At 37.1% G+C, this 134,899-nt stretch overlaps 1 long non-coding RNA gene across 1 annotated transcript; it reads left to right on the top strand.

The window, feature by feature from the left end:
- The first annotated feature begins 37,012 nt into the window (after nt 1–37,012).
- On the top strand, nt 37,013–94,022 carry LOC149558333 (uncharacterized). Its single transcript, XR_016365014.1, has 3 exons — nt 37,013–37,233; nt 37,337–37,435; nt 93,583–94,022. It is a non-coding gene; the product is annotated as an uncharacterized LOC149558333 (long non-coding RNA).
- The last annotated feature ends 40,877 nt before the right edge of the window (nt 94,023–134,899 follow it).

The raw sequence follows: 134,899 nt of genomic DNA, 5'->3' as shown, positions 1-134,899 counted from the left end.
AATAATTAACTAATAAAATACATAAAATATAATCAATTCAACTAATATTATCATGTAATAACTAAAAACACTTAACAACACAAAAAAATAAAAAATAAAAATAAAAGCACCTACCTCTTATGGCCAAAACACCTTAACTGGCTCCATCAAATTTGCAAATAGCTATAGTGAAAATGACCTACCAAAAGTGATTTCAGCATATATATATTACCTTATACTATTTTGGCCAAAATAGTTTCAGCCAAATGGGTTTCGGTGGTAACCCCACTTGCCACGTTGGCACCGAAACGTGCCAGTAACATCTTTGGTCGTAATCCTCCAAGATATCCAAAATGGTGGCACATGTTTGTACTTTCACCCTATTATCAATAGGTTATTGTTCAACCCATCTTTAAAGCATGATGCTACTGGTGTCTGCATTAGAGGAACCTGGTGTATTATGGAGGAATCTTATATGCATTGTGAAAGTTTCTAACACTCAAAGAGAAATTGGCAAATACTATTGAAGACAATATGATTCAAGGTTTTGAGTGTATGGACAAGTCTTTGAAGTAAAAGATTAATGCACAATACAGAGCTAAGCACCATTGTATCAGATTAGAAGACACTTGTATTGCCAGACCTAGTCATGTTGTGCCCTATGGTTCATAGAAGGCACCGACAAATGGATCATTCTCAGGGTCCACTAAGAGAAGAAATATGTCATGATCATGGTATTGACAAGAAAACAATAATGCTTTGTAATAAAAATAGCTTAAATTATGATAGGATAGTGTTGGAATAGGCAAAGACATTGGAATAGACCAAGTCCACGTCATTCTCCTATTGCAACTGAAACTGCAGTTAACTCCACCATGTGTGTGAATGATTGAATATGTCTTCAAACACATGGCAAGGTTGTTAAGTGTTAGTGTTGTCACATTACACCATCAACATATATGCTCTAAACTCTTCGTTTGTAGCTGAAAGTCCCCTATTTATAGAGGCTATCTAATCTGTATTATTGTGCAGCCAGATTAATAAAATACTTTTGTTATCTGTTGTCACCACTTTCTTTGGTAGTTCTATTTTTCTACATGGTATCAAAGCTGTTAGATTTTTTGGGTTGTGATTTTATTTGAGCATGTTGATGTTTGATTTTTGTTGATTCATGAAGTTGTTGTTTATATGTGACATAGAAGATATGTTTCTGCCAAATGAAAAGAAAGGCTGATCATTGAAGTCAATGTTTGCAATGAAGAGAACTTGTGAAGATTAAAATAGTGATGGTTGTAGCAAGAGGTGCATTATTGGTTGAAACCAACACCTCAAAAGTTTTTTCATATTGATGAACCATGTATCTGAAAAATATTTCTATAGAACTAGCAAGCACAGCGGCTGGGTACCCATGTGACTTGGTAGATGGATTATTTTTCATATGGACTCAATCTAAGTGTGCATGAGAAAAGTTTAGAGCTAGTTTCCTCATTATTGGAACAATATTTTTGTGAAGTTTGAAGGGTTTGTGGTAATCCAAAACCACTTGTTTAGGCAAATCTATTGAATGGTTTGTGGTAAGCCAAAACCACTTGTTTGGGTGAAAGATCCTAAAGCATTTTTTGTAGAGTTTGTGGTAAGCTAAAACCACTTGTTTGGGTGAAAGATCCTAAATCATTTTTTTAAAGAGTTTGTGATAAGCTAAAACCACTTATTTGGGTGGAAAACCTAAAAGTTTTTTAAAAGGCTTGTGGTAAGCCAAAACCACTTGTTTGGGTGAGAAACTCAAAAGAAAAATCAATTGCATTAGTTGGGGCAAATCCCAAATGGTTATAGGTCAACTGGTTAAAAACCCATATCATAATGACACAAAGAACAAATTGATAATGAGGAGGGGAACAATTTTTTTTATGATGTAAAATAGGTACCTAACAAGGCTCAATGCTGGGACCTATTCTATTTGAATTTTTTATCATAATTTCTTCCACATAAAAAGTCTTTAGTGGTAGAAATTAAGGGAGGGTGTTGGAATAGGCAAAGTCATTGGAATAGACCAAGTCCACATTGTTCTCTTATTGCAACTAAAACTGTAGTTAACTCCACCATGTGTGTGCATGATTGAATATGTCTTCAAACACATGGCACGGTTGTTAAGTGTTAGTGTTGTCCCATTACACCATCCACATGTATGCTCTAGACTCTTCGTTTGTAGTTGGAAGTCCTCTATTTATAGAGACTATCTAATCTATATTATTGTGCAGCCATATTAATAAAATACTTTTGTTATTTGCTGTCACCACTTTCTTTGGTAGTTCTATTTTTCTAGAGATAGTCTGAATGATCAATGAAAGGAAGCAATGCATGAAGCAATTCAACTGAGAAAGAGACTCTATTTCTTAATTGAATGTCTTCTAAAAATAAATTTATTCTAAATGTACGAAATATTTTGATGGTTTCAGTTAAGATTTTATTTATTGACCTCACATAATTTATATTTACCGTTAATCAATATTATTTGATAGAACAAATTTCTTAATCCATTACACAGATATGCAAATCTAGGTATGCAATTGTATATAGAAAATTATATTTATTTAAGTAAAAAAATAAGTTTTTTTTTTTTGGCAACTCAAAGAACCATTAATATATTTACAATGGATGTTGATATCTTTTAGATATTAAATAAATAAAATAAAGAATTAATCAAGAATGGCACGATACTTAAAATTCTTTCAATACAAAATTTAAAGATTAAAAATAGCTGTTTTTAGTTCAACCTCTGCTTCAAATTACACATGAAATGTTCCTCAAATGATTCACGTGTTTACGTGAAATTGATTAGAATTTAGAAATGGGTTTGGGCTTATCCAAATAAATTTGTTACGATGCATGTGAGAAGACAAGGACCACATACAGCCCACTCAAGCAAAAAATCAATGCAATGCAAATCAACGCTGCCATTCCCCCAAAACTAGCACGCAATTCCAACATTGCATACAAAAAAGCTAGAATTGCTCCCTGCGCAACCAACACTACTAAACCCACATAGATTGCATGCCATCTTGATTGAAATGGCACCAACAAATAAAATGCCGCAAAGACACTCACCATGAAGAATCCTTCTGAAATACACAAAAGCACATTACCAATTACCAAAATTCTTTTTATAGGAAGGGCTGGCCCGATTTTTTTTGCATGAAGGGACCGCCCAAACCCAATGACTATTCCAATTAATATAGAAGAAAAAGCAGCCACTTGTAATACTGTAAAACCAATGGGTGCCCTTTCTTTGTCAAAATCTGTCAAAGCCCACATCACCATGAATATGAAGATTATTGATATTATTACCATGACGAGGGAAAATCTTTCTAAATGTACAGCAGCACTATTAAGTTATGCTATAATCGGTTCTCTTTTACCATAATCAATTTCTAAGACTTCAATTCTTTGTTCAACCAGTCCTTGTTCAAGATCTCTTTCGCCATCGCTATTGATCAACAATGCCATCTGCGAAATATGTCGTCCATCAAAATTGCTAGCACTTACATATTCAAAATAACAAAAGAGAAGGGATCAACAGTCTACAACTTTCAAACCCAATAATACAAGATATAATGATGCAAAGCTTAAACATCATGCGTTATATTTTATTTTGAACAATCCTTTTTTAATTAAGTTTTGCAAAGAGTTTTTTGTATTATTTTATTAGTAAAAATGATAAACAGATTTTTAGTTTTAATTCTAAAATAATGAACTTTTTAACAAACATCTAATAAATAGATTCTGAATGTTAGATCTCCTTAAAAAAATGAAATTGACTAAAATTACAAAAGACATTGAGGTGCACTTTCAAATCACTAATCAAAGCAAAAATAAACAAAATTAACAAAAAATAAAAATTGATACAGCCTAAAAAAATAAAACATTTAAAAAATAGATTCTGAGTGTTAGATCTTCTTTAAAAAAAAAATACTAAAATACAAAAAAATATTTAGGTGCACTTTCAAATCACTAGTCAAAACTGAAAATTGATTAAGAAGATGCTAAACTTAATAATTAAAGTACCATTAACGTCACATAAAGACATTGGAATCACTTTTCTAAATGAAATGAAAATCTATATTTTAAAGACTTGACTGAATGATGAGATAAATATTATTTTTTGTATTGATTGCTCAGCTGAGAAATGAGTATGTTTCTTTCAAAGACAAAAAAAGATTGATAACGGCTCGAAAACAAAACATTGCAGATGTTATTTGATGCATGCAGCTTTAAAAGAAATAATCATTATCAATATGGTGCTGTTCAACCCATCTTTAAAGAAAATAAAACAGTCTTCTGCCTCATCTATTCTTCCTGCTCTCTTCATACTCTGGAGACTTCGAAAACGTTTGGATGAACATAATGAGAATGTAGTTTAGAAAGCTGTTGTAGCTAATAATAAAATAGAGTTTGCCCTGTTTTCCTTGCTATGTTCCGAGTTTCCCATCTGCACATATTTGTTATTGTGATCCCAAAAAGTCAGCCAGATTTTGAACCATACCAGTTGTTCTATCAACATCTTCAATAAGTGATTAATGGTATTGTTCTAATTATAAGTCTTCTATTTTTGGTAATAGTGGTGTTACATTAACAAGTATTGATGAGTCTTAAGTGATATCATTTTTCTATAGATAAAACTGCCATCCTCATTCACTTTTCGCAGCAGGCCCCAAGTTGTATGGATCAAAGAATGTTTACTTCACAAGAACATTGAATATATCTGCATGTGCCATCCATATACCACAACATTAAGAAACATTTGGTTATTCAAGCAATAATTATAGAGTGTCTGGAGGTTTATAGTGTTGATATTTTTCATTGATAGTTTAAAGATAATCTTGAAGTGCGTTCACTCTTATACAAGTGTCACCTCTATCATGTGCTGACATGTCTGTCTATTCGATTGGTTTGTTCATATTCTCATGTATGCTGAGTGGATCCTTATCAGCAAGCTGAATGTTCTTATCATTAGATGAAACTTGTGAGGTGGCTCTTCTGTGATTACTAATAGTATTGTCTGCTTCTGTGCCTACTATGTGTAACATCAGGGTGTATGTGACATATCACTGCTGAAGTGATTGTTAACTCAAATCACAGGAATGCTTTCATGATTTGGTGCTCCCATCGTTGGCAGTAACGGCTCTGTATACGCACAGACCTGAAAACGACGAGATGGCAAACTGCTGTCTAGCTGAGATGAGCTGACACATTATGGGTCGACCTGCAATTACAAACAATATGCTTTGACCACCTGTTGAGTGTTTTTCCTGCTGATCGATGCCTGTAAACGTGCATGAGGCGACCACTGACAGAAAGATTACATGGCCGTTATACACAAATTTATTTGCTATAACAGTGTGATATGTAAAAATCACATATATGTAATAGCAAAAAGGGAGTATCATGTGTGGAAAATCTGCTTTTCTTAGCCCCAGCATGATGTCTTATAAGTTTATAACCGTCATTGGAAGTATTTAGAAGTGGGGGCTGTGTGCGTGACAGATTGCATGGAATAACTATATAGGTGCGTGCATTTAAACAGTAGCATAACCTGCAAAATAGACATGGGACTTGTGTGCGCGCACTCAAATTGCATCTTCAGTTCTTTTTGAGGAGTAACAACCACTTCTAGCAGTGCTTTTACATATAGAGTAGATACAATTTGCAAAGGACATTAAAAAACTTAAGTTCTTACATGACAGTGAGATAAAACAATCAGCTTTAAAATTGAAAAACGTCTGGGTAGCAGGTAGTATTTTTTGGGAATGATTTTATCACTGTGATAGCCTTTTTGCAGAAGTAACATTTTATGAGCTTCTAAAGTGATAACATTTTCGTTTGCGGGACGACAGTGTTCTGCAGATATTAAAAAATATACAGTGACTTGTGAAGTGGCATATACAAAGATTCACCTGTGTTTTTGAGGACGTGATATTTAGGATTGGTTGTTTAGAGTTTATTACATGGGTACTGTTCTGACAGAAGTTGAAGCTGTCCTTGTTTATTAAAAATCTGGGTTCACTTACTTCAAAGTGAATATGGTGCTTGAATGTATGCCTAAAACTTTTATTGTAGTAATCTGATGTTTGAGTAGGTGCTCATTGAAGTTGCACTGTCTGATATATGGAGTTGGTGCTCTCTTGAGAGTTGGAGCTCTCTTATGGATTGGAGTCCATTTTTTATTAGTGGTACCATGGTTTATGCCCAAAGGGTTTCCACGAGAAAAATTTGTGTCTCTGTTTCAATTCTTTTGAACTTGTCCATTTGAAGTTAAAAATATTGATTCACCCCTCCTCTCAGTATTGTAATTTTGTTTTCATATAGTAGCGTGACACCAGCACTGGTGTACGCTGGGATCCTGGGACGAATTTCCCAAATGGGGGGACAAAGGGCCTCAATTTTGGGATGGTGGTGGAAGTGGGGGAACGGTGGGGAGATGTGAGAGAGGCAGGGGGTTGTATACAATACATATAGAACATGAAATGCTAGTTATGAATTGATGTTTCAGAATAACATATCAAATCGAAATAGTTGAACATAGCAAAATTACAACATGAACCAGAACCATTGAACATTTAACATAGTAACATAGTATGTACCCAATAGTAACATTCAAAAATAAAAATCAAGTTCGAAATTCAAGTACTTATCTTGGAGGGACATGGTTGCAGAGTGGCAAAGCTTTGGGTACTTGGGTATTCTCCAAGTATCCAATGCAAGGATGTCCCAAGGATGATTACTTCAAGGTTTCAGAGGGGGGTGCGAGTCCCTAGGTTTCATTGGTTTATAGAGATGTTGTGGAATGAAAAGAAGTGGCATTTACAGAATTTTGGAATTTCAAATGGTAATGCACTATGTAGAGAAAGATCTTTTTTGGTATAGTTGAAGGGCCCTTCAATCCGAAGGCTGGCCAATAGGTGCCCCATCATTTTATCCATGGATCTTAACAGAATTTTTTATAACTTCGCCTCATTTTCTAGACTGTGTTCTCATCTAGAAATCTCATTGTGGTCCATGTGCCTAGTTACCATTTGAACTCATCTTGTGTATCCTAGCGTCCTAGCAACTTAGCTATCCTGTAGTGTTCTTGGGTAGTGCATTGAGCTGAGGAAGCCACTAAATATTCGTGATTAGAATAACTAGGATAGTTGATGGGAGATTTGCAACAATGTTCAAACATCAAAGTATGGAGGGTTTTTAACTCTTGTCTAGAACCCAGTAGAACAATCACAATTTTTCACATGTAGTGTTAGTTGATTATTTTCATTCAAACTTGAGTTCACAACTCTCTCTCCAGATTTCCCTTTGTATTACATATGTACTTGACAGTGATTAAACTTGGACAGCCATTCTAGAACAGAGGCTGTAAGTGACACTGGAACTTGAAAAAGTTGAATGTGTCATCTATGGCATTACACATGTCATGGTGCATCGGTGCATTAACGATAATGAGCAGTAGTAAAGTGACAATGACACATGGGGAGCAATAATTTATAGAAGGAAACACAGTTCTAGTAAATCAATTGGTGCAAATCATAGTAACGAGAATCGGAATCGTATCGGAATTGGCACGGCCGAATCGAATTGTGAATCGGAGGTGAATCGCCGGTGAATCGGCGATGAATCGGCAAATTTGAAAAAACCCTTTAAATGTAGAGATTTTAACAATTTAAGACTTATTTCATGCACCCTTTATTGAATATAACTTAAACACACTATAACATCATCAAAGAGAAGTTAAAACTTAACATACATAAACATGAAACATAAAATCCATCACATACGTAACTATGTTATCATTATGTACTAAAATGTAAATTGTAGGCTAGCTGAAGTAAATAAAAAACAAATGATCATAATGATTCAAATCATAGAATGTATGTAAGATGAAATCATGAAGATCTATAAAACATCAAATCATAAATGTATGTATAAATCTAAGATGAAGATCCATGAAAGTTTAAAACATATGTTTATCAGTGATTCAGTATCACTATCAATATGTATACAGTGTAAACAAAATATAAAAACAAGGCTCCAGCTCAAGCCTCATCATCCTCATCATCATCCTCATCATCTACTGTAGCCTCAACCTCAGCCTCCGAGTATCCAGTGTGCCTATGAGAAAGACATCTAAGGTAGGTCCTAGAGGACCACCGAGCCATGTCCCCTGCATGGGCAATGGGCTCATGAACAACGTCGCTAGGGCCTTCGTCTGTGCGTGCGCGTGTACATCTACCAATGCCTAAACGTGCTCTAGCTGCCTCCTCTACCATGGCCACTGCCTCAGCCTCTACATCCACCTGGTCAACCCATGCGCGGTCTTCCTCAGTGAAGACTGGTTCCACAGTCTCTGTGATCCACTCTGATTCTAGATCAATCTCCTCCAGAATGATCGGAGAGGAGTTAGCACCCAAAATCTATCTGATCCTAAGATGAAGGTTGTAATGAACGAAGACTAGATCATTCAACCTCTGCACTGTCAACCTGTTTCTCCTCTTTGAGTGGATGTGCTCGAACATGGACCAACTATGCTCACATCTAGAAGCGCTGCTCGGCTGACTCAGAATATGGATGGCAATTTTTTGAAGGTTTGGGGTTGTGGCCCCAAACATTTGCCACCATCTATCTGAAATAAGAAAAAACAAAAAAAATTAGTCTCATTTACAAATTACAACTCTAAAATTAATGCATTATATAATCAACTTTGTTAGAAAGGTTAATCTTTCCTTGGATATATATTTTAATTGGGATATTCCAAGGGTCCCTACATGTAGTTTGTCCACTTGTACACATGTGGAGGACATGTCATTGTTTGTCCTTTATTCCACATGTAAGGACAACTCTTGTTTATTTCTTTATTTAGTTTATCCTCCTTAAGAGGATTGTGACACTTTGCACACACCTATTATGAATGTGGCATTCATAGAAATGGGAGTTACAAATGCAACTCCTCTCTCATCTCTATATAAGAGATGCTCCTCCTTCTTTCTTCAACACACTCTTAGCACTTGATGTTATTGTATTGAGCTACTTTTGCTCCAACACTCTCTCTCTCTCTTCTCTAAGCATTTGCCTTCATTCATAATACTCACAAGGGGTTTTCTTTGCTTTCCCCTTATAAATCCTTGTCTCCATTGTTGAACCTTCTTGGTGTATGCTCTTGGAGTTTGCTTATCTTATGGTAACATTGTTTCACACTTAACTTACTTGGATTGTTTCTCGTTCCTTGCTCAACATTATCATTTCTTACATGGTATCAGAGCTTGGTTATCTAATCCTTGTTTTAAGTTTTGTGGTGAAGGTTGCCATTCATTGGAGCACACCTTATTTGGAGACGTTATTGAAAGAAGAAGTTTGTGTTGTGATTTTAGCTCTTTTTAACAAATCTTGTGTATGCAGGTTTCATATTTTTTACTAACCCTCTTTGGAAGGCTTGCCGCCAAAGGGTTTTCTTATAAAGTTTCATATTTTTTTTACTAACCCTCTTTGGAAGGCTTGCCGCCAAAGGGTTTTCTTGGTAAATTTTAATTTTTTTTGTTTTGGACGACATGCCGCCAAAACAAAAAAGTATTACATGAGTAAAGTTTTAAATAACTCTCTAATTTTTATACTCATTTTAAACAAAAATTTTCCTACTCTTTAAACATTTTTTTTTTTTATATTCTTCTATATTTTTTTTGTATGCTCTTGAAAAAAAAATTTCAAGCATACAACATACATCTTCTTATAGGATTTTCATCCTTATAAATCAAATAACTTTGTTGTTTTTTCAAAACACACATTTTTTTAATATTTTCATTGAATTTTGTTGGGCGGACGCGCCACCCGCGCGCCACCCCCGCGCCGCCGCACGACACTGCCGCGAGCCAGTAGCGCCCCCGCACCGCCGCGTGACACCGCGCGTTCCCGGTTGCGCCGCTGCGCACCGCCGCGCGCCACCAGTCTGCACCGCGGCCGACGCCCTCTTCACTGTGCAACCTGCATCGCCGCCTGCCTCCGTCGCGAGTCTGCAATGCCGTCGACGCCTGCCTTCACTACGAGACCTGCAACTCTCCTGTCACGCCCTATTCACGGCCGCACGCACCATAAACCCCCTTCCACCGCTTCCGCCGACCCATAAACCCCGGCGTAAACTTTTTGGCGCGGCCCGCGTCCAGGCCACGCGGCAACCGCCGCCTGCGCGAGCAGAGCCCGCATCCTTATTCGATTCGCATTTTTTTAAACTCTCTCAACCGCCATTTCCACCGACCAAGGCCACCCTTTGGCCACGCGGCAGCCACCGCCCGAGCTCCGCTCCCCCTTCCAAACTATTTTAAAAATTTTTCCCCCTCTTTGCCCACTTTTTTATGTTTTTCAAATTTTAAAAGTATGGATGAATTCCTCTTAAAATTTGATTCTCTTAAAAGTCAAATTATGGCTTTAGGTGTTCAATTAGAAGACATTCGTTTAATTCATCTTATTCTTAAAAAATGTCTTCCTAGACAGTTTCAACAATTTATAACTAATATTCATGCACAGCTTGCTATTCCTACTTTAACTTCTCAGTTAAGTTATGTTATTTTTCAAACTTTATTAAGACAGGAAGAAGCTAAGCTAATTCAGTTTGGTACCCTTAAAGCAACTGAACATGCATTTGTGTCTAGAAATTCAACTAATAATTTTCGTTCCAATAATAATAATCACAAACAATATAATTCTAATTCAAATAACTCCAATAATAAATTTCATGCCAAATATAATAATAATACCAATCATCCTAATAATACTCGTAATACTAATAATCAAAGGAACCATTCCAGTTCCAAACCTCATTGTTCTTATTGTGACAAAGATGGTCACCTTGTCAATAACTGTTTTAAAAAGCAAAATGATAAAAAACCTATGAATCATAGTAACCATCATCAAACCTCAAACCATAAAAAAGGTAACTCGACTAGTTCTAATCCTCGTCATGCTTTTACTTGTAGCTTTAATCTTTGTGGACCTTTAGAATGGATTGTTGACAGTGGTGCATCACAACATGTCACTTCTCATAAAGAAATTTTTGATTCTTTACAACCTGATATTGCTAACATTCCTATTCAGTTAGCTAATAATCAGACTTGTAAAGTTGAAGGACTAGGTGATGTTACTATTCCTAATGGTAAATTGCATGATGTTTTATATGTACCTGACTTGAAAACTAATCTGCTTTCTGTTTCACAGTTATGTCAGAACTATAAAGTTGAATTCTACAAAGATACATGTTATATCATAGACCCTCAAACTCTCAAACTGATTGCTCATGCTAAAATGGATAATGACAATTTGTTTAAATTCCATGAATTTGCTAGTTCACGATATTCTTTACATACTTCTATTGATTTCAATAAATGGCATGAAAGACTTGGTCATTTAAATTCCAATTATATTACTTTCATGCAAAAGTATAATATGGTTGATGGCTTGCCTCACATTATTCCTTCCAAGATTGCCTGTACAGGTTGTATGAGTGGTAAGATGCATAGGGAGCCCTTTCCAAGTGGAAAATCATGGCGAGCAACTCATAAGTTGCATCTTGTCCATAGTGATCTTTTGGGCCCCATGGAGAATACCTCCATCCAAGGTTCTCGGTATGCACTTACCTTTGTTGATGATTTTTCTAGATGAACTTGGATCTATTTTTTGCATAGCAAGGCTGAAGTTCTTGATATATTTATTGAATTTCAGTTATATGTTGAAAGGCAATCTGGGTATAAACTTAAAATTCTTAGAACTGATAATGGGAAGGAATATGTGAATAATGCTTTTCATTCTTATTTGAAATCATGTGGAATTAAGCACGAGCTTACTATTCCTTATACACCACAACAAAATGGTGTGGCGGAAAGAAAGCATCGGACCATTGTTGAAATGGCTAGAAGCATGTTGCATGCTAAGAATCTGCATTATAAATTTTGGGCTGAAGCCATGTTTTGTGCAACTTATATTCTTAATTGGACTCCTACCAAAGCTCTCAAGGCTATCACTCCAGAAGAGGCTTGGTCTGGTAGGAAACCGAATTTACATCATTTACGAATATTTGGTTCTATTGCTTCTGTTCATACGCCTAAACAGAAAAGGCATAAATTAGATGCTAAGTCATCTCCTTATATGTTTGTTGGCTATGATGAAAACACTAAGGGTTATCATGTTTATGATTCCACTACTAACAAAGTTCAAGTTGCTAGAGATGTTTGTATTGCAGAAAATGGAGTTCATGATTGCTCTACTACACATGATGCAGAATTCAGTGGCACTAAAATTGTGCTGGTGGAGAACCAATCTCCTTCTCTTAACCCTACTCTTTCTCTTCATCCTTCAAATCAAGTACCACCGATTATTTCTGCTCCTACATCTCATGATACTCAAGTAGATACTAATGATACTTTTATTACTCATGATTCTTCCTCTAGTGATAATTCCATTACAACTAAATGTAAACCTAAATGGGCTCAAAACCTAATCAATGAAGCTGATGATTATATTTCTAAATCTGGTGGAATTAAACATAGAAGGATTAATTATTGTAATTATGCTTTGATGACTACTATTATGAATTCTAACGATCCTAAGTCTTTTGATCAAGCTAACTCTCAACCTCATTGGCAGAAAGCCATGCAAGAGGAATATGATTCTTTACTTGCTAATCAAACTTGGGACTTAGTCAAATTACCTCCTGGCAAGAATCTAGTTTCATGTAAATGGTTATACAAAACAAAATTGAATACTAATAATGAAATTAGTAAATTTAAGGCTAGACTAGTTGCTAGAGGTTTTTCCCAAATTGAAGGATTAGACTATAATGAAACTTTTGCTCCTGTTGCTAAGATGCCTACTATCAAATTAGTTCTTGCTTTAGCATCTAAAATGAATTGGCCCATTCATCAAATGGATGTTAAAAGCGCCTTCTTAAATGGTGATTTACATGAAGAACTCTATATGGCTCAACCTCCTGGATTTGTTAAGAAAGGTAGTGAAAATCTGGTTTGCAAATTGAACAAATCTATTTATGGTCTTAAACAATCACCTAGAGAATGGTATTCTAAAATTAATTCTTTCTTTATTTCTCAAGGTTTTGCTAGAAGTAAAAATGATCCTAATTTGTATATTAAACATACTAACGATGATATTATCATTGTTATTGTTTATGTAGATGATCTAATACTCACTTCTAGTTTAGACGCTTTGATTTCTGATATCAAATTCCAACTTAAACAGAAATTTCAAATGACAGATTTAGGTATCTTACATTATTTCTTAGGTATGCAAATTTTTCAAACTCCTAAAGGTATCTTTGTTTCTCAAAGCAAGTATGCGTATGATCTTTTAGACAAATTTAAGATGAATGACTCTAACCATGTTTCAATTTCATGTGAATTAGGAACTAAATTGATGAATGACATGAATACTCCTTTTGTTGATGAAACTTTGTATAGACAGTTGGTAGGAAGTTTAAATTATTTAACTCTTACTAGACCTAATATTGCTTATAGTGTTGGTTTAGTTTCTCGATTTATGTCTAAACCTCAACAAACTCATTTTAAAGTTGCTAAACGCATCTTAAGGTACATTAAAGGAACTATTAATATGGGATTATTTTATGATGCAAACTTTGAATTTATTTTACATGGTTATACTGATTCCGATCTAGGTGGAGATCCCAATGATGGGAAATCCACTTGTGGTTATTTTTTCTTTGTTGGTTCAGGTCCAATTTCTTGGAAAAGCAAAAAAGAACACTCTATTTCCCTATGCTCAACTGAAGCTGAATACAAAGGTTGTACCAATGCAGCTAAGGAAGCTTTGTGGATTCGAAGACTTCTTGACGATTTGGGTCTACCTCAACAATCACCTACACCTATACATTGTGACAATCAAAGTGCTATTGCCTTGGCAAAGAATCCAGTTTATCATGCACGCACCAAACATATTTCACTTCAACATCACTTCATTCGAGAACAAGTTGAAGACAATCAAGTTATTCTTCTTTATTGTAAAGGAGAAGATCAAGTGGCTGATATTTTAACCAAACCACTTTCTAAAGAGAGATTTCAGTTCCATTGTAAAAATTTGGGTTTACAACCCGTTGAAGTAAACTCTCCAAGTAAAGATTAAGGGGGGGTGTTAGAAAGGTTAATATTTCCTTGGATATATATTTTAATTGGGATATTCCAAGGGTCCCTACATGTAGTTTGTCCACTTGTACACATGTGGAGGACATGTCATTGTTTGTCCTTTATTCCACATGTAAGGAAAACTCTTGTTTATTTCTTTATTTAGTTTATCCTCCTTAAGAGGATTGTGACACTTTGCACACACCTATTATGAATGTGGCATTCATAGAAATGGGAGTTACAAATGCAACTCCTCTCTCATCTCTATATAAGAGATGCTCCTCCTTCTTTCTTCAACACACTCTTAGCACTTGATGTTATTGTATTGAGCTACTTTTGCTCCAACACACTCTCTCTCTCTTCTCTAGGCATTTGCCTTCATTCATAATACTCACAAGGGGTTTTCTTTGCTTTCCCCTTATAAATCTTTGTCTCCATTGTTGAACCTTCTTGGTGTATGCTCTTGGAGTTTTCTTATCTTATGGTAACATTGTTTCACACTTAACTTACTTGGATTGTTTCTCGTTCCTTGCTCAACATTATCATTTCTTACAAACTTTAAGTTGAGAATCTAGATTCATGAACATTGAATATATTATTTAATTTTTACCTAGCTGTAGTGTTGTCTGAGCATTTATGGCCATCCTGCCAGAGAAAAGTGGCCCCTCTTTATTGTTGAACTGGTCTAGTTCAACAATCGCAGTAGCGCTATTTTCATCGCTACTCAACCTCTGAATCACTGTGTATAAGCCAGTGAGGACCTCCGCATCCGCCTTGAACTTAGGATGGAAATAAAATGCCTGATTTAGATAGTAAGCTGCTGCATGGATAGGTCGATGGAGCTGATTCTGCCATCTCCTATTGATGATGTCCCAAATAGGGCCATACCTCTCCTATACTCCTGCATATTGGGCTTTGATGGCCTCCTTGGCCCTATCCATGCCCTCATAAATGTAGCCCATAGAGGGCTTCTCCCCATCAGCAGTTCGTAGCAAAGCTACAAGGGGCTCAGTGACCTACATATAAAGTAAAACGAAAAATTTGAGTCAAAACCTAAATATAAAATAATATAACTTAAAGTAAAAGTAAAATACTAAATGTTAAATTGCAATAAATTTACCTTAAGGATTTCTCTAGCGGGTTTTCAAAAACCATCCTTATCAAATATGCAATCCGCCACATCTAACCCTATAGTGGTCGTAGCATAGGAAGAGCAAATCCACTCCTGCCCAACAAACATGCTCCTCAATCCATCTCTTGATGTCAACAAGGACTGCAAGGTGATGAAATTCAAGGCAAACCTCATGATACTTGGGCGAGCTAACTCCTTGCCTCTTGTGTACTTCCTCATTGTGCTAAGGACAAATGAATGATTATAAATGAACTTGCATATGTTTTTTTCCCTTTCCACACATGACTTGACAAACTCAAGTTTGCCAATTTTCTCCAACATGAGGTTAATGCAATGTGCCGCACAAAGGGACCAAAATATGGTGGGGTGCCTCTCTATCAAAAGTTTACCTACAACAATTTTAAGTCAATTAGAAATTCAAATTTCAAAATTCAAATAAATTTATTTTCAAAACTTGAAAAGTTAAAAGTTTACCTGTAGCAACATAACTTGCTGCATTATCCGTCACCACTTGGATCACATTTTGTTCCCCCACCTCTGCTATGACTTCCACAATAGCCTCACATAAGTATGTAGCATTTTTTACATGTGCGGAAGCATCAATGGATTTGATGAACATGGTATATCCTACAAGTAACAAAACAACGAATTATAATATTAAATGGATCATCAACAAATTAGCATTCAACAAATCAAAATTTACAATTATGTATGTAGGAAAGTAGAATGATCAATCACCTCCACAGGATAAAAGAAAATTGAGGAGTGTTCTATTCCTCCTATCTGTCCAACCATCAGTCATGATGGTGCAACCCTTTGCAATCCACTCCTTTCGGTTCTCCTCGAGGTCAACCCTCATATCCTCTACCATCTCATCCAAGAGGTATTCGCTCAACTCAGCCTCAGTTGGGGCTTTAAACCCCAACCCACAAATAGCAACTGCATCTATCATATTCTGCCAATAAGTAGCCTTGTCACAAATAAAAATTTAGATGTCAAAGACTCAAATTATAAAACAAGTAGATATAATTAAAGTTTTACTTTTACTTTTAATTTTAACTTTAAAGAAAACAAAGAAAAAAGAATCAATTACCTGGCTGCAATAAATGGAATGTTGCAAAAGTACCAAAATTTGCATATCTCCTTTCTGGCAGCATCATGAATGTCCTTGTTCAAACCCATGCCCTCAAGCATGGGTTGGGAACCAGGAGTAGTGCGGGGCACAAAGTAACTATCCATTTTGTTTTTCTGCACTCTAGGCTACAATAGGTTGGTGTGGAACTCTGTCTCAGTATGTGACCGACTAGCACTAGCACTAGCATGAGTAGAAGAACTAGGATAAAAAGGAGGCTTAGAGGAACCCTCTCCAACACAACCTACGGATGCGAAAGTTGATGCAGATGCAGATGTGGATGTGGCTGCGGATGCGGGAACATGGGAGCCAATACCCCTTAACCCTTCAACTTGCATTTTGCTATTTGCTTTGTCTTTTTCAATTTTTTCTAATGCCATTAAGCAAGTGCATTTTGCCTCAGGAGTTTGGTGAGTGCAAACTGTAACATCGTGTCCAATTATACCAGCAATGTGGAATTTCAATCTATAAATACCCCCGGAAGTTATTTTTTCTTTACAAAACATACATTTTGTTTGATATTTGGTTCTTCCACAAAACTCTTCGTTATATTTCCAACATTTATCTTTTTTACCCATTGCGAATTTGCAAAAAATGAGAGCAAAGGCTGCTGCAATAATTTTTTTTATGTTAAATATCAAATTTTGGAGCTAATAAAGGCTACAAAACAACAAACCCTAGTTTGCAACTTAGTAAAAATAAAGAACATTCAAGATTTACACTAAAAATCTTGAAAACTATAGAAATTTAACAAAAAATGCATAATACACTAAAAATTTAACAAAAAATGCATAATACACTAACATGCAAGAAAAAAATGAGCACTTACCTCTTGCAAATGAGTTGAGAAGTGTTGATATTGGCTCCTTAATGCTCCCAATGCAATTGATGGGCTCCCCAAATGGCCTGCTGATCTCTTTGGTGCTCTTCCTTCTTGCCGGTTAGAAACCTATGGCTTTTATTTTCTCTTCTTCTCTCTCACTTTTCCTCTCTTCTATTCATGCTTAACAAATAGAAGGCCCTTTAGGGTTATAACAAAGAAAATAGGTCAAAAAGAAAGTTAAAAAAAAAAGTTATTTTTTAAAAATATCCAACTCCACACTTTACATGCCGCGGCCGATTTCTTGGCGATTTTTTGAGCTGATTCATGTGATTTTTGCATGAATCGCCAATATTGGCGATTCATGCGATTCAAAAAAATCGTCTAGGGTGAATCTGATCGGTGAATCGCCAATTCACGCAATTTTTAGGCAATTCTCGTTACTATGGTGCAAATAGATGGAGCGAATATGAACTTTGTGAATATCCCAAGCTTTCTGATGAAAACAAGAAAGAACAGGATGGTTAAAAGAGAATAAAAACACAAGTAGATGACAAATATCTTAGGTTAGAGAGCATTTTTCAGCATGCCAATGTTCTCTGTAATTGTGTTCAATTACGTTTAGTGGATTTTTGGACTAGTATGGGGCAAGAACATTATGCTAAAAAGGTTTTGGATACATTGATGATGTATTATCTTTATGTCACTGAATGAATCATCGTCTCCATAAAAAGAAGCATCTTCCAATAAGTTTAATGAGCTAGATAACACAGCCTAAGTTTCTGGTCAGGAGTTTCTTTTCCTATATATGTGCCTTTCTCTTGTTACTATTTTTTGGGAGTCGAAAATGTGTCAAAGGGACAACTCCTGTGTCTACTGCATCTCCACCAAGACAACATGATCATCTAGCAATATTTGCTCATTACATATCTTTGATGACTGGTCAACAGAGGCCTTTTCTCACAATTTTGTGCAGCTTGCCATGAGTTCTATCCTGCCATGATAATATGATTTGCAAGAACCTATCAATTTGCTAAGAGTAACTGAAATGACACACAAGTCTTGTTCTTTTAATAGATTTTAATAGATACAATATCCGGGTGACGTCTATCTAGCCAAATTTTTGCACCGGATGTGACGTTTTTCTTGATTTATTAATTAATTTAGAAATCACAGAAGCACAGTTCTGATAGTTTTAAATTAATTAATAAATCAAACAGTCACATCGGGTGCATTCCATCAATGTTATCAGAAACACTATTTCACAGGTTTCAAAAATGATCAGCTGTCATAGAGAGTGCAAGCAAATGTGGTTATTTATGAATGATCTACGATTTCGCATGCCTCAAATATGAAATGTTGTCGTCAATCTGGAGTTTAATCAGTAAAAATAATAGTTACTTTATCACACTGTTGTTGCAACTACAAAACTATCATTTTACTATATCAATTATGTGCACTTTTTTTAAAAGACAACACACTATGTCAGTCTGCCAATCTGCACTACAGTACCAAGGTAAACTGGAAGATAACTGCTCAAGATCTGACACATGTAGAGTGGAGAGCCCATTATGGAACGGATAAAAAGCCCAATAACAGAAGACCGAAAAATGAGGGGTCTATGAGTTCCCTTCACTACAATCTCATTGGAAACCTCTTACGCTGTTGGAAACCTATGGTCAATAAGACATCCATGATGGGAAACCTATTTTGGACATTGAAAAGCGAAATGGTGTTCTCTCATCACATTTCTAGCAACTATTAAGTCCATCCCTAGTGACCTTTTTCTTGGAATCAAAAGTAATGTGCAATGAAAGAAGACTGAGTTTTGTCGCAATAGAACTGATTTGGCCTTATGTTGGCACAAGCTAAAAGATTGTTTCATTGGTTTAGTTGAAAGAAGAGTTTATTGTGACTATCACTCCGTGTAGAATAAACATGCCCAAATGTATCATTGGCTTATTCTATGCAAAAATTTATTAAATAAATATGTGTAAGCTAGTATTCATATTTTGAGAATTTCTTACCATTGTGTAGTATTCTTTATAAGAACAAAGAGACTTGTTTATCTAGATATCTCATATTTAGGGGCTTAATTCTACTATCTTTAACTCTTATACTTGTATATACTTCACACTTTCTTGCAAGGAGATCTTTTCCATATCCTAACTTTCTGATCTCTTGTGTATCCATGTTAATCAGTTGTGTCTTATACTAACTTGCTATGTCCTGAAAGTTTCAAAACTACTATTTCATTACTGACTAAAAAAATAATGCTTATAAGTGAATCTATTTGTGACTGTGTGATGTAACTCTTAAGGTACACAATAGTTACAGATTTCTTAGAACTCTGTAGTGCTTTATATTTGTATTACTCATTATCTAACAATAAAATTTTGTCTTGTATGTTGTAGCATACATCTTTCATCACTTTCCTATGTTTTCTTTCTATGCTTTGTTTTCCCTTTCAATAAACTATTTTTGTGAGATTCCCCTACACCCTAGATATTGGTAACACAGTGCGAAAACTCAGAGAGAGCTACTTGTGTGAATAGCTATTGTTGTGTAAAAGGCCACCTGAAGAATATAGCTATCTGAAATATGACCTAAGATGCGTTCAAAGAGTTTGGCATAGTCATAGGTTCCTATTCGTGGCCTTATTCAACAAGACTTAAATAACACAATTTTCCAAAGGTTTCTAGTGTCAAGTCTTCAAAAAAAGGTTTGGGACACTCTTGGAACTTATTAGCAAGGTCCATGCAAGGTGAAAAATGTCAGGTTTGTGAACTTGAAAAAAGATTTTGAAAACCTAAAAATTAAAGTTAGTGAGACAATGGATAGTTTTATTACTCTGTGAAAAACATTATTAATCAGTTAAGACAATATGGAGATGGCCTCTCAGATAAGAGAGTGATTGAGAGACTTAGATTTTAGTTTGTAAAATCCATGTTAAATAAGTCAAGGTCAAGTGTATTTTGCATTTGGAGGGGACTTTAAAACTAAAAATCCATGTTGTATTTAGGGATTTTATTGTTTGGACACAGAAGTTTTCCTCCAGCCCTGGCCTCTCCATCATTGAAACGGAGCTTTATGTGAGACAAGCTTCCATGTAACTGTTGTGAGGTTTTCACACCATCGCCCCAAAATTTTGGGGACCCCCTTTTTTCGGTCATCTTGGCAAATTTTTTTTTGAAGTTGTCCAAAATATTTTAATTCATTTTTTGAGAATTCTAAGTCTTGGACACCTCCAGGGCTAGAGGGGAGAGGGTTAGACTTATTTTCACCCGGTTTCAACTTGATTTTCCAGAACGACCAATTTCATCCTTAGGTCGAACAAATTTCAAAGAGCAACACTTGGCAGGGTAAAATTGTAAATTTCATAATTAGACGAATTTTTTTTTTTGAAAATTTGGATATAATTGTGTAAACTTGAATAATTTTCAAAAAATGAAATTTTCTTTACATTTAAAGTTTTTTTGGAAAATCTTGAATTTTTTTCGGTGAGAAAATTAATTGCGTGATGATGAAATCAAATTGCAAAATCGATTTTAGACTCAAGAGATGATTTATTTTTGTCAAAAACTAAAATTACTTAGCAAAATCAATTTGGATTGAATTGCAAAAATTGGCATTAAATGGATTAAATTTGCCTTGAAAATTCTTAAGCCTTTAATGAAATTGGTAATTTAATATTAAAAAAATGGCTTTTGGCTAGCCAAAATCCGATTTTAATGACATATTAATTACTAAATTATCATTAAATTGAAACATTTAGCATCTCCAAAGCATTATTTACTTTATTTTTGCAATTTTGGTCTAATTGGCAATTTAAAAAAGTAAATTTCATCTTGGCAAAGTTAATTTTTGGCTAAGCATTTAATTGGGGGCCTCTTTATCTCTACCGTCGGTTGTACATTTTGGCCTCTATATAAGGCCATTTGCTCTCATTTGTAATGGTCGGAGAAAATTGTTGCAAAGATAATGCCAAAATTCGCTATTTCTTTCTCATTGTTGTGACTTGCATGGTGATTAAGAGCCTTTGGCATTATTGCATGGTTTCTACTTCCAAATAGTTAGAGAGAATTTCTTTTCAAGTTGTTAAAGTGGATTGCATTTCAAGTTGCTGAGTAAGAGTAAAGTAGATGGATAGTTGCATGGTAGCATTAGTAGATGTTTGATAGGGATCAATACTAGGCCACTAGCATCCTAGCGGCTCGTTGGGAAGCCTTGTGTGGTAAATTAGTTCATTTTCCTTTGAATCATTGCATCTATGGAGGTGGAGCTGCTAGTAAACTTTCATTAGATTCAATCCCCGTCCATTTGCTAATCCTTCCATTCATAGGAGTAGGAGTAGAATAGCAAGTAGTTGAGTAGTCAAAGTTTAGACAAGAAAGTTAGAGAAGTAATTCAAGTATCAGAGCACACTCATTCTCCATAACCATCACCTTCTCCATCAACACCATCTAGCATGCACACTGAATCACCATCTCCATCATTCCACCAAAGTCTAAGTCATCCTCAAACAAACAATGTAAGGCTGCCTACATGATTACCAGCAAATCACATCGATATACTGAGTTCGCATCCACAGGTGTAAGAAACATTGGAGTTATTCTCATGTCCCATGAGTATTAACTTTTCAAGAGAGGAATTATGTGTTTGATACTCTATATCAGATATTCAATTGCTAATATGTTATGTGGTATAAAAACTGACATCAATAGTAACCATCCTACTCATCCATTTCATCCTCAAGGTTTCATCGAACAACAGCTTTTGATGTTAGAACAGCTTTCTGCCATAGACAATAGAGCAAGATTTTATAAAAGAGTAGTATTTTAAAGAGAATAGCAGATATAAAACAAAGATAACAGTGGTTCATGATGAAATAATGTCAAAGAATGCATAAACAGAAGCTTGATCACTAAGGGCAGCAAAGAGTAAAAGAAGACCAACCTCTCAAAGACGAGAACAGTAGACTACTCATAGAAGAAGAATAGTCGTCCAAAGATGGAACAACAAATCATGATTAAACAACATCATTAGACTGATCAAGAGCAGCAAGTTCATCAAGAACGGTCTCATAATAAGGAACAGCGGCTCTACATAAATAGAAGAGTTTTACTGAAGAGTAAGCAGCAGTCTTCAAAGAGCATATTCAATGTAAGGAAGAAACTCGACATTTCTTAAAGAAGAACAGCAATTTCATGTTCTAGAAGAGAGAATTTATGAGAAAACCGTTTTCAAGGAGCTTTTGACTGTCATGAATGTTTACTTTCATTGCTATGAAGAGGGATGCAGTGTTTTCAAGCATACATCAACGTTATAGAGAAATTATTTTCAAGAGGATTGCGAAAGCACCACAGTATTAAAGGTCAAGAAATGGTCTTTCCAAATGAACCTTTAAAAACAGAAGGAATTGATTAGATTCTGTGCCATGTGCAGCCTTGTTAGAGAGCATGATACCACTGGCATATGCATTAGAGGAGCCGGTCTTGGTGTTTTGTAGAGTAATGTCATTGAAGACCTTCATATGCATTGTGAAAGTTCCTAACAGTCAAAGAGGAATCAATGCAGTAAAGGACAATATGATTCAAGGTTTCGAGGGTATTGACAAGTCTTTGCAATAAAGGATGAATGCACGATACAAAGATGAACAACATTGTATCAGACCAGAAGACAGTTGTATTGTAAGACCTACTCGTGTTTTGCCCCAAGGTTCATGACAAACAATAGCAGATGGATCATTCTCTGGGTCCTTGACAAGAAAATGATAACCCTATGCAATGAAAACAGTCTAAATTATGATGTGGATGATAACTACGAGATGCCATAACAATTTATTAATTAAATCAAAATGTTTTTTTAGCAATTATAAAATAAAGTTATTTAATTTCATAAAGTTAATTTGTGGAATTCTATAATTTATAAAATGTTTTTTTAGTATAGAAGCATTTGAATGTATAATGATTAAAAAATTAGAACTTTTTAAGACTTCTTTATTTTAAAATATATTATTAAAGTTGAATCAACTAACATTATTGAAATAATAATAAAATTAAATTAAAATCAAAGTACATCAAATTATGATAGGATGGTTTGAACGGTCAATGAAAGGCAGCAGTTCATGAAGCTTTTTGTGAATATGGGCTATTGAAGAAGAGGACATAGACAAAGGCGTCTAGTACCTATTGAAGACTTCCACATAATTGCTCCTTAAGGTTAGACCTGTGTTGCCTAGACTTTTGTGTACCCCAAAATTTAAAATTTTGTGTGAACCCAACGTCTAACTTCTATACCCAGTTGAAATTTCAAAGCTAAGAGATTTGCAAATCAAGAGTTATGAGCATTCTCCTAAATTGAGCTTTTAATCTTACTTCAATAGGTAATATCTAAATCTATTTTTGAGAAATAATTTTAATATTTAAATTAATTTGAATTATTTATCATTATATTATTTTGGGAGGAAAATAATTAAATTTTCATTTAAATATCTCCTTCTAGACTTACCGCGCTCAAAAATTATAACTTTCTAACCATGTTAGAAATGCTCAAAAATTGAGCATACACAACCAGAAATAGTTCGGAATGCTCAAAATACAAGCACACAAAACCAAATAAGTTATGAGTGCCCGAAAAATGAGCATACATAACTTACAAGTTTTTTATGCTCAAAAGGCAAGCATTTCTAACTATCCTTTGAATGCTTGAAAAAATCAAACTAATAACTGGTTTTAAGTTTTGAGTGCTCACAAAATGAGTACTCTTAACCAAATCAAGTTATGAATGATCCAACATTAAGCATTTCTAACTTCATAATAAATTTCAAGAAATGGTAATTGCAAAGGCTTTAGCACTTTTCAACCAAATAAAGGCAACGGGTTATCATCAAATTGAGAAGTTTTGAAATAAGATATGAGACAAACATGATTAATGTTTTAATGTTTGAAGAAATTATTACGAAGTAATTGGTAAAATACTCAGTTGTTATCAACAGATATTGAGAGGTCTATATATACAAAAGAATAAAGTGATGTTTCCTTAGGAAACAATCATAAAAAATAGAAATATTCTAGTCTAATAGATAAAGCTAAAAAAGTGAAAGCTAACTAGATATTTACAATAGATTTTCGTTAACTAATAATAGATAATTATCTATTATTGTAATACCCTCCCTTAATGGTTAATCTATCTAGAACACCAAGATGTCCTCTAAATTTGACAAACTTATTGGGACTAAGCGGCTTGGTGAGAATGTCTGCAGTCTGATCTGTGGTAGGAACATACTGCAAATCTATTGTCTCATCTTCAACCAGCTGTCGTATATAATGATAGTGAACATCCACATGCTTGGTTCATTTGTGGAATATTGGATTGCGTACTAACTTGATAATGCCTTTGTTATCAACAAACAAAATACTCAGTCCTGCTGGTGACATTTGCATATCCCCAAGCATTCGACAAAGCCAAACAACTTCACATCCTTCCTTAATAGTCCTTCTATATTCGACCTCTATAGAGGAGAGAGAAACTACCTACTACTTCTTACTGGTCCATCTGACTGCACCGGACCCCAAACTGAACACATATCCAGAAGTTGACTTTTTATCATCAACAGAGCCTGCCCAATCTAAATTTGTGTACCCACTGAGTTTAGGATTAGAACTTTGAGAGTACAAAAGTCCATATCTGAGGTGCCCTTCACATAATGAAGCACACGCTTTGCTGCCATCCAATGATCAACCTTAGGAGTTGTCATAAAGCATAAAATATAGTTGACTGAGAAGCTAATATCAGGCCTAGTAGCAAAGAGGTAGATGAGGTTGCCTACTAGTTACTTGTATGTAGTATCACCAACGGAAGGAGAATCAGACATTGCTGATAACTTGAGACCTTTCTCCATAGGTGTAGATGTAGGCTTGCAATCTTGCATACGAAATTTGTCTAACAGGGCCTTGGCATATTTGGACCGAAAGATGAATATACCAGAAGATTGTTGTCAAACTTCAACACCTAGGCAATAATGCAGGAGCCCAAGGTCAGTCATATCAAAAGACTGGCATAAATTCTATTTGATTCGCTAAATTAAAGATGTCGAACTGCCAATGATGATAAAATCATCCACATAAATAACAAGAAGGATGATGTCACTACCAGTAGTCTTGTTGTATAGATTTGAGTCTAAAAAACTCCTCTCAAAGCCTTGATCACTGAGGTAGTTATCAATTTTTATGTACCATGCCTGAGGGGTCTGCTTCAAGCCATAGAGAGATTTTACCAATTTAACAACCTGATGGTCTTTACTAGCAACCTAGAAACCAAGAGGTTGTGTCATGTAGATCTCTTCATGGAGATCACCATTCAGGAAAGCGCTCTTGACGTCCATTTGATGGACCTTCCAGCCAAACTTTACTGCCATGACTAGGACTAATCTATTAGTGCTCATCTTCGTAGTAAGAGCAAAGGTCTCCTCATAGTCAATGCCCTAATGTTGAGAAAAAGTCTTTTGCCACCAAATGAGCTTTGTTCTTATCCAAAGTGCCATCCAATTTCTTTGCTGATAACTTGAGACCTTTCTCCATAGATGTAGATGCAGGTTTGCAATCTTGCAGACGAAATTTATCTAACAGGGCCCTAGCATATTTGGACTGAGAGATGAATATACCAGAAGACTGTTGCCAAACTTCAACAATTAGGCAATAATGCATGAGCCCAAGGTCAGTCATATCAAAAGACTAGCATAAATTTTGTTTCATTCCCTGAATCAAAGATGTCGAATTGTCAATGATGATCAAATCATCCACATAAATAACCAGAAGGATGATGTCACTGTCAGTCGTCTTGATGTACAGATTTGAGTTTTAAGAACTCCTCTTTAAGCCATAGAGAGCTTTTACCAATCTGAGAACCTGATGGTCTTTACCAGCAACCTTGAAAGCAAGAGGATGTGTCATGTAGACCTCTTCATGAAGATCACCATTCAAGAAAGCACTGTTGATGTCCATCTAATGGACCTTCCAGCCAAATTGTGTTCTAATGGTTAGGACTAATCTACTAATGATCATCTTTGCAGTAGGAGCAAAGGTCTTGTAATCAATGCCCTGACGTTGAGAAAAGCCCTTTGCCACTAAACGAGCTTTGTACTTATCAAAAGTACTATTTGATTTATATTTGATTTTATAAACTCATTTGTAGCCAATGGGTTTCTTCCCTGATGAAAGATTAGAAAGGGCCTAGGTGTTGTTCTTTAGCAGGCTCTAGTGTTTAGATGTCATGGCCTATTCCCACTCTAGAATTCCTTTAGCCTCAGAATATGTTTGAGGTTCAAACACACTATGAATGTTGGCCATGAGAGCAAAGTTAACAGATTTTGTAGTTTTGTTTTTTCTCCGAGTAGTTCTCCCATCTATGAGCTCATCATCATGAAGATCAGCAAGTGTCTTAGCCCACCACTTAGGCTGGATAGGAGAATGACCAATGACAGTATCAGGAGATGCTTGATGATCAGGTTCCTCATTAGAAGAATTTGGTTCAAAATCAGGTGAAGCATCTGCAAAGCAAGGTGATCCTGTAGGAGAAGCTGGAGGTGTCTGTACAGGTATCATTGGTATAACTGGAGTTGCAGAAGCTACTAGAGCCCTCCCATTAGGTGGACCTAATGGAAGCTGAACTCCTTGTTTACGGTATAGGTAAAATAAATGAACGCATACAGACAATGGAACAGAAATAACAGAATTATATTCGCATATGCCAGACATTACATTATGCTTCATCAGATGAATAATAGTAGAAGATAATTTACAATGATTCCAGACGGGATATAAATACTATCCTCCGAACCTTCTCGAAGGAGTCTATCGGCCACAAACATTATGTCTGCTACAAAATATTTACCCGTCAGCTACAAAATACAAAACACCGACAACAGTCATTCCGTCGGCTCTAGAAACACCACCGATAATCACTCCGTTGGCTAGAGAAACATCGACGACAATCCAGTCGGCTGACACCATCCCCCCCAAAAAGAAAAGTCGTCTCCTGACGACTAACAAAATATCTGAGACAAATTAATACATTAACAGGCTAATTATAACAAGATAAATCTGCTTCTGACACCTCACTATCACCTTCGTCCGGTGCCTGTAGTCTCTTCTGACACAACACTGCCTCCTTAATGAAGCTGACCTTGATAGCCACCTATGCTACTTTCTCTGTTTTGAATTCCTTGGTACCCTGAGCTAAGTGTCACTGCATTGCCTCCAACTAGATGATTAGCTCCTCCCGAGCTCTCTACGCATCTACCAAGACAGCCTCCCGGCCAACACCTACTCCCAGTGCCTTTGGTACATAGAAAGTCCATGCCTACAGCAACTTCAACTCTTCCCAACTGGTCAGACTCCCACGACTGATATCCGCAACGACTGGGGGTCCAGGGGGCAACGCCCTCGGCGGGGTCGAGGGGCAGCACCCCAGGTGTGCTCCCTGTTGCAGTACAAGGTGGGGTCAAGGGGCAGCACCCCTCGCCACCAAGACCAAATTAGTACTTCGCAACCCACACAGAAATGCACAGAGCACACCATCTTTGTCATTTTCTGCCGATTCTACACTCTTTCTGGCAACCACCGATACCTGTCCTTTTAGCATCATCTATAAAATTCCTCTGCCTGACATGAACCCAACAACTATCATTGCCTGCGATGAAGTCGTCTCTTCCTTCCTTAGCTGCCGAAATAAACAACTCATGACATTAATATAGCAACACTATTTGTAGATGTCGTAGAAATAAAAAACACCCACGGAAATGAATGCACGGCCTTGATAAAAACTTCCTGCCGAAAGACACTGCCCACGAAAGAATGTCCGCAGAGCACACAGGGAGACAAATGAAAAAAAATTGCCTCTTCGTCTTCAATTGTCATTCCCCCGTCTCAAGCCTTCAAGTCTTCTTGCAGCGAAATCGCATAGAAGAATAACAACGCCAACATGTTGTTTTCCACTTGCGTCAAGTAGATTGAAATCCACGGCCTCCAGATAATGCCGTGGGAATAGGTACTCCACCAAATGCAATGAACAGGAACCCGCGGAAGACTGGAAAAAGGTAGCCTCAACCAGCCCTGTGCAGAGAGTGAAAGAGAAAATCCACGGAAAATTCTGTTGTCGCGTGGAAGTGCATGAAAAAACTCTACGAAAAGGTTTTGCGGAAGACCTCCCGTGGACAGCTACCCATGGGACATCTGCTGTGGGATAGTCTGTGGGAGCTACCCGCAGGACAATCTGCAGACATCTGCCCGCAGGACATGTCCGCGGGAGCTACCTGCGGGATAGTCCGCGGACATCTGTGTGCGGGACATGTCCGTGGGAGCTACCTGCAGGACCTTTTTTTTCTTTTCAATTTTTTGACAAAAATAAAATAAAATAGAAAGACAACACCTCAATTTTGCCTCCAGGCGTCACCATTCTGCAACGACGACGACAAGGGAATCATCTGATCATTCTGTGACAGCGATGGCATCTTCCTGGCACAGTAGGATCTGTTGACTGTGTGAGGTACCTCTTGCCCGTCAAACGTCCCCAACTTTACCACTTGATTGTCGCCGACCTCCCGGATCTGATATGGTGCAACCCATCTTGCCTTAAACCCTTCCTGTTTGCTTTCATTCCGATCATCATACTTGAGTACCAATTGCCCCAGTTGAAACCTATTGAGTTTGTCATGCCACGCCTTATGCCTATTCTGTGTCACCTCCGTCGCCCACTGTGCCTGTGGTCGTCGTGCATCTAGATTATTTTCTTGCTGTCGGCACCCTTCAAGTAATTTTATGGTGCGACGCGTTCTTTTCCTCCTGTGCGGTCCGTTCACCGTGTACCAAATGGTGGAATCTTTCTTTTTTTTGGATTTGGACTGTATGTTCTTCCCCTCAGCTTCAGGCGTAACCGCCTTTCCTTCTTCCGCTTCTCTGTATTCCTTCAGACACTCATTTTCCTCTTTTTTCTCACCTTCATCGACCCTTAGCATATTACAACTCAAAAACAATTTGTAGTCTTCTATCTGCCAGTAGTAAAGGCCATTCACAGAGTCTAGGTCGTCATTATTTGATCCTCCTTCTAGTGTCAATACTCCTTCGTTCGGTTCCATTCTCCTTTTTCCTTCATCGTCATTTCTTTCGTCGTCACTGTTGCCTTCATCTTCTGAGTCTGACGATGCTGCCTCCTCACCTACCATTTGTGTGTCAGGTCAATTATGAATCTTTTGCCTCCACGCTCCATGGATAGGGTATTTCGTTTCCAATCATGTTTTACTTTTGCTTGCACCAACCAATTCCGTCCTAGAACAGCATCATATCCTTTTTTTTCAATGGAATGACTACAAAATCCAATAAAATTGGTTGTGTACCAATGGTTACCGGTTGCGCCCTCAAGGTTCTTAACGGTTTGATCCCATGCTAGTCCGTCATGAGCAACTAGAATGTAGGTGGCCACAGCGTCGGCTTTCCCAACTTCTTCCGAGTATACTCCAGCAAGACATTCACGCTGGACCCTCCGTCAACAATTGTGTTTGTCAAAACATTTTCCAAGATCCCCATCTCGACGACCACCGGATGTCTTCCTGTCATGAGCGCCAGAAATATTGGGTCTGTTGTTATCACTTTCCTACTATCCCTTCCTGTGTCCTCCGTTGCTTCCGAAAACAGTGTATGATTCAGAATGGTCGTCCATAACTGGGGCATTGTGAGAAGAAGGTCACTTATCTTGATCAGTATCTCCGTTTGTAAGATCTGCCGTATAATGTTTTGTTCTGCGAAGTTCCTTGCCAAGGTGCCAGTGATGTCCTTCAACTGAGATGTCTCCACCGACAATGCCTTTCCAATTTTCGCCTGTGCTTCCCCAAATTTCCTCTTTTCTTCTGCCGGGTCCGGGTACTCTTTTGCTTGCCTCCGCGTAATTGCCAGAACCTCTTCTTCATCCGTCCAAACAGTGATCAGATTCACTCCAGACTTCGGGCACTTGGCATCTTCATGATCGCCAGGTCCACACCATCTGCATAATAATTTCGGTGTGTTTGCCATTGTACAGTCCGGCACAAAATGACCGCACAAATTACATGCTCGGCATTGAACAATCGACCGTCCATTTGCATCATACTGGATTCGACTTCAATTGCCACTATTATTGTTATTGTTCGCATTGTTGTTATTTTGCCCTCTGTTATTATTCCTGTACCCTCCGGATGTGGTACCTGTGCTATTCGTATTTTCACTACTGCCCGACGGGGAAGCCTCCTATGTGAGAAGCACCTGCGGAGATCCTCTTGTCTTCATGTTAAAAGGGCACTCCTTTGTCGAATGGCCCTTGATCTGACAAATGTCATAGAATTGGTTCTTTGGACACGATCTTTTAGTATGACCGTCGGTCTTACACTCCGTGCACCACAACTCACTGCCTTTGGGCTCCTTCTGCATGTTTTTAAACTCCTTCATCATGCAGATCATGTCCTGTAAAGCACGGACCTTCTTGCTACTGCCTTCATCATCATTGCTATCTTCTCCGGCAGGCTCGTTGTCATTAGAATCAGATGAGCTAGTGTTCTTCTTCTTCTTTGTTTTCTGCTCACTTTTGAGGTCCAATGCTCTGTTATAAGCTTCCGTGTATGACGACGGTGGCACAATTTTCATTTTCCTCCGCAACTTCGAGCGTAGGCCTTCCATGAACCATCTTTTCTGAAGTCCTTCTGCCGGCTTACTTTCCATTTTGTTTATCAAGTCTTTTAATTTCTTGGCGTAAATGTGGACGGTTTCGTTCTTCCCCTGCTTAGTATTGAAGATCTCTGCTACAATTTCATTATCATCTCGCAACAGTTTAAATTTTACCAGAAACTCCTTTTTAATGTTATCCCAACTGTTTAGCTTTTGTGGATTTGTATCAGTGAACCAATCAATTGCTACGCCTCGTAGGGTGGCCAAAAATTACCTCATCTAGTCATCTTCATCAGTTATCCCATTTGCTTTCCAAATCGTTTCACATGTTTTGCAATGTCGAATGGGATCGGCCATACCATCGTGATTGAACTTTGGCAGTTTCTCTTTTGGTCCCACCATCACAATTGGTTTCTGTAAACAGGCGTTGCTCGGTCCTATAACACTGGTGCTCTTCACTCCCACATCAGCGGTCTGCACTCCCACACCAATAGTTTGTACTCCCACACCGGTGGACTTGTCTCCCACACCGGCGATCTGCACTCCCACATCGGCGGTCTGCACTCCCACACCGACGGTTTGCACTCCCACATTGGCGAACTACTCTCCCACACCGGCAGACTGCACTCCCACACCGTCAGACTCAACATTTGCGAACCTTGGTGGAGAAGGGTGTTCTGAAGTTGTCCCCTGCGGAAGTATATCCTGGACGAAGAGTTCACTCCACGCTCTTGCTCTGTCGGCACTCCGAGCTATGCGAGTCGATGCTCTTCTGTCTGGATTCTCTTCCCTTGGCGAACACAAATTCAAAAACTCCTCCTGTGCTTCTTCCACCAATTCCACCTGCTGCCGAGTCTCCTCCAACAATTCTTCGGCGCTCTGGTTTCCGTCGGCAATCTTCTGAAATCTCCATCGGCGTTCGGCTTGCTGTGCCAGGATCAAATTTTCTTGCGCAGTACGGATTCCATCTTTTCTCTTGACCTTATTCCAATCCTTGTTAAGCTGATTTGGCATTAATCTTCATTCCTCCCACCTTCCAAGTTCATAAGGCAACGACGCCAAATGTTTACTGTACAGGTAAAATAAATGAACGCATACAGACAATGGAACAGAAATAGCAGAATTTTATTTGCATATGCCAGACATTACATTATGCTTCATCAGATGAATAATAGTAGAAGATAATTTACAATGATCCTAGATGGGATATAAATACTATCCGTCGAACCTTCCCGAAGGAGTCTGTCAGCCACAAACATTATGTCCGCTACAAACTATTTACCTGTCAGCTACAAAATCCAAAACACCGACAACAGTCATTCTGTCGGCTCCAGAAACACCACCGACAATCACTCCATCGGCTACAGAAACACCGACGACAATCCAGTCGGCTGACACTCCCAAATCATGAGCCTTCATAGGCTGGTCTGCTGGATCAGGAACAAGAGAACACAGACATGAAAGGTCCTTGCTGCTCATCAAAGACTACATCATGACTGTAGATGAGACGAGATGTCTCACCATCGATTAGGCGATAGGCTTTGTGAAGACTGTTATATCTAGCAAGCATGAGTTTCTGACTGTTGGCATCCAACTTGGTACGTTACGCATCAAGGATCCAAACAAAAGAAAGGGAGCCAAAAACCTTGAGATGACTAATTCGGGGCTTGTGACCTAACCAGGCCTCTTCCGGAGTTCTATCTTTGACTGCCACTGTGGGTGAGCGGTTCAACAGATAAACTACAATGTTAACTGCTTCTGCCTAGAACTTCTTCGAAACATGTTTGTGTTCGAGCATGGATCGAGCCATCTCGGTGATTGTCCTATTCTTACATTCAACTACACTATTCTATTGTGGCATGTGGGGTGTTGTTAACTGGCAGTTGATGCCATGTGTATCCAAGAATCTAGAGAAAACATTAGAGAAAAGTTCCTCCCAATTTGCATTGATCAAATGCAACAAAATTTGCATTGATCACGTTGGGTATATATGGCTCAATGTGGTTCCTTGCAAGCCTCTCTGATTTGATGGTCACTTTGGTCCCATAATGAGTTCTAAACAGCATGTGGGACCAATCTGAGGAAAGGTATCCTCCTATTTTTGCCGTAAATTCTCTTGATAAACAAAGGGCGAAATACGGAGGAAGATCAATTACAAAGATGTCTTGAGGAATGGAGAAGTTGGGGCATGCATGGAGTGTCAAATTGGCGTCCTTAACAACCCCTAAAGTGTTAACAGTGGAACCATCCAACTGCACTACCCCCTTTTCTAAAGGCTGATAAACCAAACCCAGCTGATCAGCAATCTTCTTGGGCATTACAGAACTGGTAGCTCCACTATCTACCATACAATTATGTACTAACTTATCTCCAATTATCAAAGATACGTAAAAGGGAGGTGGTTTCACGTTCTTACCTTGAAATTTATTGCTGTCTTGAGAAGCAACCTCTGGAACAGCATTTGTTAAAACCACCTTAGGGTTCTCATCAGTCATTTGCATAGAACTCTTCTCTTTAGTCAGGGCCTTCTTCAGCAAATCAGTTTGCCCTGGGATGGCTAATGAATTCCACATAGACATTGTGACATTAACCTTTTTCATGTTGTCCACTATGTTGTAAGGCATAGGTGGAAGTATCTTAGGATACGCCTTGACATCAGCCTGATTTAATTGTGGCTGGGGTTGCTCTTTAGTTGGCATGATAGGATTGCTTTGTGACACATGTCCTTGGCTGAATGGTGCCTCACTAACTGCAGGTTCTTTACCTTTATTTGCAGCTTGCTCTGCTTCCAAAGCTCTTTTCTTTGCTCTGGTATAAGTTGCAATTGGTGCATCACCATTCACCCCACAAAATTCCTCTCTTTGCCAATTTATAAAATCAGCATCAATTAGAATTGGATCATATTGTTGTTTTGTTGTATCTCCGGCTCCTTCTGGTTGTGTACTTGCAGCATTTTGGATCATCAATGCTTGGTTGATGACCCCATTAGAGCATGTTGCCTAATTATGCGGTTGATTACACGGATAGCACCATTCATATTCAGCAGCTAAATTATTCTGGGCTGGTACTATGTCTTTGACAGCATTCAAAGGCGCTGGTGCATACGTTTGAAACGGCCTCAGGTTCACATTTTGTCTATTTCCCTGATAATTATTCTGATAAGGCGGCCTCACACCTTGATTTTGTTGCTGCTGTCCTCCTATTTGCTGTTGGTAATATGGATTCCCACTTTGATTCTGCTGTTGGTAAGGGGGCCGTCCTTGGTATTGTTGCTTCTTGATGCTTACCAACTCATTTCCCATAGTCTACAAGATATTCTCCATCTTTTCCTGACTACTTTTAATATCTTGTAACTCTTGGGATGGCCCTGCAGCAGTTGAATCACTCGTTGCAGTAATTTGTAATGTTGGAATAGCAGGTAATGTTGCAAAAGGAGGGATGATCAGCGGCATATTCGACTGAATATCAGAAAATATAGGCATTGGAGGCCTTGGTGCTATTTTTCCAGCTTGAATTAGGCAATTTTCTGCCCTCACAGCTAAATCATATGACTGCGGTAGTGAGATTCCTCCCATAGACTGGATTAAGACTGATATATCGCTGTTTAGGCTCTTCAAATAGTATAAAAAGGCATGTTCAGCAGAGGGTCTAACTTGAATTGGAATCCTATTCCAAGTCCTTTGAAACCGCATATTGAAATCCGTCATTTGTTCTTGGGGGGCCCTTTTGATAGTAGTTAATTGCTCCACCAAGGACAAATAATCTGACTTGTCTTCAAAATATTTGCTCAAACCATCTCCTAAGTCATCCCATGTGGCGATAGAACCTACGTTCAGTCCTCTAAACCATTGAAGTGCCTTCCCCTTCAAAGAAGCTGCTAGCAATCTTACAGCTACATTATCTTGCGTGATATGATGGGCATAACATAGGGTTGCCACATCTCTAATGTGCTCTAATGCTGTGGTTTGCCCTTCCCCTGTATATTCTGGTAGATTTTTTAGTGTTGCAAGGGGAATATTGTCATGCTGAGCAATATTCAAAGGGCTGCCTTGATTAAAAGGCACAAAAGCAAACTGCCTCGCCATTGCTGGTGGCGGTATAGGTACTTGCTGATTTGAAACTGTTCCAACAGCACCTACTGAATGTGTACTATTTTGTGTTGTTGTAGATGGTGTAGAAAATAAAGACAGAGACCCTGTCCTGAAAGATGGTGAGGCTGAATGCCTTCTAACTTCTTTGTCTGAACACTTTCTTCTTCTTCCGTAAGACAGCAACGGTCTCTCTTCTGTACCAGGTGGTGTAGACTGATTTCTCTCTGAAGGAGGAGTTCTTTTAAGTGTTCTCCCTCTTCTTTTTGGTGAAGAAAGCTCTAAATACTCAAAAAACTTTGAGCTTCTAGTCTCAATGCGTCTCATACAACACTACTCTTCATAACCATGAGACTGAGTCGCCAGATATGCAGCAAAATACCCTCTAAACAGGTCTGTTTTTACTGACAGCATATCAGAATCAGCAAAATATCATAAAAACTATGTAAAGATCAGTTCTAAAAGATTTTAGTCAATAAAACTGTCCCACCGGGCGTGCCAAAACTGTTATCTACCAAAAATGCACCCTGTTAAGTTTGCAAAAAACTTAACCTTTTGGAGTAACATGGAAACATTCCAAGGTTGTGGGTGAATCGTAGCTGGAACGAATCTCCGGATTCTAGGCCAGCTTCCTATCTGGTATATCACTTTATACTACTGAAACTGAACTTCTGATGGAGGAAAAGGGGAGAAGGATAACAAAAATGGAAATTTATAACCTAAGGGGTGATGCACCAGAAAAGTATCCCTGATATCTAATACATAAGCAACACCATGAAATAGCAATAACAAAACTCCCTTGCACAACTCAATAATCAGAACCCTTGCAAAAAGCTAATAAGAGGGCTAAAATAACAGTTTCGAAAAGGAGAATAGATTACTCACAATCCAAAAAAAACTGCTTTGTAACACAACTTTCAACCTGCAAAAACTGAAACCATCCTGTAGAAGGCATCAACATGACACACAAATACAGAAAAAGGAGAAGGCATAAGCTGAAATCAATGCCCAAAAGTGCTACAGATCTGTATATATCTCTGAATAATGGGTTACAAAATGATCCCTGCTCCTGTCAAGAAGTCTGAAAAACTTACAAAACAAGCCAAGCAGAGAAAAAGAAGAACCTCTACAAAATGAGCCTTCAACTCATACTTATCCCCCTTCCAACCAACTGCATTTTGAAAGCCATAAATGCTGGGTCGGATTAAGCCCCAAAGGCCAAAATTCGGTCTTTGAAAAGACTCCAAAAGGTGTACAAAATCCCCCAAAAGGCATAGCCTGAAATATCTTCACAACTGCCCCTCATAAATGCAGTCCTAACCCTCAAAATATCTCAAAAAATCCTCAAAATCAATGCTTCAACAAGTATGCCTTCCAATTTCTATCATAATGGCCACCCACTCTGAAAATATCTACATAATATGAATGTCAATCCACCTTTTGCATTTTGTCCCAACTCTGTTATTTAAAAAAAAAACATCTACCAATTAAATATAAAATAAAAATAGACATTTATTTTCCATATATTTTAATATCTATTTGAAAAAACATAATAACTTAATAACAATAAATACTAATTACATTGATGTTATAAAAATGATTATGAAATCACTTAATAGCATTAACATTTAGTTTTTATTGTTACTAAATTTATTAATAATAAATATGAACTATATTAATATTATTCAATTGATTATAAAATCAATTTAATAATATTAAGATAGTAATATATTTATTATTAATATTAATGATTTATCAAATAGAAATTAAAACATATTTAAAATAATAAATATTTTTATTTTATATTAACTAATAAATAGATGGTTTTTATTTATTTATTTATTTTTTTACTTACATCAATCATTAATAAAAATGATTTATGAATATCATTTTATATTAATGTTGAATAACATAAAGTGGAAACATTTACAAATTAAAGACCAAAACATAAGTCTCTCCACTATATATGTTAGGTATATGGACTTGGCAAATTATAAAATTGAAAAGCAAAGTCTCTTCTCATTCATGTGAATGAAGAAAGGGAAGGAATATTAGGGATTTCATTTTTTCCATTTCATTTGCTCTTGCAAGAGCTCTAGCCAGCTGGAGAAAATGAGGGTTTGGAGGCTTGGAAAAGATAATCTTTGTGCTTTTCATGGCTCTATTTCTCAAATCTGCCGGTCATTTTTGATAGCTGTGCATTTTTCTAAGGTAAATGGCAGATTTCTGGGCACGTTTTTTGGTTTTATCTCACATTTGCTGGTCGTTTTTGATAGCTGGGCATTTTTCCCTCTTCTCCTTGGCTCAAATGTAGGTTATTCTTTGATCTACGGCTGCCATGAGAGGCCATGCAAGGGTTTTGTTTGATGTTTTTTGAAGCCGCTTCATATACTTTCTGGGCTTCAAACAGCAGGTATTTAATCTTTGCATTTTTTGGGTACTTGCTGTGCACGTTTTTGCTGATATAGCAGACATTTCTGGCTTCAAAAAATGAGGAAATCTGGGCATGTTTTCTCTGCATTTTCATAGCAGACTTTCTGCTCTTTCTCTTTTATATTTATGGCACCATTTTGAATGGAGAGTTTGGAATGGAGACTATGAACTTTACAAGGTACCATGGTGGACTTTTTGGGTTTAAAATAACAGATCCATCTCTGTGATTTGCTTGCACACTTCTGCTGCTACTTTGAGATTTACTTGATATGAGACCCTTGTTGCATTTGCTGAGGGTTTCTTGGCTATGAGATTATCTGCTCATTCTTTATAAATATTAGGGCTATATATTTCTTACAGCCGCCATGAATATACAAGGTATTCTGATGTATCTTTAGTTCAATCTTGAACTCTTCTATCTACTCCTCTTATTTGATCTGTAAGTCATGAGCTTGAAAAGAAATACTGCTCATTTTCTGGAATGCTCCTCTTTATGCTGTAGCTGTTCATTTTAGAAGGCTAAGCATATTCACTTGCCTGTGCCATGTTCAAAATCGTGACTGTATTTTCCTTGAAGGCTGACATGATAAGGATTATTGCATGCTTGATCCTATTGGGTACATGCTTCAACTTATTCATACCAGATTTGATGAGAGTTTTTACTGTATATGAATTTCCTTTTTATAAAGATGCTACCAAAATACTCCTGTAGATAGTGGTTGGCTTGCTAAAAGTTGCCAAGTCTGAATATGTTCATTGAAGCTTTCATCATTTTGCTTTCGTCCTTGTTCGCCCATGGAATACAACACAAATTTTGAAAACTTATCATAACCTTGTAGGATTCCTTTACTGGTTGGAAACTAGATGTTGTTACACAGATTTTCCTCCTTTTTTACTGTTAATCAATGGTGTCTTTTAACAGAGCAAGATACCTTACTGTTTTGCATCCTCTGTTGCTGATCTGGGTTAATCATGAAATGTCAAAGCATTGCGAAAACACTTGGGTGTCTGTTTAAGTAATTTGTAGAAAACTGAGGCTTCCAACAGCAGGTTTAACTGAGCATGAAATTTAATTACACAGTTTAATGCATTTGCTGCATGTATATCTCCATACACTACAGTACTCAAGGTCGTAATTGACCAATATATGCAGGCAATATAACAAATTGAAAAGCTTTGTCGTTCAAATTCCGGAAGTATAAAACAGATCCATGTGTTATCCCGGTCCGGATACTAATCTGCTAGTATGTAAAATAACATCCCACACATTGTACATCTGATCCAGAAGTAGCTAAAGCTTATGTTTTTTTTTTTTTTTATTGCCTCCATGTTATAGATGTTGAAGGATCTCTTTTTATACATTTCATTTGACTATTTTCTATCTTTGCATGCTGAAATGATGTTCTCCTGACTATTAAGATATTCTGATTTTATGTGACGTCTAAGCTATCTTTCATGAGGTTCAAGCACGGGCTCGTGACACTCATGGATTATCTCTTCGGGATGTGCATTTGAACATTTAGAATACTATTTTTTGAGATCAATATGCTTGTGCTTGTTTACAATGAAAGGTTTCATTGTTACTTAAATTTTGCACACTTGTAAAATTTTTGTATAAGGTGCATTGATGTGAACTGAAGTTGACTGCCCAGTGTGGAGAATGTCACAACAACTGACTGAGTGAAAGTAGATTTAGTTCCATCCCTGGAACATAGTACACATTGAGAAATATGAGATTCCTCCTAACAGACTGAATTTAAATGTTGCCTTTGCTGACAACCATGTACTCTTCTCCGCCACCAAAAATAATAGAGTTTGAATAAGGCTGATAGTCAGTAAACCAATCTCTGTGGTGAGTGAAATGATGAGAGGCATTGAATCAATGTACTAGGCAGATGATTTCACATGATCTATAGGTCTTTTAGCTATGAAGGTGTAAAAGGCAAATTTTGCCTGCTTAGTGTGCTCTGCACTGTTCGCTTTGGGTTGTAAACCTGATTGCTTAGACTGTGCAGCTAAGTGCTTTCGACATTCAACCTTCATGTGTCCAAACTTGAGGCAGTAGTTGCATTGAATGTTCTTCTTTCGGGAACCATCTGATGCTAGAGCACAAGACTTCTACTGAGACGGTTGTTGAAACTTGCCTTTATCCTTTTGAAAGGATTTCACAGCAAAGGCTTTCTCTGTGGAGGTGGAGGTCGAGCTGCTACCGAATTGTTGTTTCCACCTATCTTGCTGAAGCAACAGTGTGCAGAGATTAGGGAACTTCAAATCAACACTAGTAGACGTGATGTTGAGAGTCTCGATAAAATGCTCATAGGATTGGTAAATCCAAAGAGTGATAACCACAATATCATCTTCCTCCATCTTGCGACCGATGGAAAGTAACTAATCATGAATTTCTTGAATCCTATTTAGGTGTGCCTAGAGTGAGGTTCGCTTATCCATGACAATAGAAAATAGAGTGTTCTTCAGAAAGAAAGCTTTGCTTTTGTCAGAAGTCTCATGAAGAGCTTTGAGATGTGTTCAAATCTTGGTAGCTGTCTTGCTGAATGGAATCTAAGAAAGTTGATCATCAACCACGGATAATTTGAGAAGCATCATCACCTCCTAATTATTTAGATCCTGTGTATCCTAATTAGGACCTGGAGAAGTCGAATGTTGCATAACACCTAGTACAAGTTGATCAGTGTTCTAATATTCAAAAATTGCGATGATCCGTTACTTCCAAGTGCCATAATTTCAACCATTGAATTTCGAGTTGTGCTCGAGCAGAATGTTTGTCAGAGATGCCATGGCACATTTTTCAATGAAAAACATGAAAATTTGTGAAGGCACATTCTTCGAAGCAAAAAATGGAAGACACAAAAAATTCGAAGAGTGAGCCAGAAGAGAGCTCGAAAAACCCAAAATAAATATGTTATCATTTTCTAGATCCACTGACTCAAAAATTGAGGTACCTAGAAAAATGGATGACAACCTAGTTGAGCTCTCGAAAAACCCACCAAGAATCTAAAATCAAAATATTTTTTTCTAGCTCAGAAATTAGGATTTCAAAAAAAGCCCTAGTCAGCAGTAATGGAGGCAAAAAATGATTGGTTTCCTACCAAGATGTCATAGATTATGAAGAAATAGACACCAAAAAATGGTGTTTCAGGCACTTTTCTAAAAAAAAGGACAGAAAAATGTGGCTGTTAAAATGCAAGAGTTTGCTTCAGATCACAACCATGGAAAAATGGTAGTCTTTGCTCTGTATAGGTGTGATTTGTTCTTCAAAGACAAAACCAGACAAACCCTAGTTCGAAGAAAATATTCCAAACAAATAATTTCAAAAATAGCTTCTGATAATTTCAGAAAGGAAATTATTATTTTCGAAAAAATTAAAAAACCCTTGCTTTGATACCATATTACGAACTAATTGGTAAAATATTTGCTTAATATTAACAGAGACCGAGAGGTCTATATATAGAAAAGAATAAAGCAATGTTTCCATAGGAACCAATGATAAAGAATAGAAATATTCTATTCTAACAGATAAAGCTAAAAAAGCGAAAGCTAATTAGATATTTACAATAGATTACCTTTAATTAATAATAGGCAATTATCTATTATTGTAATAGAAATTCCTCCAAGAATAGTACTTTCAGCACTACAAAGGTCACTGGGGTGATATGCAGAAGATGTTTTGGTTCGAAGGGTTTTTTAGAAGCATTTGAAGGAATCCCCATTTGCAGATGAGACTTTAACAAGCACAATTTTGTGAATGTGTGGGTTGCAAAGTAGGCCGAATGCAGTGATTCTCACCAAGTGTAACATCTCAGACAATACAGTGAGCCCAATCTCCACCAAGCACTTAACCCTCTGTGCTAGAATGGGAGCACTAGAATAACATATGAACGATCCCAGACATTTCAAAGTACTGTTTGATAAAATGTACATGGTCTATTTGAAGTAATCTCCCAGGAAAATATATGTATTATCAAAAATAGAAAATGCCAACTATTCATCAGACCGTCCCAAAGAGATGTCCACAACTACATAATCACCTTCGAGCCATAAAGGGAAGACACTCTAACAGTTTGTGTAGACAGTCAAACAATGCATGCAAAATATGGAGTCGTAGAGAAAGGTAGCTGGAATGCCACAATGAATGTCATCTCACAGATTACAAAAATTGGTGGATAGAGGTTGATGCATTATTGAAGAGGCTTTGAAAATTGTAAAATGCATGCCATGGGCTTCTATTAGCTGCCATCCTACAAAATTTCCAACATCTTTTTGGCATGTGCCCAATTAGACAAGGATAAACAAGAACACTTGCTATCAGTGGGAGCATACAAGAGATCTTTGAGATAATTTAGCAGTTGGTTCAAGGTAACAGTGCTTCTAAAATATTCAAAGAAATGTGTCTTGTCTAATGTGATTGCAAACGCCATCTCAAAGAATGAACTGAAATAATTAGCCCGTAAAATGCTTGGTTATATCAGTTTTAGAATATATTTCAAACACATGCTTGTAGCTGCCACATATTCATATTCTTAAATGGTAATCAGAGATAATATGGGAGCTTTAGAATATGTTATAGATGTTGACCTCAAGGCCTGTCATAATCAAAGTATGACTCAAATACATGTTGGCAAAGGAATAAAATGAAATGATTGCACATCAAATAATAACGTTGGAGCACGGACAAACCATATAAACTATGCTCTAAAATGCCTCAAAGAAGTGCTATATCAGGAAATGTGATGATTGAAGATTCACAAAAATGAATTTGGTGAAAAGGCTTTAGATGTCTTTCAAACAAATGCAAATTCCAAGTAGAAAGAGAACCTCTTTGATTGGACCTGACTGTGAGTTATGACAGCAGTCAAAACTCCATAATCTTGGTGCATGACCTCCTAGAGCTCAAATCCATCTATCAAGCTTGTATCCCATCAAGTGCAGTAGTTATAGGAGGCATTTATAATAAGGCAACCCTCTCTGAAGGTTGATCCCATGTTTCACAGGTTAGCTAAGCCTATGCTCAGCTTGGATGCAATCCTTCATGACAACAATGTGGGCATGCTTTCTTGGACTGTTTAAACTACATTTGTTTCAAGCAACTCAAGCTCATATCTATTGGTTTCAAGCGGACAATGTGTTGGTATGTGCAAAGAATAGATGTGTTTTCATGCTTTAGATGAAATTTCTATGAATTCATAGATTATTTAAATGCTTCAACATATCATGAGAATACTGCTCATATATTTAATCACTCAAAAATAGTCTAGTAAACTATGAGGGCCCTTTTGCATTTTTAAATTCTTAAATGCTAAACTAAATCTCTTTTATCTATCATCTTTGATCAAATCTGGATTTTAATCAAAATACTTTATACTTGAACACCTTATCCTAAGTTCCTATTTAATTAAAAGAATCATGTCCCCTTCTAATTAAATAAAAGTCCCCAAACCCCCTCTTATCCTAAGTGTGCACATGAAAATGATTATTCCTATTTAAAAAATAAAAAGAAAGACATTTTTGTCTACAAATGTGAGGGTGCACTTTTCAAGGTGGGTGGAATCTCCTTTATCCTCCACACATCTTTTGCCTCTTAAACACTATCGTTAATCTTGCCTCTTGGAGATTCATGGTTCAACTAAGACTTATTCTCCACCATAAATTTTGCCTCTTAATCTCTATCGTCCAATTTTCTTTATAAGGGGGTTCTCTTCTCACTCTCTAAAAGGTTAGATATCTGATACTTGCACTCTAATGTTATGTTGTTATTTTGTTTACTCATACTCTTGAGTACATTGGCACTCACTTTTCTTTACTTGCATTGTAGCTTACTTTTGTTCTTAGCTTAGATTTCCTTTATACATTAGCTTAACTCACTTAGTCTAATTAGGGGTTTTGTAACTCTTTCATGCTTGTTAGCTTAATTTTGCACTTGCATCTATTAGCTTAGATCTTGTATTTCTCTTAGTTTTAGCTTGCATCTTGTTTTGCATATTTGATTTTTGGATATTGGTACTCTTGCCTCTACTCCTTTGAATCTTCTATTCTATGGTGCACCTTGCAAGCGTTGCTTAACTAGATTCTTTTGAGAGTCACCATACCATCTTTGAATCCTTCCACATCATAGATAGGAAGTTGTAGGCCGCCTCTTGGGATGCTCTTTATCATGGGTTCTCTCAAGTATAATGGTCTATAGAAGTGTGACACATTTTGTACACACAATATACACTTGTATTACCATATCAAACAAAACCAGCATTGCATTAAGGTCCGAATTCTATTGCAACAGCAAATAGAAACATGTTCAAAATGCTCAAAACTAACTGTCGTCGGTAGATTTTGCATTCTGTAGCTAACTGGGTTATGCCATCGAAGATTTTGTATTTGGTAGCCGACAGGTAGATTAGGATTGTTGTGTAGTCAATGGACCCCTTCGGAAAGGTTCAGCCGAAAGTATTTATGACCTGTCTGGGATCATTGTAAATCATCTTATGAAGCATAATATAATCTCTTGGCATATGCAAATAATAAAAGGAGTTCTGCTGTTCTTTTTCATTGTTTGTGTGGATTAATCCATTTACCCCATGTGGTAAACATTTGGCGCCATTGCCCTATGAACTTGGAAGTGGGAGGAATGAAGCTTAATGCCAAATCAGCTTAACAAGGATCGAAATAAGATAAAGGGGAAAGATGGCATACGTACTATGCAAGAAAATTTAATTTTGGCACAATAAGTTGAACGCAAAAGGAGGTTCCAGAAGATTGCCGACAGACACAGAAGTGCGAAAGAATTGTTGCAGGAGACTCGACAGTGGGTGGAATTGGTGGAAGAAGCAAGGGAGGAGTTTTTGAATTTGTATTCATCGAGGGAAGAGAGTTCAGATGGAAGAGAATCAACTCGCACGGCTTGGAGTGCTAAAGGAGCAAGAGCATGGAGTGAACTCTTCATCTGGGGTACACTTTTGGAAGGGACAACTTTAAAAAATCCTTCTTCACCAATGTTCGCAGCTGTTGAGACCGCAGGTGTGAGAGAACAGACCACCGATGTGGGAGTGCAGTCCGCTGGTGTGGGAGAGCAGACTACCGGTGTGGGAGAAAAATCTGCTAGTGTGGGAGTGCAAACCACTGGTGTGGGAGCACAGTCTGCTGGTGTCGGAGACTAGACCATCGGTGTGGGAGTATAGACCGCTAGTGTAGGAGTCAACAACGCCAGTGTTGCAGGATTGAACAACGCACGTGCACAAAATCCAGTAGTGATGGTAGGACCAAAGGAAAAGTTGCCAAAATTTGATGGTGATGGTATGGCTGATCCAATCTAACATTGTAAAACATGCAAAACAATTTGGAAGGCAAATGGCATAACTGATACAAATGAATGGGTTCAGCAGTTTTCGATAACCCTATGGGGTGTAGCAATTGATTGATTCGTCAATGTAGATCCTCAGAAGTTAACCACTTGGGACAACCTTAAGGAGGAGTTTACTGCAGAATTTCAACTGTTGCGCGATGACAATGAAATTTTCGTAGAGATATACAATACGAAGGAAGGGAAGAATGAAATTGTCCACGTCTACATCAAGAAATTAAAAGATCTGATAAACAAATGGAAAATAAGCTAGCGGACGGACTGTAGAAATGATGGTTTGTGGAAGGCCTATGCTCGAAGTTGTGCAAAAAGTTGAAAATTGTGCCACCGTTGTAAGACTGAAGGTTATACTAAAGGGTCCTATCCAAAGAACCAATTTTGCGACATCTGTCAGATCATGGGACATTCGACAAAGGAATGCCCCTTCAACATGAAAACTAGAGGATCTCAGCAGGTGTTTCTGACGCAAGAGGCTTCCCCGTTAGGCAGTAGCAAAAATACCAATAATGCTGGTGCCATGTTAGGAGGATACAAGAATAATAGACGTGGGCAAAATAACAATAACAATGCAAACAATAACAATAACAATAACAATACAAGCAGAAGTCGAATCCAGTATGATGCCAACGGATGGCCGATCGTACAATGCCGCGCATGTAATTTGTGGGGGCACTTTGCCTGGGAATGTCCAACGGTAAATACACCCAAACTATTATGCAGATGGTGTAGACTTGGTGACCACGACGATGCCAAGTGTCCAAGATCCAGAGTAAAATTGATCACTATCAGGATGGATGAAGAAGAGGTTTTGGCAATTACGCGGAGGCAAGCAAAAGAGTACCCGGATCCAACGGAAGAAAAGAGAAAATTTGGGGAAGCGCGGGCGGAGATTGAAAAGGCATCGCAGGTGGAAACATCTCAGTTGAAAGACACCACCGACACTTCGGCGAGGAATTCCGCAGAACAAAACATTGTATAACAAATTTTGCAAACGAAGATACCTGTCACGATAAATGATTTGCTTCTCACAATACCCTAGCTCCGATCCGCTCTCAGAAATATCACGCCAATTTCGAGGATACCAGGAGAACAAGGTAGAGGGAAGGAAATTGCTACAGGTGGAGAAGACCAAATGTTGCTAGCCCTCACATCCGGCCGACATCCGGTGGTCGTCGAGATGGCGATCCTCAGACATGTTCTCATGGACACAATAGTCGATGGAGGGTCCAGTGTAAATGTCTTACCCGAGGAGACTTGGAAAAAGATGGGACAGCCGATGTTGTGGCCCCCTACATTTCAATTGCTCACAGGGAACTAGCACGACATTAAACCTCTGGGCATTCTGATGGCACAGCCGGTAACGATTAGCACACAACCATTCCTACTAGACTTTGTCATGATTCTGTTGAAGAGAAAAGGATACGATGCCATTCTTGGCCGTGGATAGCTTATTCAAGCCAGAGTTAGACACGACTAGAAGAGGAACACCTTGTCACTCGAAAGTAAAGGCCGGCGATTTCTCATTGATCTGCACACCCAAGTGGTCGGGGAAGAGGCCCTATCATCAGATTCCAAAGAAGAGGATGATGAACGGAGACAATGTATGGAACCGGATCAGGAGGGAATCTTGCGGTTGGACGGAGCCTCATCAGATGACGATCTAGACTCAGTGAATGGTCTCTTCCATTGGCAGATGGAGGACTACAAACTGTTTCACAGCTGCAATGTACTGTCAATTGAGGAAGGTCTGAGGGGGAATGAATTTCCAAAGGAGTTCACTAAGGTAAAGGAGGGGGATGCATTGTTGGATGTTACACCCGCTCATACATTCAGTGAGGGGGAGACAATTAAGTATAATGAAGCCACACTACAAACAATGAATTTGGGGGATGAGGCAGAGTCGAAGAACATACTAGTCAGAGATAATTGGGATCCAGTACTCAAAGCGGCAGCATTCAAGATATTCTTGGAATACAAAGATGTATTCGCATGGACATACAAGGACCTGAAGGGAGTATTGCCAGAGTTATGTGTGCACCATATCCTGCTAATCAAAGGAGCAGTACCTGTACAGAAGCGACCCTACAGGATGAACAAGAATTACACAGCATGGGTTACGGAGGAAATCAACAGGATGCTGGAGGCCAAAATTATTTTCAATGTACAAACAAGTGAATGGGTGTCACCTATAGTTATCTCATTGAAGAAAGACACCACCCAGATCCGGATATGTGTGGATTTTCGATGCCTTAATGCAATCACGATCAAGGATCCCTTTCTGATTCCATTTACGAACCACATCTTGGAGGTCGCCGATCATGAAATCTACTCCTTTATGGATGGATTTTTTGGATACAATCATATCTCTATAGCGGAGGACAAATTGAAGACCACATTTGTCGTCGAAGATGGGATCTATACATACAATTGGATGCCATTTGGCTTGTGCAATGTGCCATCCACCTTCCAGCGGATTATACTACACATCTTTGACAAGATGTCTATGGGAAACTTCAAAGTATTCCTCAACGATTGGTCTGTATTCAGTGTGGGGGAAAGACACGTGGCAGTACTTAGTAAATGTATGGAGAAATGTTGTAGGGCGTAGTTAGTGTTGAACCCCAAGAAGTGCAGATTCATGGTTCCGCAGGGAAGACTACTCGGACACATCGTCTATAAGGAAGGATTGAAGACCAACCTGAACAAAGTAAGAGTCATCTTGGAAATGCAGCCATCCGCCAATGTAACAGAGGTAAAATCTTTCTTGGGACATAGGTTATTATAGAAGGTTCATTAAAATTTTTGCCAACGTGTCATATCCGCTGGATAGGTTAACTTGCAAGGGAGAATCATTCAGGTGGGAGAAGGAATATGATGAGGCATTTGAAGCACTAAAAGTATGATTGGCTACGACACCCATCTTGGCATATCCGGATTGGGATATTGCACGGTGTACAAGTGACGACTGGGCACATGCCATTCCAATTAATGTTCGGATAGCAGGTAGTGGTACCAACGGAATTCATGATTCTAAGCCTGCGAGTAGTACTGGAAAATAAGCTAAGTGACATGGAAAGCTTAAGGGAATGGCCGCATAACCTGAATAAGTTGGAAGAGAAGCGATTGTTGGTGTAATGGGCCACAGAGGTGACATAGAACAAATGTAAGGTGTGGCATGACAAGCATCTAAAACTCAACAGGTTTCAGCTGGGGTAGTTGGTACTAAAGTATGATGGTCGGAATGAGATTAAGCTAGGAAAATTTAAGGTTAGATGGGTCAGACCACACCAGATTCGGGAGGTCGGCGACAATGGAGCAATTAAATTGTCAACCTTGAATGGGCAAGAAGTGCCTCAGGTAGTCAATGGATCAAAATTAAGGATATACAATGAATGGAAGAGCTCGTCGTTGCAGAATGACAGACCCCGACAGTCTCCCTCATCATCCCAGGTTGGCGAGGTCGGGGAAGAAAATTGAGCAATTGTACTTCAAAAAAAAAAAAAAATTGCAAAAGGCTATCTGCAGACACCCCCCGCGGAATACTGCTCCGCGGGCAGGGATTACTGTGGGCAGGCCCATGGACAGATTCCCACAGGTTACCTAAGCTCGCGGCTATTTGTGCTCCCAGTGGGGTTATCCTTCCGCGAATGCTTCTAGTCCCGCACGTAAGACTTTTTATTGCTTCCGCGGACTTAAAGACAATCTTTGGCCCTGCAGGCATTATATTTCTGCTGTCTTCCTTTGATTTTCCACATGAAGAGCCTTCACTTTCTGCGGAGTTTTCTCCTGTTCTCCCGCATGTTTCCATTTTGAGCGGAGCCCAAGTGAGAAACAAATCTTGCAGAAGCCATGGGCGCTAGATTGTCTGAAACTTTTCCTCCCCTCTGTACTCTCTCGATATCACTTATCTTAATGGATATTTGCATGTTCCCACACGGATGATTTTTGACTGCTGGTAGTGTGTTCTTCATAGATTGACTGGTTCCGCGCGTGTGTTATTGACGAGATGCTGGTATGAGGCTTGTGGAACACAACATATGAAACTAGGATGCTCTAGTGTGAGAAGTTTGCTCATCATTCCCATATATTATCTGGAGCTGGCAAGATTACTTTCCAATCTTATTGTAACGCATTTGGTTTTGAACATTTCAATCTGGGGATTTATGAGGATGCCTTTGCAATTGGAATTGTTACTTCACGGAAGCTTTTGCACAAGTATTTCTATTGCTTGGAGTAGGACTTGCGAAATCTAGGATATTATCTCTCAAGTAGTAAACTAAGGCATTATCTTCTTTTCTCTTTCTGTGGCTTACCATCTTCCCCGTGGACGTCTTTTATTTTTGCGAGTTTCAGCACTTTGTTTGCCATGGGTACTCCTTGCCGCGGGTGGTAATGTGATTTTTTTCCTTCTGTAGTTGGTTATTTAACTCCACTTCATCCTTGGCCTGCATGCAAAAGGGGGAACCATATATTATATAAGGAGAAAGAAGCCATTATTGCATGGAATTAGTAGGCAAACAGAAGCAGTGGAAGAGTTAGCTGAAGCTAAGTATGGAGAAGAATGCAAGGGTTTTGGTATTTGGAATCCAAGTTGTAGGGCCATCCATTTCTAGCAGCAAGAAACAAAAAGTCAAGGAGGAACTCACTCATCTCACCATCCAGTTTGAAGGCCTCAATGGCAGTGAATGCCAGAAGTGGTGGCAGGAAACTACAGACGCCGACCTGGTTAAGCAAATTTTGATACGGGCACAGGTGCATTGGGCCATCCAGCTTCCATTTTTTTCCATCTGATTATTCGAATTAGTTTTGAGGACCATGATAGAAGCCTATAATCGACACAACAAAATGAGCACATTTTTGTATAAAAAGCATCGAATGACAGTTTCTTTTAAGTCTAGGGATTTCACGAGAGTTTTTGGCATTCTTGGTCTTGGAGGTAAGAAGGTGGAAATCAAGAATCACAAGCTCTCTCAAGAATGGAAGGAACACTGGATTCGATTAGTGGGCCGTGATCTTACAACCGACAAGATGGAGTCAGTTATCAAGGGGTCAAAATGCAGAGGACTTCGACAGGATCTCATTCGGGAAGGCCCCTGGAGGTGCATTATGGACATTATCAAGGGCAAGCTAACAGGGGCAACTCGGGCTTCAGATATAGCACTGCCTCAGATAGTATTCATGAATGGCATCATGAACGGCATAGTGTATGATTGGGCTACAGTTCTGGCTGACAGGATGGAGGAGTTCATGATACTCCAGCACCACACATTCTTTATGCCACATCATGCGATTGGCCTATTTCTGGAGGTGACGGTTAATCAGATACCCATGGATGATTTTGAGGCGCCACCTCAGGGGAAGTTGGCACAGGGAGAGCCTCCGATATTTTATTGGAGACATCTGGACATGGGTGGGATAGCAGCAAGACAGAAGAAGGTATTTCGGGGATTGCAGGTGGCTCACAGGGACATTGACAATGGACGAGAGGAGACTTCGGAGAACAACAAGGCGGAGTATGAGGAAGAGAGTACTTCCATGGAGGTTGGCAGCGAACTAGTAGATAGTGAGCTCACATTTTTCACCTTTCCGTAGTTGTCAACTTTGGCGCACTTGTCCGCTCCCATGTCACACATTCCTCCTTTTGGTCTGTGTCATGCACCGGTCGTGATGACCCTGCTAGAGGTAGCAGATGTTCCATGGGTAGTGGTAGAGGCTGTCCCACTAATGACAGCTATTGTTACACCGACGACCACTCCAGGTGTTACTTCTCCATGGCCGTAGCAGATGTTGTTCCAGTTGCACTAGTGGAGCCAGTCTCACAAAGGGTAGAGTTGCTAGCGCCAGAGTCTGAGCCCCATGTTCGCTTGGATGTGATTGATGCAGTCATCACCATTTCATCCTCCTTATTATTAGCCGTTGAGCTAGTACATACAATTCAGTCAGCCCCACCAGCACAGTAGGAGGAGAGTATGGAGCCCGCATAGTCAGAGCAGCCGGAGGTGATGGATAGAGCTAGTGATTTCTTGAGACAACAGTTTCGACTCATCCCTGCCAAGGTTGGTTTGTCCATCTAGTCCCCCAGGCACTTAGGAGTATCAGCTATAGTACCAGAGCCTCAGGAGGTGGGAGTGCCACAGGCCGTGGTTGCACCGAAAGCAGAGGAGGCCACACCGGACATGGGCATGGTCCCTGCAGATGAGGAACAGAATATTGATTCCGAGTGGATGATGGAGGGTTTTGCAAAGGAGGATTATGGGTTGGATGTGGACAGGTGCAGAGATTACCTCAGACCTATGAAGGATGCGCTCAAAAAGGACACAATGTGGCATTATAGGCTATGACTCGGTGGAGGGAGTGGCATTTGATTCGAGCTTACATTAGGGGGATTTGTCCACAGCAGTTCCATTCATGTTTTGAGGAGAGAGGTTGGCCAGCAGTTGAGACACCAGAGATGTTGGTAGATTGGGCCAGTGAGCCAGAGTTGGGGCTGCGCAACACTCCGCTGGAGAAGCTGGCACATGAGATTGTGGGATTGTATAAGGAGGATTATTATGCTCACAAGCGCACGAAAGCGGGCAGGATTGCAGCTAAGAGATCTCTGGCGGTTGAGAGGGAGGCTAGAGAGAAGTTAGTGGTAGATTTGGCCAGTTAGCGAGCAGCATGGGCAGCTGAGCAGGTAGCTTTGTTGAGGGATAAGGAAACGGCTGTGCGGGATAAGGATGTAGTAGAACAAGAGTTGCAGTTAGCCAGGACGCAAGCTATGGATGTGACACTTCTTCTGAAGGAAGCCGTCGAGGTTAATTCACAAATTCAGAAGGATTTGTGGATCCAGACAGATCAGGTGTATGAGTTGTGTCACCAGCAGCACTCTTCTAGGGCACCATCTTCTCTCTAGTATTTTTTGTCTTGTTATATGCAGGTTGTCTCCTATTTTGTTAGTCGTCGGGAGACGACTTTTCTTTTTGGGGGGGATGATGTCATCGGTTTGCATTCTGTAGCCGACTAGGTTATGCCGTCAGAGATTTTGTATTTGGTAGCCAACAGGTAGATTAGGATTGTTTTATAGCTGACGGACCCCTTTGGGAAGGTTTGGCGGAAAGTATTTATACCCCATCTGGGATCATTCTAAAGGATCTGATCTTATCTCATCTTATGAAGCATAATGTAATCTCTTGGCATATGCAAATGATAAAAGGAGTTCTTCTGTTCTTGTTCATTGTCTAGAGGGCAAATTGAGGAGTTGTATTTATTTTATTTTTTAAAAGGTGAAAAAAAAAGTGGAAAAAAAAGAAAAAAAAAAAAGGAAAAAAGAAAAAGAAAAAAAAGGAAAAAAAAAAAAAAAAAGAAAAAGAAAAAAAAAGGTAAAGTCCTCTTCCGTGGGGCTACCCGCAAATGTTTCTTCTTTCCGTGGATGGGTGGTGCTTTTCCATGGATGGGTTGGGCTCCCGCGGATTTTTTTTGTGTTCCCACAGTTGTTTTTTCGTGAAGGTCTTCAGCTTCCCCGTAGATGCTGCCTTCTCTTCCTGTTGATACCTTTGTCTTTTCGTGGTGTTTCCGCGGCTAATTCTTTCCGCGTGTGCTCTTGTTCTCCCACGGATGACTCCTCTTATCCCATGGATGTGGATATTCTCTTATCCCGTGGACGTGCATCTTTCCTTCCCCTACAGATGTGTTATCCTCTCCCATGGGTGGTTTATGAGTTGGTGTTCATCTTCTATGCCCGTGGCTTCTCTTCCTTGCATCCGCAGACTTCAATTCTTCCTTATATCCCTGCAGGTTGCAGCATTCTTTTCCAGCATTGACATGCTTTCTAACCTTCTCTCCATCAACACTTTGTTCATTTTCATGCTCATGTGAGGCATGCAGTTTTGTTGGTGTGATAAGTTGATCATCGGGAGTGAGTGTGGTAGATGGATTGGGTATTGCGTGAGTATTTTTGTCTGGTTTTTCACCATGGTTTCATTCCTTCTTCCTGTGGCATAGGGTAACACTCTATGCTTCTGCGGTGAAGTTTATGAGTTCGATGGTAGGTGTTTTTCCCATGGAATGAGCTGTCAATTCCCGTGGCTGATGTTGTAACCTTCCTCAGATGCATCTTAAAGCAACAGGTGAATACAACACATTATAGAGGTAGAGAAAATGAAAAAGGCACAGAAGTGGACGAACAGGAGTAGAAGCACCAAAAAAAAAAAAAAAGACAATAGATTGAAACAGTAGAATGAGTAACGCTTGATGCCAAAGGAAGGGAAAGATAAGCAGTTGCCAGAAAGAGTGTAGAATCGGAAAAAAATGACAAAACTAGTGTGTTCCATGCAATTTTGTGTGGGTTTCAGAGTGCTAATTTGGTTTTGACGGCGGGGGCACTACCCTTTGACCCCGGTGGGGGCGATGCTCCCTAGATCCCCAGTCGGTGCGGTTAATCCGTCGTGGGAAGTGTGACCAGTTGATGAGACCTGGAGCTATTGTAGGCATGGAGTGTCTGTGTACTAGAGGCACTTGGAGTAGGTGTTGGACATGAAGTTGTCTTGGTGGATGCATAGAGAGCTCAGGAGGAGCTGATCATCCAGTTGAAGGCAATTCAGCGACACTTGGCTTAGGGTACCTAAGAGTTGGGAGCAGAGAAAACAGCATGGGTGGCTATCAAGGTTAGCTTGAGGAGACAGTATTGTGTTAGCAGAGGCTACAGATGCAACGTGGTCTAGAGACCAGTTTGATACAGGCATGAAACGAATGTGAAAGTGGTGTGACAGAAATAGATCTATCTTGTGGTAGTTAGTCAGTTAATGTATTTTGTTTGTTATTCTATCTCGGATATTTTGTAATTGTCATCTGGAGATGACTTTTTCTTTTGGGGGCGATGATGTCGTCGATAGAAATTGTGTAGCCGACGGGTTCATGTCATCCGTAAAGATATTGTAGCCAACGGGTAGATTAGTATTGTTGTGTAGCCGACGGACCCCTTTGGGGCGGAAAGTATTTATGACCCATCTGGGCTCATTGTAAATTATCTTATGAAGCATAATGTAATCTCTTTGGCATATGAAAATAATAAAAGAAGTATTGCTGTTCTTATCTATTATCTGTGTGCATTAATCCATTTACCTCAGTACAGTGAACACAAACCCACCCCTGGAACAATCTTTTGAAAGCCAACATATGACCAAAATCATTCTCAAGGAATCAACTCTATAACAGACCAGCATGATAATTATCCTACTCAGCCTTAGAATATGGGCAATTTGGAGATTATTGAGATCAAGAAAATGTTGCTAGATTTTAACAAGTAGATAAATAATATTAAGAGGGAACAAGAGACTGAATTGTAGAAGAAAAGTATAGAGTGAGAGATCAAATTGCAATAGGATGAGTGGACTTATCAAGCTTAACTCCATGAGTAGGAAGAGTAGGTTGCGAAAAAAAGGCAATTTCAGAAGGATCTTGCAAGGGTGGTGGCTGCACAAAGAAAGCAATATGAGGAGGATTTGTAAGGGAGTTGGCTGTACAAAAAGGGAAATATGAGGAGGAACTTGCAAGGTAGAAGGTTGCAAAGAAGATAATATTTTGCTTACTAAATTACAAAAGTTAGAAGCAAATTGAAATCCTCTTCCCAAATATGATATCCCAAGATTTGCTTCCCAAATTACAAAAGTGACAAACAAATTGAGACTCTCCTCCTAAATAGGATATCCCAAATTTTAAAGGGCCTATTTGGCTAAAAGAACCCATACTTAAGAGAGAAGCCCATAAAGCTATTACCTTTCCAAATCCTTTTTTTGGAAAATAGGTTTCTAGATTCAATATACCAAGCTTCAAACAAGGTGAGCCTCTCAAGACTTTTCAATTTGATTTCCCATGTTTTAGGAGTTATCCTTCATTGCAAGTGTCTACACTTGAGCAAGTTTGGCCAATAATACCTCAAGAGCAGCCTATTGAGGAGCTAATTTGCTCTTAGACAACACAACAAACTTCACAAATATATCCAAAGGGTCTTATTGTATGTCAAGTTTGGCCAGTAATACCTCAAGAGCAGCCTATTGAGGAGCTAATTTGCTCTTAGACAACACAACAAACTTTACAAATATATCCAAAGGGTCTTATTGTATGTCAAGAGAGTTGTCTTAATGAGTGAAGTAAGGAGTTATAAAAGATATCATATCTGATAAACCTTCATTTGAAGAAAATGATAAATTAGAAATGTTTCAGCATACTGATGAGTATAATTAGCTGGTGCCCCAACCAAAGCAGGAAAATGGTGTTGGACATGAGGTTTTGATTAATTCATTCAATGAAATTCCATTGTTGAGCATGATGAGTACATGTAAATTTTTATAATAGTAGATTAGTTTGAAACATAGATCTATGTAATATCACTTTCCGGATGTTCACTAAAACCCTCGATTAAAACTTACAAATTTTAAATCCGAACAGTAATCTAGTATTTGATGCAAATTTCAGAACTTAAACTGATATATAACCAACAGATATACAAATGAGAAAACCCCAAAAAAAAAAGTGTTTATTTCCTCCAATATCTAGACTTATACATAAACCAACAGATTAATACAAATAACCCAAAATGCATTACTGTATTATACAACAACAATACAATAACGTGCAACAATTCAAAATAACCAATCTTACAAACAGAAATAACAGTCAGATTGGCAATATAGATAAAACTTGAAAGAAGGCTAGGTTTGTGTAAAACAAAAATGCCCGAAAACACCACAAGAACACTAATAATCTATCTCAGAAGTTTAATCACATCCCAATACATATATTCAGCTCTATTTTAACACCTTAAAGTCTGAAATACAGCAGCAACCCAAACTGATATAAAATACTCAACCTGAAACACCAAACTCTTACAAAAAACACACCCGAAAACCCACAAATCTACACTGTTCAGCACAAAGGCAAACTCTGTATGAGCATGCACATGGAATGACTTCAAACTCTCGTCCTTAGCCTTCCTGGAAACCTGCAAACTCCCGTTCTTGGGTCTCCTTCTCCACAGGTTTGGCAGCCTCTTTTTGGAGCCTGCCTGCCTTAGCAAAGTTTATTATTTTTTAATTATTTGAAAAAGGGGACATGACAAGTCCTCCCCTCCCAAATATTGCTTGTCCTCAAGCAATGAAGGTTGGAATTCTCAAGAATATGTTCTCCTGCCCAAGTTGCATCCTCTAGTGGTAATCCTTTCCATTTGACCAAATACTCTATGACGCTCCTGTTTCTCAATCTTTTCTCTCTTGTATCCAAAATCTCTTCTAGTATCAAAACTAATTTCCCTTCATCATCAAGAGGTGGTAATTCTGTAGATACTATGGTTTGTTGGCCTAGAACCTTCTTCAGGCAAGATACATGGAAAATATTATGTATTTTGCTGTTTGGTGGGAGCTCCAATTCATAAGCTACCTCTCCTACCTTCTTGATGATCTTATAAGGCCCATAGAACCTTGGCTTGAGTTTCTCTGCCCCACTCCTCTTCAAGGTGCTTTGCTTATATGGCTACAACCTAACAAATACCAGATCTCCCACCTCAAAAGATCTTTCAATCCTTTTCCTATCAGTATATAACTTTTGTTGGTTCTCTACATGTTGTAGATTATCCTTGAGAGACCTTATTATGTCTTGGCTTTGCTTGACGAAATCACTTGCTGCAGGCACTCTGCTATCGGAAAGTATTAGATCAACAAAGGAAAGGGCATCATAACCATAAAAAGCACGAAAAGGAGGCATACCAATAGACATGTGATGAGATGTATTGTAACAATACTCCCCTAGGTGTAACCATTTCACCCAAGCATGTTGTTGATTTGAAACATAGTTCCTCAAATATCCCTCTATCCATTTATTAACTATCTCTGTTTGTCCATCTGTTTGAGGGTGATAGCTAGTATTGGGAGTGAGTTCAATTCCTGCCAAATGAAAGAGCTCCTTCCAAAAAGAGCTGAGGAATCTACTGTCTCGGTCACTAACAATATTTCTAGGCAAGCCATGTAATCTAAAAATTTCCTTGAAGAACAATTCGGCCACTTGTGATGCCTTGAAATCAGATGTGATACGAAATAAATGTGCATACTTAGTTAGTCTATCTACCACCACATATATGCAATCCTTACCTTGAACTTTGGGCAACCCAGTGATGAAGTCCATGGAAATACTTTCCCATTTTTGTTCAGGAATAGGAAGTGGCTGCAACAACCCTGCAGGAAAATTTTGCTCACTCTTGCTTTGTTGGCATACCATACATTCCTTAATGTATTTAAGGACATCCTCTTTCATACCTTTCCATGAAAACCGCTCTCGAATTTGCCTGTATGTCTTGAAGTATCCCTGATGACCCACCAAAGGTGTGTCATGAAAGACCCTCAATATCCTCTCCTTAGTTTTTGATCTTGGCACTAAGAAGATCCTATTCTTGTAATAAATCAATTCATCAACAATTTTGTACCTGTTATCATCCACTAACTTATCCAAAATCTTAGTGGCAAAGGAATCTTTAGCATACTCTGAAATTATGGAGACTTTCCAATCAGCAGCGATAGATGTTAAGGAACACAAAGTGGGCTTTCTTGAGAGAGCATCAACAACCACATTATTCTTTTCTTGAGAGAGCATCAACAACCACATTATTCTTTCCTTTCATGTATTCAATATCAAAATCATAAGCTTGCAATTTGCTTACCCATTTTTGTTGACGATCATTCAAATCCCTTTGGTTCAAGAAGAACCTGAGGCTATTATGGTCTATCTTTACAATGAATCTCCCACATACCAAATATTGTCTAAACTTATGAAGTGCATGCATGATTGCCAACATTTCCTTATCATAGATGGAGTAACCTTTCTCTGATTGATTTAATTTTCTACTTTCAAATGCTATGGGATGTCCCCTTTGAGTTAGGACAGCCTCTATACCTTCTCCAGAAGCATCACATTAAACAACAAAAGGTAAAGTTGCAAGCACAGGGCATGAACTCATTACCTCCTTAAGCTTATCAAATATTTTTTGTGCCTCTTTTGTCCAAACAAAAGCTCCTTTCTTTGTCAAATCAGTCAAGGGGGCAGCAAGCTGAGAAAATCCCTTGGCAAATCTCTTATAGTAACTACACAACCCGAAGAAACCTCTCAACTGTGTAAGATTAGTAGGTGGAGGCCAATCCAAAATTGCCTGGATTTTTTGTTGATCAACCTGTACTCCTTTAGAACTTATAATATGTCCCAAATATAGGATCTTTGTCAAACCAAACTCACATTTAGATAGCTTAGCATAGAAGGATTGCTGCTCCAAGATTCCCAAAACAGTGTCTATATGCTTTAGATGCTCTTTCCATGTTTTACTGTAAGTCAAGATATCATCAAAAAATACCAAAACAAATTTTCGAAGATGCTGGTTGAATACCTTATTCATACAAGATTGGAATGTTGCAGGTGCATTAGTGAGGCCAAATGGCATAACAAGAAATTCAAAATGCCCATAGTGACATCTGAAAGCAGTCTTTTCCACATCTTCACTCATTCGGATTTGATGGTACCCTGATCTTAAGTCAATTTTTGAGAAGTATACAGCACCATGTAACTCATCAATGAGTTCATCTATGCGTGGTATGGGATACCTATTTTTTATGGTCTTCTTGTTTAGAGCCTTGTAGTCTATACACATTCTCATTGTACCATCCTTTTTCTTGACAAGTACCACAGATGATGCAAATGGACTAGAGCTAGGCCTTATGAATCCCATGTTCAGGAGTTCTTTAATAGTTTTTTCAATTTCTTCCTTATAACCTCTTGGATGGCGATATGGGGTTGTTATAACTGGTTTGGCACCCTGTTCTAACTCTATAACATGCTCAAAACCTCTATCTGGTGGTAATCCTGGAGGCAAGTCATTGAAAACTATACTATGCTTATCAAGAATACTTTGAATTTCAAAATGGAAATTACCTTGATTCTTTGGAGAGCTTGTTGGATGGATCATGACTCCTACTGCCCATGCTACTTGTCCTCTTCAAAAAGTCCTCTCCATCCTCTTTGCAGAGACCGCCTTAGGTGCTCCATTCGATAAGCCTCTCAATATGACTTCTTTTCCATTGGAATGAAATTTAAACTCCATAGTTTGATGGTTCATGTAATAGCCTCCAATAGAGTGCAACCATTGAACACCTAATATAAGATCTGTCTCCCCAATACCAACCACATAGAAATCATCACATAACTCATAATCTCCTAAGGTCATCTTGAGTTGTTTCACCACCCGTGTGCAAGGCATAGTGAATCCATCAGCTACAGTAACATTGAATCCCTCAAAATCTTCTACTTTAAGCCCTCTTTTCATGACAAATCCCTCATCAATAAAGTTGTGAGTTGCCCCACTATCAAGAAGAACTGTCAACCTTTGCCCTGCTAGTATCCTTCGAATTCGAAAGGGATGGTATCTTGGGACTCCTGATAATGCTGCTAAAGTGCCATCCTTGCTGATTTCTTTTTCTTTCTCTTCTTCTACCTCCTCCTTAGTGTCATGAAATTCCTCATGCTCATCTGAATCAGATTCTGAAGCAACTTCAATATAGTGCACTTGACCTTTTTCCAAACATCTGTGTCCTAGAACCCATGGTTCTCTACAAGTAAAACAAAGCTTTTTCTTTCATAATTCACTCCTAGTCTCTTCGTTTACCTTCTTTTTTGCCATATTTATCACATCTTTTGGTGGTAGTGTTGGGAAAGTCTTTTTTTGAAAATTTCCCTTATGTTGCCAAAGATTTGGGGGTTTTTGATTAGTGACTGGTTTCATAGGCATGTAAGTTTCAAGTTGCAAGCTTCTTTTGATGGCTTCCTGTAAGTTTGAGGGTGAGAAAGCCTTAACCAAACCCTTAACAGAATCTTCTAAACCATCAAGAAAAAGATAAACAATCCTCTTTTCACTCATATTAGGTACCATAACAACCACTTTTTGAAACTCTTCTATATACTCATTAACTGATTTGGTTTGCTTCAACTTTGACAATTCTTTAAAGTACTCTTCTTCATCCTTGAGGTCAAATCTATCTATCACTCTTTGATTGAAATCATCAAATGTAGTTACCTGATCATGACCTTGAGTAGTCATTCCATGATACCACCAATCATAGGCTGCATCTTCCAAGTGTAGACTTGCAAATTGAACAGCATCACTCTCCTTCATGGGGTTAAGTGTGAAGAAAGTCTGTAATTTTTGTAGCCATGCTCTAGCTGAAATTTTATTTGTTCCATCAAAAGTAGGTGCTGTAAACTTGCTTATTTTATTTTTGAGCTCTCTTCCACTTATGTCATGCTCCCTCCTGTTCTCTTTTTTGGGCATCAAAGTGTTCACCATATCCACATATTCTCTAAAAGGAACCGAACTGCGAAAGTCATCATCTAAGCCATTGTAAGTAACTCTTAATGCAATCAAGTTACCTGTAACCTCTTCCATGGGATTAATAGCTGGATTCGGTACTGGTGGCTCATCTGCAGGCAAGAAAATAGTTTTGGTTGATTTAGATGGTGTGGATTTCAGATTTCCTGACTCCTCTGAAGTGCTCCCTTTCTCTTTAATAGATGCAACTCCTTGCAGTTTTTCTGTCAATATTCGCAAAGTCTCTCTAGTTTCTGCCAAACTATCCACTGTTTCCTTCTGAGTATTTTGGATGTCTTGGAAGAATTTCTTTGCCATCTCATCTGGATCAGCCATACTTTTCCCTTCCTTGGATTTTGTACTTTTACTTTCAACTGGAGGTTTGATCAAAATTTCTTTATTTTTTTCTCGCTGCAAATATCTTTTTTCTCTTTCATTTAGTTGCATGCGACCATAAATTTTGACATGCAACCGATTAGAAGCAACATGCAACCACCAAAGTCACCAAGAACAAACATGCAAATGATTAGAAGTAGCATGCAACCATAAATTTTGACATGCAAGATCTGGGTAGTTGTCAAAACTGACATGCAAGCTTCGACAAACCCTCAGGCTGGCAAGATCATGTCTCTGATACCATTGAAATGTCCCTTTACTGATTTTATATGATATTTCACACCTCTAATTAGATTTCCAAAATCAAACAACTAATATCACAAGATCCACCAAATTTCTCAAGAAACCCCAAATCGGGTATGCCCGAAATAGTGCCAAAAGCTTCACAACTTCACAAATTATTAATAAATCTGAAAATGAAAATTTTTACAGAAATTTTAGTAGCATAATAGCCTACAAAATGACATTTTCAAATCCATACAGCCTTTACACAACAGTTCACAAATGTAGGATAAAAACTATGCTCATCGGGCTCCTGAAATTAACACAAAAATGCCCAAAAACACCACAAGAACACTAATAATCTATCTCAGAAGTTTAATCATATCCCAATACATATATTCAGCTCTATTTTAACACCTTAAAGTCTGAAATACAACAGCAACCCAAACTGATATAAAATACTCAACCTGAAACACCAAACTCTTACAAAAAACACACCCGAAAACCCACAAATCTGCACTGTTCAGCACAAAGGCAAACTCTGTATGAGCATGCACATGGAATGGCTTCAAACTCCCGTCCTTAGCCTTCCTGGAAACCTACAAACTCCTGTTCTTGGGTCTCTTTCTCCACAGGTTTGGCAGCCTCTTTTTGGAGTCTGCCTGCCTTAGCAAAGTTTATTATTTTTTAATTATTTGAAAAAGGGGACATGACGTAAAGAGTAATACATAGGGATGCTCCACCTGGATCCCAAGCGAGAACTCGTGCCCTGTCTGAAAACCCACTGACCAATTCCTGTAACATCTGTACCATTGTTCTGCTGTACCACCCCTGCAATATTTGTACCAATGATAATGATAGATCCGACCAATCTAACCCAATCACTATATCACCGAGGTGAAAACGAAATAATCCTGATCTATGGATCTCTGATATGTCAGAAGGCTGAAACACATAGATCATAATCCTGTGACTGTGTAACAACACAACATAAACCACCTGAAGAAAGATACTACTAGTACCTGGATCCCTGATTACCCAATCAACATGATCTTGGGTAAAGGAAAGAGTGGTTGGTGAATCACCAACATCATGAATGCTATCACTGTCTCCAGTATACTGCTGAGTAAAAAATGTAAACACCTCATGTGGTACGTAGCGTAATGTATGCTCTCCCCACTCAGTTGCAAATAACTCATTGACCCCTGAATGCCAAATAGAATCAGCAGATATACTACCACCATACATAGGCGAACCACTAATAGCTAGAATATACCAACAAGTAAAATCACCAATCAACAAGTAGCCCGTGTCCATCTCATAAGACCTAGGTGATAAAACTTTGGGCAAGCTGAAAATTCCCTCAGTGTATGCAAAGGATAAATCTGAACTTCCCACTCCACCATAAGTACTCTCATTCATGTCAAGGTCTTCATAAAAGGAAGGTTCGCCATTACTTGAAAACTCTAAATTATCCTCACTTGTTGTGTCACTAAACATGTCCTCCTGTAAAAATGTATAGCTGCTGTCATTAAAATCAGAATTTTCAGTCTTATCCACTTGCTGATCCATAAAATTGTTCTTACCATAGAAAGTTTCAAACGGGGAACATGTGATTGAATCACATTGTTTGCCTTCACATCTACCCACTTTATGAATTACTTCAATGATTTGTGTGATTTCTTGTGCCCTTGAACCATGGTTATCTTTTTCATAAGTAGCTGCCCTACTCGTTTGATTTTCAGCTTTGTGGATGGTGTAATGCGCTAAGCTCAATTGAAGGCATAGCTCATCTATTTCGCTCTCCTTGTCCTTCCCAAATTTAATTGCTAGATCTCTATCCATTAAAAGTTGCAAGTAATCATATTTTATCATTTTCAAGGTTTCAAAAATAGTTCATAAGAGAGGACTTGTGACACCACATACATTTCCATGCCTCTCTTCAATCACAATCTTCTGCATGATATCCTCAACCAAATTAGAAGCTTCATCCATCCTTGTCAACACTTGGACAAGTTTGTCCACTTTGACCAAAAGCATATCCAATAAGTCCAGGAAAGATAATGGTGTTTGACCATCTCCTTTAAACACAAATAGGCTGTTCTCCAAAGAATTTTCTAATTTATCCTCACCTGGGGAAACATCTTTTTCAGATATACCCTCTAACTCGATTTGTGTTAGATTATCAATCCTGCCACCATTGCGGTCCATTTTCTCTCCCTCAAAACTTCACATAATTTCTAGCCTGGTATCATCATAAAATTCATCCAAGTTAATTTCCATGTCACCAAATAAGATGTTGGAGTTGCCAACGTTGGCAGTTTGGTCAACTCTACTACTTGGGCTATTAACCTGCTCATCGGAAGGACTAGTGTAAATAGCTCCATAAGATACTCCTGTCTCCCAATTACCTGTTAGTGTACTTGTGCCATTATTTGTACTTTGCGTATTATCATCCGAAAGTTGTTCTTCCCTTTTAGTACTATTATCAGGTTGATTGATATCGTCCTTATGCAAATTTTTGTAACTGTCCGCTGCAAGGAGATCTCGAGCCAGATCATAGTATTTGTTTCTTATCATATTCGTCTTGTTTTGCAGCTCTAGCTGAAAGTTCACATATTCCATGAAGGAAAAATCTTTTTGAAGCTTTGACGGGAATTTGTTATAATCATTGTACAGTATTAATGGAAATATAAGTTTGGTAGGCTTCACAAACTCTAGAAAGAACCTCTATAGTGAAATTGATACCACTGTAATATTCTTAGCTCATCAAACAGTATACAAAGAGAAATTGTCTTACAAATATTTGACTTGGATCTGCTTGGTTGGCCTTAAGATGTCATAATCTATTGAAATTCCCAGTATCCCTGCATTATTAACCAGAATATCAAGTTTTCCATAATGCTGCTGAATGTGTGACTCCCTGTCGAATACACCTATAGTTCTGCCCACGATGCGATTGGAGGTGGAAGGATATCATGTTAATGCTGTTACTGCTCCCTATTAAAACTACCGTTTGCAACCTTCCTTCCCAGACATAATAACCAGAGGAAGGGTTAAACAATATAGATCTCCTTGTTAAGAAATCTGAACTTGTATCTATCTGTTGTTTTTAGCCTCAGACCATTGATAATGAATCCTGTTGCCCTTAACGACTGCCCATGAATGAAGACCATGTTCAAGATTTTGTGATGCCCTAGAACTGTTCGTGAATTTGGATACAAATTCTGTGCCAGGAGTATTTTTACTGTAGTAAGAATTTCATCAAACAGTTCATACCACTATAATGTTCTGTCCTTATATCTGTCTCAAATACTCTTTCATCTGAAGCTGCCATCAGACATCATATATATGCTTCTGCTAGTAACTCACTCAGACAACTCAAGATGTTTGAGCCAAATCTACAAAGAGCTCACCCAGTCCTCCCATGACCTCTGATAGTCCATGCTCTACTACTTAAACTCCCACGTGAAAGCTGTATTCGTCTACAGTAAGAACAATGCTACATTTGGTACTTTAAAATTTGGATAGAAATACTGTGGCCCTGGCAGCTAACTACTAATACCTCTTTCACATTACAATATATAACTGCTCCAGTACGTTGTGTCTCAATACAACCTGTCAGTAAAACCCTTGCATCATATCCTGGGCATGAATGTTTGTTTGATGCCCGCAAGAGGTGACAATGTCTACTGTTATTTCAGAGGAACAAAAAAAATGACCCGACTCCAATCTTTCCAAACCCGTCGGCTACCAGTATTGTTTCATTACAAATTGGAGGTTCCCGTTCACCTGTGTAATAATGCGAAATGATGGAAGAACACGACCAATATTGGTGACGCCTAGTGGAGTATTCTTCCAGCTCGTGACTAATTCACACTCGACCACTTTAATATGGAGTTAAAACTGCAACAAAAACCAGTCACACAAACAGAATGAAATAGCACCTGTATGAGGGTCGGGTCTACGTCGAAACTCCCGCTACTGGTTTTCTGTCAACAAATTCCTCCCATCTCTGCGGACGCACACTTGTTACATGAGATTAGAATGCCTTGGAATTTGACCCGTGACCACCCACTTTCAGAATTCCCGTGCCTCCTTGATGGAAATGAGAATGGCTTTGCTTGCGACTTCAAAAATGGCGTATAAATTGAACTTGCAATAAGGTTTCAAACAGCACAGGCTTGCGGATGTAATGTATCATCGTGCACAGTTATTTAATGGTGAACGGAAGTCTTCACAGGAAAAAATGCAATTAAACTCTTGGCCACTGTTCTACGCTATTAAATGCTGCCTGTTCCCTTCCACTCGGCCACTGGGAAATACCCTTCGTGCTTGCTAACAGAAAAATGACCCTAAATTCCGCCCTTAACCTTGATACCCGACCCGTGTGAAGAGCAACCCGTGAGCTAATGTCGAGGAGGTGGTTCAGGATGAACTCCCACTACTTTTGGTAACACTGTTATCTGCCCTTGCGTATAACCTGAAGAAAATACAAACTTCTCCACCCTTCAAATCCAGATCGCAGGTGTTGAGAGAATCACGTCCAGTCTTTCCAGAATGACGCCCAGCTTTAGCAGTTAGCTGTAGATTACTATATAACCAAAATTTGGCCTCCCAAATGGTGTATGATGAACTGCAATGAAAGTCGAATCTCCAGTCTGCAATGCAGGTTGATATCCAGCCTTCAATAGAATTAACCTCGGCCAATTTAAACCTCTAAGAATCAACGTCCAGAATAATGCTTGACCTGCTACTCCCACTAGGAACACTTTGAACTTCAAGATTAAATTCTTCAAATTATTAATCGATGGTGAAACCTAAACTGATCTCACTTCAATGAGAGGTTGGGTTTTCGTCCAACTTCTAGCACAGATTTCTGAATAAACTTCCACAGGATGGCAAGATCTTTGGTTCTGATACCACTGTAATATCACTTTCCGGATATTCACTAAAACCCTCGATTAAAACTTACAAATTTTAAATCCGAATAGTAATCTAGTATTTGATGCAAATTTCAGAACTTAAACTGATATATAACCAGCAGATATACAAACGAGAAAACCCCCCAAAAAAATGTGTTTATTTCCTCCAATATCCAGACTTATACATAAACCAACAGATTAATACAAATAACCCAAAATGCATTACTGTATTATACAACAACAATACAATAACGTGCAACAATTCAAAATAACCAATCTTACAAACAGAAATAACAGTCAGATTGGCAATATAGATAGAACCTGAAAGAAGGTTAGGTTTGCATCCAACCTTCAAGGTTTCTTCAAGGGTTTGCGTCCTCAAAGAAATAACCAGCAACTATTTCCAGCTCCCAGATTAATATTTGTTTTCAATAATATAATCTTCCTCACTTCCCTCATGTGAAACTTGTGGTACCTTTTATCACTTTTCCCAATGTGATGCACGCTCTTGTAGGCAATGTGGGATAAAACACATTTTTTGTCCTTTAGTCTTTTAAGTGACATAGCACCTTTTAAAAAATAAAGTGACACATTAAATGAACTTTAATAGTCACTTAGTCAAAATCCACATAATCATCAGGCATTAAAATAATTGATCAAATGAACTCGGATAAGCTCATGCAATAGCTCGTTAGAAAGCTCTTGGCGAGACGCTTCCAAATCAACACTGGGATATCAAGAATACTAAGCTCTATTTACTTACTAAAAATAGTAAGTATCTGGACAACCTGCCAAAACTGCTCCGATGGGTTTGGAACTGGAAATGTCTAGGCCAAATCTCGAACTGAACCCCGTACAGAACCTTTTCGCCCCTGAAGCCTAGGCGAAGTGAGATGGCCACAGAGAATTATAATGTCCCAGAAAAAGGGGACATTACAATCTACTAATAGTAGAGTACTCGCCAAGTTGCAAAAACTGGCCACATTTTCTAGCTTAGCAATTTTTTATGACTTTAACTTGCACCAAAAAATCGTCGTATTTTTGACAAAAACTCACTAAGTACTTGTCGATTTTTTGCCAAAAACTTGGTTGTAGTTTTATAAAAGCATAAAATGACCCCAAATTAATTTCATTTCCCATTTCTTAACTTGTATTTTGTTAAGATTTCAATCAATTTGAAGCATATTTAAGGTGGCAGGCACTGGAAGGGGAAGTGGATTTGGTTTCACACTGGATGTCATTGAGTTGATTGAGTGGTCATTACTATTGCCAGGGAAGCAAGAGGTAGAGTTACATCTAAGATGGAGGACGAGCCATGGACTGAGTTAGACATATCAGGCGAGGAGGCACAATCACACCTAGTGCAGACTTCTAGGACTAGACCCTCTAGTTCTACCTCTCCCTTGGTTTTTACTACATTTGGAAAGAGGAATATGTAATTGTAATGAATGTATATACTTTTACTTATACATAAATTATTTATTTTTTTCCTTCGATCCATTAGTATCCCTTACAAGAATGTGATTTTGTACCTAATTTGTGTTTAAATATATCTAGACTAAGCTTGTTTCTTTTGTGCTCTCATTTATTGACTCATTGGATGCATCTTCTCATCGAATTTTGCAAAAAAAAAAGGCATTTCTAATTAAATTTAAGCAGTTTTTAAAGCTCCTGAATTTTTGTTGAGTTTTTGCCAAAAACTAGCTGTGTTTTTTCCCAAAACAAAATTCAGACCTTGATGAGTTTTTGGGGCTTTGGTGAGTTTTCAACCTATGGTTGGAAGTTTGAATAGCAAGGTTGTAAACAAGAAATGAGTGCTAAATGTGAAGTTCTTTAATCTGCACTTCGAAATACACATCACTTATTTATATGAAATTGTTCAGAATTAAGTAGTTGGGCTTGGGATTAACCATACAATCTGTTAAGATGTATATGAGAAGATAAGGACAACCCATAGTCCACTCAAATGGGAAACAATTGCAATGTAAATCAACATTGTCATTACCTCAAAACCAGCAAGCAATTCCAACATTGCAAACAAAATAGCTAGAATTGCGCCCTGCATAAGCAATAATCCTAAACCGACATTGATTGCATGCCATTTTAATTGAAATGGAACTAACAAAAAAATGTGGCAAAGACACCATAAAAATTCCTTCCCAAATACACAAAAGTACATTCCTGATTAGTATAATTCTTTTTATAGGAAGGGCTGGTCCAATTCTTCTTGCATGGAGGACCCACCCAAATCCAATGACTATTCAAATTACTATTGAAGAAGAGGGAGCCACTCATAATACCGTAAAAGCAATGGGTGCCCTTTCTTTCTAAGAATCTGTGGAAGCCCGCATCACTATGAATATGAAGATGATTGATATTATTACCATGATGCCGGAATATTTTACTAATTGTATAACAACAGTATTGTGTTCTGCTATAACCCGTTCTCTTTTTTCGTAACCAATTTCTAAGAATTCAATCTCTTGGTCAACCAGTCCTTGTTCAAGATCTATTGACCATCACTATTGATCGAAAATGCCATCTGCAAAATATCTCTTCCATTTGCAAAATAACAAAAGAGAAAGGATCAACAAATCTACAACCTTCAAACCCAATAATACAAGTTACAATGATGCCAAGCTTAAAATCATGTGTTAAGTTTTATTTTGTACTATTCTTTTTTTATAGGTTAGAGGTTGAAGCTAAGGTAAATTATTATTATTTGTTAAGCTCGAAACTCAAACCCAAGAAATCCTAGATAAGAGGCTCACAATTTACTGTTGTGTTGTAGGCTCTTGCCTTTGAACAATTATTTTAAAATGATGTTTTCTATGATTTTTAAAAAATATTTTAATACTTAAAAATTAAAAACATATTTTTATTTTTATTTAAAAATTCTAGATGTAAACTTTATAAGAAACATTTAATAAATTAATTTTGAATTCTACGTCTTCAACAAAAATGAAATTGCATTGATTTAAAAAACGCTAAACTAAAAATCACAAGTACATCCACCATATGGAACCTTATAAATAACATAAAGTCCCTAAAGATTCTATATGAAAATAAATTGAAAAATGAGACATAAAAAATTGTATAAAGATTGCTCAGATGCAAGAAGTGCATTTTTTTCAAAGACAAAACTTTTTGTTTTATAACAGCTACTTGAGTACTTGAGAAAACAAAAAAGTGCAGATGTTGGATGCAGCTTTAAAAGAAATAATCATTATTGATATGTAATTGTTTGACCCATTTTTTGAGAAAATGAACATGTCTTCTGCCTCATCAATTTGTCTTGCTATCTCTTCATAAACTGGAAACTTCGAGAACATTTGGATAAACATAATGAGAATGCAATTTAGTAAGCTGTTGTTACTAATGATAAAAATAGATTTTTCCCTATTGTCCTTGCTGTGTTTTAAGTTTCCTTTCTGTGTAACATTTGTTATTTCGACCCAAAAACTCTAGTGAGGTTTGTAACCATAGCAATTGTTACCAGCATATTCAATAAGTGATTACTAGTATCGTTCTAATTATAATTCTTCTATTAAATAGTGGAAGTGGTGTTACATGAACCAAACAATGACAAGTCTCAAGAGAAATCATTTTCCTACAGATAAAACTGTAATCCCCATTCACTTTTCACAGTAGGCCCCAAGTTGTATGGATTAAAGAATATTTAGTTCACAAGAACATTGAGTGCATCATCATGTGCCATCCATATACCACAACATTAAGATACATTTGGTTGTTTAAGAAATAATTATACAGTGGCTGTACTGGGTTTATAGAGATATTGTGGAATACAAAGAAGTTGCAATGTTTAAAGAATTTTGGTATTTGAATGGTAATAGATTGTGTAGAGAAAGTTCTTTTGCGGTATACTTGAAGGCCCATTTGACCCAAAGGAAATTTTTCCATGAATTTGTAACGTTAAGTAATATGCTGGCCAATAGGCACCCCATCATTTTAATCATGGATCCTAACTGAATTTTCATATGTTCACCTCATTTTCTAGAGTGAATTTTCATCTGGAATTCTAATTGTGGTCCATGTGCCTTGTTACCATTTAAACACATCTTGTGTATAGCTTTCTAGCAACTTAGGTATCCTATAATGATCTTGGGTAGTGTATTGAGCTGAGGCAGCCACTAAAGATTCACGAATAGAATGACTAGGATAGTTGATGGGAGATTCACAACACTATTCAAACTTCAATTTATTCAAGGTTTTTAACTTTTGTCTAGAACCCAGCAGAACTATCATAGTTGCTCACATGTAGTGTCTGTTGATTCCGTTCATTCAAACTTGAATTTTTAAAAAAAATTGTCTCTCCATATTTTCCTCCGTATTCCACATTTACTGGATATTGATTAAACTTGGAAAGCCATTCTAGAACCATGGCTATAAGTGGCACTGAAACTTGAAGTTAAATTTGTCATCTATGGCATTACATGTGTCATGATGCATCAGTGCATAAGGACATCAGTAATTAGCATTTGTAAAGTGACATTGACACACGGACATCAATAATCGATAGAAGGAATCAGAATGCTAGTAAATCGATTGATGCAATAAGTGGAGAAAATATGAGCTTTGTGAATGTCACAAGCTTCATAAATTACCTTTCTAATGAATACAAGAAAGAAAACGGATTTTAACAGAAAATAGAAAAACAAGATGCTTACAAATATCTTAGGTTAGAGGAATTTTTGGCATGTCAATGTTCTTTGTAATTGTGTTCAATTACATTTAGTGGATTTTTGGACAAATATGGAGAAAGAGTATATATGCTAAAAATGGTTTGGATACACTGATGATGTATTCTTTTTCAGTCACTAAATGAATCATAATCTTCAAATAGAGAAGCATCTTCCAATGAGTTTAAGGACCCAGATAAACACAACTTATGTTTCTGGTCATGAGTTTCCTTCCTATATGTGTGCCTTTCTCTTGTTACTAATTTTTAGGGGCCAAAGGTGTGTGAAAGGGACAACACCTTTTGTGTCTTGACTGCATCTCCACCAGAAAAATATGCTCATATAGCAATATTTTCTCATCAAGTATCTTCTGATGATTGGTAAGTAGAGGCTTTTTCTCACAATTTTGTGTAGCAGTTGTGTTGCCTTGGGTTCTATCTTGTCCTGATGACAGTATTTGAATGAACCTATCAATTTGTTATGAGTAATTGAAATGCCACGATAACTGATTCCTCCAATAGATACAATGTATGTCCATCAATGTTATCAGAGACAGAAAATGGAAACTGCAACAAAATGATGAGAAACGAGATACTTAAAAGTTGTGAAAAATGATTATATATAATCATCCGTTATAAATTTTTATTATACATAAATTAAAAATATATTGAATTTCTATATAAATAAAACATTATTTAAACATTTTAAGTTGGAGGATGCATGCAAATACTATTTCACAGGCCTAAAAATGACCAACTCTCACGGAGGGTGCATGCAAATGTAGTTTTTCATGAATGATCTACAATTTCATATGCCTCAAATATGAACTGTCATTGTCAATCTGGAATTTAATCAATAGAAAATAGTTAGTTTAGTTTATCAAAACAATTACTTTACTATATCAATCTGCACTTTCTTTAAAAGACAATTCTTTACTATGTCAAACTGTTAATCTTCACTCGCATTACCTAGATAAACTGAAAGATAACACTTATTATAACTAATCAAAATCTGAGGCATGCAGAGTGGAGAGCCCATTATGAAAAGGATAAAAAGCCCAATAACAGTAGACTAAAGAACGTGAGGCTTATGATCTCCTTTCATTAGAAGCTCATTAAAGACCTCCTACACTGCTGTAAATGAGACATCCATGATGCGAAACCTATTTTGGTTATCAAAAACCCATCATATTTCTAGCTAATATTATGTCCATCACAAGCTACTGTTTTTATTTTAGGAATCCAAAGCAATGTGTAATGAAAGAAGAGTGAGTTTTGTTAAGCAATTGAATTGATTAGTCCTTGTGTTGGTGTTGTTAAGTAGAGCCTAATCAGACTTGGAGGTTAATTTTTTCCCATTTTGTTCAGCGCAATTTCCCCCAGATTTTTTCTACGGAATTTGGGGCAGCGCCCCAATGATGGGGTCAAGGGGCAGTGCCCCTTGCATGGTCTTGGTGCAGAGCCCTAGGTACACTCCCTTTCGTGATACAAGGTGGGGTCAAGGGACAATGCCCCACGAAGCCAAAAACGACTTTATGATTATAAAAGACATCAGGAATTATTTTCCTATTGGATGACATATTCTATCCCTAACTTTGTATTCGGCATAAGTCTTGTATAAAATGGCTTAGGGTTAGGGATTTTATGATATGTGATGACTTAGTAGCTTCTTGCAGCAAATTGTAATCAGGTTGAAACAACTGGGTAATAATATTGGACTTTCTGTTTGATGGACATAGCCCAGGGATTGGGTGAACCACATTAATCTATGAGTCTTGTGTTCTCTTCTATGTGCTTTATTTCTTTATGATATTGGTTTTATTTGCATATAAAAAAAGATGGTTTCATTGCTTTAGTTGTAAAAAGAGTTATATTGAGATTATCACTCTGTATATAATAAACATGCTGGAATGTATCATTGCCTTATTCTGTGTATAAATTTTTAAATAAATGTGTAAGCTATTAGTATTTTGAGCATTTATTACAACTCTGTAGCATTCTCTAACAGAATGAGACATGTTTATCTAGAAAACTCATATTTAGGGGCTTAATCCTACTACCTCTAACCCTTGAACTTGTATATACTTCACGTTTTGTTGTTAGGAGATCTTTTCAATATCCTAACTTTCTGATCTTTTGTATATATTTCAGATATCTTTTGTATTTATCTTGCCTTCTCCAAAGAAAAACAGGTTTTATCTTATACTAACTTGTGTCTTGGAAGTTTCTAAACTGCTATTTCATCACTGACTAAGGAAATAATCAAGGTTGCACGGGGACAGGGGTGCTTGGGGTACTTAGGATACCAGTATGGGTACAGGTACGACTATTTTTCATAATAGGGGACAGGGGTACTTGATTATGTCAAACATTACTTTTAATTATACTTTTGCATTAATAAAAAATCTGAAAGTATGAGTCATGTCAATGGTTTTTCAAAATAAGAATAGTGATCAAGTTTGCAAATGTAATGTATTTTTTTCAGTTTCAGATTTGTTATATGTTTGTAATAATAATATATGATAAATGTTTAGATGCATCGCAGAGAAGGCAGACTATAAACATGAACAAGATCATAAATCATATGACAATGACATATTGCAAATGATAAACTTCTGACTTGAACAGTGATAAAGTTTATTGTTGATCAATATTGTAGCAAAGTATCAAACTGATTAGGTATTGAATTAAGCTTGACAAATAACAAGCTGATATGCGAACAAAAAAATGAAAAAAATAAATTCAGAAATCTTAATCAAGGTCCTTAGCCATGATGCTCTCCACCGAGTACCCGATACTTGAGATATGTGTACTTGGTACTTGAGTACATAGGTACGAGTACCAAGGGTGTTGGTACGAGTACCCATGCAACCTTGGAAATAATGCTTATAAGTTAATCTGTTACAACTGTGTGATGTACATTTTTGGGTACAGAAAAGCTACAGATTTTGTAGAACTATGTAGAAATCCATATTTGTATTACTCATTTTCTAACAATAAAATTTTACTATGTTTTCTTTCTATGCTCTGTTTTCCCTTTCAATGCCCTATTTTTTTGTAATTCCACTGCAAGCTAGATATTGGTCCCACAGCTCAGAAACTCAAAGAGAGCTACTTGTTGTGTGAAGAGCTTCTCTGTGTGAAAAGCCATATGAAGAATACAGTAATCTGAATTATGAACTAATATGGTTTCAAAGAGTTTGGCTTAGCCACAGGTTCCTATTCTTGGCATTATCCAACAAGGCTTAAATAACATCACTTTTCCAAAGGTTTCTCGTGTAGAGTCTTCAAAGAAGGCTTGGACACTCTTGGAACTTGTTAGCAGGTTCCATCCAAGGTGAACAATGTCAAGTTGCAGAACTTAAGAAGAGATTGTGAAAACCTAAAAATGAAAGTTAGCGAGATGATGGATACTTTTATTACTCCAGTGATGAAAATTGTGAATCAGTTGAGACAATACAGTGATGACCTCCCAGATAATAGAGTGATTGAGAGAATTCATTTTTAGTTGTTAAATTTATGTTCAATAAGTCAAGGTCAAGTATATTTTGCCTTCAGAGGGACTTTAAAACTCAGAGTCCGTGTTGTATTTAAGTTATTTTTTTGTTTGGACACAGACTTTTCCTCCAGCCCTAACCTCTCCATCATTGACATGGAGTTCTCTGTGAGACAAGCTTGCATGTAACCATTCTACTGATCCATTTCATCCACAAAGATGCATCAAATAATAGCAGCTTGTGATGTTGGAACAACTTTTTGCCTGAGATGAGAGACGAAGGTTTTATAAAAGAGTGGCATTTTAAAGAGAATAGCAGATATAGAACAAAGATAACAGAAGTTCATGATGAAATAATGTCAAAGTATGCATAGACAACAGTTTGATCAAAAGGCAGAAAAGAATAAGATTGTATTAACCACTTTCTAAAAGAAGAGAACAACAGTCTACTCACAGAATAACAACAGTTATCTAAAGATGGAACAGTGAATCATGATTAAACAACATTAAATACATTTATACGAAAGGCAGATATTGATAGGAATAATGGATTTGATGAAGGTGAACCGTGTATCCAAGTGAAAAGACAACAAATTTAAGTAGAAACAACATATTCCATGAAAATGACAACATAAATATGCATAAATCAAGGCCTCAAACATAAAACAGCAAGTTTGTAACAGATAACAACCTATATGAGAGGAACATATATATCCAAGAGGAACACATATTGAAGAGGTCATGTAAATAAAACAAGATCAAGCCATGCAAACACCATGCTTTCACCATCTGTCTCACACGTCTGCACTCTTACAACTATTCTACTGTCTTCCATCAAGAAATGAGGTCCTTTTATGCATTGGAGGGTTTTACCTATTATGTTCTTGAGATATAATCATAGCATGGAAAGCATACAATAGCAATACAACATGAAGATGCTCTGACAGCCATAAGAGAAAGAGAAGTTTTGATATTGTTCCCGTCATTATGAAGATTTTCTCTTATAATCCCAAAGGGCTAACTCTTTTTGGAGTATGACATAAAGGAAAGAAAGATGGCCCAAAACTTTGAAAATAAACAGATTTTAATGAAAAGTAGTGGTGATCATGATGAGAGAAAAGTATGCAATTGCAGTAAGCCAAAAAAAAAGATCATTAGACTAATCAAAAGCAGCAGTTTCTTCAAGAACAATAGTCTCATGATAAGGAACAACATCTTTATATTCAAACAGCAGAGTTTTATTAAATGTAAAAAGCAGTCTTCAAAGAGCATATTCAATAAAAGGGAGGAATTCAACATCTCTTAAAGAAAAAGAGCGGTTTCATAGTCTAGAAGAGAAAATGAATGAGAAAAGATAACTATTTGATAACCATTTTTAGGACCTTTTGACTGTCATGAAAGTTTACTTTCATTGCTTTGAAGAGGGATTCAATGTTTTCAAGCATACATTCACTGTTATAGAGGAATACTTTTCAAGAGGATTGTAACTGCAAAAGTATCAAAGGTCAAGAAACAATCTTTTCAAATGAACCTTTAAAAAGAGATGGAGTTGATTTGATGTTGTGCCATGTGCAGCCTTGTAAGAGAGTGTGATACTACAGGTGTATGCATTAGAGGAACTTGTCTAGGTGTTTGTAGAGGAATTTCATCGCAGACCTTCATATGCATTGTGAAAGTTAGTAACAGTCAAAGAGCAATCAACAAATGCAGGCAAAGACAATACGATTCATGGTTTTGAGGGTATTGACAAGTCGTTGCGGTATAAGATAAATGCACAATAAAAAGGTGAGAAGCATTATATCAGATCAGAAGATGGTTGTATTGCCAGACCTAATCATGTTTTGCCCCAAGGTTCATAGAAGACAATGGCAGATAAATCATTCTCAGGGTCCAGTAAGAGAAGAAATATATCATGATCATGACCTGACAAGAAAATGATAGCCATATGCAATGAAAATATTCTAAATTATGATAGGACAGTTTGAATGATCAATGAAAGGCAGAATACAACAAGCTTGAAAATGGGATATTGAAGAAGAGGACATTGTAAAGTTCAATTCGAAGACAAAGGCATCTAGTACCTATTGAAGACTTCCACATAATGAAGCACTCATGGAGATTAGACCTGCAAATGGAGCACACAGTCCAATAGGAAGACAGTTATCATGAGTATTCATGAATTTAAAGACAGTCTCCATAAATTTTGTAGGTGTCAAAGAGACAGAAATGACAGTCCCAGTCACACCTTCAACATTAGGCAATGACAAAAATGAAGAAACTTATAAATCCAACAGCTCAGGGACCACAGTCCAGTCCAAAGTTTTAAGTACATTCAAGGAGACAGAAAGGTGTATGACATTTTGAAGATAGACCTTGAAAGGATAGTCCATATGTTGTTATTGTATGAGGCCATATATGAATATTCAAGTTGAAACATAGATGGACAGGGTCTGCTACACAAGTCAATATGTATATGAGATAATAGTCCTTCAAAATGCAAGGACCCCTAACAATACAAAGCAACACAGGCAGTCTTAGAATCTGCACATAAACATATAAGGTGAAAACAGTCATCAAATGAAGGATAGATATAGCAGTCTTGGATAGCATCATGAAAATTACAAGAAAAGTCTCATATTTAGCAAACAGCAGGGCAGAAGAGGAAAGATTACAGTAAAGAAATCAGATATAGTATCATACAAACAATAGTTTGCAGATTAGGACTAGGAGAGTGCTAAGCAAGGGATGCACTCTAGGAAAGAATATTAAGAGCACTTTCCATAATAGTGAATTTAGAGCTAAAGATATTCTAGAATGAATTGATTCAAACTTTTGTGGTCCCATGTCTGTTGCATCTTTTAGTAATATATGGTATTACATTACATTCATATATCATTTTTCTCGTAAGTGTCGGATTTATTTTCTTAAGTCCAAGGAATTTGATGATGTTCTGTCTTGTTGTAAAGAATTCAAAGTATTAGTTGAAAATTTCTCTAAAAAAAGGATTAAGATCTTAAAATCTGATAATGGAGGAGAATTTTTATCTAGTACTTTTCACAGTTATCATGTTGAAGCTGAGATTAAGAGGGAGTTTTGTGTTTCATATAATCCTCAACAAAATGATGTGGCTGAAAGAAAGAACAGGACAATTGTTGAGGCAGCAAAAACAATGATTCATGATCAAAGTCTTCAAATATTTCTTTGGACTAAATCTTGCTAAACAATAGTTCATATTTAGAATCATAGTTCTCATCAAATTCTTTATAACATGACCTCGGAAGAAGAATTTTCAAATACCAAACTAGACATTAGAAACTTCAGAATTTTGAGTTGTCCAGTCTATATTCATATCTCAAAAAAGAAAAGAACTAAATTGGAACCTTCAGGAAAGAAAGGTATCTTTGTTGGTTATGATGATTCTTCAAGAGCATACAAGATTTATATTCCTGGACAAAAAATAAATTAAAATCAAAAGGGATGTTACATTTGACAAAGATATAGCTTTCAAAATATCCAAAGAATTTGACACTAGAAATGATGAAGAAAATTTTGATCATCCTCAAGATTTAGTCATGTCTTATCCAGATCCACCTTCAGATATTCTAACAACTTTGTTGGTCTATTTAATCCAGTTGATTCTACAGACACTTTAGAAGGTCCTAGTTCTACTTCAGCCAATATGTAATAATCCCAACAGGTTATAACTTCTTCAAACACCAAAAAAAAAAATCTTTATACTTCAGTTGTTTGACATTTCGTCAAACACTTTGCAAGCAAGCTCTGATACCATTGCAGTAACCCCTCAAGGAACTAATATTCAAATGCAATATTTTTGGTATTATTAGTGCAAATACATGGAAACGAGATGTACCAATGATGCCAAAATTTTTGATTCTGAATTATTGCAGCAAAATCATATGCTGATAAAGTACAATGATAATAGTGATGCCCGAGAATGGAAATGAATCAAGCATAGACATTGTAGCGCGGCATCCTGCATGCGTACTGTAGCAATCAAAATTTATTCTCCAATTTAAGCACAAAATAGAGCTCCTGAATTGAAGCTCTCCCAAATACCAAATTCAATGGATATTTCACCACCTCAAATGGTTGCAACATTGAAGAGTTGATGTTCTCCAATGGCTGGCTGAGATCGGAAACCTTAGTTTCTTCTCCCAACTTGATATCAAATGCAATTCACAAAATCAGATGATAAACAATGAAGCTCTCACCTCTTTTTATACTTTTCCTTGACCCTCGTAGAAGGAAATAAAATATTTAATAATTGCATTCTCTAGAAGTTTCCCCCTTCCAATAATTAATGCACTTGCTAGAAGCTTCTCTCTTGCAATACAATAATTAAATTAAATATTTAATAATTGCATTCACTAGAAGTTTCCCCCTCCCAATAATTAATGCACTTGCTAGAAGCTTCTCCCTTGCAATACAATAATTAATTGTGCTTCTAGAAAATTAAATTACTAGAAGCTTCCCCCTTCCAATAATTAATGCATTCTCCAATAAATTAAATTAATTAAATATAAAGTCACTCTTTTTTTTTTTAACTTTTGACTTTTGACTTTTGACATTATTAGAAATAAATTTAATCAATTTCTCCTTATTTCTCCACTTAGCCTTCGGAGAATGTAAAGGCTAAGAACTCCATTGATATGCTAAAAAGATGGGGACATTACAGTCCGCCCTCCCTGAAATTGCTTGTCCTCAAGCAATTTGAAGTCTGAATGCTGAAAAATCTCCTCATTCTCCCATGTCGCATCCTCAACTGGTAGGTCCTTCCATTTCACCAAATACTCCCTTATAGTGCGCCACCTCAAGTTCCTTTCCCTGAAATCAATGATAGCCTCTAGCATCAATATCAATTTTCCCTCATCATCCAAGGGAGGTAATACTGCAAAAGGCACCACATTTTGACCCAACGCCTTTTTGACACATGACACATGAAACACATTGTGCACTCTACTTTCTGCGGGAAGCTCCAACTCATAAGCCATCTCACCAACTCGCCTGATGATCTTGAATGGTCCATAATAGCGTGGCTTGAGTTTCTCTACACCACTCTTCTTGAGAGTGGACTGCCTATATGGCTGCAACATGAGGTAGACCATATCATCTACCTCAAAACTACGCTCAGTCCTCTTCTGGTCTACATACTGCTTTTGCTGGTTCTGAGCTTTAGCAATGTTGTCCCTGAGAGTAGCAACTATATCCTTACTCTCTTGTAATAGTTCACAGAGATATATCCATCTATCCCAAGCTCGGTGCTGAGCTGCCACAGAATTCCTCAAATACCCTTCCACCCATTTGTTCACAATCTCCGTTTGACCATTGGTTTGTGGGTGATGACTAGGTGTAGGTGTAGGCTCGGTGCCACACAACTGGAATACCTCCTGCCAGAAGTGACTCATGAAGCGACTGTCCCTGTCACTCACAATGTTTCGAGGCAAACCATGTAATCTGAAAACCTCCCTGAAGAAGACCTCTGCCACCTGAGCTGCTGAGTATGTAGTAGTGATAGGGAAGAAGTGAGCATATTTTGTCAGACTATCCACCACCACATAGATACAATCGCGCCCCTGGGCCTTGGGCAAGCCCATGATAAAATCCATGGAGATGCACTCCCACTTCCTGTCAGGAATAGGAAGTGGCTGTAGGAGCCCTGCTGGATAAGTGTGCTCTTGTTTCTTCTGTTGGAAAACAAGACACTCACGCACATACTGCAAAACATCAGCCTTAAGCCCCTTCCAAGTGAACCGCTCCCGAACTAACCTATAAGTCTCGAAATACTCGGGGTGGCCTACTGTAGATGAATCATGGAGTGCTCTCAAAATCAACTGCTTCACTTTCGATCCTAGGACTAAGTAAATCTTGTTCTTGTAAACGATCAAATCATCTACAAGAGTGTACCTGGTGTCGATTGCTGTTCCCTCCACTATTTCAGAGGCCCATGTATCTCTGGCATATTTTGTAACAATCAAGTGTCACCAATCCTCTGATATCTGAATCATAGAAGTGAAGTGTGGCCTATGAGATAAAGCATCTGCAACAACATTCTGTGTCCCCTTAACATATGTGATATCAAAATCATAGGCCTGTAACTTACTCACCCACTTCTGCTGACGATCATTCAGGTCCCGCTATCCCGAAAAGTGCCTCAAACTGTTATGATTAGTTTTAATACAAAATTTTCTGTCCACAAGATACTGTCTAAATTTGGCCAAGGCATGCATGATGGCCAACATCTCCTTATCATATATGCTGAATGATCTCTCAGGCCCTCTGAGTTTCTTGCTCTCATAAGCTATAGGATGCTCGTCCTGCATGAGCACAACACCAACTCCCTCTCCAGAAGCATTACATTGAAGCTCAAATGGCTTCGTGAAATCAGGCAATGCTAATATTGGGCATGTAGTCATTATTTCCTTGAACTGCATGAAACAGTCCTGTGCCTCCCGAGTCCACACAAATGCCCCTTTCTTTAGCAAATATGTCATAGGTGCTATGTGCTGTGAGTAGCCACTGACAAACCTACTATAGAATCCACATAGACCAAGGAACCCCCTCAACTGTGTAAGGTTCTCTGGTGGTAGCCAATCAACAATAGTGCGGATCTTTTCAGGATCCATCTGCACTAATGATGTGTCCAAGATACAATAGCTTTGTCATCCCCAAATCACATTTGGACTCCTTGGCATACAAGGACTCCCTCTGTAAAATGCTCAATACTATCTCCAAGTGTTCTAAATGTTCCTGCCAAGTCCTACTATAGATCAAAATATCATCAAAGAATGCCAGCACAAATTTCCTCAACTGATGGTGGAAGACCCTGTTCATAGTGGACTAGAAAGTGGTAGGTGCATTAGTCAAACCAAAAGGCATGACTACAAACTCGAAGTGCTCACAATGACATCTGAAAGCAATTTTCTCATTATCCTACTCTTGAACTCTGATCTGGTGATAGCCTAATCTCAAATCAATTTTTATGAAATAACAAGCCCTATGTAATTCATCTATCAACTCATCGATGTGTGGGATGGGATACCTATTCTTTATAGTTCTCTTATTCAACACCTTGTAATCAATACACATCCGTAGAGTACCATCCTTCTTTTTTACCAAAACAACAGAAGACGCAAAAGGTGACTTACTTGGTCGGATGTGACCCATCGCTAGCAACTCCTTGATGGTCCTCTCGATCTCATCCTTGAGTCGTTTTGGGTGTCGGTATGGTATGATCACGACAGGCTTAGTGCCTTCCTCGAGCTCGATAATGTGCTCAATGCCTCTATCTAGTGGCCTGCCTCGTGGAATCTCGCTGAATACCTTCTCATACTTGATTCTCAAATTTTGAATATCCGGATGATATTTAGTCTGATGCTGCTCCTCTTGGGTAGGCATCAAGGTGCATATTTCCGCCTACTCTATATCATCATGCCTGGTTAATCTTTCCATCTTCCTAAATGAGATAATCCTGACATCACCATTATGGATAGCCTTCAACACATGAGTCCTGCCATCCACCTCGAATCATATCTCCATATCCTTCAGTCTTAGGGTAACCTCCTCCAAAGAATGTAGCCATTGCATCCCAAGTACTATGTCCATGTCACCCATGTTGACCACATGATATTCTTCCTTGAACTCATAGTTGTTCAGGTGCAAATGTAGATCTCGCACCATCCTGTCACAATGAAGAGTATATCCATCAGCTACCTTAACTCTCAATCCCTCGAACTCCTCAGTAATGAGTCCACGCCTCTCCACAAATTGTGCGTCAATGAAATTATGCATGGCACCTGTATCCAATAGAGTAATAACCTTTTGTCCAGCCAAGACTCCCCGAAGTCTGAAAAATCCCTCTCTCTGAATACTAGACAAACATGCCTCTTGTAAATGTAGCTCTGGAGCCTCTTTTTTTTCAGCACTATCTACCTCTGGTTCACCCTCTGCCTCATCAGGATACTCATCATGGTGCTCTGAGCTATCTGAATCCGAACCCTCATAATAAGCCCACATCACCTGGTTAGCCTTCCTCTTAGGCCTCATAGGACAATCATGACCAAACTCATAGGGCCCTTTGCAAAAGAAGCATAGCTTCTTCTTACACAAGTCATTAAGTGTCTCCTTATCCAAAGGTGCAGCTGACTTGCCTTTTGAGTCACTAACCTTCTCTTTACCCTTGCTGAATCCCCCTTTGTTATCTCTAAATGATGAAGAACCCTTCGAACTAAACCGGTTTGCCAGAGCTGCAAGTTCCATACTGTAGGATTTCTTCATGGCTTCCTGTAATGTAAGAGGATCAAAGGCCTTTACCCACCCCTTGAGTGGTTCAATCAATCCCTCTATGAATAAAATGACTAGCCTCCGTTCTGAAATGTTAGGCACCATCACTACAAGCTTCTGGAAGTCATTGATAAATTGTTCTAAGCCTCCTGACTATCTTAACTGGGCTAACTCCTGAAAATAAACTTTAGGATCCTTTTTATCAAACCTTTCTATCAATCGATCCACAAACTCCTGATAAGTGGTTACCTGATTGTGTTGCAATGTGATCATGCCATGTGTCCACCAATCATGAGCTGCCCCGTCTAAGTGTAAAGTGGCATACTTGAGTGCTTCAAATTCTATCACAGTCTTCAGAGATAGGAAAGTATCCACCTTATGAATCCAAGCACGAGCAGTCATTTCCCACTGCCATCAAATGTGGGTAATGTCAGCTTATTGGTGACCTATTGCAACTCACTATGTTTATCTGCCTGCTTCTGCTTGGCAGCTCTGTAGTTCAGGTACCTGTCAAATGTCCATCCATCCTGTACATATGCTGGTAAAGAATCCCACTCATTCCTTGATTGTCGGAGTTCATCTGCAATATTTGTTACCATAGCATCAGGTGTGAGTGCTGGAGTTTCTTCCATGAATGTAGGACGTGTGGGTCTGTTAGCTGTCCTAGACCGAGTCCTATTTTGTGATCCTGCTATGCTCCTATCATCCTGGTCATTATTATGATTATTTCTCCTGTCAATCAAATGTTGCATCATAGCCATCATTGCCTATGTACTTGCCTCTATTGACTGTAGAAGCCTATCTTGACGTTGTAAAGCCTCATCATCTCTCATAATTCTAGGTGGGCTTTGAGAATGTCTATCAGCCATGTTCTCAGTTGTGCTGGTTCCCTGTGTAAATAGAGCCCTTTTGTTTTCGCTTTTGAAAACTAAATTAAATGGTGGCTGCATAAACCCTATCAGGCTGGCAGGAAACTGCTCTGATACCACTGTAATAACCCCAACAGGTTATAACTTCTTCAAACACCAAAAAAAAAGTTTATACTTCAGTTGTTTGACATTTCCTCAAACACTTTGCAAGCAAGCTCTGATATCACTGTAGTAACCCCTCAAGGAACTAATATTCAGATGCAATTTTTTTGGTATTCTTAGTGCAAATAAATGGAAACGAGATGTAACAATGATGCCAAAAAATTTTATTTTGAATTATTATAGCAAACTCATATGCTGATGAAGTACAATGATAATAGTGATGCCCAAGAATGGAAATGAATCGAGCATAGACACTAGCGCAGCATCTTGCATGCGTACTATAGCAATCAAAATTTATTTTCCAATTTAAGCACAAAATAGAACTCTTGAATTGAAGCTCTCCCAAATACCAAATTCAATGGATATTTCACCACCTCAAATGGTTGCAACACTGAAGAGTTGACGTTCTCTAATGGCTGGTTGAAATCGGAAACCTTAGTTTCTTCTCCCAACTTGATATCAAATGCAATTCACAAAATCGGATGATAAACAATGAAGCTCTCACCTCTTTTTATACTTTTCCTTGACCCTTATAGAAAGAAATAAAATATTTAATAATTGCATTCTCTAGAAGTTTCCCCCTTCCAATAATTAATGCACTTGCTAGAAGCTTCTCTCTTGCAATACAATAATTAAATAAAATATTTAATAATTGTATTCACTAGAAGTTTCCCCCTCCCTATAATTAATGCACTTGATAGAAGCTTCCCCCTTGCAATACAATAATTAATTGTGCTTTTAGAAAATTAAATTATTAGAAGCTTCCCCCTTCCAATAATTAATGCGTTCTCCAATAAATTAAATTAATTAAATATAAAGTCACTCTTTTTTTTTCTTTTTCTTTTTTAACTTTTGACTTTTGACTTTTGACTTAAGAAATTAATTTAATCAATTTATCCTTATTTCTCCACTTAGCCTTCGGAGAATGTAAAGGCTAAGAACTCCACTGATATGCTAAAAAGATGGGGACATTACACAATAAGAAAAGACCTTTATGGCCTACAAACATTATGCAGGAGGCTGAAAACTATGCAGCCCCTCGTGGTACTTTCAAAAAAAGTAAAAGGCCTCAAAAGCTTGTTGGTTATGTTGCATTAATGAGTCACATAAGTGCATTAGAACAATCTAGTGTTGAAGAAGCTCCAAATCAGAAAATGTGGAAGGATGCAATGATGGAAGAGTATCTATCTATCCTTAGTAATGATGTGTGGGACATAGTTCCAAGGCCAAAAGGTAAGCTTGTGGTTTCTTTGAAATGGTTATTTAAGATTAAACATGATGTTGTCATAGGTAAATATTGTGTAGCCGATAGGATGTATGTCATCGGTAGATATTGTGTAGGCAATGGGTTCTTTTGGGAAGGTTCTTGTTGTGTGTGTATCAGCCGACAAGTCCATTCGGGAAGGTTCTTTTAGGCAGCCGACAGGCCCTTCGGTAATTGACATGTAGCCGATGGACCCCTTCGGCAAGGTTCTTCGGAAAGTATTTATACACCCTTTTGGGTCATTGTAAATCATCTGTATGTAATAACTTTGGCATATGTGAATAATACAAGGAGTTATGTTGTTCTTATCTAGTGTCTGTGTGTAGTAATTTCTTTACCCCAATATGGTAAACATTTGGCGCCGTTGCCCAATGGACCTGGTACGAAGGCTGAGGAATGAAGACTAATGCCGAATCAGTTGAACAAAAATAAGAATAAGCTAAAGGAAAAGGACGAAATATGCACCGCACAGGAAAACTTAATTTTGGCATAGCAGGCCGAACACAGACAAAGGTTTCAGCAAATTACTGATGGACACCTTAGCACGTAAGAATTGTTGGAAGAGACTCGATAGTGGGTGGAATTGGTGGAAGAAGCAAGGGAAGAGTTTTTGAACCTGCATATGCCAAGGGAAGAGAATCTAGATGGAAGAGGATTGACTCGCACGACTCGGAGTGCTGAGGGAGCATGAGCATGGAGTGAACTCTTCGTTCGAGATACACTTCCAGAATAGATAGCTTCAGTTGACGAAAACCCTTCTTCACCAAATAACACAACTGTTAGAAATAGTGCAGGTGTACAGAGCAGCGCAGGTGTTCAGAATAGTGCAGGTGTACAGAATAGCACGGGAGTGTAGAACAGCGTGGGAGTACAAAACGTGGGAGTACAAAATAGTGCAAGTACACAACAAACCCCTCAACCTTGAATAGTAATGGCTGGCCCAAAGGAAAAGTTGCCAAAATTTGATGGTGATGGAGCAGCCGATCCAATCCAACATTGTAAAACATGCGAAATGATTTGGAGAGCAAATGGCATAACAGATACAAATGAATGGGTTCGGCAGTTTCCGGCCACCCTATAGGGTGTTGCAATTGATTGGTTCGCTAATGTAGATCCCCAAAAATCAACCACTTGGGACAACCTTAAGGAGTTTACTACTGAATTTCAACTGCTTCGCGATGACAATGAAATCGTAGTAGAGATATACAACACAAAACATGGGAAGAATGAAACAATCTGAGTCTACGCCAGGAAGCTGAAGGACTTGATCAATAAAATGGAGAATAAGCTGGCTGATGGGTTGCAGAAAAGATGGTTCATTGAAGGCCTACACCTGAAGTTGCGAAAGAAGATGAAGATCGTGTCGCCATCGTCATACACTGAAGCGTACAACTGGGCAATGAACCTGGAAAGTGAGTAGAAGATGAAGAAGAAGAAGAAGAGTAGTTCATCTGATTACATGACGATGCATCTTTAGAAGAGGAGAGCAGTGATGACGAAAAGGACAGCAAGAAGGTCTGTGCCCTTCAAAAGGATATGATTCTGATGATGAAAGAATTCAAGAACATGCAACAGAAGACCAAGGGAAATGAGCTATGCTGCACCGAATGCAAGAAAGAAGGCCATACAAAGGGATCCTGTCCAAAGGACCAATTTTACGAGATTTGCCAGATCATGGGACATTCCACAAAGGAATGCCTGTTCAATTTGAAAACACGAGGTCCTTAGCAAGTGTTCCTGACAAAGGAGGCTTCTGCGTTAGGAGGAGGGTGCCATGTCGAGAGGATACAGAAATAATCGGCGAGGTCAAAACAACAACGGCAACAACAATAATGGCAGCAGGAGTCAAATTCAGTATGATGCAAACAGCCGACCCATAGTTCAATGCAGGGCATGTAATTTATGGGGCCACTTTGCTTGTGATTGTACAATGGCAAACACACCGAAATTGTTGTGTAGGTGGTGTGGTTCAGGAGACCATAAGGATGCTAAGTGCCTAAAGTCGGGAGTAAATTTGATCACCGTCGAGACAGATGAAGAGGAGGTTTTGGCCATCACACGGAAGTAAGCGAAAGTGTACCCCGACCCGACAAAAGAAAAGATTGGAGGAAGCGCAGGCAGAGATTCAAAGGGCAATGCAAGCAGAGAAAGCACACTTGAAGGACACTGTCGGTACCTCAGCAAGGAACTACGCGAAACAGAACATTGTATGGTAGATCTTACAAATTGAAGTACCAGTCAAGATAAATGATTTGCTACTCACAATGCCTCAGCTTTGATCGGCACTCACAAACATCATTCCCGCTGCTAAACTACCAGGAGAACATGGAAGGGAGCAGGAAAGTGGAGCAAGTACAACAGACAAAAAGGAGAAGGAAAGTGGCGCAAGTGTAGAGGATCCAATGCTGCTAGCCCTATCATCCAGACGACATCCGACAGTCATCGAAATGGGAATTCTTGGGACTATTTTGACGGACACGATTGTGGACGGAGGATCCGGTGTCAATGTGTTACCAGAGGATACTTGGAAAAGGTTGGAACAGCTGACATTGTGGCCACCTACATTCCAGTTGCTAACGGCCAACCAACACGGAATCAAACCATTGGGAGTCCTGACAGTACAACTAGTAATGATTGGAACACAGTCATTCCTGCTTGACTTCGTTGTGATCCCGTTGAAGAGGAAAGGATATGATGCCATTCTAGGCCACGGGTGGCTCATTCAAGCCAAAGTTAAACACAACTGGAAGAAAAACACTCTATCACTTGAAAGCAAAGGGCAGAAATACATCATTGATTTACACACCCAGATGGTCAGGGAAGAAACTCTATCATCAGATTCTTAAGAAGAAGAGGATGAAGGGAGGCAATGTATGGAACCAGATAAGGAGGGAGTCCTGCGGTTGGAAGGAGATGATGATTTGGATTCTGTCAACGGTCTTTACCACTAGCAGATAGAGGACTACGAACTCTTTCCAAGCTGTAATATGTTAAGGGTGGACGAAGGTGAGAAAGAAGAGAAAAATGAATGTCCGAAGGAATACAGAGAAGCAGAAGAGGGAAAGGCGATTATGGCTGAAGCTGAGGGGAAGAACATACAGTACGAAACTAGAAAAAGGAAAGATCTCATCGTACGACTGCGTAGAAAGAAAATGTTACATCTAACCACGAATATAACAAAAAGGTGTCGGCAGCATGGAAGACACATCATATGGTCTGCACAAGAAACAAAGAGGAAGGGTTTAATAAAAGCTACAACAGTACGGAGAAGAGGTTCTAAAATCAAGAATACAGTTATGGACAGCAAGGAGTGGCAGCCGATAGAATTCATGGTACCAAGTTTCGAGAACAAATTGCGCGATATGGAAAACCTGAGGGAGAGATTGTGTAACTTGAATAAACTGGATAAGCAACGATTGCAGGCACAATGGGCCACGAAGGTTACACAGAACAGGCATAAGGCATGACACTACAAGCACTTGAAGTTGAATAGGTTTCAATTGAGACAACGAGTGTTGAAGTATAATGGGCGCAATGAGATCAGACCAAGCAGATTTAAAATAAAGTGGGTCAGGCCATATAAAATCCCCGAAGTGGGCGATAACAGAGCAATAAAATTATGTACGCTCGACAAGAAAGAAGTAGCCGATGCAGTTAATGGGTCGAAAGTCTACCATGGAAGAAATAATGCACCTCTGTGGACGAACAACTGAGAAAAGAACGACTGTAAATATTGTATATATTTAAATATTGCACATATGCAAGCTAAGTAAAGGTAGATAAAAGACAGAGTTGAACATTAAAATTTTAGAAGAATATTTGAGGCATTCAGTGTGATGTCTATGCATTCAAAAAGAGCCCTTCATGTGCAGTGAAGAGTGATTAAGCTCTCAGCTAGGCACCGTACGAACTTTGGAAAGGTAATAGATGAATTTTTTTTGCTAAGCGTACAGATTCTGGCTATTGGCTTCTCTGGTTGGGGCCGTACGAATTTTGGAGGTCTAATTCCCTATGATCGTACGGCAATTGGAAGTTTACCTTCATATTGCTGGATTTCATACAGGTCCGGAGATTCAAATTTCTGGGGATTGGTTAAATATCCTGATTGCTGCTGTACGGATTTTGAATGATAAGTTGCCTATTGCTTCAGTATGGATTTGGTTTATTTCAGTATGGATTCAGAAGTTTAAGTTCTCAATTGCTGTACAGATTTCAAGAATACAATTTGGTGCACAGATTTCAAGAATACAATTTGGTGTACGGATTTCAAGAGTAAAGTTTGGTGTACAAATTTGAAGAGTAAATTGATTGTCTGCTATCATACGGGTTTGGAGGTTAAGTGTTTCCATACTGATTTGGATTAATGGTCATACGGTCTTTATATAACACTCTTACCTGTACGAAGAGGCACTTCGAATTTCTTTCTTCCCTGCACCATACGGATTTGAAGGGTCCTCTATTTTGCAGCGTACGAATTTGAAGGGTCTTCTATTTGGCAGTGTACGGATTTGGAGAGTCTTCTATTTGACACCGTATGGCATTTGAGAAGTCTTGCAGCTATTCTTGCTCACCGTACTGACTTCTCCACAGAATTTAAAGTATTAACTTAACATTGTACGAGTTTCTTGTGATGCATCCATACGGCGATTGTTTGAATGGATAGTTGATGCTTTCCTGCAAGGATCTTATGAAAGGACCAGTGTACGGCTTCTCCCAGTAGCCTTATATCCATATGGAGCCATTTGCAAAGTTGCAAGGTATTCAAGGAGAGGCCGTACGGCCAACTAGAGTGGTGCAAGTGAGGGATTGTGTAGCTTTCACTCCAGGAAGGAAAAGAAATTGTGTAGAGAAATAATTGACCTAAGAATAAATGGAGTCTGCAGGAAAGAGGCAGTGGAAGAAAAACTTAGAGGAAGCAGGAGAAAAAAAAAAAAAAAAAAAACTACGACAGATTGAAACAGTTGGGAATGAATAACATATGATGCTGAAGGGAAGGGAAAGACATAAACAGGTAGAAAATATAAGTGGTTGGCAGAAAGAGTGTGGAATCAGAAGAAAATGACAGAAATAGTGTGTTCAATGCAGTTTTGTGTGGGTTTCAGAGTGCTAATTTGATGCTACCCCTCAACCCCATTGGGGGTGATGCCCCCTAGACCCCTAGTCGGTGCGGATATTAGTCGTGGGAAGTGTGACCAGTTGATGAGACTTGGAGCTGCTGCAGGCATGGAGTGTCTATGTACTAGAGGCACTTGGAGTAGGTGTTGGACGTAAGGCTGTCTTGGTGGATGCATAGAGAGCTCGGGAGGAGCTGATCATCCAGTTGGAGGCAGTACAACAACACTTGGCTCAGAGTACCTAGGAGTTGGAAACAGAGAAAGCGGCACAGATGGCTATCAAGGTCAGCTAATGAGACAGTATAGTGTTAGCAGAGGCTATAGATGCAATGTGGTTTGGAGACCAATTTGGTGCAGGCACGAGAAAAATGTGAAAGTGATGTGACAGAAGCAGATTTATCTTGTTATAGTTAGTCAGTTAATGTATTTTGTTTGTTAATTGTCTCAAATATTTTGTAATTGTCGTCGGGAGACTACTTTTTCTTTTGGGGGGGATGATGTCATAGGTAAATATTGTGTAGCCAATAGGATGTATGTCGTTGGTAGATATTGTGTAGCCAATGGGTTCCTTCAGGAAGGTTCTTGTTGTGTGTGTATTAGCCGATGGGTTTTTAGGTAGCCGACGAGCCCTTCGGTAATTGTCATGTAGCCGACGGACCCCTTTGGGAAGGTTCTTCGAAAAGTATTTATACACCCTTTTGGGTCATTGTAAATCATCTGTATGTAATGACTTTGGCATATGCGAATAATACAAGGAGTTCTGCTGTTCTTATCCAATGTCTGCGTGCAGTAATTTCTTTACCCCAGTACGGTAAACAGATGTTAATGGTAGTATAGGGAAATATAAGGCTAGATTTGTTTCCAGAGGTTTCTCAAAAGAGAAAGGTATAGATTATGGAAAAGTCATTGCTATTGTAGCTCATTATAAAACCATCAAGACTACCTTTTCTATTACAGCTGTAAAGCGTTGGAAACTGCACTAAATGGATGTAAAAGTGACTTTTTTAAATGAAGTAATTGCGAAGGAAGTTTTCATTGAGCAGCCTAAAGGGTTTGTAATTCATGATAGAGAAACACATTTGTGTAAGCAGAAAAAGGCGTTGTATGGCCTTAAGCAAGCTCTATATGAGAGGATTGATAACTAGATTCTAAGTTTGAGCTCTCAAAAGATTAATGTCATACAAATTTGTACTCTAAGGTAACTGATAACAAAGTCTTGATCCTAGTACTTTATGTTGATGACTCATTTCTAACTGGTGATGATAATCTTATTGTTAATTGTAAGAGTCAACTTACTTCAAAATTTGAAATGAAGTATTTTGGATTGTTGCATTTATTGGACTTGAGGTATGGCAAAGACCTCATGAAATTATTCCAAGTGAAGCAGAGTTTGTTAAAGATATCCTGAAAAGATTTGGTATGCTAAATTGTAAATCTATGGTTACTCCCATGGAAGCAAATCTGAAAAAAATACATTGTAGTTGTTTCAGATTTGGTTGATACCACTATGTATAGGCGGATAATTAGTTCCTTAATGTATTTAGTTAACACAAGGCCAGATATATGCTATGTTCTAAATACATTGTCGATTTATGTGTGAACAAAGGTAGAATCATCTTTTGGCAGATGAACATATTTTGTGCTATGTTTGTGGTACAATAAGATATGGTTTAAAATATGCTTCAAATGTTGAACTGGTTTTATAGGGGTTCTTTGATTCCAATTGGGTACGACATGTGTCTGACAGGAAGAGTCCTTCAGGATGTTGTTTCAGCTTGGGTTCAACAATGATTTCCTGGTACAACAAGAAACAATCTTGTGTTTCTTACAGCATTGCCAAAGTAAAATATGTTGCAGCTTGTGTGGCTGCAAGAGAAGCTAAGTGGCTTTGAAAATTACATGCTGACTTATATGGACAGCTTTCTGAACCTAATATGATTATGTGTGATAATCAAGGTTATGTGAAACTTTTAAACTAATCCAGTTTTTCATGTCAGAACAGAAGATGTGGAAACTAAATATCATTATTTGAGGGACATAGTTCAAAGGAAAGCCATTCAGCTTAAGTACATTCTAGATCAAAATATATTGCAAAAATTATCACCAAGCCACTTCTGAGAGTGAAGTTTTGTTACTTCAGAGATAAGCTTGGTATTGTGGAGAATGATGCTCTTGCTGAGAGAGAGTCTCAGCTCCTGTGATTCATTTCTTGTTAAAGAATTCTTCTCTATGGGAGAAGTTCAAGGTGAGATCCCTTGTTTCACCCTCTACAAGTAGGTATGGTGGATCCACCCTCATAAGTAGGCATGGTGGAAATGCATTCTACTCAAGGAGAAGTCTAAGGTGAAAGCCCGTGTTCCACCTTCTACAAGTAGGCATGGTGGAAGTCATGTGTGTGACTTCACAACTTTGTGTTTAATGATTCACGCTCTTGGAATAGCTATACTGAATATTTCTATTCTTTTATGTTTCACCCTCTAGGAGTAGCTATGGTGAATATTGTTATGCTGAGATAACAATGGTTTATTGAGAAAATCTATGAAGAGTTTTTATGTTGATCTTTGTTTGCAGCTATGTGTATTTGTCAAGAGAAGGCTATCTGAAGATCTCTCTTGTTATGAGAGAATGTTGAAGATGGTAGTAGTGATAGAGATCATTTTTGACATGTTCAAGTGTCATTTTAATTACCTTTGGCATCATTCATATCCGTGTGTACTCTTTTTATGGTTTTTGATTTTATCCTCTTGGTATCCGAGTAAGCAGCTTGGAGTCAATCGTCCTAGCTGGCAGTCTCCAATCATTTCAGTGATGTTATGAAGTCATCAGTAGGCATTTTAAAGTAATTGTCAGTTATGGGAAAGATATGGTTCCTGGTCCTATACCTTTTCACCTTCAGCTCTCCACGGTTCTTAAATTTATCATAGTCATTCTTCAGGCAATGCATGGAAGTGAGATACTAGTGCAGCGGTGATCGGGTTTTCTGATACAATATATGGTCTGCATATGTTTGAGTATTTACAGTAGTCTTTCAAGTCTATTATGATCGTATAAAATCTATGGTGGTTTGAGTAATTCTTTTAAAATTGTAAAGCTTACCATATTGTGAGTTAATATAGCATATTTGTGTATTGAGAATAATATTTCTGAATAGATATGATCACTGAGTATTGAACATTCATTCTTCAAGACCGAAATAAAGGATTGACTTTTGGTGGGCTGGGTTGTTTCTCTCATTGAGAAGAGTTTTTACCAAGTCACTTTTGGTGTTCTTTGTTGGTGTTGTATATTTATATTTCAGTTATTGTTTTCTTATACTTCTGGTTGCAAACTTAACATTTCAGACTTTAAAACCTGGTGTAAACGCTCTTAATCACCGATAGTGTTTTGGATTGTTCCTCTTGCATCTACCCATTTCAAAATACCTACATTGGGTCATGTACCTAGAGTCTGGTGTATGCTTTTAATTGCAATTGTATTTCAGATTGTTCCTTTTGCATATACCCATCTCGACTTGTGATCTTCCACCATGTGGTATTTTTGTTTGTATATTTCATGCAGATGCCACTTGTTTGTCAAAACTATGCTAAACTACTAGACACTAAAACATGTTTCTCCAAATTTTTGTCATGCATTTAACAATATCTGTTCCACAGTTTTATAATGTAATTTGATTTTTTCAAAAAAATTGTTATTATATATGAATATTAATCATTTCTGCTCGTACAGTCCTTTTATTATAATTTCTTGATTTTCTATCTCAATCTTGTTTATATCCTAAATTAGGATCATCTTATGCAAATGCCCTAAATCTTTTAGGTTTTGCTCTTTTTTGAAGAATGAAACCTTTTGAGAAAGTTACTTTTACTAATATCTCTTTTTAATATCCTCTTGCTTTTAAGCTTTTAAAATCTAATACTATCCTTGTGGGTATCAGGGAGGCAGAATGGCTGGACAATTTGTGAAACCTCAAAATGAACCACTTTAAGTAACTGGTGTATAGCTTCCTAGCTACAGGGGAGATAACATTAATGGAGATACCTTTGATGAAAAGTCACGAATTCCTGACTTGCAGAGAATGATCAAGGATTACTCCCAAGCAGCGACCACACTGAATCTGCTTTGTGCTTTTGCAAAAGGAGGCTATGCCACAATGCAACATATCACTCAGTGGAATCTAAGTTTCACAGAGCATAGTGAACAAGGCGACAAGTATTTGGCTTTTTAGTTGTTTGAGGATTCTAAGTAATTGGCTTATATAGCTTCAGCAAGCTGTTGGACTCACTGACTAATCTCATATGAGACATCAATCATTTGATTTAGTGTAACTTGCTTCAGTCTTACCATGAATCAAATGTTTCTTTAAAATTATAAAAATGTTTGTCTTTTAGATGCAAATAGGTCATGAAATTCCTCAATTCAACAACCATACTGACTACCATAGTATTATCAATGGTTAGTACATCATAGAAAAGTTTTTGATGTTAGCCTATGGTTGTCAAACTGTGGAATTTGGCTGCCTACATGCAAATTTCTTTATCTTAAGAAGCTCAACAAAATAAGGTTATTAAGAACTTATTATCTTGTTATCCTCCATTTATATAAAAGAAAAATCTGTCAAGTCAGGGCCAAGTTGAAAAAGGAAATTTTTAGTTCAATTTCTGCAGTGATCGAGTCCCATCCATATTTTGGAAGATGGTTTGTCTAGAAATGAAACTAATGCAACATCACGTTGTGTATTTCGGGATCGTGCATTTATGTAAGTTCAGAAAGATTGGGGAGCTTTATTCTAACTTGAAAATCAAAGACTAGAATTTTGATGTAATGAAAAAACATCTTTTCATTTTACTAAGTCTATATGTGTGTGTGTGTATATATATATATATATTCCAACTTCAGCATCAAAGACTACAATTTGGATATAATAAAAAAAAATCATTTTACTAAGTCTACATATATATATATATATATTGCTTGTTATAGTTTCACTTAGTTCTCTGAGAAATCTAGTGCATATTTTAACTGGCTTGGGCTTGAAGATATAGTCACATGATTAAGAAAGAATAGCCTAGAGTCATAGACAAATCGCACACATAAATATTGGCATTAATTAAAAGCTTTGAAATTTTGGAGAATAGATCCTTGCACTGCTCTTTATTGCAGCAAAATACAGAGTTATTAATAATATATGAATGGTAATTTGTTTACTATTGATTCTCTACCCTGCATTTTTCCAAAACTTGGTATCTTTGGCCGACTCTCAGTGTGCTCTGGTCTCAAATTTTATTTTTCATTGTGCAGGAAAATAGAAATCTTTTCTTTTTAGCATACACCACCTTAAAGTTTTGGGATTCTTAACTCACTGCTACTGTGCACTGTCTGGACTCCGATTCTTTATATGCATGTAGATCAAGAATGGGGATTCTATAAGTTCTTAAAAAAATTCTAGAAACAATTCGATGTATTCCTTTTTTATTTTAGAAAGTGGTGGTTGTTTTTGACGTTGCAACCAAACCAATTCTTCATGTTGGGAAAACTGTTGCTGACCGAAGTGATCATCCAGTTCATTGAGCTGAATACTTTCAATGCAGACAATCATGCACATGTTCGGTATCGTTCTACTCATGCAAGGATAATTTTGTTTTGAAGTCTTGGGTATTTAATTATGACTTGCAATTTGTACATGATGCATAAGCATTCCCATGTGTGGTTAGCATATAATTCAACTTCGGTTTGATGTTTAGACTCTACTGTAATTTTCAATATTAGCATGTAATAGTGGGCAAGCTATATACTGTTCTATGATTTTAAACTGCTGTTACAAGCAGTTAACTGAACACTTCACCACTGTAGATTTCAAGACAGCAAGTTTTAAAATGGGAATGATTCTGTGATATGCGTGTGGTGAGATCTTTGAATGATCCGATTTATTTTCTGAGAAGACTGGAAAAGGCCTCTAACCAGAGGCAAAATGTGGAATATAAATAAAGAGGATTTTTGTGTTCGTTTTTTCCCTGTTTTTCAGATCTACACTTCAATTACCAAGCAGAAGAAGCACAAAAGGAAGCAAAAGACATGTTATAACTGCCTACTATATAATGGCATGAATGGTCAATTTTTTTCCGACTATGGTCTATATGCAAAGTATTCTATTATTTATTCAACAATGCACTTCACTAACTTCTTTGGCTAAGAGCCAAGGGCTAATGGAGCATCCACATTGCCAAATTCACCCGGGGCACGATCTCAACCTCATCCCTTATGATGTCTTTGGGCTTTGCACTTAGCAAGATTTGATCCCTGGTGGGCTCTTTGTGAGCCATTCAACTTCACCAATAGACCAAGGGCCCATTGACAATGCACTTCACTTTCATTACTGGAAGAAATGTATTTTTGTACTTCTAAGTTTTTGTGCTATGTTTACTTCGAGATGGATGGCATGTTAGTGATTCACAAAATAAATTTAAGATGGATGGTATTTTAATGGTTGACAAAAGAGATACAACTCTCCATTTGTGCTGGTGGAAGTAAGCAATTTTAATTTCCTTGTACATTGATCTATTGGAAAATCGTTGGAAATGATTTGAACAGTCATAAATTTGGGTAGAATGTTTCAAATAATGAAGAATTGACAGATGGTGTATACTGAACAGTATTCAAACTTTAATTTTTCATTTAAGCACGAAATTTTTTATTATTTTCAGATGGCAACCTAAACTAGTGTAGACAAAATAAAAAGATGGACCTTTTCCAGTTCTCACGACTCAACCTTTGAGACCCATATTTTCTAGGATATAGTGACTTTTTGAATTTTTGACTAAGTCGGTTGGACCTCAATTTATGTCAGTATGATTTTTGGACATTATTTTGGCATAATAATTGGTGATTTGCTTCATATTTTGACTTTATAATGATAATTTCATGTTCTTTTCATAATGTGATGTCATTTATATATTTATGCCTTATGATGATGATGATGTGGTAATTCAAAGATTAATTACCAGTTATATGTAATATCATTATTTGATTTGATTAAGATTATAGGGAACTGACCTATTGATATAGTTTCGTGTTTGTCTGAGTGGTTGTAGGACGAAGGAAAGAGTGTGGTTGAGGTAGAGAAGGCTAGCTCCTCTATAGTGGTGGGTATGCATGAATTGGTTGCATGCACACATGTAATAGTCAATGTGTTGTTTGATGTCAATATCTATCTCTTCTTTATCTCATGTAATCAAATGCGGAAGTTAAAATGAATAAATTATTCAAACTCTTTCGTTAATTTTTAATGTGGACCAGTAGGAAAGGGTGGAAATGAATTTTTTACATTTATATTGAATATATATGGGAGGGTTGCTTAATGTGTAGCACCAAGAAGGTAATAAATGAAAATGTTGTGCTTTTCTTTCTATCTATCAGCTTATATCTGGACTTTAATGCTTTGTCCAAAGTTATTTTTGCATATGTCTTCTTAATATGCTCGTTTATGTTTCATCTCTTTGCCACATCCATGATTATGCTCTACACGCTAGACATATGTGCTTAGTAGTTAGTTTCAAGGCTGCACCCATAGTTGACACTCTGAGTTTTTCACGAAAAAATTCGCGAATTTCAATTACTCAGCTGGGGGAAAAACTCACCGATTGATCAGCGAATTTTTATTAAAAAGTCGCGGTGATAGAAGCCCATGCAGTTGGCCTAGCAATATAGGGCAAAAAGTATTTTTTCTGCAAAGCTAGTTGCATTTGTGCATTCTAGAGGCTTGAGGTGTGGAGAGAAGAAGGCTTGGAGGCATTCTTAGGTGATTGCAAGTAATTCAAGGAAGATTTGAGTGGATTTGTAGAGGATTCTAACCGGTTTTAGAAAACAAATCTCTTTCCAAGTAGGTTCTTTTTATCATAGTTGGAAAACTTTTTATAGTTTTAAAAATTTTTCTATTATTTTTTTGTTGCTTGTAAATGAATTCAAATCATTTAAAAGCATTTTAACTTTATGTTTGAATCATTTGAAAGTCATTCAGCTCTATGCTTGACAATTTTTTTTTGAAGAATATGTAAGATTTTCTAAAAACAAACCCTAGTTGTTCATTTAGTTTGTTTAGTTCATACTCATAGATCTAAGTTCTAAGTTCTAAGTTATAACTTTGATTATTCATTTTTCTATAAATTTATGTGTAGGGCAGTGGTTAAGCATGACAAATCCACAAGACGAGTGGCCACAAACACCATGCCCATCTGGATATATAGGCACTTAGCCTACAAATGCAAGAGATAAGGCATGATGTTTTGCCTATGAAGCTCCAAATGATGTTGGGAAGGTTATATGCATTTCATGTGAAAAACTTATTTCTGGAGTCACTGCTTCAAATACCACCTATAAAGAAACATTATTCAAATCTTTGTCTTAAGGTAACTGAAGAAGAAAAAAAATTCATCAATGCCCTACTTGCAGCTGTTGAAGAAGAAAAATTGAATAGGGAGAGCGCGAAATTAGCTATGAGGGCAGCCATAGCTAAATCTCAAGGAGCTTCTTTTGATATGCAAAAAGAAGAAGAAGCACTCGAGAACATACCGGGATCTCTTCGTGGCCCACGGATCTGCAAACAAAGTGTCTCTTTTTCCGGTTCCACTTCTACATTCCTGGTTCTTCATCACCATCCACATCAAGGATAGGGAGTTATTTTGTGTCCACGAACACAGTTGGATCACAACCATCATTAGAGTGCACTAGATGGAACAAGGAGGTGCATGAGCAAACTAATATCGCAGCAGCTGATTTTTGGTTTTCCAACAATATCTTAGTGTATGTGGCTGATAATCCCTACTGGCTGAATTTGGTGAATACAATTTCAATATCGGGCAAAGGGTACAAGCTGCCTTCTCGCAAGGATTTGTGTGGAATGTTAGTATTTTACTATTTAGTAATTGAAAATAATTGTGATTCACTTTAGTTCACTGTTATATTTTAAATCTTAATTCTTATTTCTTATTTTTTACTAACACTTTATTACACCTAAATTTTGTAGGTTGCTTGACAATGCGGTTGATAGGGCAAGAGTATTGATAGAAGACCAAAAGAAAGAGTGGAAGAAATATGGTAAAAAGAGTTCATATGATCCACCAAATGGCCGAGTTTTTCCCAACTAAACTTTTGGGAGGCTTGGCGAGTTGTTGCCGAGTCCGAGTTTTTCTAAGATTCCAACCTCTATATGGTTTGGCCTAGTAATGTTCGAACTTCCTTGTCTTCCTAGGCTACGTTGCAAACTTCATATGCTCCTCTTTTATTTTAAATATATATTTATTCATTTAATTGTGGATATCAATTTCCCATTGGTAAGGTGAATCATCAATCTCATCTATACACCTTGTCTGACTTTGTTGAAAATTTAAATTCTAGTTTACTACTAACACATGCAAATGATAAAAGTAGAATCTAGCATGAAAGATTTCATCATTTGAATTTTATATACATGCAGCAACTTAGCAAACAGGAGATGGTAAAAGGCTTGTCTACCATGGAATTTTTTTATGGAGTTTGTGAAGGTTCTTCTCTTGGAAAGCATTCACAAGAAAAAATTTCAAAAGTGATTGGATGGAGAGCCTCCTCTCCTATACAACTTGTTCACAGTGGTCTAATGGGTCCATTTCTTGAACCTTCTTTGAGAAAAACTAGATATGTCCTAACATTCATTGATGATTACACAAGATACACATGGGTTTGTTTTCTACAATTCAAATCTGAAGTTTTTGAGAATCTCAAGATTTTTAAAGCTCATGCGAAGAAGCAATCCAAGAAATTGATCAAGATCCTCCACATAGATAATGGGGGTGAGTATGTTAATAATTATGTCCAACATCTTTGTGATGAAGTAGGAATTCAGCTGCAATACAGAGTTTCGTACACTCCACAACAAAATGGGGTAGCTGAGAGGAAGAACCGATGTTTAAAAGAGATCGCTAGCTGCATCTTGCATTCTAAGTCCCTTCCCTCTAATTTGTGGGTTGAAACAATCAACTATGCTTCATACTTACAAAATAGATCTCCTCACAAATCAGCTATAGGTAAAACTATTTTTGAAGCATGGAGTGGCATGCAACTAGAAGTTACACATTTTTCGTATTTTTGGATAACATGCATGGGCTCGAATTCCTACAGAGAAGAGGAAGGCTTTAGAGCCCAAAGCAAAGAATGCATCTTTGTTGGATATCATGATGGTACGAAGGGCTGCAAATTGCTTGACCTTTCCATAGATATGCTCTTCATTGAGAGGAGTATCTATTTTGACAAAAGTCCCATACATGGATCTCCAGAGAAACTCAAAAATGATACATGCAATAATTCTGATTTGATTTTAGATTCATCTGCAGCTTTGGAACAAATTCCAAATTCAGATTGTAGTGATAATTTAGTCTCTTTTAGGAGCAAACAAAGAACAAGGAGCTTGGCTGATATATATCCTTCCCCTCGTGCATTTTCAGCTAACAATCCAATCAATCAAATGCATGCTCATGTGATTCAAGGATCTCATCCTCAAACTTATGCAGGAGCTATAGTTAATCCTCATTGGGAGGCCGCCATGGATGATGAGTACAATTCTCTTGTTGCAAATCAAACTTGGGACTTGGTCTCACTTTCATCCAATCGCAAGTTTGTAAAGTGTAAGTGGATCTATGAAAAAAAAAAAATCAGCAGATGCAGAAAGCAAGGTTTGTAGCCAAAGGTTTTCAACAGGTTCATTGTATTGATTATGATGAGATTTTTGCTCCTATGGCAAAAATTGACTCTATTTGATTGGCACTTGCCATTGCAAGAACAAGGTGGGAGATTCATCACATGGATGTGAAAAATGTATTTTTTCATGGTGATCTCAAGAAAGATATCTCAACGAGCAGTCACAAGGGTATGTTCAACAATCATCACTAGTATGCACACTCAAGAAGTCACTCTATGGCCTCATGCAGACACCTAGAGCTTGGTATGCAAAAATGGATACTTATCTTTTGTCTCAAGATTTTATAAGATCCAAATTTGATCAAAAAATGCATACGCTCAGAAAATCTGACTCTTTGCCACTCAAAGGACTCCATGTATATGATTTATTGCTAACAGAAGATTTGACCACAACCATTGTTGCAACTAAAGCAACTTTGCATGATAGATTTGCCATAATAAATATGGGCCTCCTCAACTTTTTTTCTTGGTCTTGAAATCAGCCAAATTGAATCAAGTGTCCAAGTTTCTCAATCCATGTATGCAAGGAATCTCTTGGCTCGATTTCACATGACTGATTCTAAGCCAACAACCACACCTTTCATGTCAGGGGTCAAGCTTGAGGTTGGAAAGGATACACCATTGATTGATCGTGCACTCTACCATCAGCTTATGGGAAGTCTTCTCTACCTCACTCACTCTCGTCCAGATCCATATGCAGTGGGTATTGTTTCCAAATACATGCAAGAAAGCTGCATGTATTACACTGGACAGCTTCCAAGTGTATACTTCGCTATGTTCAAGAAACCACCAACCATGGGATTCATTAATTGGTTAGATGTACATTAGATATCATTGGCTATATATTGATTCTAAGGGTTGGTGATAGCATTGATCGAAAATCCACTTCAAGATATGTTCTTAGTCTGGGATCTGGCCCCATTTGTTGGTCAAGTAAAAATAAGTCTTCCATTGCAGAGGCTGAATATATAGGTGCAGTCAATGTAACCATTGAAGCCATTTTATTGTAGAACTTCTTGACTGAGCTGGGTATCCCTTTTCGTAGTCCAACTCTGATTTGGTATGACAATCAGAGTACACTAACAGTTTCTAGAGAACAAGGAAAGCAACAACAGGCAAGACATATTGAAATCCACATGCACTACATCTAAAATTTGATCCATGATGGAATCCTCGACTTACAATATTGTCCATCTCACCAAATTACTGACATCTTCACAAAGGTATTGACCAAGCAGAAGTTCCAATTTCTCTGACATCTTCTTGGGGTGCAAGGCACTGTAATACAGTAGTTTTCTTTCTTTGTTGGTATCTATTTTAATTTTTGACAAGGGCGGGGGGTATTGTTCCCGCTGGCTTTTCTCTTTTTGCTAATTCCTTTATTAGTTGGAACTAAGGGGGGTGTTAGTGTTCGTTAATTCCAACCTGCATGTGCATTTCTCTTCATGCAAATCTTTAGTGTGAACTAAAAATCATCTCTCTTGCACTGTTAATTGATTTTCTCTCATACGGTAAATTCTATATTGTATTACAAACATTGTTTTCAATTTAATCAATAGAATCTGAGTTTAATTTCCATTGTAGAGTTCTCTGTTATTACTTTGTTACGTCTACAAACTTTGTTTATTTTTCTTAGCAGGGTCTGTGTAAGCTGCAATTTTTAAAATTGAAAGTGACAATGGCAGCCCACAGAGGGAGGAAAACGTCCGAGTTGGATGTTTCACAGAATATGAGGTGGCATTATAAACCTTTGGGACTCGCTGAAAATAAAACCACTTATGGCTGCCAAGACAATGCAGGCTTGGCAAAAATAGAAAAGTGGAAAAAAAAAAAACGAATGGACCTAACACTGGCTTTAATAAGCTTGCTGGATGACTTGAGTTTTAAAAAGAATTGGAACATCGATTAATATAATATCCTCGGTAGCTGCCTGTGCACCAAGCATGCGATTAGGAAAACAAGGAAAATGATTGATCTTATATAGTACGAAGGCACTCACATCAACAGTCCAACCCATTCACAGAGCAATGATTAGGGTCAAGTAATTTGTTTAAAGATATACAGTACCATTGGTTTAAGGCAATGATACAAATTTTCTAAGGAGGGGTATGAAGCCATGACAACAAGAAAAAAATAAGTGAAAACAACCTTTTACAAGTCCCGCCAAAATTCAAAAAAAAGAATAAGCAGCAACTTCCACATCAAAACTTGCTACAGTCAAGACGATTTAAAGAAAATTGGAACCTGGAAGAAGAAGGGTCGAACATTCTATGGCTTCTTTTCACCACCTTCTCCCCAATTGCTTCCTAATTCCCTTAACCATGTCAGGCCTAAAAGGATAATCCATAAGCCAAAATAGGCTCCAGGATTTGGAATGCGACCTAAGAAACTGCAAAATCTCAAAGCAACAAATAGTAAAGCGTTAAGCATTTTGTAGGCAAGGGTTTTGGGAAAAAGCAATATGTTTGCTTGTTTATTCAACCATTGGAAGAACTGGTTTCCATTCAATCATCTCTATCATATTGGGAAGCATTTTGTAGGAAAGGGTTTTGGGCAAAAGCAATATGTTTGCTTGTTTATTCAACCATTAGAAGAACTGACTTCCACTCAATCATCTCTGTCATATTGGGAACACTGCTGGTGCTAACAGCACTAAAGATGCTCTATAACGGTTCTCGTGCACACCATTATAATCGATTGGCATTACCTGCATTTCAGTTACTTGCAGTGCAATTCATTCTTATCATCTCGGGAAAAAAACATGTTTTTATGTCAGTGTGTTGCTACAAGGCCGCTTACTTGTTCAATCATCACCTTGTTTATGTCGTTTCTTAAAAAGTCTTCTGTTGTTTAAAGGGCTTTGTATTTGTATTATTTTTAATAATATTTTTAATTCACAAACTTTACAACTAGCATAACTAAAATTTCCAAATATAAATAATTCATCAAAGTAAGAAGGTTGTAAATTAAACCAAAGAAAAAGTTCTTAATTTATTAAATTAAAAATTATTAATAATCTTAAATTGAAAATTATTAAAAACAATCCCCAGGTAAAACATTAAGAGCTTATCAAAACAAGAGCCACAGAGCAGCTTAGTTCTTGCCTTGCGGAAAGAGGGATAGAGGGAGATAAGGTTGATTATGTATCGAAGCAAAATGTAAATCTCGTTTCACCCAACATTCCAATCTCATTCTACAAAAATAAGGTTTCTAAGTCTGAGCGCTTTCGTAATTCAGGATTCTTTCCACATAAGCCTCACCTCAAACTAATACAAGTTTACAAGCAGTACCAAGCACCCTATTTGCCACAGAATGAATTTATTTTTACGCATGATTGGTGATCCTTAAATGAGTCCAGTCCTTTTGCAATTCATTTGCTCGAAGAAGACTTAAGAAAGATGGATGGGATTGATAGAAGAACTCAAACTGCTATTGTTGAGAGACAGATTTGTGTGAAATGCAAATTGTCTAGAGGGTTTAGACAAAATCTTCACTAACGGGACTGAAGGTCCAGTTGAACCTGCTAGTTCGCCAACACTCAATTCTGAAACGCCTGTAAGCTCATCAATATTTACCGAAGCCTTGGGAATCTTTGTCGCAGATTTGAAAATGTTGGAATTTGGGTGGTAGCTCATTGGGGTTAGGTCTGTAAATATGCCTGAAAGGGACTAGAATGGGAAGAGATTGTCCCACAAATATGGGTAATGCTGGTGGAAGATAAGCCATTTGTCTTGAACCTTGAGGGAATTGATTTTGCACTTTGCTGAATAAATTATTTCACATTCTTGATCTGAAATTAAATGTGATGATGATAAGCCCAAATTGTTATATTCATCAATGGGATCTTGCTTGAGTTTGAAATTTTGGGAAATTGAGATTTAATCTGTTCAATCAAATGAAGGTCCAATCAATATGAAACCTTTTCTTCCTTGGTATGAGTTTTCATCTAGAGGAAAAAAAGGATTTTCCTAGGTTCAATTGTTGAGGCTTCTTTTCTCAATGGTCAAGAGAACGATTGTCAGAAGCCCATGATAAGCCCATGATATTTAGAAATGATAGAGATCTACAAATGATAGAGATCTACAACAAAAGATAATGAAATCCAAGAAAAAATAAAAGAAGAAGAAAAACTTACATGAAACTTAGTATAGGAACATTCTCACCATGCACAATATAGCCTATAGTACCCAAAACGGAGAAAGAATCAACAGAGAAGGATCTGTCAATGAGTTAAGCAATACCAAAATTAGAGATGTGAGGTTACATATCTAAATCCAAGAGCATACTGTTGGACTTTAAATCTCTAGGCATAATCGCCACATTTTAGTTATGGTGAAGGTATGACAGACCATGGGCAGTTCCAAAGGCTTTGTCATAAAGAATATCACATCCTGGAACTGGGTATTGTGAGGATTTGGAGCTTCATGAGCTGTGTGAGATTTTGGATTCTCACAAAGAAATGGAAGGTGAATTCAAGGACAAGAAGGTTAAATTGGAGTGGAAACTACATGGTAAGGAGTCTAAATGGATTCGAGCTAAGAAAGATCTTGTGAGGATAGAAGGTTTGAATCCTGGTGAGCAGCTAGCGGAATGTAGAGGGCTTGAGGAAAATGCTGGTGTTGAAAAGAGAGACGATGTGAATGCTAGAAAATGCATAGAAACCCTTGCCGAGAAAATCACAAAGCCAGTTGAAATTGTGGAACATGTTAAGGCAGTCGAATCTGCAAAGCTTCTTAAAGATTCTGAGGCTAGTAAAATTTTGTAAGAAATAAATAATTATCATGTGGCTGGAGGAAACGATGAATAGGAAGAGAAGGCTATGGGGATAGGTAACATAATTGAAGCATATGGAATTATTAATGCTAGCAAAAACTCAAACGTAGGTACATTAGGTGAGGTAGAATCAAATTGTTTGGTCTAGAATTCAGCATGAAGGAGCGGAGTAGACTAAACAAGATTGCTGACAATTCTAGGCAGCCTAGGAAAAATGCACCTGGGCAGAGGAAATCAAATTGGTTGGCATGGAGCATTCTGAGAAGAGAGGGAGAGGCAAACCTAGAAAAGATGTCATTGTTGTAGCTCCTAAACATAATGCAAATGAAAATAAATTAAATTTGTGCAAAACTAAAGAGATCCTTTCTTAGAAAATGGGTTTGCCTTCTCAATTAAAGAAGTACACTAGAAAAAACAAGTGTCACAAACTGGATCCAAGTCTTGTGCACAGGTGTTTGATGATTTCAAGGATTCTGAAGATTGCAGTTCGGACAGAACCATCTTATCAGCTTCGAGTCCTGTTCATTATAACATAGCAACATGGGTGAGTCTATGAAAGCTGGGGAATTATAAAATTGCAAATTGCAGAGTTGCATCAAACAAAAGACTAATATTTGTTCCCCAACTCACCACTTGCAATAGCACTTAAACAATGTAAATGCCTACCTCCTCCACAGCTGCATGAATTTAGAATACATTGAAAGCTTCACTGTTTAAGGAAGGAAACTATAATAAGGCTGTTTTTGAGAACATCATGGCATTAAAATCATAATTGCCACGTCTCTTCTACATGGAGACTCGTGTGCATATCTTATGCTCTTAGCCTACAGCCTCTGCAGTCACCACTCCCCATAAAATTATGACAGAACAATGTCTTGAGGAACGTGTCTTCTCTTGCATTGGGAATATGAAATCTTTCTTTAGCATCTACAACCGTTTGTATAGTCCAATAAGAGAACAGAGAAAATATATGAATTAATATACATGTTAAGAAATATGCAAGTTTCTTAGTAGAAATGGGAATCAAAAGAAATATCTTAATATTTTTATTTGATGATTGGTAGTTGTAACAGAATTTAATCACTAGTTATGTTGCATGCCTTAGCAATAGTTTCTTGCCGTACTAATAATAATAATAAATTATTCACATCAGAAAAGTTCAGTTGATAAAAATAATTTATCTTGTGTGGCAAACCAACACTTCTTTACATACTCCATGAGACATGTTCGTGCATGGCATTAATATGGACAAAGTTTAAAGGTTTGATCAAGCAAAAAAAGATTATAACAGCGGATGCAATGTATCCGGCAATAAGGGATAACAACCCATGAAGAAATTCTACCAAAAAACTGAAAGCTACAGAAAAACAAATTTTCTTGGTGAGAATTCAGAGTAGAGGGAACTTTGTAGAATTAAATAGCCTCAAAAAACTTATGACATATTGATACAGAAAAACAACTTAATTATAAAGTATTCATTGATTCATTGACAGGAAAATAAGTATCTAAATATTGATTCTTCATAACATTGCATACCTTATGACTCGCTGAAAATCATGAACAAATTTGTCGATTGTAGATTCAAATTCTTGCATAAAAAATAAATGAAAATATCACATGATTGAAAACTATAATATCTAATTGAAGCTAACATGCAATAACAAAACAAATTGGAAAATCCAGACCTATATGGAAGTAATGAGGTGGTCTGTAGATAGCAAAAACTCTTCTACATATATTCATCTCTTGCCAGGCTGCTGTATATATTCGTCTCCAAATGTGCAAAGGTGGGTTAAATATCCGACCACTTATGTTACAACATTTTTGGCACGTTTATGAAACAAATCTGACAATAACTGGTGCTATTTAATTGTAACCAAGACCCAAAATTTTAGAGGATAATAATTATTAGTTCCTGCCATGGGATTTGCTAATATAACATTAACACTGACCAATCAAATCAAATAATTTAAAAATTATATGTAATTTCAAATGTTTATACATTTTTCTAATTTTTCATTATTTTATAAATCACATTTTTCATTCATTCTATTGGTCCATACTATATTTGATAGGGGAGAAAATTAATTTTCTTCAACAAAAATACAAATATTTTTCATCATGCATTAATTATAACTTTATATTTTCTACAACATTTGTGACAAGTTGATAAGATTTTTTTTTCCAATTATTTTATCTTCCACCTCACACAACTAATCAAATATGAATTCTCAATAGCAATATAATTTCAATATGTTATATCTTTGTATTTTAATTTCTACTTTTTTTAAAACTTTGATTTTTTAATAAAAGTAGTTAAATTATTACTATTATTTTACTTTTATAAAAATAATTGAAACAATATTTTTTTAATAATATTTTATAATAGTGTTTGTAATATGTATAATTGATAAGTGCTATAATTTATAAATTATATCATTTATTATTATTAATATTTTTTATTTAGACAATTTATCATTTAGTTTAAATATATTTAAAATTTAAATATTAAATTAATAATTATATTTTAAATTAAAAAAATGCTAAAGAAAATAACACAAAAAAGAAATAATTCAATTCTAAAAGATATATAAATTATTATTAAGTTTTTATAAACTATGTATTAAAATTAAATAGTTATATTCTATTTCTTATTTATTATATCATATTTATTCATCAACATCAAATTTATATGTATTACATCTATTTATTATTTACAAATGTACATATTAAATTATAATTAAAAATTACTTAATTTTATGAAAAATTTGGAAATACCATTAAATAGTAAACTTTCTCTAATTGTCTAAAATTCAACAATTAATTTTACTTATAAAATATTTTTATATTTCAATACATTTAATTTTTTCTTATACAAATGTGAGTTTTAATATAAAAATTAAATTCTTAGTTTCATTAATTAAAAATAATATATTTTGATTTTTTTATTATAATCATGATTTTATTTTGAATATTTATTTTATTAAGAAAAATAATAATATTTAATTCTCTCTCTCTCTCTCTCTCTCTCTCTCTCACACACACACACACACACACACACACACACACACACACACACACACACACACACAAAACTTATGTTGGTATCACTCTATCTTACCATTTCATCTCTCTTCCTCTTCCTCCTCTATATTATCTATCTTTTTTCCTCTGCATATATGTTTACATTGTTATTGTTCTATATTGCTATTTATCTCTATCTAATGATTAAAAATAGTGTGACTTCTATTTGATAATCAAGATGAGAATAATACATAGTTGGGGGAGTTTTTCCAACTACTTATATGGTTCTTTAGTAGAATGCATAACATGCTTAAACATATAATGTGATACTCCAAATGCTTCATCACTTTTTCAAGTTCTATAATTCAAATATTGGTAGGGATATCTTTCCTCATTGCACATATTTTAAGTTGTCAATATAGAAGGTGCAAATTTGTCTAAAGCATATGTATTGATCGTAGTATGATATTAAGTATTTAGTGTCATATTGGGGACTTTGGCCTCTTATTCTTGGGCTTAAATGCCCAAAGATATAATAATAAAACATGGGAACTTAACAAAAAAATATGAGCTATCCTATCAGATCACAAGTGCATTTCTAGGACGAGAATTTAACAACAAAATATAAGCCATCCTATCAGATCACAAGTACATTCCTAGGAAAAAATTAATGCATTCACAATATTAGTTTAGAACTATTTAACCTTATTCTCACTCATCTACACCTCTACAATCATTATGCGTTAGGTAGGAGCTATGACGCATTGTGTCTCTTGTTAATGATACGAGTTTCATACTCCATCATGGGAAAAGAATACGAAATTAGAGCTTTTAAATAGGAGTGAAACATTTTAAATGAAGAAAAAAGTAAAGAAAGGTGCTTGCAAATTGTTATCAGGATACCTTAATTATAAACTCCTTATAACTAAGGAATAAATAAAAATTAATATTAGTTTGAAAATTAATAATAATTAAGTTGGTTGTGCATTAAAAATTTAATATTGTGTATGAATTTGTTTCATATAATATATAATTTTTTTAGTGGTAAGCACTTTTATTATAGTTATATAAAATAGAAATTGTTAGCATGTAGTAATTATAAACAAGTTATAATTAAAAGATAAATAAAAATTAGCATTAGTTTGAAAAAAAAATTAAATTGCCAGGTGTGTATTTTAAAGTTAATATTTTCTATAAATTTATTTTATTAATATGTAGTTTTCATAAATATTTTTGAAAATAGTAAGAGCTATTATGGCACTACAACACATCGGTAAATTGTGAGCCTCTCTTTGAAGAGGTTAATAATTAATCTTAATAATAATAATAAATAATCTTAGACTTCAATGATTACCTATAAAATAAAAAAATTATAGTTATACAAAATAGAAATTGTTAGCATGTAGTAATTATAAACTAGTTATAACTAAGGGATTAAAAAAAAAAAAAATAGTTTGAAAATAAAAAAATTTAAATTGGGTGTGCATTTAAAATTTAATATTTTCTATAAATTTATTTCATCTAATATGTAGTTTTCATAATTATATTTGAAAATGGTAGAGCAATTGTTGGATGGTTTGTGCCTTAAAAATTTAAATAGCTTGATATAATGGAGCTTACATAAACTCTTAAAAGCTTGCCCTTAAAAATGAACTCATAACATCAAATGAATTGAACTCAAGATAAGTCATTTTAGATAATACATTTAATTCATAAAAAATATGTAACTTTAGAAATATTGAAATAAGGTAAAAATATTTAAATATGATTCGTTCATGTGTGCAAAACTAATACTAGCCTAAGGTAAATACAATAATAATTAAATTAGAATTTTGGTCATATTTTTGAGATCTTTTTTCATAGAGCTGGTAGTCCATCAAGCGAAAAAAAATAAAATTTGGTACAACATTAATCAAAATAATCAAAATCTTCTCTTCAAAAGTAATAACTTTTACTTTTAGAATGTGAATTTGAGAAGGTGGAAAAGGTAGGGGGTCAAAAAATTTCTCTGTAGCTTGTCTTTTTTCTATCACGTTAAATCAATAAATATTTTAATTTTATTTAATCATAAATATGTTCAATAAAACAAAATCATGAGACCTTCCACATCTCTAAATTTCTTTAATGTAACCCATTATAAGCTACTACACTCTTATTTTCAGAGATTATACTTTCAAAAGAAAATACGTAGTTTATTTAAATTTATTTGCTTCTAAAACTTTTGAAGTTATTCTTTTAATTTAAAGAGTGTAAGTTAAATATATATTTGAAGTATAGAGATAGATGTGATGAGAAGAAAGAAATAGAGTATAGAGTTTAATGGAAAAATATGTTCCATGTTTATAATATATAGTAATGTCAAATAGGATAGAACATTTAGGAGAAGAAGTATTATTGAAAATAATAAATTATTTTAAATAAAAAGCTAATAATTAATATTTTATGAATTTTTTTGAGGGAATGCGAGCCTTTCCTCACGAGGCTCGAAATTTCTATTTTTGATATATGAAAGTATCTCTATCTAATATATTTTTTATTAAGCTTCAATTTCTCTATTATTTATATTTTAAAAAAAAGCTAAGAAAAATCTTTACCTTTGAGATGATAGAAAATATGTTTTTGCAACTATACATTCTTACTTTTTAGACCATGAAAAATATCTTTTTTAGCCTTACATTCTTACTTAGAAGAATCTAAACCATACATTCTTACTATTTTTCATTTTTTTTTTCAAGTTTATATCATACATCTTTAGATATATTTCTAGTTCAATAGAAACTACTTTGACTTTAACCATTAAATGATTTGTCTTATATTTATTTAGGTTCTTAAAGATTTATATTGATTAATAATAATTAGCTTAATGTTATTGTATAACTATAACAAAAAATTAAAGTAAAATATTACTAAATATTTATATAAAGTAAAAAAAAGGTGAAACAATAATGATATGTTGCATGAGTTCAAAAAATGATCTTTCTGATGTACAAAAACAACAAAAAATTCAAAAACAATAAATCGCTAAAAAGGGGGTAATACCAAAAAATACAATAACGAAGAACTGAGTTGTATTGTTTCACAGCAAGGGCAGATCTTTTTAAGGCCTTCAAAAGAGAAAAGATGATCTTTTGGGAAAGAAAATTATCTTGCAATGAATGAAATATAAGTTTATTTACTAGTCAAATTCAAAGCTTAGAGTGATTAGGGGAAATTTTTGCTACAAATATCTGTTACATTTGACACTTGTCTTGACGACCAGTCAAAAGAAGGTCTAGAATTTGCTCTACCCAAGGATCTTAAGAGTCTTTTTCCATCTCAGTCTACCTCAAGTTTAGGATTAGGTGCAACTACTTCTTCCTCATCACTAACATCTGTTGGAAATGTACAAAAGGCTAGGTAATTGAGAGGGAGGGGATAGGGCTGAATCAAGAACAAATAAAACTTTAACTTCAATTCACCAATTAATCTTTGATAAACTAATTTGATCTAATTGCATGCATGAAAGATTAAAAGTTATAAAACATTCATAACAATTGACCCAATATTTGGTGATCTAGAAACCTTCCAAATAGAAAGCAAAAATGGGGTCAGAATGATACCCACAAGCTTAGTACTGTAGTATAAAGTTGGCCTGTTAAGGATTACAATTGACCACTTTTGACGATCTGCCCTGTTAGTATCAATAAGGACTATGAGGTCCACCTTGTAGAAGGATTTATACAATACAATGAAGTATGTACTCGGTTAGGAGATTTTGCATAAGACTGTTAAGTCCACCTTGTTAGAGGATTTGACTAATGCACATGTTAGGATGAACTAGTAGCTAATCTTTGCTCTGCAACTCAGTTTGTTGAATGAGATTCCTTTTATATAGAATGATCACCTTAAGGTGATGGAAGAGACTCTTCTTTTCCTTATACTACTTGTAACTTTTAGTCTTCTAATTCACATTCATACTTATGCTCCATGCATATTGCTTACTCTATTGGATATGACAATATATATAACATTTATATCAATCCAAATAATTACCTTTTGAAGTCGGCTACTACATCATAATCAACAATCTTCACCAAGTTAGCTCAATGTCAACACTCAGGTTTAGAAGACCAATTAGGTGATATACTAACGCTCGACAACATAGTGAACTCGACAAACTTTGGCACTCAGTTGACACTTGTGCACTGTTCACATTGATCACTCGTGACTAGGTGTGAACTCAGTTAACATTGATGACTCAACAAGCACTATAGAGCCTAGTTGACACTGTAACAACTCGGTTAGAATTGAATCTTGGTCAACACTACTATCTTCTTTTCTTGGTTATCATAGCTCAATTTCCCTACTTGGTTAACACATCATGCTTGGTTAACACTCCATGCTCTATTAACATTGCATGCTTGATTAACACAGCTAGCTCAGTTAGCATTGTCTTCTACTCTTACTCAGTTAACACATCATGTTGGCCCAGTTGACACTATCTGCAAGCTTAACTCTGTGGTGCTCGATAACAATCTGACCAACCAAATGACTAAGTGTTTTGGCACTAATTGACAAATAGTCTACCCATGAGGTCAACAACATCATCAATGTGTACTCCTCTTCTTTGGTTTGCCTCAACATATTCAAGTCTAGTTGTATGAAATATTCCCGATAGGATTATTGCTTACTCTAGCACCAAAAATACTAAAACTTCAAAGGTTTGACATTTCATCAAACAGTTGGCAACCAAAGTTGTAGATTTTATACCCAAATCTGCCTAATTGATGTCGTAGCTCTATGGTTCGTACCCCCTTTTAAGTCTATCGAATGGTGAAACCCTTATACTTAATCCCTTACCAGACAATCTAATTAATGGATAGCAGTGATTTAAAACATGTACTGAATTGTATTGACCAGGTAGATATAATCATGGCACTTCTTAACAAGACAATGAATTAGAAAGCACAACTACCTCTGCCCACCGAAGCTTAATCTCCACACACTTTCATAAAATATTTTAAGAAATATTCATACATTATCTGGCCAGAACTCCCAGAAGAATGCTACCTCAAATGCCTGGTCTTGCCGCTGTTTCTCTTCAGCTTCCAGCTTCCTTAACCTTTTGGAACCGGCACTCATTCCTTTGAAACTTCCTTTGGGTCGCAATTGACTATTTTCTTTGGGAACAGAATAATGGTTCTATTATGAAAACTGCCGACCTCCAAGGTTCATAATTCGTAGCCTCAATACGGGATTGGAACTGGTCCAGACTGGATCGAATGGAGATCAGATTCATTCTTGTTTGTTCAGAGGGAATCGCTTCAATATTAATTGCAACCTGTTTCAAACCCGTGTCCTTGTACTCTGCGATTATTTAGTGATCTCTCCAAACTCCACGCAATTGCCAGTGCTATTTACGGATGCTGAAGGAAGTCGCTTGTATTGAAAGATGTTTCTTCTGCCCGTTTCCTTCTCAATCCTGAATGTTGCAGGTGGATGGATTTGAATTTATTCTATCTGCTCCCTCTCTCTATTCCGCCTTCTATCATTTGTGCCTGATGCCGGCTGCAGGTGATATTTTGTTGCAAGGGTTCAATGCGGACGCCTGTCTATCTTCAGCCCTATATGAATTGCTCCGTGGTCCTGTTGTGACTCAATGAACCAACCCCATAGATATTCCGATGCTACCATTTATCGTTGTGTATCCTATAACATGATCTTTGCCATTTCCTTTGGCCCAGACTTCGGCCTTAACAGCGTACGGAAATGCTGGCTGGAAAGCTGGCTTGGAACTCGTTCTTCTACTCCCGATCTGCTCACACTGCAACTTTCTATGAAGAATTCGCCTTGCTCCTTTTTGCCAACTGATCCGTAAAATAATACTCCAATTTTGTAAATCGCTTAATCTTCAAATCTCAATTCTCAGAATGATTCTCCAAAATTCGGCCTTAGACCACCCGATTCTGCCCCTGATGAAATGACTGAATGTCACCTCCAATCTGCAATAATTCGGATGATATTTCACACCCTCAAAATTGTATACCAATTGAGAGTTATCATTCTCAATGGCCAACTGTGACAATTGCGAAAACCCTAGGTTCCACAATGCACCCATGATTGAATCACAATCTGAAAACAAAGAGAGATAATCAACTGCCCTAATTCGAATGGAGCCCCAGGGTGCCTATTTATTCTTTTCCCTCCATCCTCTCCAGAGACTTCTAGAACCTTTTTGATCTTATCTCTTAAGTGACTTTATTAAATATTTTTATAATCCAAGTCACTTTATTAAATATAAAGTTATTTATTTATTTAATTAAAATAATTAATTAGTCATCCTTGGACAACCAGTATTAATTAAATTAATTAAATCGAACTGTCACCAAAAATTGGGGACATGACAGTCCGCCCTTCCTGAAATTGCTTGTCCCCAAGCAATGGCTGAACCATGACCCAATCAGTCTGCCTGGATCCCAAATGTAAATCTGTGTATCATCCCAATCCGCATCATACTCCCGTGGAGAAATCATCAATACCAGTAACTGAGAAACTATACTCAACATCCAAACAACTGACACTTCTGATGAAATCATCTGAAAACCAACTGTAGATGTCAGTAGAAGAAACCATTCTGCGGAACTCAAGCCAACTGAAACATCAACTTTATCAAAACTCAAGCCCCTGTCAGAATGACACTTGCACCCAACTGCACTGTAGATATGACAACAGCTATAGGTACCTGCATTACTGCCATCAAATTCAATCTCTGAAAAACTGCTCCGAGTGTGTTGATGCTGCAGGCTGAATAACTTGCTACTACCACTTCTTTTTTTGAAAGTAAGGGCCAATCTATCCCCTAATGGATGGTAAGAAACTGGAGCCAATCTACATCTGCGTGAAATAAAATCTTCTATCTCTATGTCAAAAGGAAAATGATGAGCGTACCCTACCGCATAATGCTGATAAGAACCTCCAAACTCTGCTGCTGGCTCATCATCACTGAACTGGGAATCAACAGATGGCTCCAATTTTTGACTCCGAGTGACTGTAGGTCGGATAGGATCCCATGCATTCTGCTCAACAAACACTTCCTCGAGATCCCTGTGAGGTAGCATAGTAGAAAGGACCCCTATAATCTTCTCAACCAATCTGCAAATAACACTAGTATCATGGATGAGAACACCTTCTGTCACTTCATGCGAGTCCAAATGAACACATGCACTATCCAGCAAATACTCCATGAACGGTTCAGTGCAGTAAAAATTATATGAGGAAACATTAACATACTCCCCTTTACACCACAACTGGTCCTCCTGTAAGGGTGGCATATTCAACTGTACCACACTATCAACTATCTGAGAAGAATCAATCTGAAAACTTGACTCTACCGGTATCCCAAACTCATTAAGACCAACTTCCTCCAAACCTTGAACATGTGTGTCAGTCTCAACAATAAGCTCCTCAAAAGCAACTGTAGGAGTGTACTTACCGTCATCTACCTTAGTAGTCAAATGAATTGGGTCTGGGGCTGGTTTTGACCGCAAATGCTCCAACTCCACGGTCACCTCCTTCAACTAAAACTGCGACTTCTGTAGATCTCGCTGTGTGTCCTCTAATGCCTCAGTAGTCGCTATGAGCCCTTGGGAAAGTTCACTCAGCTCCTCTTCACGATCCAAGAGTGCCTCATATGCCGTACTCCCCCACTCAACCAAGTGATCATGGTCGGCTACCAATCGTAAATAATCCTGCTTCAAAATCCGAACAGCTTCACGCAAGGCATGAATCTCTACCAAAGAAAAGTAACCACCACTGGACTCATCTGTCATAGAAGTTCCCCAACTAGTAACAGCCAACAACTGACGATCAGTATCAAAATGCTCACAAGCAATAGCAATGTCTCGCTCACTAACTTTCAATTGGCTAATCACATGATGGCTCTGGCTAGACCGTCTTTTATAAATTCCCTCTGACACATTGTCTAGAGGAGTGTCTTCAAAGATACTGGTCTCTAGATTATTATCATCCATATTTTTTGAATCAACTTTAAAACTCATATCAACATCCAGAGTGTCAAAATCTGTAGTCCTGCTATCAAGCTCTTCTGTACCTAAAGAAACTGTCAAGGAAGCTGAATCTTCAAAACTGTTCACTTCATTCTCCCAGATGTCATCAAGGTCAAAACGATCCTGGGACTCATCTGTACATGCTTCCAAATATGAAAAACCTTCAACACCTTTCAGCAAGGATGGTCGACTGGAAATATGAACCAAACCCAACAACGGTGCATAAAAACTAATACCAACATCGGATGTTCTGCTGGCACAAGGAAAGACAACACCGTGTATTCTGCTAATCAAATCCATGATAGCACTCAAACAAACATTGCTACTATTAAGTGTTAAAGATCTCCAGTTAACTGAATCCCAAATGCTGCTGAAACATTCCCGAATCCATATGCAAGAAACAACTGGTAACTCAAGCAAACTACTTACTTGAGTAATGTGACCGATACAAGCTAACTTCACATACCTGTCTGATATCGTCTTCTCATTATTAGCAACCACATATGAACAGCCTTCTGCAGAAAACTGAGTGTCAGACGTGCCAGATGAAATTAAGCTTAGCTCCATGCCATGCTCATTCCCATGTCTTTCCCAGTCCTATAAAGCCAAAGTTTCTCAAGTGTCCTCAAGCTCGCGAGAAAGCTTGACAACCTCCTCCTCCTTCCTCCTCAAGGCATCTGAATAGTCTTTGGCATGGCTTAGAAGATGGTCACGATCTGATAGAAGATGTAAATAACTCAACTTCGTTGTTCCCATTCCTTCACCAATTGCATGTAAGTCAAAGCAAGAAGAATTTGCCTGAACTCCCTTATGTCTTCCTTGTAACTGAATCATCTGGATGTGCTCTTCTAACATCTCCCGCATCCTGTCATGATGAGATAAAGAAGCCACAATACTATCTTTGCTTACCCTCAGCTGGCTGGACAAATCTTGTGAAGTACTGCCATTCTCATCCTCATGTGACGAAGCATCTAACTGAGCCTGGTACTCTTTGTCAGCAAAATCATAAATGCTCGATGTCTGCTCATTTTCACCAAGTATCTCATCATCATGCACAATGACATCTTCATCATCATCTGAACTCACTTTACTAAAATCATTGCTTGTCGGAAGAGTACATGAGACATCACCCTTGGAAAGCTCGTATTCAACTGTCTTAACTTGAGTGTCAAGTTGGCAGTTACTATCCATCAGCGTAATGTCCTTCACCGCTTCTTCCTGTGACCAAACTGAAACCTCTGACCGGTTGTACACTTGTTTCTCGAACTCCTCATTAAGGTTCCTAGTAACATCTCTCATTGTATCAGTCAACGCTTTGTGAGAAGATGTGCCAAAATGAAATCCAGTTGATTTATTCACCTTAGCTGGGACGGACAGCCTGTCAAGCATATGGTGGTGTTTAACCAACAGTTCAGACATGTTATGTTTGATTTTTCTGAGCTCATCCTGAATGTCTGAATAGTCCTCCTTTCCACAATTCCGACTCTGAATACTGCATCTATTACTTGTCCGAGATTGTGTCCTTGGAGACTTTGTGCTGTACCTGTCCATCTTGGTTGAAGTAGAGTGCTGATCACTCATGTAAGTCGGTTCTCACCCCACAGGATGGCAAGAAAATCGCTCTGATACCACTGAAATATTCCCGATAGGATTATTGCTTACTCCAGCACCAAAAATACTAAAACTTCAAAGGTTTGACATTTCGTCAAACAGTTGGCAACCAAAGTTGTAGATTTTATATCCAAATCTGCCTAATTGATGTCGTAGCTCTATGGTTTGTACCCCCTTTTAAGTCTATCGAATGGTGAAACCCTTATACTTAATCCCTTACTAGACAATCTAATTAATGGATAGCAGTGATTTAAAACATGTACTGAATTGTATTGACCAGGTAGATATAATCATGGCACTTCTTAACAAGACAATGAATTAGAAAGCACAACTACCTCTGCCCATCGAAGCTTAATCTCCACACACTTTCATAAAATATTTTAAGAAATATTCATACATTATCTGGCCAAAACTCCCAGAAGAATGCTACCTCAAATGCCTGGTCTTGCTGCCGTTTCTCTTCAGCTTCCAGCTTCCTTAACCTTTTGGAACCGACACTCATTCCTTTGAAACTTCCTTTGGGTCGCAATTGACTGTTTTCTTTGGGAATAGAATAATGGTTCTATTCTGAAAAATGCCGACCTCCAAGGTTCATAATTCGTAGCCTCAATACAGGATTGGAACTGGTCCAGACTGGATCGAATGGAGATCAGATTCGTTCTTGTTTGTTCAGAGGGAATCACTTCAATATTAATTGCAACCTGTTTCAAACCCGTGTCCTTGTACTCTGCGATTATTTAGTGATCTCTCCAAACTCCACGCAATTGCCAGTGCTGTTTACGGATGCTGAAGGAAGTCGCTTGTATTGAAAGATGTTTCTTCTGCCCGTTTCCTTCTCAATCCCGAATGTTGCAGGTGGACGGATTTGAATTTATTCTATCCGCTCCCTCTCTCTATTCCGCCTTCTATCATTTGTGCCTGATGCCGGCTGCAGGTGATATTTTGTTGCAAGGGTTCAATGCGGACGCCTGTCTATCTTCGGCCCTGTATGAATTGCTCCGTGGTCCTGTTGTGACTCAATGAACCAACCCCATAGATATTCCGATGCTACCATTTATCGCTGTGTATCCTATAACATGATCTTTGCCATTTCCTTTGGCCCAGACTTCGGCCTTAACAGCGTACAGAAATGCTAGCTGGAAAGCTGGCTTGGAACTCGTTCTTCTACTCCCGATCTGCTCACACTGCAACTTTCTATGAAGAAGTCGCCTTGCTCCTTTTTGCCAACTGATCCGTAAAATAATACTCCAATTTTGTAAATCGCTTAATCTTCAAATCTCAATTCTCAGAATGATTCTCCAAAATTCGGCCTTAGACCACCCGATTCTGCCCCTGATGAAATGACTGAATGTCACCTCCAATCTGCAATAATTCGGATGATATTTCACACCCTCAAAATTGCGTACCAATTGAGAGTTATCGTTCTCAATGGCCAACTGTGACAATTGTGAAAACCCTAGGTTCCACAATGCACCCGTGATTGAATCACAATCTGAAAACAAAGAGAGATAATCAACTGCCCTAATTCGAATGGAGCCCCGGGGTGCCTATTTATTCTTTTCCCTCCATCCTCTCCAGAGACTTCTAGAACCTTTTTGATCTTATCTCTTAAGTGACTTTATTAAATATTTTTATAATCCAAGTCACTTTATTAAATATAAAGTTATTTATTTATTTAATTAAAATAATTAATTAGTCATCCTTGGACAACCAGTATTAATTAAATTAATTAAATCGAACTGTCACCAAAAATTGGGGACATGACATTGTAATTTGTCTCAACATGTCCATAATAGCATTCTCTACATTTCCTATACCCCAAACCATTTGGACAATAGTTCTAAGTTATCGGTTAGAAAATAAGATTTGTCACCCTACAACAAATCCTAACAAGGTTCTCTATGATACCAAACTTTGCAAGGAAGGAAACATTCACTCTGACACCACTTGACGCAAGATATGGCGAGTAGAATGTTTCCAAAGGATTGGAACACACAAACTCACCATCTACTAGAGTTACACATGGAAGCCAACACAAATATGAAAGAAATGCCAATTTATTATGAGTTTAATGCACATATGCCAAGACAATCTTCTCAGAATGTGTCAAGCATAAGGCCTACCTGGTTGTAGTCATATACAATCAATTTACAATCAACAATCTTAGAAGATTGAATCTACAAATCCAAACTTATGTTATCTCACTTCTACTTATCCTACTACTATGTAATCACTATCATAGATCTCAAATAGATAGCCTTCAAGACCACACGTCGACCTGATAGATGTCCTTAGGGAAATCAATGACCATGCAATTAGACAAAATAACATCTTTGAGGACAAAGATAGGTCTACACATGATCCAAGAAGAGATCCCCAAGGCCACAGAAAGTCTTGATTTCACAAATGCCTCATAGAAGAAAATAAGTACATGTTACTTGACATGTCAAGAAATGAACCACTATGAGCAGAGAGAAAGGATAACTCTTTAGAAAGATCAAATGCAATTTTGTGAATATAGGAGGATAATTCACAATAGGTCCACCTTAGGTAACCAACTAAACAAAAAGAAATAGCATGAACACCAAGGGACATTCCACAAATAATAGACTGGAACAATAAACAAGAAATATTTTTGGTTGATACAAGATTTCCAAAGAACCCAAGATGCCCCTACATCAACAATACTAAGTGTAGATGATTTTTTGTTGAGGGATGTGGTTTCTCACATTCAGGTGGCATAATAGTGATAGAAGATTGAATGTGGAAATGAGGAGAGGGCTCTCAATCTATAAGAATTTGAAGGAAATGGATGTTTGTGATTAAAAGATTAATGAAGGGTTAGGATTTCTCAAGATTTATGATGTGTCCATGAGGTGGAGGCCAACTAGAGATTAAGTGGACGATGTGTGGATTAGAGTTTTGACCATTCAAATGGGAAATATTCTCACACGTGTGAGAAACCTTTGATCATGATAGGTCAATAACATGTGTAAAAAGGTTGGAAAACCAAGGTAGCTCACATATGTATGAGAAAATTTGGTTCACATGTAAGGGGGGGCAAGTGTGTATAAGAGAGTATAAGAATTACATGTGAAGAAGAGGACAAGGATGTAAGCTTTGTAAGGGAGGTGTAAGGCCCAAGTAAGAGTCACATATGACTTTGGTTTGTTAATCCTTTGATTAATCCTTTGATTAAGATTATGCAAATGATTAGGATAGGATTAGATCAAAGATAGTGATTAATTAGTGAATAAGTAGGTTGACTTGTGTTAGACGGATGGGTTAGGTTAGGGAAGTGCAACTATGTAAGGGTTAAATTTAGTAACCCTGTGCTCAAATAGAATCAATTGTAATATTAAATTCTATGTGAGAGAAAAGAGAATAATTAATTAAAGTAAGGTCATTTACTTAATTAAGTAAAGGATTAAGGAGCAAGTGGGATGAGGGGAATAGACTAAGTTTAATTAATTAGGAGCAAAATAAACTCTTGGAATCCAAGATAAGTTAAAATTATATAAATGTAAAATTGTTTAATCAAGGATGTGGATAAAGAGGATTATAACTAGAAGTTATACCCAAAAGAAGTGCAGTGATTTAGTTGATAGCAAAATATTTTTAATATAATATTTAGACAACAAATAGGAATGCGGATTTCTCCACTTTTTCCCTCCGAGTGAAGAATTACCCTGATAACAAGACATATTCCATCATTTTTAAAAGGTGGACTACATGTTTCAATGTTATTATAAATTTCTCATTCTATAATACTTATCGTACTTTAATTCACGTAGCAAATTGCAATATTTTTCTAACAACCCAATGTTGTGTGATATTATTTGCACAACTTCTCCTACCATTTCAATTCACAAATTTGTACAATTTGAATATAGAGCCTTGTTTATCTTACACCCTATATTATCTCAAAAATTGATTGTTGTGATGTTATTGGAGAGAATTCCAATATTGTGTAGATACAATGTCAACTAATTTACTAAAGTGCAATCAATTGTTAATGCTACTTTTTCTTTGTCTTATCCTCTTCCTCTTATTCCTCTTCCACTTCCTCATATTCTCCTCCTCCTCCACCACCACCTCTTCCTCTCCTCCTCCTCCTCCTCCTCCTTCTCCTTTTCCTTCTTCTCCTAATCCTCCATGTTCTTCTTTTTCTCCTTCTCCATCTCTTGCTCCCCTTCTTCTTCTTTGTCTCCTCCTCCTCATCTTCTTCTTCATCTTCCTTCTCCCCCTCCTCCTCCTTCTCTTGTTTGTCTTTATCCTCTCCATCTTCTCCTCCTAATACCTAAAATTAAATATATCATTATTCTTGGAAAATTTAAAAATTTATTAGTTTTTTTAATTTTTAATTTCTTATTATTTGTTGAATTTATGTAAAGGATATGTGTAAAACATTTGTAAGAGTTTTTCATATATATAATTTTTCTAGAAAATTTATCATTTTTATATAGTTTACAAAACTAATTATTTATTTAAAATATATATTTATTTGAATGATTATTTTGTAATACTTTTATAGTTACAAAGATTAACATTTTTGGACTCAATAGTTTATTTAATCATAAATATATCATAAGATTTGTTGATATTTTAATCTCTCTTTCATTTGATATTATATATTTTTACCACTAGAAAAACATGCAAAAATTATAATACTTTTAAATTAAATAAATCAAAATTAAACTAAATTTCTATTTTAAAATATTATTTAAAATTTACTTTTATCAATCAGTGCAAGAAAAACAACCGACTAGAAGTAAGCCAAGACGAGTCTAAGACATGTGATGCATATTGAAGCCAAATTGGCCCTTCATGTATCAAAATATTAGAATTCCTTCGATGCCCAATTTGTAATAGAACAACATACAAGTTACCCATCTTAACAATCACAACCAAATCACAACAGTCATGGGCTTTACAGTATAAGATAAACTAATATCAAATACAAAATAATACAAATTGCCTACTATGAAAAAATATTAAAGAGTTAAAACAATAATAGTGAATGGATTGTATGAGCATTGGATAAATGTAATGAAGGATTTGTATAATGGTATGAAACATACCTTCAAAAGCACTTTGTTAACAAGTTTGAGTACTTGTCACCCCAGAAGAGAAGTTTCTTCAAACTTTTGTATTGTCGAGATGCTTTACAGTTCATTCTAACGATCTGTCTGTTGATCAAATAAGTAAGATTGACAAATGAGTGTCAATACACTTAACCATCTTCACTATACACACTGAGTATACAATGGAAGCCGAGCCAAAACTCTAACACATGGTGAGTTACAGATAGTGCCGAGTAGATCAGAAGATAGTATGTGCCAAGCAAAGCAGAAGTCTGATGTGTGCCAAGCATTGTGAAGTTAATAGGCGCCGAGTGATTCAGGAATCAGTAGAAGCTGAGCAATGTAGAAAACTAACAGGTGCCAAGTAACGCAGAAACATAGTGGATGCCAAGCAATCTAGAATAGATGGTGTCGAGCATCAATATTACTTCATGTGCCAAGCAATGTAGGATCAGCATAAAAGTTTGTGCAATCACAAACCATGATGTGAAACGGTTATGCATGAATCATGATAGGATAAAATGATAAGATCAAATCCTCCCAACTACCTATGCAATCCTCATGCATCCAATCAAAAAATTAGAGACTGCATGTAGCCAATGGGTGAATTTCAAGAATTTGAGTGGGAAAACTTGAATCAAGGATGCATAACGAACCACTAATCTTTATAAGGGAGTCTTGATGCCATTAAACAACAAAGTGAGAAAAGAAGAAGAAGGAAAAGTAGAGCCTATTATTAAGGTTGTTGCAGAACATTTGGTGTCAAAGATTTAGTGGAAATGATGACATTTACACATCTAGTTGATCAAAATAGAACAAGGAACACAATTAGCAGATCAGATCTAGCAGAGATCAGTTATAGAAGAGTAGATCAAGAGCCTGAGATCAGCATTAGAGATTGCATTAAATTAGGTGTATTATTCTAATACTCTCTCACAATTGTATTAGGAATTTGGAAATCCTATTGAGCTAGGTGGGTTTAACAGCCTTATGTAAATCCTTTAATAGGGTGACACTTCATGTAAAGTGTTTGTAAATCCTTTCAACAAGTCACATCTGACAGTGTGTAAAGCCTTTAACAGGGCAAACCATCAGAAGTGGTTGAAATCAATTGCTGCATTAATTTTGTGGGTATCATCCCCACCCCATTTTTACCTTCTTATTCTTGGAGGGTTTCCGGGTCACCAAAATCTCAAGTGTTATGTGGTGATGCATGTTGGCTTCTCATGATTGTTTAATGCTTATATGTATGCATGTTAATTTCAGTTATATGTTATTAAGGATTTAAAACAAGAAAAAAGTCTAGTACTTCTAATTCACCCATCTCCCCCCCCCCCCTTCAGAAGCTCTCTTCCCATTAAGACATTCCAATAATTGGTATCAGAGCCAAATTCTCTTAAGAAGAAGCTTAATAGCTTGGAGGAAAAGATCTGAAGATGGAAGTCTTCAAACTTGGGAAGATCATTGAGAACCAAGTGATAGATGTGCATCTCGCTCTACACAAGGTAGAGGAAGCTAGAGAGGAATTAAGAAAATCCTTAAAAAGAAGGAAGGAAATAGCTATAGCCAAAAATGATATTCACTACAAGGAGATTGACACCACACAAGTATTTTCCAAAGGAGATTCCAAAGAATTTGATGCAGCAATAGTAGAACTGATGGAGAAAAATAGAGTTCAAGCAGAAGAGATAAGAACTCTTAAGATGGAGCATGAATCATAGGCCATGATGCTATGTGAAATCACCAAGCCAAAGAAAAGAGCAGTTGAGGATAGAGTCATGATGGAAGATGACAAAATAAATCTTGCAAACAGACTTGAAGAAAAATGTACTGAATTAACAAGGATCTCAAACATGGAAATGGATACACTTAGCCAACTGATGAATCTTCATCATGAACTCAATATGAAAGATATTGAGATCTCTACTTTGAGGATGCAGAATGAACAAATGAAAAATGAATTGAAGAGAGAAAAAGAAACAACAGAGAATCTCAACAAGTCAAGTGAAGCTATCAAGTACTTTGAACAGTTGCTGAAATCCCCAAGATCAACCCATGATACATCAGGACTTGGATACACTAGCACTGAAATTGGTGAATCATCAAAGAGTGCTAAGCAAAGAAGTGATAAACTTGTCATTACTATAATAAAAAGGGGCATACTGCTAATGTTTGTAGGAGTAGAAGGATCAATCAACCAAACACACCCAAAAGCAAGGGTTACTGTCACAAGTGCAACATGCAAGGTGACATGACACAAGACTGCAGGTCTAAAGTCACAAGGACACAAAGATTTGATGGACACTACCATAATTGCAAGAAGTATGGATATAGAGCCTTTGAGTGTAGATCAAAGCCTATGTGGACACCCAATAAACATGTAAGGAGGGACAACTATGTACATCATTACAATTGGGACTACAATACAAGAAAAAGTTTTCATTATTGTCAAGAGTATGGTCACATACCCTAGAATTGCATCAGAACACATTTCAAGGGGAACTATAAAAGATGGTTGAGCCAAACTACTTGCTTCAGTTGCTTGAAAATTGGACATGTCAGCAAGAATTTTCCAACAAAGGCCAAGGCACCCAAGACTGAAGTAAATAAGGGCAAAGAAAAAGTTGAGGAGGCACACATCAGAACAGACGTAAAGAAGACATGGTAGAAAAAAGATGTACCAAGTACATCCAATGGAAGGGTCACTTCACCCAAGAGGTCAAGTGATCATATCTCATCCAACTAATCACAAGATGAGCCTATGGGGTTGATACATATAAGGAAGTATCATACATTAACCCTAAATAGAGAAGAAGCACTGCAAAGTATAAATTTGCATGAGATAAGATGCCAAGGCAAAATTTGACTGATGATGCCGAGCTATTTTTGGTTGCCGAGTGAAACTACTTTGGAAGCCGAGTCAAGAAGTCTAGTGGGAGCCGAGTAAAATTGTAGTGGTTGCCGAGTTATTGACAAAGTCAGAAGATGCTGAGTGAGAATAGCTGTCAAATAAAATGGAGTGGATGCCGAGTTGAAAATCTATGGAAGTCGAGTGATAGGTGAAGGTACAAAAATGCATTAAATGTAAGGTTTTTGAGCTGCTTAAAGGTGAAAATTGATTCATTTTGAGCCATTCAAATGAAGAGCAATTACTAGGAGCATGACTGAGCAATTTTCAAGCATTCAATCAATTATTTGCAGCAATCAACCCAAGAGATCTCAAGCATTTAACCAGGTATTTCCTTTAGGTGCTGAGTTGTACAGTTTGTGAAGTTTACATTAAACATCAAACCTAGTTCGGCCAAAATGGTGTCTATTTCAAAGTTGACCCAAGGAAAGGAAAGCAATGAGATTCATCTTATTAGTAATGAGGTTAAACAACTTGAGTTTAGGCCCATACCAGACGTAGCATACAAAAATGAACCCACAGGTGCATTGTCTATGATTCCAGAAAAAGTCATTATGGTCCAAGACATGCGTAAGTGTTACAACTATAAGATTGGAGCCATAGGAGACCTAGAAATCTACAATGCCTACAACAAACTCTGTGATGATGGAATATTGAAGGATGAATTTTCAATTGTAGAGAAGAAGGGTTTAACCAAAGCCCTAGTTTTTCCAATCATATTCAAAACTGAGTGGATAGGTATAATACTTAGCAGAATCCATGATGGATCATTCTAGTTAGAGTAAGGACTAGTCAAAATAACCAAGAAGATGGTTCATAGGGTCATAGGTTTTCCAACCCTAGATCGGCCCAAGACACTTAGAAGTGAAAAGAGGGAAACCATTGAGAAAAACATAGGAGCAAAGTCGAACAATAGAGGCTTGACCATACCATTTCTGATCCCCTTCTAGATTTTGCTGTAAGGATCATATTACATAAGTTTTATCAATCCAGTAGGTTGAATAGTGTACCCTGCATAGTAGTGGATGTGGCATATAAGCAAGTAAAGAAAGACCACACCTATGAAATTGCAGAGCTCATGTTGCAGCAGATAAATGAAAATCTTGGAGCAATAAGAAAGTCCAAGGGAGCACAATGCAAATTTGGGTCAATGTTGGTATGCATGTTCTTTAATGTGATGAAGGAATTCCCTTCATTTGGCAAAGTCAACTGGGATCAAAATAAAACAATTGTTGATCAAATTGATGATTACATTACACAGATGGGAGACAGTTTTGATGATCAAATGACTGTTTATTTTGATGATTTTAAAAGCTCAATGAAAAGGAGAATGAGGATACCAGTTTCACTGGTAGAAAAACATGAGAATGCCATATGCTTTCTAGTTGATATTGATTACACCTATATACAAGCAGTCATTCCAAGAGTAAGATGGCTTAGACCATTGGGATATGAGCTTGATGTAGATCAAGCTTCAACAACAATTACAACACTACTTGCAGAGGATATTAATAAAACTCCAAAGGCATTTGGAACCTATGATGTTGTCAGATCAAGGGTGGTAATAGACCTTAAGACATCCACAACAGTGAAGAAGAAGGAAAAGTTGGTGAAGAAGATAAAGAAGAAATTTGGTGTTGAAGAAACAAGTGCAACAGGAGAAGCAGAGGAGATTAGTGATGATGAAGAGGAAGGTAATGATAAGAAAGATGAAGATAAGCCATAACAAGGGCCACTTGAATTGACACAAGGCCAAGGTGAAGAAAAAGATGAGAATGCCGAGGAAGAAGAAGCCAAGGAAGCACCCATCAAAGGCAAGGTCATCAAAAGGAAGGTAAAGACACCTCCTGCTCCTTAGCCTAAACCAAAGAAAGCTGCCATGCCAACATCCAAGAAGCCAACAACCAGGGCTACAACAAGGGCCTCCACACAAAAAGCCAAAGAGGAAGCTATCACAAACAAGAAAGCAACCAAGAAGGCACATGAAGAGCCAAGGAAAAGAAAAAGATATGTGGCTCAACCTGATACTAATAAGGAAGATCAATCTAAAAAGGTAAGTCATCCTCCTAAGTCTTCAGTTGATACATTATGTGAAAAGATTAGGAATGGAGACCTAAGTAACATGCAAAAGATTGAATTTAATAAGTTCACTAAAGAGGAACAAAATAGGATAGAAGAATTAGTCTATACAATGATGGCATAGTTCAAGTATACACCTCTTGAACTAGATGGAGAATTGCCAAAAGAATTGTCTAAAATTGTAGAAGATAGATGGCATTTTTGTTTAAAAATGGAGAAGGAGAAGAGAGAATCAACCCTAGCAAGAATACTACCTGATTTGACAAGGGAAAAAATAACTAAAGTAGTCAAAAGGCATAACACTAGGTTTACACCTAAGTATAGGGCATTATCCATTCTCCAAAACAAAATTGAAGAAGTTGTAAAAAGAACCACAAGATTGTGGAAGAATTTATATTAAAAAACTGAAGATGTCCTTGAAGAGGAATATAAAGAAGAAGCTACTACTAAGCCAGAAGAGAGAAGAAAGAGGAGAGAAGAGAAGACAGAAGTAGACAAAAAGGTTGAAGAGGAGGAAAGTAAAGATACTAATGAGCAGTAAAGTGTGCAAGACACACAACTACCACCTCCTAGCCCTCTACACTCCACTATCACACCTACAGAAATCATAGTGATTAAGGATGTTACTGACACCACAAGTCAAAACATCAATCCACTAACTATAGAGGATCTCACTAAGATCCTTGACCAAACAACTCTTTAAGCACAATTGTGTGCAAATCCTATCTTGGTTAGTGTTGAAGAACTACAAAAGTCAGTAGATAAAATCAAGTAAGGTGAGATGCCACCACAAGAACCACCTCAAATCACTCAAATTACTGGACTTTCATTTCTACCACCTCCATCACCACCAAGAATAGCCATGCAAGCTCATCGGGAGCCAAGTGCAATAGTAGGGGAAGTCACAGGTACATCAGTACAGATAACAAGTACACCCCCAATAGCAGTGGCAAAAGAAGAGGATAAGGAAGAAACACAGGATAAGGAGGAGTCTACAATACAAACTTTGGTTGAATTGCAAAAAATAGGAACTCCTACCAAACCCGTTTAGAAGCTGAGTACTGACATGTTGACCTTACAAGTTAGGACACCAGGCTCAAGTTCTACTAGGTTAGCCAAGACCATTCATTATGGTATTCCTGAGCTTGATGAAGAAATTCAAATACCCTATTATGATTCAAGCACTCTAACTGAAGAAAAGATGAATGAAATACAAAGTACATTGGACAAGAGAAGGAGGCAAGAGGCATTAAGGAAAGAGTTTAAATACAAGCAGGAAATGAATGAGATCAAAGATATATTCATGGATGCCTTCAACCTACAACCTCTAGATGCAAGTAGGCCAATCCTTGAGAAACTATTTGATATAGTTGACCAAGTTAATAATGAAGACCATGATACAACTACAAAGCTAATGGAATGGTTAGAAAAGAAGTTTCTAGGCAAGGTCAACCAAAAGATACCAAATAACATAATTATAGGATAGATTGACCTAGCCAAGAAATTGGATAAGGTAAATATTTTCTAGGGAACATCTTTTCCCTTTACAACAAGTTGTGTGATTTTTTCAGGTTCACACAAGAAATAAATCCTAAAATTCTGAACCTTGAGAGCAAACTAAAGCTCTCTAGTATGCAACTACCCTCAAATCTTGCACACAGTGAGAAGCATTTTACTCAAATGCTTCACACTCAGAGGGAATTAGCTGCATTATCAGTAGAAAAGGCCACTACTAAAGAAAAACTTATGCAAATTCAAGCCTCAATTACTCCTCATTTGGAAGTCTTACACAAGGAGAAAATGTATGCTGAAACAGTCCTCAAGAAGTATCCAAATATTTCTACACATGAAAGGACTTGTTGATCTAGCAGTAGAGCTTGTAATCCAACACAAGTCATTGGATATTACATTGAATAACTGTGATGTAGCTCTCAAAATACTCCTTGAGGTAAACAAGACATTTTTGGCCAAGCATGGCATTACTATTTATAACCCTTTGACTTTAGTGTCAATAAGGGGGAGATAATGTAGGAGACAATACACTAAGGGGGAGATATATTAAAGGAGGAGAAATGCATATAGCAAGAAGATAAGGAGATAATAGGTTCAGAAGTTAGGAATAGGTCAGAAATAGGTCAAAGAACAAATTAGATCAAGCATATTGGCACAATTTTCATGACATGACAAGGCATAAAAAAATCAGGGGGAGTCATAAGGTATATTGATTGTTTACGATTTTTTTTTTGAAATTTTGTATGTAAGTTAAGTAAGTGAAGAATGTACACATAAGGATTAGATCATGAATGATCAGTTAAGTGTTTTTGACACTCATGTCAAAGGGGGAGATTGTTGATCAAATAAGTAAGATTGACAAATGAGTGTCAACACACTTAACCATCTTCACTATACATGCTGAGTATACAATGGAAGCTGAGCCAAAACTCTAACACATGCTAAGTTACAGATAGTGTCAAGTAGATCAAAAGATAGTATGTGCTGAGCAAAGCAAAAGTTTGATGTGTGCCAAGCATTGTGAAGTTAATAGGAGCTAGGTGATTTAGGAATTAGTAGAATCTGACCAATGTAGAAAACTAACAGGTGCCGAGTAACGCAGAAACACAATGGATGCCAAGCAATCTAGAATAGATGGTGCCGAGCATTAGTATTACTTCATGTGCTAAGCAATGCAAGATCAGCATGAAAGTTTGTGCAATCAAAAACCATGATGTGAAATGGTTATGCATGAAACATGACAGGATAAAAGGATAAGATCAAATCCTCCCAACCACCTATGCAATCCTCGTGCAACTAATCAAAAAATTAGAGACTGCTGCAGCCAATGGGTGAATTTCAAGAATTTGAGCAGGAACACTTAAATCAAGGATGCATAACGAACCACTAATCTTTATAAGGGAGTCTTGACACCATTAAAAAATGAAGTGAGAAAAGAAGAAGAAGGAAAAGCAGAGCCTATTATTAAGGTCGTTATAGAACATTTGGTGTCAAAGATTTAGTGGAAAGGATGACATTTACACATCTAGTTGATCAAAATAGAACAAGGAGCACAATTATTAGATCAGATCTAGTAGAGATTAGTTATAGAAGAATAGATCAAAAGCTTGAGATCAGCATTAGAGATTGCATTAAATCAGGTGTATTATTCTAATACTCTCTCACAATTGTATTAGGAATTTGGAAATCCTATTGAGTTAGGTGGGTTTAATAGCCTTATGTAAATCCTTTAACAGGGTGACACTTTATGTAAAGTGTTTTTAAATCCTTTCAACAGGTCACATCTGATAGTGTGTAAAGCCTTTAACAGGAAAAACCATTAGAAGTGGTTGAAATCAATTGCTGTAGTAATTTTGTAGGTATCATCCCCACCCCAGTTTTACCTTCTTATTCCTAGAGGGTTTCTGGGTCACCAAAATCTCAAGTGTTATGTGGTGATGCATGTTTGGTTCTCATGATTGTTTAATGCTTATATGCATGCATGTTAATTTCAGTTATATGTTATTAAGGATTTAAAACAAAAAAAAAGGCCAGTACTTCTGATTCACACACCCCCCTCTCAGAAGCTCTCTTCCCATTAAGAAATTCCAACACTCTCAAAGGTTTTTGATTCGACATGGTCATTTGTTGATAGCTATCATCTATTCATTGTAGAGTTGGGCATTTAATGCTTCATTTATTTCATATTTTGTATCACCACCCAAGTTATATCTAGTGTATTCTTGACACCACATTTATATGCCTAACATCATAATTGTGAATTGTGGTGGGCTTCTCTTTCCAAGAAAATTATTGATTATCAGTGTGAAAGAATGTACACTTTTTTCATCATTCACAAAAAAAGAAGTAACTGGTGGTAAACTTTCCCAAGTGAGACATCATTATTTGCTGTCAGGAAGTCTTCACATAGATAGCCTATTGGGTAAGTAAAATGAATTTATTTAATTAAAGATAGAATACATATAAATATTAAACAAATAATAAAAATATATTTAATTGGCTACAATAAGGGTAATTTTCCTCATTTGAGAAAATTTTGGTGGCTACATTTTGCCTCTCCTTGATATAACATCAATGACGTTATATCAATGAAGCATGAAATATAATAGATAAAAGGGGTAAGACTAGTAGCATGATGCCCCAAGAACAAAAGGGCAAGGAAGGATGATGATGGTACAAATTTATGCCCCCTTGAGCAAACAATTAGATTAGGATAACATGGGTGCTCTCTCAAAATGGATAGGGGTATGGAAAGGAAGGGAAATGATAAAATGGACAAAATCATGTTTCAATTTCCAGCATAACAATGTATGAATGATTTTTGATATAGTCCCACAAGGCATGCTTAAATGTATATTTGTAAAATCCCTCCTCAAATATACTAATGGATTCTCTTCATCAGTCCATCTCTATGCAAGCAATCTAAAATATGTTTGTCATATCAACAATGTGAGAATGTGAACTAACATCAAGTGTCTAGTTAACATGAGAATGTTTGCAAGCTTTGGGTTTAACTGTGGAGGAAACTCCGTAGTTAAGCGCGCTCAGGCTGGAGTAGTACTGGGATGGGTGACCTCCCGGGAAGTCCCGGTGCTTCACCCCTGTGAGCATCACCTAGATCCAATGAGTGCTAAGTGTTCCATTTATTCTCATGAGAGATGGATTCATGCTGAATCACTACTCATGAAACATGGGTCATCGAGTTTGACTCAAAAATCACACAGTTAAATCCTGATATTCACATCACAATTTGACTAGCTGTGGAAATCATCTCCTACTTATCAATCAAGTGTCTAACCAATAGGTACATCACCTTGAGGTACATTATCACCTAGTACATCCTGAGGCATAATATCTCATTCGTGTGGGACCATCTAGGGGCAACACATGTTTTAAATGTTAAAAGTTCACTACAAGTTTTTGGAAATATAAGGAAGACTAGGTTATTGAGAGGGGAGGAGTGAATCAAGAACCAATAAATTTTTTAACTTAATTCACCAATTAATACTTCATCAATTATTGTGATCTAATTGCATGCATGAAAAAATGAAAGCAATAAAAAATTCATAACACTTGACATGATATTTGGTAACCCAGAAACCTTCCAAATAGAAAGTAAAATTGGGGTGGGGATGGTAACCACAATCTTTATTACTTTAGTATAAATTTAGCCTGTTAAAGCTTACAATTGATCACTTCTAGTGATCTATCCTGTTAGGAGCAATAAGGACTATTAGGTCCACCTTATCAAAAGATTTTACAACATACAATGAAGTGTGCACTTTGTTAGGAGATTCAACAATAGACTGTTAAGTCCACCTTGTTAAAAGATTTGACTAATTACACCTATTAGGATGAATCAACAATTGATCTCTGCTCTACAACTTGGTTTTTTGTATAAGATTCCTTTGAATAACAATGATTACCTTGCTATGATAGATAAGTCTCTGCTTTTCATTATACTTCTTGTAGCCTTTTAATTCTCACTCATGCTTCTTCTTGTTTACATTCTTGTTTGGATATGATACAATGTATTACATATATACCAATCCACTGAATTATCTTCTGGAGTCAGCTACAATACCAAATTCAATAATCTTTACTAAGTTGGTTGTTGTTGTAACCTTGGCTCTGAAGATAACTTAGTGATGTTTTGACACTTGACAAACACAATCAACACTCAATAGACTATGACACTTGGTTGACATTGAAGATCGGTCCATACTGATCACTTGGAGTAGTAGGAACTCAATCAACATTGGATGACTCAATGAACATGGAAGAAATTAGTAGATACAAACAATTTCTTGGTTGACACTGCACTTTTCCTTAGAAGCTCGGTATGCATTGTAAAGCTCAAAAAATACTATACTATGTCTCAGATGCTCGTTAGACACTATGAAGCTCGGCATGAACTATACTCTAACTGATTAGCTTGGTAGCAACTAAAACACTTGGTATACACTGCTAATGGTATGATAAGCTCGGTAGCAATATAACTAGCTGACTAAGTGTTAAGTCACTAATAGACAAATGATTTGAGCATAAGGTCAACACAAGTATATAACAATTGTGTGTAGGGTCGAAAGTAATATTAAAATCTAAAAGTATACATATACATATCTACATGATGGATATTATAATGTGTGAGAGAGTATCTTTTACTAAAGAAATGTGTATTAAACACTAGTAAATTTTGACCAAAATTGGTCAAATTTTCAACTCATATTGGTCAATATTTTGACCAAGTTTTGTGATTGTCAAAATTTTGACCAAGTAAAATTTTGAAATATATATATATATATATATATATATATATATATATATATATATATATACACTTGGTCAAAAATTTGACCAATTTTCATCCTTGATCGACTAGGATGCCAAACCCACGATGACATCTGTGTCAATGACTTGGTCAAAAATTCAACCAAGTTTGGTTGAAATTTTGACCAAGTCCTACTAGCATTGGTCAAATTTTTGACCAACCTTCTTTGTTTGAAAAACAAAATTGGATTGAAGATGATTCTAGAAAAAGTGAGATTTGTCCTTGATATGGATCCCCCTATGGATGTTATTGGAATTAACTCTTTCTTGGACACATTGGGTACTTCCAAAAGTTCATTAAGAACTTTGCATAAAAATCCTATTGGTTGGATAATTTGACTCAAAATGGCAAGCCATACACATGGGAGATTGTACAAGGAGAGGCCTTCAAGGAGCTCAAACAAGGCTAATGTGTACACACATTTTGGCATATCTAAATTGGGACAAGGATTTCTATGTTCATGTGGATGCCTCTAACATAGAAATCCTTGTCCTAATTCAAATATGCCAAAATAGGCATACACACTAGCCTTGTTTGAGCTCCTCGAAGTCCTCTCCTTATGCAATATCCCATGCCTATGACTTTCCATTTCAAGTACTCATCCAACCAATAGCATTTGTATGAAAAGTTATTAATGAACTTCTAGAAGTACCCAATGT

The sequence above is a fragment of the Cupressus sempervirens genome, chromosome 5 (assembly GCF_028749045.1).
Source record: "Cupressus sempervirens isolate cs-2001-9-10 chromosome 5, ASM2874904v1, whole genome shotgun sequence".
In the NCBI taxonomy this organism is placed as follows: domain Eukaryota; kingdom Viridiplantae; phylum Streptophyta; class Pinopsida; order Cupressales; family Cupressaceae; genus Cupressus; species Cupressus sempervirens.
Note: the sequence above shows the minus strand (reverse complement) of the source record. Positions and strands in the feature narration are given on the sequence as shown.